Source organism: Phyllostomus hastatus, unplaced genomic scaffold, assembly GCF_019186645.2.
Source record: "Phyllostomus hastatus isolate PE091 unplaced genomic scaffold, TTU_PhHast_1.1 phas_scaffold_21, whole genome shotgun sequence".
Classification (NCBI taxonomy): Eukaryota; Metazoa; Chordata; class Mammalia; order Chiroptera; family Phyllostomidae; genus Phyllostomus; species Phyllostomus hastatus.
In genome coordinates this window covers 33,748,905-33,893,083 of record NW_025334017.1, presented here as the reverse complement: position 1 = coordinate 33,893,083, position 144,179 = coordinate 33,748,905, and the positions used below count along the sequence as shown (strand labels likewise).

The 144,179-nt window shown below is 40.7% G+C and overlaps 2 protein-coding genes across 2 annotated transcripts; one reads left to right on the top strand and one right to left on the bottom strand.

Annotated features, from left to right (window-relative positions):
• Positions 1 to 14,740: 14,740 nt before the first annotated feature.
• UTP23 (UTP23 small subunit processome component) lies at positions 14,741 to 21,876 on the bottom strand. Its single transcript, XM_045861214.1, has 3 exons — positions 21,606 to 21,876; positions 17,618 to 17,792; positions 14,741 to 16,247 (listed from the first exon to the last, which is right to left on the bottom strand). The coding sequence occupies exons 1-3, from the start codon at positions 21,791 to 21,793 to the stop codon at positions 15,864 to 15,866; spliced, it is 747 nt and encodes a 248-aa protein (XP_045717170.1). The 5' UTR covers positions 21,794 to 21,876; the 3' UTR covers positions 14,741 to 15,863.
• Positions 21,877 to 42,135: 20,259 nt separating this feature from the next.
• EIF3H (eukaryotic translation initiation factor 3 subunit H) lies at positions 42,136 to 125,019 on the top strand. Its single transcript, XM_045861462.1, has 8 exons — positions 42,136 to 42,296; positions 61,040 to 61,196; positions 112,090 to 112,257; positions 113,783 to 113,882; positions 115,140 to 115,289; positions 120,938 to 121,058; positions 123,269 to 123,401; positions 124,798 to 125,019. Exons 1-8 carry the CDS (start codon positions 42,165 to 42,167, stop codon positions 124,893 to 124,895), a joined length of 1,059 nt encoding a protein of 352 aa, XP_045717418.1. The 5' UTR covers positions 42,136 to 42,164; the 3' UTR covers positions 124,896 to 125,019.
• Positions 125,020 to 144,179: the final 19,160 nt, after the last annotated feature.

The following is a 144,179-nucleotide window of genomic DNA, read 5'->3' as shown; positions in this document are numbered from 1 at the left end:
TCAAAGCCCCAACCATAACCATCACCATCACCAGGAGGGCCTTAGGGAGCCTGTAATTTAGTGATTATTGCATAGGCTCCAGGTTCAAATCCTGACTCACCACCTGACATCTGAGAGACCTTGAGCAAGTCACTTAACCTCTCTAAGTCTCCTCATCTGTAAAATGAGAACCTTCCCCTGGAATCTGTAAGGATTAAATGAGATAGTGCACATATAGGGCTTAGACCACTGCAGAGCAACATTGTAAACCCTCAGAAAAGGTTGGCCATTATTGTTATGATTATATGATGGAACGACCACCTGGTTGGCTGAGGAGCCTTCAGACTATGGACAGGAACACCCCCCCGCCCACGACCCACTCCCATCACAAAGAGCATTAATACCTCAGCCTGGGGCAGGACTCGCTGAGGGGTTAAAACGTCTCACCTCCTGGAAAACAGATAAAAGCAATATATTGTTTGCCTCTTGGTAGGAAACGAAGGGAAGGTGAATCCCTTTACTGAAATTACAATCAAAAGAATCAAAAAGTGTGTCCTAGTTGAGAGAGATGTGACAGTGCTAATGTTGGCAGGTCCCAACAGGGAGCATCCCTTTTAGGGTGCCTGTCCACCTTTCTTCAACACCAGCGCGTTCTTATGCACGTACACAGGGAGGACCACAGGCGCTGTTTCATGACGCCGGTGGATTTTCAGATCCATTGAAAGTGGGGATTTTGCTCCCTGCAGTAGCCATGTAACCTATCGAGCAAGTGGCACGTGGTAAGCTCTCAATAAGCATTGTTTGCATTTACTCACTACAATGAGTGAATGTGACCTTTTCCCTCTTATGCAGCTAATTAGACCAATGGTGAACAATTTCATACCTTGGGCCAATCAGATGCCCTCTTACAACAATTTGCATTCGGGTTCTGAAGGGTATGGATGTACAAGCAGTCAGCCTTAGCTTTGCAAAGCAATGCAAACCTGGGTGGAGGCTAAGGGCACCACTGAATGAAGAGGGAGATGGCATGGGCAAGTAGGACAGAGGCCACTGGTCATCTGGGAGAGAGAAAATGAAGCAAGTACACAGAGACAATAGATCTTGATGCCCCAGAGAGAAAGACATGAAGCTAGAGGTTCATAGCTACCTCAGAGCTGCATATCTAATTCCTGATCTTCATGAAACTCAGCTTCCCTCCCTTCCCTAGGATTTTGGGACATAGTCCTGTGGCCTTCCACTGTATCTGCCCTTTGTTTATATCAGTTCGAGTTGGTTTCTGTCTAATCAAATAGTCCCTGAAACAATAAAAATGTACCCAGGTGTGCAAACAAAGAAGCAAGTGTTTGAAACCAGTTCAAACTAGGAACATCTAGTAACTTTCAACTGAAATGTTTTATTTTTTTTATACCATTCAGTGGTATTTAATACATTCAAAGTGTTGTTCAACCACCACCTCTATCTAGTTCCAATTATTCTGAGTTGTTTTAAAAATATGTTTTATTGGTTATGCTATTACAGTTGTCCCATTCCCCTCCCCCTTTATTCCCCTCTGCCATGCCCACCCCACCCACCACATTCCCCTGCTTTAGTTCATGTCCATGGGTCATATATATAAGTTCATTGGCTTCTACATTTCCTATACTATTCTTAACCTCCCCTTTCTATCTTCAACTTACGTTTATGCTACTTATTCTCTGTACCTTTTCCCCCTCTCTCCCCACCCACTCCCCTGCTGATAACCCTCTATGTGATCTCCATTTCTGTGGTTCTGTTCCTGTTCTAGTTGTTTGCTTAGTTTGTTTTTGTTTTAGGTTTGGTTGTTAATAACTGTGAGTTTGTCATTTTACTGTTCATACTTTTTATCTTCTTTTTCTTAGATAAATCCCTTTAACATTTCATATAATAAGGGCTTGGTGGTGATGAATTCCTTTAACTTGACCTTATCTTGGAAGTACTTTATCTGTCCTTCCATTCTAAATGATAGCTTTGCTAGATAGAATAATCTGGGATGTAAGTCCTTGCCTTTCATGACTTGGAATACGTCTTTCCAGCCCCTTCTTGCCTGTAAGGTTTCTTTTAAGAAATCAGCTGACAGTCTAATGGGAACTCCTTTGTAGGTAACTGTCTCCTTTTCTCTGGCTGCTTTTAAGATTCTCTCCTTAGCTTTCATCTTGGCTATTGTAATCATGATGAGCCTGGGTGTGCTCCTCCTTGGGTCCAACTTTTTGGGGACTCTTTGAGCTTCCTGGACTTCCTGGAAGTCTATTTCTTTTGCCAAATTGGGGAAATTCTCCTTCATTATTTGTTCAAATAAGTTTTCAATTTCTTACTCTTGTTCTTCTCCTTCTGGCACCCCTATAATTTTGATGTTAGAATATTTAAAGATGTACTGGAGGTTCCTAAGCCCCTCCTCATTTTTTTGAATTCTTGTTTCTTTATTCTGTTCTGGTCAAATGTTTCTTTCTTCCTTCTGCTCCAAACCGTTGATTTGAGTCCCAGTTTCCTTCCTGCCACTGTTGGTTCCCTGTACATTTTTTTTTATTTCACTTGGTATAGCCTTCATTTTCTCATCTAATTTGTGACCATATTCAACCAATTCTGTGAGCATCCTGATTACCAGTGTTTTCAACTGTGCATCTGACATGTTGGCTATCTCTTCGTTGCTTAGTTGTATTTTTTCTGGAGCTTTGATCTATTCTTTCATTTGGGCCATTTTTTTAGTCTTGACACACCTATTACGCAGTGAGGGGTGGAGCCTTAGGGGTTCACCAGGGTAGGGTAACCCAGTCATTGGGTTGTGACGCTGTATGTGGGGGAGGATCTGAGAGGGAACAACGGTGCTTGCTCTGCTCTCTGCCAGTTTTTAGCCACTTTCCCCACTTCCCACAAGCAAACTGGGCCCTTCTGGTGCTGATTCCCAGGTGGGTGGGCTTGTGTACATTCTAAGACCCTGTGGGTCCCGCCAATGAACTCTTCTGTGAGGCTGAGAGTTTCTCCCGCTGCCTCAGCCCCCACAGGTGTTTTCAATCGGTGTTTTGAGGCTTTATTTACCTGCACTGGAGCCCTGGGTTGTGGGTCTGTCTTGCTCCCCAGTTGTTCCTCCTGGTTTATCTGCACTTGAATGTGGGACCTCCCACTCCACCAGCTGCTGCCTCACCAGGTCTGCCATCCGCTGCCTCACCTACCCCGGTGCTCCATCCGCCACCTTGCCGTGAGTCCTCTCCGCCCGGCTGCCTGTCTCCGCCTCTCCTACTGCTCTGGATGAATAGTTCTTTAATTCCTTGTTTGTCAGATTTCCATACAGTTTGATTTTCTGTCAGTTCTGGTTGTTTTTTGTTTTTAAATTTGTTGTTGTCCTTCTTTTGATTGTGCGAGGAGGCACAGTGTGTCTCAACTGAAACATTGTACTGTCTCAGGTACCTACACCTGACTTACATTATGAGATGAATGTTTGCTTAGACTTATCCCGGAAGAGCCATCTCTGCATTTCTAAAGAGATCGGAAAGCTTTTATAGGTTTTCAAAGAGCTTTTCCTCCCCAGCATCAAATTATCTGTGTACTAAAGGTAAATTTGCAAAACAAAAGTTTTTGACAAAACTAAAATGTAATTTTTTGAAAGATTTTATTTAACTTTTAAAGAGAGGGGAAAGGAGGGAGAAAGAAAGGGAGAGAAACATCAATGTGTGGTTGCCCCTCACATACCCTACTGGAGACCTGGCCAGCACCCAGGCATGTGCCCTGACTGGGAATTGAACCAGTGTCCCTGGGTTCATAGGGCAGCACTCAATCTACTGAGCCATACCAGCCAGGGCTAAAATGCAATATTGTTAACTTCCCATTAACTTAAATAATTTAAAACTTTGTATTCAGTGGGTTGAATAAATTTTTAGAATCTATAATGTGATTTTCTTATGAGAGCAGTCACTTTCAGGGTTATTTTGCCTTAATCCCTACACATTTATAAGAATTTAGTTTCTCTCTGTATTTATGTGGGTGTGACTTGCAGTTCTTTGGAAACCCTGATCTTCCCCCCAAAAACCTGCTCCCTCAGCAGCCTTCCCCACTTTGCCTGATGACAACTCTATCCTGCCAATGGCTCAGGCAACAGCATTAGAGTCATGGTGAACTCCACCCTGTTCTGGGTTGAATCACGGCCCACAGAAAGATGTGCTGACATCCTGGTTCCCCGCACCTCCGGATGTGACAAGACTTGGAAATGCGGTCACCGTAGATTTAATTAAATTGAGATGAGGTCATACTGGAGCAGGGTGGGCCCTTAATCCAATGTGAATGGTGTCCTTACAAGAGGAAAAGAGACCTGGGCACAGGAGGGAAGAGCACCGGGTGATGATGGAGGGCCGTAGCTGTGAGCCAAGGAACGCCAAGGATTGCTGGCAAACCGTCAGAAGCTGGGAGGAGGCAAGGAAGGACATTCCCTGACATGTTTCGGAGGAAGCAGGGCCCTGCCAGCACCTTGATTTTAGACTTCCGGTCTCCAGAACTAGGAGACAATGCATTTCTGTTGCTTTAACCACCCAGCTTGCAGCACTTTTGTATGGCAACCCTAGCAAACGAGGGCAACCCAACATCCTACTGGTGAGCAGTCCTCGGCTCTGCCTTCTGCACGCATCCACAGAAAGACCGCTTCTCACCATGTCCAAAGTGGTCCCCCAGCTAGAGTCTGTTCTCAACAGGAAGCCAGAGCAATACTTTTTTCAAATAAAGGCCATGCTTTTAAAACCTAAATCAAATGACGTCACCATCTGCTCTGCCCACAAGGCTCTCCATTTCCTCTGAGTGAAATCCAGAGCCCTCATAACATTCTGTGAGGTCTGTCCCCCCTCCTTTTATGCCAGCGCTCTCTCCCGTGACCTCTCCTTCCACCCAGAGTCAGCCAGTCTCTCTCTCCCCTCCACTCCCCTTCTCCTTCCTTCCCCCTCCCTCTCATTCAGCCACACTGCCTTCCCAGCAGTTCCTTGAGCAAGCCAAGGAGCTTCCCACCTTGAGCCTTGCACTGGCTGCTCCCTCTGCCCAGAACTCTCCTGTCCTGGCCATGCAGAAGTCTTGCTCCTTCCCCTCCTTCAAATCTTGCTCCAGGGTCGTCTTATCAGTCCAGTCTACTCTGACCATCCCATTAAAAATGACAGCCTCCCCTCCATCCTCAATCTCCCTTGTCCTTGTGTATCTATTTATATTTTCATAGCACTCATCACCTTCTAATATATTACATAACTTATGTATTAAATATGTTTTCTGTTCATCTTCTGTTGCTACCTCCCCAAAAGAAGTCTCATGGATAAAGGGATCTTTGTCTCGTTTGTTCTCTGGTGTATCCTAAGCACCAATACAGTAGGGGCTCAACAAATACGCTGGATGAATAAATACCAAAAGGAGACATGAGTTCAGGCCCAGGTCAGGTCTGCCTCTACTCATCAGTTGTTCACATCTCTTCCTGGCGCCTTGCTTGCTGACATCCCATTGGGAGTTTAGACTCAGCCATAGCGGAGTATTTACACCACAAAAAAAATTGGCAGGCCCAACAGAACAGCCTCCCCACCCCAGGGGGGGACCCGAATGCTAAACATTTACCAGCACACCGCCACTGCCTAATGTTGTGAAAAGTGTTACAAAAATCACAGTTTTAGCTGTGAAGCCACCTGATAAATCATAACAGCTCATTTCGCTTGCTTGCTCCTCAGGAGCTAAAATATCACTGGAAAATAAACCCCATGCTCTTGTGAGGGTGGGCGTGGCAGTGTTTATCTGTTATGATCACTCACAAGGAAAGCAGTGGATTAAATAGTTTCACACTCATACAATGCATTAGGGTCTACCACTGACTCTGTTTTGTGGCTGCAAATAAGTGTGGGTAAGTTATCCACAGAAAAAATTCTTTAACTCTGTGGCGGAGTTGAATAGCATGTTAACGTGGTGTTAGATGTCAGTTTAACTGAAGAATGCCTGACAAGGCCCCAGAACTGTGATAAGAAGGGATGAGACCAAGGTAAATGAGACATGGCCCTCGTCCTCCTGGGGCTCAGTGTCTAATGGTAGAGAGTGACACAGATGATACTATAACAGCAGGGACTGGAGGAGCTCCACACAGGATAGTTTAAGATACAGAGATATACAAACAAGATGCTTATTTTTGCCACCATCTGCAATTTCCTTCTATTTTTCTTGATTATCCATAAATATAGTAAAATACAAGCCCAATGATGACAACTTGGATATAATGCAAATGGTCATTGATCTTGCTTTCTGCTCACCCTGAAAGGTCAGGCTCATGTTCGTATCTTCTGGGTGGTGAGGAAGGAATGGAGGGGACAGTAAAGTAGAAAAAAAATGGAAGCACCCATCTCAGGTGATGAGGATGCAGAGGATGGGTCCTCATGACCCTGGTCCCATTTCAGAATCAGACCAAGGAAGCAAGCGTTAGCTAAGCAGAGATTCCTGGAAGTCTCAGACAGACACACAGGACCCGGAATTAGGGTGACCGTGCTCCAGTGTGCCTGGGACCATCCTGGTTTACACCTGTCACCCTAGTATTGGTCTAATTTAGCATTTATCCCAGACAAAATGTACCAGTTCGGGTGATAGATTGAACAACCGTCCCAAGAGATGCTAACAGAACACACATATGCCACCAGGTGGCGCCCAATGCAGCAGCATCTTGGGATTCCAAACAGTCATTTCTTTAACTTCAGAGTAACATGATGCTCTGTTAATACCATTTTATGCCAATCCAAATCCCCACCTATTGTGGAAACGTGGAATATAACGGATGCCCTTTTTCTGATCTGTTTGTGTTTTACCGACTGGTCTCTTTGACCTTGTCCTGCTAATATCATCTCTCTTCTCCGTGAGAAATATGGTCAGTCTCACTGCGAGCCCCACCCCCAGAAGCGGCACCTGACAAAGCACTGACCCGCATCCCCAACTCTAGGTCTTTTCCCCATAAGCTTAAACAAGTTGCTGGACCCTTTCTTCTGGCCTTTCCTAGAGATCCTGCCTGAGAAGGAAGCCAATAAAAAGACCTGAGGCAGGATGCAAATGTAGCAAACAAAAAGTTGGGGTCAAGAGATGAAGTTAGAGAAGTAAGCTGGAGCCAGCTGATGACACAGCTTTTGAAGTCATATATATATACACACACCTGGACTACAGTGACAATCCCTCAGCGGGCGACAAATGTCCACTGTTCACCCCTGTCTCTGACTCTACACAACCTCTCATGCTCACTCCTCAGAGCTACCAGTGTGATGTATTCCAGGTTTGGACATCACCAGACTACTTCCCACAAGGGCTGTCCCCTGCCTGCAGGTCTGCGCAGGTGAGGATCCGCAGGGACTCGCAGGGCTGACCCCCGCCTGCCTCCTCCGACCAACGCACTGGCCTCGTCTGCAGCCGCACCCCTCTGTCCACTCCGGAACTCTCCACACTCCAGGGCTTTGCTCACCTCCTCCCTCTGTGTGGAACCCTCTCTCCTCCCTCTTTCCTGTCTCAGTCCTAGACCTACCTCTTCTTCACCAGCTGTGTGACTTCCAGGGCACCCCGAGGTGGCCCTTAACATGTCTGTCCACACGTCATACCTTCCTGTACCCTGTCCATCCCATCAGCCCACCCTGTCACCTCATGTCCCCCTCAGTAGCATCTGCTTCTTTACTCCATGGTCCCCTCAGCCCTCCTTCAGGAAAATCCTCTGTCCTGGTATACAGTAAGCCCGGGTGGTAATGAAAGCAAAGGACTGTATCTTAAATCTGGGAGAGAGCTGTTATTAATCTTCTAGCAGAACAGAGCAATTACAGAATTTTCTCATACCATTGCCATGGCTCCAGGATATGCCACTTTACATCACAGAAACAATTCCTTCCAGCTCCTCGGTACCCAGGGGACCAAAACGGAGCCACTCTCCCCAAACAATGCTGAGAGAGAGGCGTTCCCCTAAATAGATTTATGTGCTTCACAGTGAGCAATCGCAGATATTGAACTAGAGTGGAAAATGTAATAGTATTCATTCTCGGGAGCTAATTTAATTCCATGCTGTAAATGAATCTTTGATTTCAGAAATAACTGGCTTTGCGGTTTCCTTCATCTAAAAAAAAAAAATGAAACACTACTTTAAATCAGAATCATTTTTTAATGTTGCTTTTTTTTTGTAAAAGAAAGAATTTTTTTATCAGGTTTATGGAGATGTAATTTATATACACAATTTTCTAAATTTAGGCATACGATTACTGCCACACTCAAGATGAAGACTATTTCTCTCTCCCCAACACGTTCCCTTGTGCCTTTTCACACAGGTCTCCTTCCCCCGTTCCCCGCCCCTATCAGCCACAGGCCCGTTTCTGTCCCTAGAGTCTCACCTTTCTGAGAATGCCGTGTGAATGCAGTCACATAGTTTACAGCCTGGAGATTTTAGCTTCTTTCACTTAGCATGGTTACTTTGAGATTTATTCATTTTGCTGCATGTATCCGTAATTTGTTTCTTTTTGTGGCTGAGCAGTATTCTGTGGTATGGATTTAACAGAATTTGTTCATCCACGCTCCTGTAGAGGGACAATTTGTTTTCTGTTTATAGTGACTGAATAGAGATGCTATAGACATTTGCTGACAGATTTCTGTGGGGACATAGGTCAGGATTTCTCTTCGGGATATAAGTTAGAGTGAGATTACTGGGTCTTCTCATCAAAGAATATTTAACTTTGCAAGCCAAACTGTTTTCCAAAATAGTTTGTTTTTCATATTGCATTTCTACCAGCAACATGTGAGAGTTCCGATTGCTCTGCCTCCTTGCCATGTCTGTCACTTTAACTTAACCATTTAAGTAGGTGTGTCAAGCAGTGCCTCATTGTGGTTCCGAATTTTATGTTTTAATCTCTTGATTCAAATACAGGGCAGGGAAAAAGTAGATTTACAGCTGAGTATATAAAACAGTTTATTCTTGTATTATTATTTATCCTATTATTTTCCCATCTGAACAACCGTAAACCTACTTTTGCCCTACCCTGTACTATGGAAGCCAACGAGTCAAGTCTAGAGATGTAACGAGAATACTGCTATCTATATAAAAAATTTTCTGAGTTGTAATTGTGGGACCTGAGAGAAGCACTTAAAATGCTAAATAAACTGAATTACTAAATTAAAAAAAACAATTTTTTATTATTATATTATTAAGAATGACTACTTTCTTTTCCCATATAAATAATAATCACTGTCTTATAGCAGGTACAAATTTCAAATAAAAGCCATACTTATTGAACACAAACCTGTACAAGGCTATACACACAAATCATTACTTTTCTTGTTCCCTATATCTACTTTTCTCTTCTCTGTTAGTAACAGATCTCCCTATTTACCTAAGTACGTGGCTAACTGGCCTAAAGATTATATTTTCAGTTTCCCTTGCAACCAGCTGTGGCCACGTGTTGTGGAAGTATCAGGTGGCAACTTCTGAGACCCTCTTTAAATGGGAATTGGCAGTAGATAAAAACAGCAGCTCTGAGCCTGGGCCTTCTGAGTCCTCCGGCATCATCGGTGCTTCCTATTTTCCACTTCTTCCTTTACCAGAAGGGTGACCCCTGGCTAACCCAGCCCCCACCCCAAGCCGAGGTGGATGGGGCCATCCCCATCACACCACAGAGCTCCGGGAGAAGCAGAGCTGCCTGGGCTACCAGGCCCCGAGAAGTACCCAGCGGAGCCCGTTTAGATCAACCAAAGCTCAGCGAACAGTTGTAAAGGATTACTGCCTCCAGCCAGGGAGTTTGAGGATGGTTTGTTATTTAGGAACACCGGCGGGTACCCTTGTTTGAGCGACTGTTTTTTGTCTCCCTGGTTTTCAGGGCCGAATCCAAGCCTACTGAATTCAGATACCACAGAGTGTGAGCTAAAGGCCCAGCCGTCGAGCAGTGTGCAAAGCGGGAAAAGAGGAGCCAAGCTGATTTCATGAGGAAGGGAAGCCTTTTCTTAAAAAAACCGCTTTTAACACTGGGCTGTATCTATATAGAAAACACAATGGGCCCCTAATTCATTCCACACACAAAAAGTAATTGAGATGAATCATAGACATAAACATAAAACCTAATGTTGAAATGCATTTCTAGGCCCAAGACAGAGCCTGGGCCTGCCTGGGGTCCCTCGTCAGCAAACCAAAACTTGCATAACTTTCACACCCCTGTAAATGTTCTACTTGACCAGAAACAAAGTCTGTCCAGGCAGCCAATGCATGACCCCACAGCCAGCTCTGGGCTGTCTACTTCTTTCCTGCTTCCTTCTCATTGCAAGTAAACTTGACTATGTGGCCCCAGCCAATCACACATTTACCATCTTTCTCTTCCTTGTTCTTTATTCTATAAAAGCTTTCTGCCTTCACCACATTATACAGTCCTCTGATGGAGACCTTCTGCTTCATGAAGCATTCAATAAAGTTTGTCTGTATCATATAAATTTCTTTAGTCATTTTCAACACCAGAAACATACAGGTTATATTACCTAAACTCTTCTTCCGAGTGCCACAATGTTCTGCTTTAATAAAAAAGAAATTCATATGATTCACCAAATACATACTTTTGTCCTAGACACTGAGAAACACTTTTATGTGCGTCATTTTATTTCATCCTCAAAAATGATGCTGACACGCCATATTCCCTCCACATCTGTAGGGCAGCCATGTTTTTTCCTGGCATCCATCCCCCTCCTCTTGGGAAAGGCACCTGAGTTTCCCTGGAGCACCCACTTTTCCCTTCTGCTGCTCCTGGCGTTTTTTCAGGCTCTGCCTTCAGGCCTTTGACGTGGTGGTGGCAGGGGTCCCAGATTTCTGGTGCTGCCTTCTCTGTGTTACTGTAGCGTTCTGTTCCAACCTAGATGCAAGGTTCCCAAATTCCCAAGAACCACCTGGACTACTTGGAGAACTTGTTGAAACAGAGGTTCCTCAGCCTGAACCAAAAGAGTTTCTGATTAGTGGAGGGTAAGCCTCACCAACTTGCCTTCCTTAAGCTCCCAGCTGATGCTGGCAGGCCCTGGGTGCGGAGACTTTTTTAAAATGTAAGTTCTGGGCCCCTACTCAGACCTACAGGATCAGACTCTGAATGTAAGACCCAGAAATCTTGAATTTTAATAAAAATCTCCAGATGATTTTTATGCAACCCAAAGTTTGAGGTCCACTATTTCATTAAGTGCTTTGCAACTCTGACTTCATATTAGAATCAAGTGGGGAGCTTTTTAAATACTCAGAGGGCCAGGCACCTCCCTGAGAGATTCTTATTTGTTTTTTCTGACAGACCACCACAGAGACAAATTTGCCACAAACAGTTGAGAAAGGCCGCTCTGAATCATAATGTCCTTAGAAAGGAAGATAGGGCCCAGGTATGTACCTGCAGAAGCTGGCAATGGTGGTGGGGAGAAGGGGGGAAGGAATGAAGGTAAGTGACCATTTACCTTCTTAAAGAATTAAGTAGCCCTTCTAAAATTCGTTTTAATGGCTGCATTGTATTCCATCCTAATCTGTAGACCATTTATGGAACACGTACTAAGTGCCAGACACTGTCTTATTTATAATTAACCCGATTGACCCCTAAGAAACCTGAGGCTGAGAGAAGTCCCAGGTGGTTATTTGCACCTGGAACTGCCTGCCTCCCAGACCCAAGGCTTTTCTGTCTCAGAGGCTCTCAGTCTGGCTGCTCATTAGACACACCCAGGGCACATTTACATTACAAAGTGCCTGGCCCCCAGGCCAGATGGAAAAAAATCTGGGTCTGTCAGGTGGGGTTTGGGCCTCTGCCTTTTCCCTTTTCCCCTTTCCCCGTGATTCTGGTGCCCAGGGAGGGCCAAGAACCACTGTGCCACAGCCTTCTGCTTCTCAAATGGACTGCAGGTAGACATGGTTCTGACTTCTGTTTTTCCTTTATCAGCTGCAGCAGACTCATGCTTCTCTCTCTTTTTGTCATTTTACCAAAGTCACCAAAAAATCTCGGAAGGTCCAAAGTGTGTATAGCTAGAACATGATAGGGACCAGACAGATGCGGACAGGATGTTACATCCAGAAAAGCTAAAGTAATTTCTCATCATAGTGAGATAATGGGGGAGGGGGAGGTGTTGTCTTTCAGGATGTCAGAGCAGGGTGTCTACCAGCGCAAAGGACAATGACAGTGACACTGAATCTTACAGCACCTTCAAATTCGGTCAGATAATGGCTCTCTTATGATCACCTATTTCTGGAGATAGGAAGGAAAGACACAGTGTATCTCTGTCTTCTGGGGATTAGCAATGGCCTCTGGGAAGCAGCTTCAGAGTTGATGGGGAATCCCAGTAGGTAGCCTTGCACTGTAACTACACTTGTTCTAAAAGTAATGTGTTTCATGGGCAACAGAGTGTACATGTATGCAATCTCCTCTCTGTTTCTCCATACATACATATGCATATTCAGATAACCCACATCAGAATAACTCATAAAAGAGAATGATGGGAAATGTAAATAACTTTTAGAGGCAGACAATGTTAACAATATTTCAGTTAGGATGTAACAGCGGGAAATTGTAAACCACCCCACCATTCCTTTGACATTGTTTCTGTAAGTGTAGACTCTGACTAATATATGTAGGTTGTAGATGAACAGCATATTTGTATAAGAATCCTAGGAACTACAGTAACTTTGAAAGATACAGACCTGGACCTTCAGGCATCTCAGCTCTGGGAGCTTTGCTGACCTTCAACCATGGAGGCAGGATGAGGTGAAGCTCGGATGATGTGAAGCCCAGATGTTGTGAATCCAGGATGACTAAAACCGGGATGACGCACACCAAACCATCACTTGCCTTATTGGGATGGGGACTGTGCGAGTCTGCACGTACAGGACTTTACAACCCCTTCCCTTGATTTCTTTGTTCTGTTCCCCTCTCCTCCTTATAAAAACTTCTGCCTCCACTGAGAGGTGGGGACGGGCTTTGAGACGAGTCCTCCTCCTTCCAGATGGCTGCATCTGCAAATAAACCACTTTCCTTTACATGATACCTGCCTGTCAAGCACTGGCTTTCACAACGGCAGGCAGCAGGACCTGCATTCAGTTACAAGGATACATGATATTTTGTCAACCAATGTAGTTCTAAATATTTCTCCCTTTTTGCCAAAATGTACAATTCTTTCTTTTTTTCCCCCGATGGTTACTTTCAAATGCCTAAATGTTCAAGAAATGAAGTTTTGAGCAACGTGTGTGCTGTATGGGCAGGCAAAGGTAGATGGCCCCTACTTTGTGATACATAAAAGAAACAGTGGGATGGTGACAGTCCTGAGTGAGGATGGCTGGAGACCGGGTGGCACAGGTGATAATGACCGAGTCCATTTCATCCCGCTCACTTCATTTACTCACTCATTCAACACTTAACGAGCACCTACATGCCAGAGAAATGACACCATGCACCACTAGAAAACAAGGGTGAAATTAAATATGATCTTTAAACTTTCCCTGAAGAAAAACCTAATAACGACAGCTCTCAGTATCTAAATGTGTTCTTTCAGGAATGATGAGACATAAAACCCCAGACACTGTCCCAATTAGGGCTGCAGCCCCTCTGCCCAGCTCTCCGGCTGCTCACCATTCTAAGGGGCTGCAAAGGTGGACAGTAGGCACTAACACACGCATCTTCTACAATCCATGCCGTTCCTTGAGTGTTTCCTTCGAGTCCCTGCTCTTTTCTCAATGTGGAGGACTCTCTGTCAAGTATGAACTTTATTTTTTCATATGGCTAAACAGCACCTGCTTGAGTGACTTATCACAAAAAAGATTTGCATGTGTTAATTCCGTTTTGGAGATGAGATTTCATTACATAGGGATTATCATTTTCACATCAAGTCCAACAAAATATCATTGTAAATAGTTGTGCCATGTGATGAACATTTGGAAAATTTACCCTTTCAGCATTTACTACTTGGGGGAAGGTCAGACAATTTGTAACCTTTTGGAAGCTAAAGGGAACAGATGGTGTCTTCCTGACCTCAGCAGAGAGTGAACAATGAGCTGGTAAGATCTTTTGGGATTAATTGACAGGAGAAAAAGGAATGAAACCACAGCACCCAACTGGCCTGTCAGTAATTTTTTTCCTTTAAAGAAACTGGAATCAATTGCATACCTTTTCTTTAGCTGCCATTAAAATACTTCTAAAGGGCTCGAAGTATGTTTTGTTCAATCTCCTTGGTTATGTGAATATTTCATGAATAAGTATGTATTGTATATCTACTGTGTAATACTTTTTTAAAACAACTTTGAGATAGTATACTTAACACAATTCACCCATTGAAAGTGTACAAATTAAATGGTTTTATATATTCTCATTGTTGTATGCCCATCACCCCAACAAACCTGAGAAATTTTCTATTATGCTGGAAACCCTACACCTCTTTCCCCATCAACCCAGTCTTAGATATACACTAACCTACTTTCTGTTTGCCCACTTTGGACATTTCTTGTAAAATGGAATCATACATGATCACTTGCGATTACTTTATTTCACTTAGCATGTTTTCAAGGCTTATCTATGCTGTAGCAACATATTAATAGCTCATTTCTTTTTATTGCCAAATATTCCATTGTGTGGCTATACCACATTTGGTGTATCCTTTCCTCGGTTAATGGACATTTGGTTGTCTCCAGATTTTAGCATTATGAATGATGTTGCTGTAAATTTGTGTACAAATTTTGTGTGGACACAAGTCTTCATTTCTCTTGGGTATATACCTAAGAGTGAAAGTGATGGATAATACGGGGTAACTCTTATTTTTTAAAAATATATTTATTTATTTACTTTTAGAGAAAGGGGAAGGGAAGAAACAGAGAGAAACATCAATTGGTTGCCTCTCACAATTAAGTTCTCCAGGGAAACTGAATGGAATGATTTTCAACCAAGAATTCTTTATCTTGCTAGATTATCAGTCCAACAAATATGAGGGCAGACATACTGGTTGAGCCTCAAGAAAAAATGTCCTTCCTACACACTCTTTGCTTCACGGGAGCAAAAGAGAAAACCAAGCAACAGTAAAACGAAGAATCTAGGACACAGAAGTGAAAAAGCAGATCTCTGGATAAGGGCAAGGAGTGCCTGGGTGACAGCTGAGCAACATGCTCAGCAGAAAACCTTTCAACATTAGAAGACAGAAGGCTCCAGAATTATCTCTAGGGGGAAGAAATGACCTCAATCTATCATAAGGAAAACTGTACTTTTGAAGTCCTTTACAGAACTATTAAAATACATTGTAAGATGAAGTCAGATACTAAATTAGGACATTATGAACGTCTGAAATAACAAAAACAATAGTGTAAGAAGTTCAATCACAGCATGCTACTTGATTCAGCGGATTCTAAGGTTTAGAGTCATAATAAAAATACTGAATTTAGGATGTAGCACTATATTGGAAAAATGGTTGAGCAACATAAGCAAAACTCCCATTCTTTCTGGTGGAAAGTCAGTAACGCATGGATCAAAAGGGCACAGCATGTTCATATCATTTGGAAATATAAATTACGTAACTCCACGAGTTGAAAGAGGAAGTTTCCTGTATGAATATGAAAGAGGGACTACTTTTTTTTTTTTTTTGCCACAAGCCTTTTGGCACTATTTGATTGTTTAAACTATTTCCATACAATGTTGCCAGGTGGGTGAGGGGTGATGATGAGACAGAGAGAGACAATAGTTTGACATCAACACACAATCTCCAAAGTCTCTAAAAACAACCTCCTAAACCCATTAACTGGTTTGTTTTTTATTTATAAATAATTTTAGGCAAAGACAATGGGTCAATAGCCATTTACAAAAAGTTTTTTTTATCCTAAGTACTTCATTTAAAAAAGAAATTTACTTTCCACATTTGAGTGTCTTTCAAAGTATCCAAAGGATTCCTTATCCTTCTGCATTCTTCTTTTCAGAAAGTACTTTGGAGGTCGATCTGTTCCTGATTCTTTTTCTTTTTCTTTTCTTTTCAGAGGCAGTTGGTTTTGTATCCTGTGCTTTTTTCTTTTTCTTCAAACAGCTAAGAGGATTTGGGCCATTTACTTTCTTACGCTTTTTTCTTCTTCTCTGCTCAGGGTTTGTCACTAAACCCTGTTCCTCCTTGAGTTGCTTGATACTCTGCTTCTCGTGAACTGAGACAAGCTGGCCTGACTCGACTGCTTTGACGAAGGCAATTGTTTTGGGTGAAGGTTTGTCCAGGACTATAGTGTTCTGAATAACAAACATAAGAGGAACTCCAGGCCTTTTCTTTACTTTCATAGACAAATTCTGATCCTATTAAAAAGAAAAATAGAATTATTTAGTTCAAGCATGTCAATTAAATGAGGTGCTTTAGATAGTTTTCTGAGAATATCAAGAGAGTTGTATTAAAAACAGAAGAGATCACAGGTGTTATTTTTCAAATTAGTATGTCTCACCAGTGGGTGTACAATATATTTTATAATAAAGAAAGAGAAACATAAGGATTGAGCACAAATAGTTAAGTGGTAACAATGTGAACTGGAATTATCAATATTCTAGGATAGCAATTTTCAGCCTTTTTCATCTCATGGTACACTAAACTAGTCACTAAAATGCTATGGTACACCAACAATATATATTCTGCTGATCCAACAAAAAAAAAATAGGTATAATTTTGGTTGATTTACTCCTCTTCCTCCTAGTAATTCCTACCCTTTTTTGCTCCAAAGTGACTAGTAAAAAAATCAGATGCCTATACTTGTACATAAGGATTTCTGGTACCAAGCATTAACCAATCAGATGCAACTTCATATGCAATATGACCACTAACATGCAACTCTATTATATAACCTATATATTTATGGTTCAAGACAGGGCATTCACACTGGATGGCCATTGTTGTTTGCGCTACTGCCATTTTTTTAATTCACAACCTAAGGGAAAAAGAGATCAGTGCCCCCGACGAAATAGTCAGGTATTATTACACTGGTTGAAAATTGCTGCTCTGGGACCACGAATTACAAACCAATGCAAAGGTGAACATGGGGCCTCTGCTCCAAGCTGCTCCAGAGAGGGTCAAGATGCTCACACAGGTTAAGGTAATAGAAATAAAGTAGGAATGAACGGACTCAGATTCTAGATTCAGGTTTGCCTCTAATTAATAGTTCTGAAAGCATATTTAAGCAAATCTGTATGAATGTGAACTCCTTCATTAATATCAGCCCTGAGAGTCTCTCTTCCCCTGCCTCTATGGTCTTTTGAAAAGCCTGAAACAGTTCAATGCTGGTGGAACAGTCTCAAATAATATGAAACATGACTTTTTGAAAAATAGTATGAAATGGAGAACAGGAAAAAACATTTATGAAAATAGAGTGCAATATCTTTGCTGTACTTATTTTCCCTTCAAGAACCCCAAAACATATCATCACATCTCTGTATCGATAATTTTTTTATTTTAAAAAAGGAAACCAGTAATTAAGAAGAAAACTAATGGGCTTAAGGTTCTCAAATTATCTAATGACAACTGATTTTATCGATTGCAAATTAACTTAAAAGCCAGTATTTTAATAAAGTTGAAACACTTTAACAAATCTCTTCCACTTATTTTTTCTGATTATAAATAGCTCCATATGAAGTATAACTAGAAATGATTAAAATTGGCTCTGTTTTAAAAGTTGTATCACCTGCGATGCCACAAAATAATGATGCGGATTTCCATCTTCAACCATGGAAAGCAGACATTCTGATCCACTCACTGCATTCTTGAAATGGGAACAATTTCGAACCTGGCATTTTTGTGCGATCAATTTTGCCCCATATAAGTCCTTTCCCAATGTTTCTAACTCTTTTAACACACACCTGAAAAAAGAAAATGTAATTAGCAGTTCACAATTATAACAGAAACATATCAATTATTCACATAAATCAAGTATAAAAATAATGTTCATATTTTTAAAAACTAAAGCTATACCAATATAATCTGAGTTTGGTAACCAGAAATCATATAGTAGCCACTTACTCTTAAAAGACCTGGAAAATTCATACACCAAGTGGAAAGAATAGTGGAAAAAAAAATTTAAAATTTACTGAGTGCTTATGTTACGTGCCAGGCAGCATGCTAATTGATCTCCATGTGAATTCTTGCTTAATCTCACAACAGTCCTACAAAGTTAGGCAGCTTACTTTAAAATTATGCTTATTTCAGAGCACCTCATTCTGAGAGATTTCATGTAATATGCCCAAATTTAAATTAATAAATTATAAAGCTGAAATGTGAATCCAAATACTGGATTGGCCAAAAAGTCCTTTATGTTTTTTTCTGTACAATGGCTCTAGGAGTGCTTAGTTGTCTTTAACTTCATGCAAAACAATTTTGTTAGATTGTATTGTGACAACTGTCATATCAGTATGCATTAAAAAAAACTTCAAAACTGGTGAATTTTTATATAGCCATTTAAATTATGATGATGGAAGAAAATACACAACACTTTTAGCATATTATGCTTTATTTATTATTTCAAGAATGGTAAAAATGCAATTGACACTTAAAGACTTGTGCAGTGTATGGAGAAGGTGCTGTGACTGATCAAATGTGTCAAAAGTCATTTGTGGTTTCTTGGTACTACTGACACTTTAGCCAAATAATTCTTTGCTGTGGGGCTGTCTTATGCCCTGGAAGATGTTTAGCAGCAACCCTGGCCTCTACCCACTAGAAGCCAATAGCAGGAGGCAGCTGACATACTCAAAATATTCAAATCAACAAAATTATTGGTGCAAATGAAAAATATGTCTTTTATTTTATGGAAACAACTCAACGAACTTTTTGGCTGACCCAATAGTTCAACAAGAGAAGCCTTGCCCCAACCACAGTGCTATAAGCTTGTACTTTAAGTACCAATTGGTCCACCTTCAAAATATCTTCAGCTCAGAAAAGTAAAAATTCTCAAGTCATCAGGTTGTTGCAAAATAACCACTACTTCATTTCACTCTGTATTTTCATATTAATATAAGTCAGTGTTTTTCCAAGTTTCATCTGTAAATGATTCATATCAGAATGACAGTGATATTAAATTGTATTAATTTCTAGATCCTTTCTCATCCCCAGTCTGCACCTCTTATGGAGCAGTCACAAATTACTATTTTAATACATTTCTAGCCCTTCTTCCCTTGAGAGAGAGAGACTGAGAGTGAACTACTGAGTCACAGATTTCTTCAAACCTAGCCAGCCCTCACCAGACTCCCTTTATCACCCCATTAGTTTTGGGTTTTTGTTTGTTTGTTTTTTTGAGATTTTGCTTTTTACAGTCATCAGTTTCTACCTCTATTTTGAGTTCCAGGCCCAAATTATCTATTACACAATTCCTATGGACGTCCTGCCACCAGTTTTTCCTTCGCCAAGCCTAAAACCAAACTCCTTTCCCCCAGGGCTTGCTCTTTGAACTCTTACCTTCCCAGACATCCCGGGTAGAAACCAGAAATCCTAACTGACCTTTTATTCCTCATGCAGACCCCTACCCCACCAGCTGTTAGCCCTACCTTCGCCGCTGGTGTCTGTCTCAGTAATGTCTCCTTGTGGAAGCCCCTGGGTTTCCGCCTTTCCTGTCCCAGGTTCAGGATCACATTATTTCGGGACTGGACCACCACAGAAGGGGCCTGCCTATCTTCACTCTCTGGCTTCTCCAACACATCCTTCACACTGTTGCAGTTATTTTTCTCTAAAAGATAGTTATGTCTGGTAACATTCTGCCACTCTACTTCCTCAAATTATGAAAACTCCAAATTTCTTGAAACCTGAATATGAGTAAACCTTTGAGATCTAACTATTAGTGGCAGGAAATAAATCCTACAGAGAAACACGTGATCTGATTTCTTAAAAAACAGAAATAGCAAATTTCAAACAGGGGAGAGAAAGCTGTTACAGTAAAAAAAAAAAAAAGGCTTAAGAGACAGAAACAAGTGTAACTTATGTACCTTGTTTGAACTCTGACTTTAAAAAGCCTTCTTTGTCTCTTAATGAAACACACCAAGAATTGGCAGAATATGATTTTAAATAAACCATCAATAAGGAGGGGAAGGATGCATGAAACCAGGTTGTCCACGTTGATAACTCCAAAGCTGGGAGACAGACATTCTATTATAATACTCTACTTTTGTGTAGGTATGAAATATGCCAGAAGTTATAATGAATTCTTCAGGAAAAAATGCTGTAGAATAGCATTTCCTGCAGTACTTCTCAACTTTTTTTATATTACCGTATTAAAAATCTCCGCATTTCTAGGATGCATGGGGATAAACGGACAAGCTGCTTACGGCCAGAAGCAACCAGCTCGGGGGCACAGGCTATCCAAGCCCTTGGCTGGGAGCCCTGAACACTAAGGGCATGGGACATTTGGGGGCATCTGTCACCCGAGTGGGGCACTGCTCGAGACGTTGGGCATATGGGGAGCTGTGCACGGAGCTGTGTTCCGTGGGAACAGCGGGCCAGCGACGCCGAGTGCAAGCAGGAGCACATTCTCCTGTTTCTGTGTGTACGCAAAAAGAACTGCACGTGCGACACAGCGCGGGTTAACAATGGCTCCTCGCTGGTGTGGCGTTATGGGTCATCTTAACTATCTTTTCTTCAAGTAAATATTTTAAAAATAATATTCTACAATAAAAAAGAAATCTACTAAATTTTAACGTAACAGTTCTTCATGATCTAGCCTCAATTTACCTTTTCTCCTGCTTCATTCCCAACGACACCCTGGGCCCTAATCTCTTTCCCAGGCACTTCACAACTCCGTTCCTCTGTTCAAAAGCTCCTCACAAGGAACGCCACTTACCTTTTTTTTGTCACTCAAAATAGTCCTTCCCCTCAGAACTGACGTGTAGCGGGACTCAAATGTTACCTCTTCCATGAAACCCTCACGATCCCCACTTCTCTCCCTCCCCTCCCCACAAGGGGACATGTGGACACTAGCCCCGGGGACAAAGCACACCGACTGGAGGCTGACACACGCACTTTCTTGGGCACGAGGGCTGGGACTTAGTCCTGTTCACCCTCAGTCCTGTACAGCAGTGCTTGGCATGCGGTTGCTAAGTCAAACAAGACAGACGAATATTATACGAATGGCCTTGGGCAAAGGTGTAATTTCCCTCCAGTCCCGACTCATCTCTTTGGGACTGGAAGATAACTCACAGCGCAGTTGTGAATTAGTTTAAATTAGGAAAACCCATGCAAATAACAACCACCATTTAAAAGGGGTGGGTTTCAGATGCCAACAAATGCTCCACATTCACTGTACTTCCTCGCTTGATACTTCGGTGACCTTACAAGCAGTTCCGGCCTCTCTTCTGACATGATAAATCCAAAGCTCAGAAAGTTTAAAAAACTTGCCCGAGATAACAGAGCTAGTACGACTGAGACAAAGCCTCAAAGTCACGTCGGACTGCAAAGCACATGGTCTTAATAGCAAGGCTAACAACACGTGGCTATTTCATGGCACTGTATTGTACTTTCCACCTGCACTGTGCATATTACTCCCTTGCCCTCCATAGAACCACCACTGTCAACTCCTCGTGGGCGGGGCGCCTCGCACCTCGTGGGCTCACCGGGGAGGCGGGCAAGCCGTAGCCTCTTCTCTACGACACCCCCTGGTTCCCCGCGCCACCACCCCCGTCGGGCAGGCCCACCTGGTGGTGCACAGCTGCGTCTCCCCCATAAGGTAGCGGGGCAGCTGCTCCCGCAGCTGGATGCGGCCCCGCAGCGCCGCCTGGCAGAAGGTACCGTCTAGCAGGATCTGGTATGGCTCGCGAACTCCGAAATTGTTGCGGAAGAAGCCGAGGTGCTTCTTCGCATGTTTCTGCCTCGTGATCTTCATTCCTGGCTTCCCTGGACCGAGGGCCGGGACCACGAAGGGCCGAAAACACTTCCTCCAGCTCCAGCTACTAGCGTTGCCGGCTACTCCCGGAAATGAAACTCCTTTAGCCCCGGAAGCAAACGCGCCACCTCTCGGGCCTGCCCACTGTTTACCTCACACCCAGACGAGCGCGCGCCTCACTAAGGTGCTTGCGCTTTAAGGGGCGTGCCCTGGGGGGCGGGGCTTGTTCCTAGCCCGGAAAATCGCGGGGTGTGCGAGCTCTCACGGGGCGTGCGTGCGCAGTTACGAACTACATTAAAGAACTTTTAGACTACGTTTAGCGCTTTAGCTAGTGAGCGAGCAGTCAGGCTTTTAAAAGTTAGCCGTGTAATAATAGTCAGTGATAATATTAAGCCTTAACTCGTTTCAGGCACTATTCTAGGTAATTTGCCCCATGTTAGTCCCTTTAATGATTTTCATTCCCAAGTGAGGGAAGGAAAGGGACCAAAGTATATTGGACAGCTGTGACTGCACAGGTTTGTACTGGTTACCTTCCTATAAAGAAGCTAAATATTAAGTATCTTTACAAAGAGCACGTGGTTCTGGAATCTAAGTCGCCCGCCTTGAGTTCAAATGTTCTTGCTAACCGCCTCCCACAGAAACTGCCCTCAATCAAATAGCCAAAGGCCCCGGCAGAGTCCTGCTTTGCCTCTCCTCCTCTCCTTGAGACCATCCTGATTCACTCACGCGGGGCACTTTGGGAGGACCTCTCAAGAGCTTCGTTTTCTGAGTCAGAATCCTTGTCCCAGTTCTGCCGCTAACCCAGGCCACTTGGCTTTGAACAATTCCTCCAGAAAGCTGGATTCAGCTTCCAAACTGTCAAATAGGTTGGCAGGACTAGATGGTTTTTACGTCTATAGTTCCTGAGGCGAGAAGACTACATACTGGGTTAGTAACACGAAGGTACAAAACTGACTGAAAGTTTAGAAATTATTTGGCCCACTTGATTAATGCAGAAGGGGAATCAGAAAATTTTGAGTTCCCCGGTGGCTAATTGCCCAGTATCCACTTCAATTCAAGGCAAAATAACTAAAGAATGGGAAATACGGAATTTTGCAGTTTTGTCCTGGCCTGGAATCTGTCCCAGATCTAGTTTTGGCTAAAGATTGAGAGAAGGAACCAACACAGAAAAATGATTTACAAAGTGATCGAGATGTATTATTTGCACTTGGGGGTTTTATTGGAAGATACAGATTTATGAAATTGGAACTAAGATGTTCTAGAATGTCCTGATTCCCAGCACAACATCACTTAGATGATTGCTTTCATTTAACAGAAGTTAGGAATTGAAAGCCATGCATTTATTGTAGGATTGGGCTCATGGTTCTTGAGTATAATAATTACTCATTATTTTCCAATTCGAATCCTCACTTGATCCATGTTTGCCAACCCCCCACTCTGACAACACACCCACCACAGGAAGAGAAATTCACCACTCTAGCCTTGCAAAACAGTTAAAACATTTATAAAAACAGGCTCACAGGTTTATCCACTAGCTCCATCAGGTTGGCCACATTTCACTAATAAGAAAAATGTGGTCCAGGACTAAGAATTTGAGTCGTACTCTAGTTTTTTAAAAATTTACTGAACTACAGCACAATTTTTCAAGCTCCTTGTTTATGACAGTGCCATGTGCATGCCTGACCCTTGAAGGCACTTTATAGTAGTGAAGATCAAGTTTAAAACAGTTTTCTATGCTAGCCCTGTTTCTCAAAACATGATCCTGCAACAACAGGCAGAGAAAGATCTTGGTGTGCTTGTTTAAAATGGCCATTTCTGGCTCAGAATGTGTACTGAGGGAGAGGGATACTATTTAGAGAGGAAGTGACGTTTATTATAATCTCCCCAAGTCGTTACTGTGTATCTTAGTGTTTCTGAAGAACCATTTGCTGTAAAGCGTCACTGTTGATCCAATGCAACATTTTTATTCAGTGGACCGCTGAACAGTTCTGGGCCTGATGCCAAATGACCTTACTTGTAAGTTTAAATCTGAGATTTTACTTTGAAATTATTATAATATTATTATTATTAAAAAACTCAATAGTCATTGATACATGTTTTGGCCTCACAGTGCAGGATCAATAATGTCTCAGCACTGACCGCTGCTAGCCTTTGCCTCGGGTCACTACAATGGACACTTTTTCATGCCAACCAGACGCTTAGGTAGGCAGGGGAGTCATGTATTTGTCTTCATTTTTTCATACTCTTCATATTCTCTTTTATGTCCGGGTCAAATAGAACATAATATGATGTTGTCGTACATGACTTAGGAGGTTTTTCTTTATGAAATTTTGATGAAGCCAAGTTGACCTATGAGAATGATTTTTTCTTGTAAGGTGTGAATAATTCCCAAACAAGACTTTTTCATGACAGTTTCATGGCCTAAATGTCATTAAATAAGCAAATATTTAATTTAATTGCTAAAGGTTATGTGTTTAATTTCATAAATGCTAAATATGTAATTCAGCAAAGATACATATTGTGATAGTATTCTGCCTTACATTATATTTAAATATTTATAAGCATTTGTTAATATCCATTAGCTCAAAAAAGTACAATATTCTTCCTAATCTTATCTAGCTAACATACTCTCTAAATAAATCATTTAAAACAACTTAGGTAAACTGATTTGTATTGAGGGCCTATTAAGTTCTTTACTAAGATCCCCTAGGATAAACTCCATCACAGACTCACTGTTAATTTTTATATGTAATGTAAGGTATTTTGAAGGTTTGATCTGGAAACCGCTACATTAAAAAAACTTTTATGTTTTCAAATAATAAAAATAACACATGCCTATTATAACAAGTGAAACAAGGGAACAACAAAAAGATATTCATCTCCTCTCCCCTTGCCCAGATATGACAGTTGACAACCAACTATGTATCCTGAAATCCTTCCTTACTCATTTATTTACACAGTTGACCCTTGAATACCTGGGTGTTAAGGGTGTCGACTCCCACACAGTCAAATACCTGGGTATAACCTCTCATGCCCCAAAGCTTAACTATGCTTGTCCATCGGTATCTGCAGGGGACTCCCCATCTCCAGATACCAAAATCCACAGATGCTCAAGTCCTTTGTTTAAAACGATGTATAAGAGTTGGCCCTCCACTTCCATGGATTCCCAAATGCAGATGGAAAGCACTGGTTTTGATTCACAGTTGGTTGACTTTGGGAATTCGAAACCTGAGGATACAGAGGGCTGACTATGTATTTATTGGAAAAAAATCCACATATGCGTGTATCCACACAGTTCAAACCTGTGTTGTTCAAGAGTCAACTACTTATCATTTGCATATATATTTGCATTTATGTGTAGAGATTTTCATCATTCTGTGTTATTAAAAATAGAACCATATTTTGTCACTTTTATGCATTTTGCTTTTTTTCACCCAATAATCCTTGGGGAAATCCTTCCCAGCCCAACAGCCCAAGTCAATTAGCATAGCTCTCATTCATTATTTTTAATGGCTGCATGAAATTTATAATAAAAGCACCACAGCAAAAATGTGGTACAGACCGTGAATTGCTACCCCATATCTCTTCTCTTTTGTTTAGTTTCAGAATCCTGATTTTATTCTGGACAGTAATGTGCCCAGGAAAAGAGAATCTATTCCCTGGCATTCTGTGCCATTATGTATAGTCATATGATGAAGTACTAGCCATGGCTATGAAGGTATAAGTGTTACAAGGGACTTCTGGAAAGGCTGCTTAAAGGAGGCTGACTTAGCTTGGTCATGGGCACTTCTGATTTTTTTCTCCCTCCTTCCTTTCTACTCCCTGGAATTTGGATGTGATGAATGGAACACAGCAGCCCATTTTATACCGTGGGGTAGACTTGAGATTGGAGACTATAGGCTAAGATGGCAAAGCATATCAAAGGAGTCTGGGTCATCTGTTACTATGAAACAAATCCAAATTCAGACTTTCTGCCTCTGGACTTGTTTTACATGAGACCAAAAATAAATTTCTACTTTGGTTTTAAATATATAATTTTAAGTTCCTATTCATTTCTGAGGCTTTTTGTTTAAAAGAGCCGTATTAGGTTTACAACAAAATTGAGAGGAAGATACAGAGATTCCCCATATATCCCCTACCTCCACATATGCATAGCCTCCCCCATCATCAACATCATACACCAGAATAGTGATTTTTTTTTACCAAGGATAAACCTACATTGACACATTACATTTCTTTTTATATGCAGCCAAACCCAATCCTAATAGATAAAGCTAACACTACTTGCCAGAATTAGAGAATTTTATACTGACAGATGTCTTCGATGAAACTTTGAAGTTGGTGAGGGTTTGCCAGTACAATTGCCCTTTTATTGAATGGGTTCAAAACCCTAAGTTTCCAAGTTTTCTATAAAAGGTAGAATACTTTCTTAAAGTAAAATAAACTAAATCCGTTTTATATACTCTAGAAGCAATCTTGACATTTGTTTCTTTTGAAACTATAAACAACCTAATTTGGTCTGAGTATGTCAGTGTGATGTATCTCCTGTTGAGAAACGTTAGTTAAATATGAAGAACCCCAGCTGCTTGGGCAAAAGAAACATCAAGGAAATATCAGTGTAATTAGTGACAGCCCGTTGTCAATTAAAGAACGCAAGCAAGATTTTCAGTTGGTCCAGCTGGTACTGCAGCTCTTACTACAGGGTAAACGACAAAGGAGAAACTAGAAAAAAAGTTTCAAGTGATGTCTGTTTGTCAAAAATATATTTCCGAGCCAATCAGTATCGAGAAGTGCCCACCATTGGTTACCAGGTGACAGTTGTCAAATGGTTGTGAAATCAGACTAGCAAATGTTTTTGCTGTAATAGTTAATTTGAATGAAATCACACAGAGAACACTAGTGCTCTCCATTGGGATTTACACATGTTTAAAGGTATTAATTAAAGTGGTAACAACAACCACCGGTGGAGAGGAACAAAAAGTTAAATAGTGGCAGCAACGTGCAACATGTTTGATGCATAACAAACTGCCATGTGAAATGTAATTAAATAATAATTGAAACTGGTGGAGACAGTCTTACTGTTGGGGGGCCTTTCATTTTGACCTATCAGAGCATTTGAGAAGATTAATGAATTCTTACAAAATTACTCTAGGTAAGCAAATATTATTGCTATTACTTAAAGGAGTTTAAAAATTGGAAATTATGTCATATTATGGCATTAAAAGAATTTTCTAAAAACACTTTATTTACATTGAACAAAATGTTGAAGACAACCCTTTCACTCATGGTTATGTATATATTTCTAAGCAGCAGGAGGACTTTAAAGCAGAAACTGAACTCCTGGTGGTGAGAACTTAAACAGGCTTTTAATAATCCAGTAGAATATTATTTCAAAGTCTTGTATTTATAGTTGAATTTCACCACTATGGGTTATTAATTTCATGATATTATACAAAATAAAAGTCATTCTTATAATCTGTGCAAATGTTTTCAAATGCAAGATCACTTTGTTTTAATATTAGTTGTAAGTCATAAATCAAAATACTGGGATGAGGAGGTCAAATGTCATTTTTTTATTATTTTAGCAAACAGAAAATATTCACATGCTATGTCATCTGTGTGAATATTTTTTCTTTTAATTGGTTCTCTTTTCACCCTCCCTATTGTCCTTTCATAATACTGAACAAATCACTTAGCCCTTCCAAGTGTAACCTCACACAGTCTCATTCTGCCTAAGTCCACAGAAGGGGGCATATGATTTAAGTTGATCCCAATTAGAATGAAGAGAAATACTTTTTCCCCCATGGTTGGGGGAGAGGTTTTCTTGTTCTTACAAGAAACTTTTTTTAAAAGGGTGCATTGTGTCCATTGCTACAGGCAGGTATTTTGAGATTGTGGGGTAGTCAGTCTGTGGACAGAACCGAAACTTTGCGGAAGACAGTGTCCAGAGAATCATGAAAACGTGGACCTGGAGTCTTCGTGCTGCTTTATTTGGAATATGGCCCCTCTGGGCACTTAGTTGTGTGATAGAATACGCTCCCTTCTTGTTTAAAATCATTTATATGTTGTTCTTTTTCACTTTTTTGTTACTTGTAGCCCGAAGTATATTAACTAATGGAATATTTGTTAAATCTAGGCAAACAAAATATACTTAAAAAATGGCAGCATTACCTGTATAATACCCTGTTTTAAAGAAAAGTAAGGTGTTCTGTGCATGCTGTTGTTTTATCCTCCATAACCCTGGGCAGAGACTGGGGTGCACAAGGAGCCGTGGCAATTAGCTGCTTTCATCTATCTCCCAAAGGCGTCTTTTTCCTCTCTAGTTAAATATTAAGCAAAGCGTGTAGTGTTTTAAGCCAAATAATTGTCTTTGGTCAAATGAATATTTATGGACTTCTAAAAAGCATAGTAATTGGATCCAGAACTTTTGCCCTATTTATATGTTTTTTCTTCTGGCCCTGCTTATGTTTAATTTTTTTTTTTGTCTTAGACCTGGCTCCTTAGGATGGTACCATATATTTTGGGGGGAGGGGGAGATGGGAAAGTTATTACCATTTCCTCCCATTTCCACGGAGCAGGAGTTTCTGATCTCCTCATGAGTGAGTAGTGTTGGAAGCTCTACTTCCTGCTTCCCTCTGCACCCTGTAATCTTGTGAACCCCTAAAGAAAGAGGGACTAATCTAATGTTTTGGAAGATACAGTGAACATCACATTACAATATCTCCTTCTCAAGAGAAAAAAAAAGATCTCTGTGCTCCTTTCCTGGAAAGTAATCAGCACACAAGAGCTAAAGCCATGCATCCCTTCCAGAATATCTTGCTTAACACCTTTATTGAAAACAGTGCTTTCTTGCTTCCTTTGTTTCTCATGGGTACTAGAGTAGAACGACCCTTCGATCAGGTGCCAAGGGGTGGTTCTACTCAGTCATATTCGTGAATGTGGTTACTACCCAAAGGGACAGTGAATAGAAAGGCGAGATTGCCTTCCCTCCCTTTCCTTCACACCAGGACTGGAACAGATGCGAAGCTGGTGCTGTGGAGGCTGGCTGGGAGCTCGGAGCAGTAGCGTTCTGTGTTTATCTACACAGTCCGAGAGACTGTCAGATGTTCAAAGGAACCTTGCCTTCCACAGAGATCTGGAAGCAGACAGCAACTGAATGGGAATAAATTGACATTTTAAAAAAAAATCCTTTGGCTCATCTGAATACCGAATAGGAATAGAGTGACATTTTAAGAAATCCTTTGGCTCATCTTTGGTGTCTTGACTCTTCCATTTTATTGTGTTAAAAGAGATTTTGGTAAGTCTTAGCCAAGCAAGGAAAAGCAGCTCCAGTACTGGCTGGTTCTAAGTGTGGGATGGCCACAGTCTGACACTCGCTGGGCTGTGTTTTCCTAGTGGATAGAGTTACTATGCCACAAAAGCAGAACTAGTCAGACCGTTGATTTATTTCATTTCTTTTCATCGTGTATGGCAGGCTCTCCTTTGCTTCCTGTCCCCATGCAGTACTCACCCCTGGGCAGGGCCCACAGCTTGCTTTGGAAAGGCCCTCACCATCTTTCTCTTTTTGCCTCCAACTAAACTTGAAGTAGTTCCAGTGAATATAGAAGTAGGTTAAAAAAAAAAAACCCCAAACTTTAGATCCTGTGACAGAGAGTATGAAGAATATATTGTTGGGAAACAGGGAAAATTTATTTTATCCATTAACTGCATACCCACAATGTCAAACTGCCTTTTGTGGGGATGGCGAGGCAGAAGTGCAGCTCACTGGTTGTGACCAACCTTCTTTGGGTGATGGAATACATTCAGTATTCTGCTTTAATCTATTATTTTAGTTCATCAGATTATTTAGATTATTTAATATATTCTGCTCTTATTTTAGGTTTATTTTGCTCTCATTTTTCTGGATCTTCAAGAGGGAGCTTAAGTTATTGATTGGAGACATTTCCCATTCTGTAATGTTTGCATTTAGCTATAAATTCCCTCTCAGCACTGATGTAGCTATGTCCCATACATGTTGACATTTTATATTTTCACATTCACTCGGTTCAATATGTGTTTGTACATGCATTTTTAAGTTTCCCTAAAGATTTCCTGTTTGATCATGGGTTATTACAAGTATGTTGTTTAATTTCCAAGTATTTGAAAATTTTCTTGTTACCTTTATGTTTTGAGTTATATTTTGAATCCATTGTGACTGGAAATCTGAGGTTTGTTTGATGGCTCAGGATATGATTTATATATTCCATGGGTGTTTAAAAGGAATGTGTATTCTATTGTTGGGTGAAGTGGTTTATAAATGTTGATTAGAGCCTACTGATTATTGATGTTGTCGCTTAGCTCCTTTATATCCTTGTTGATTTTCTTTCTAGTTGTTCTGCCAACTATCCAGGGAGGGAAATGGATGTTTCCAACTATGATTGTGGCTTCATTTATTTGTCCTTTGAGTTTTATGAATTTTTCTTCACATAAATTCAACTTTGTTGCTGGGGCACACACATTTATTATTGTTAGATGTTTCTTAGTAACTGACCATTTTATCATTATAAAATGCCTCCTTCTATCTCTGGTGATTTTCTTTGCTCTGAATTCTCCTTTATCTGATATTAATATGCCTGTTCCTCCTTTCTTCTGATTAATGTTGGCATGATATATTTTTCCATCATTTTACTTTCATTACACCTTTGTCATTATAGTTTACGTGAGTTTTTTTTAGACAGCCTAGGTCATTTTTATCCATTCAACCAATATTTGTATTTTAATGGATATATTTAGAATATTTATATTAATATAATTATTGATATATTAAGGCTTAAGACTTATTTTATTTACTTTTTTCTGTCCTCTTTTTTATTTCTGTTTTCTTTTTAATGCATTTTGTGGTTACTGAACACACTTTAAAATTTCATATTGCTTTACCTAGGGTATTTTTTTGTATACCCTTAGTAAAGCTTTGTTATAGTGGATTCCTCAGTGCTGTATTAGATCTGAATAACTTATTTTGGTATTTTTCTAGGTATTATATTAGATTTGAATAACTTATTAGTTTACTGTTTAGTTCATTTTACCAGTTTGAGCAAAGTATAGAAAGCTTACCCTTCTATATGCCCCTTAACCAACTCTTTTTAATAGTATAATTGTTTTAAAATTTCTACATATCTACATATATCTAGAACCACATTGAATACTGTTATCATTTTTGCTTTTTTGTTATATATAAACATGTTAATTTTATAGAATGGACCATAGCCAATGAGTCTTACATGCAAAATTTATTAAAAATTACTTTCTGGTATTGGAGTAGATGACTGATCATATCGCTCGCTCTCCTGTTGCAATTATTAGGATCCTCACAATGATAAGTGACAGAAATCTTTTGAAAGCTTACATTTAACAAAATGAAATACACTGGTTTACAGAACTAAAAATACTACAGCACAACTATCTTCACATATTTTTCAATTGTTTCCCTCATGTATTTGGCTCTTTCTCCATCATTATTTTCCTCTTTTTAGGTTGATTTTCTTCATTCTCATGTACACAAGATAGCCACAGGCATCTGTAGGTTTACATCCTACCAGCTTAGCAACCACAGTGGAAAATAATTTCTCATTTTCAGCAATTTCTGTTAACATCTCAAATTTAACTCTTAAATTTAATTCTGGCCATGTGCCCATGCTTAAAACATACCATAGCCAGCAATTTGAGATTTGTTCATTGGATGTGGCTGCATCACGTGTCCTTTCCTTTAGCCTTGACAGTGAACTCAGTTAAATCTAAACCTAGTGGACTAAGACAGGACAATGGGTTTTCCCCCAGGAAAATCAGGGTGCTATTATCAGAAGCATGTTAGGTGGATGCTAAACAGGCAAAAACAAAATCCACTGCTTTTTCTCAAAAAAAAAAAATAACAAAATATCTTAACCAGTGTCCTGTTTCTTACAGGAAAAAAATTAAAACTCAATTTATACTCTCTGTCAATTATTCCTCCTGGGATTAATTTCACATTTCCACTCTAATACCAAAACGTGGCCATGGTTGCCTAAATGAGCCAAGGTCTTTTAAGTCTATTCTTTCTGTCTGACATAGTCTCTCTTTACCAACACATACCCAACTGCTACTTTCCATCTGTAGGAACTTGTAATAATATTTAAAGATACAGGTATATTTATTTAAAAAATGTTTATTGTTGACTCTATTACAGCTGTCCCCCACTTTCCCCACCTTGCCTCCATCCACCCAGCCCCTGATGCTACTCCCCACCCAGCCTTCACCACTGCTGAGCTAATGTTCTCTGGCTAGTCTTTACCAGTCACCCCACCCACCTCCCCCCTGAGCTCTGTCAGTTTCTTCCATGTATTCATGCCTCTGGTTTTACTTTGTTCATTGGTTTATTTTGTTCATTAGATCCAAATATGAGTGAGATCATATGGTATTTTTCTTTCTCTGACTGGCTTATTTTGCTTAGCATAATATTCTCCAGGTCCATCCATGCTGTTGCAAAGGGTAAGAGTTCCTTCTTTTTTACAGCCACATAGCATTCCATCATCTTTTTTAACCACTCATCTACTGATGATTCAGATTTAAATGTTATGTCTCTGTGAAACATTTCCCAACTCCCATTAAATAATCATCACACAGTTCTCACACTTACACAATACTACATATATAAATCTATTACAACATATAATATATTGTACTATGATAGTTTCTGTGTAATGTTTACATTACTTGGAGTGTGAATTACTTGGGAGTACAGACTGCTGTAACAGTTAATATATCTCTAGTGGCTGGGGCAGTAACTGACTCAGTTTGTGTTGGATGAGTTAATTATTAAATAAGTCAAATGAACTAATGTCTCAAATTTAGCAGCCAAATCTTGTCTTTACATAAACAACTTGAATAAAGGATTTCCAAGCAAGTGTTAAGTGGCACTTGGTAATATTAAAGAGTCTAGAAACTCTTAGAGGCCTCTCTTGGATAGGATTGCAAATGAGCACCATTTTTACCAATCCATCCTGGCTGAGCTAACACATATGGAATAAAATCAGCCAAGTCAGCACTCATTATGTGAGGCAAAATAACTACTATGGATCTTGTTTCCAAAGTGCCTGTGATGTTCTGGCTAGTTCTGCTTAAGTGATATTTATAATACTTATGAGAAAGAAAAACAAAAATGAAACAGGATGTATTTAAGGAGAATTCCTTAAGAGATTCTCTGGGTGAGAGAAACCTGCCTAATTTGTAATTAATGCATTCATTTTCTTTACTTTTTTAAACAGAAGCTTGAAGAATTGTACAATGCAAGATGAAGCTATTATATCAAGGAAAGGACCCAATTAAACAGATTCTGTTGTGACCCTGGAGAATGATAAACAATTTTGGGCTTTTTTAGTGAGTGTCTCTGATTTATGAAATTCTGAGGAGAAAAGACAGAGGTCCCTGGGCACCTGAAAATGAGAATTGTTGCATTTAACTAGGGTGACTTTGACAGGACATTTTGAATAAGGCAGTCATATATAATGTTAGCTAGCTACCGTGGGTTCTGTAATTTAACATACAAATAACTAGAATGTATCAGAGCCTGAAAAAGTCTCTGAAAGCCCGACAATAGGCTCACTTGGGTTAAAGGAGGAGAAGGACTGTGCCTGGTACACGATAAGCCTTTGTCAGTATTTGCTGATTTGAAATAAAATGAATCCTAACCTGAATGCTGTCCCAGTTTGGTAACAATGGGGTAATCATGGTTGCCTAGGCAATGATGACTAGAAGCCTGGTGTAAAGGCAGGTCTCTACAGTTGACTGGCCAGAAGCTGCAGAATTGCAGTGGCGTGCGAGGTTAGAGAAACACAAGTGGAGGTGGATCCGACTGAGTGGTATCCTGACAGGGAAGCAGAAAGTATTAGTGTGTGTATCAACACCATTTTGTAAAAGTCAGATAATTTTCCACTTGTTCATCAGGATGGAAAACTCAGATTCTGGAGGTGAAGGAGATGAATCTGAGGCCGGGGGCCGAAGTCAGATGGACCGAGCGGTTCAGGAAGAAGATTCCTATCGAGCTGTGAATGACCCGAGTGAAGACGATCACAAGCCTGTGAGGGATGGCGATTTGTTAAGCAACCCAGGTAAAGAGCTGGGTAGAAGATGTCTACTAGGTAAACAAAGCGTACTGGAGAACTCAGATGAAAGTACAGGTATACGTATACTTTGCCTGTGAGGGGAATAGGACAGGGTGGATAAGGAACTTCATAACAGAAAAAGTCAGCAAGAGATTATACAGAGGGACAGAAATTTGGTGCCAAGTAACTTATCATTAAAAAATAACCGGCATTTCTTGCTTTTGGTGAGAATGTCAAGGTACATTTTTTTTTCCTGACTCACATTTGGGTTATTTTAATTGAGAAACAGGGTGAAATAATCTATTGCTATTTTCCTTGGATTTACACCTCAATTGAAAGTTCCTTCTTCTTCCTAAATTAGTTTATCCTATATGGGCATGTGACTTCCTCACCAGCAAAAATACATATATCATATTCTCATTACTTAGTTCTCAATGGAGGACACTTGACAATGTCTACATATATCTTGGGTAGTTCCAGGTAGGGGATGGGCGCTACTGGCATCCAGTGGGCAGAGGCTAGGAATGCTGCCAAACATCCCACAATGCACAGGATAGCCAAAACAAAGAATTGCACAGTGCCGAAACGTCAATAGTGTTAAGGCTGAGAAACCCTGCTCTCACCACAGGTCCGGTGCCTCTCTCCCAGTGTGAGGCAGAGACTCTTACTGTGTAATGAGGAAGACACTAACATAGTTTGGTTCTTCAAAATGGTGTTATATGTACTGTACTAGGTTCAGCCTACTCATCTGATCTAACTCTCAATTTCATGCCAATTTAAAATCTTGGTAACATTAAGAAGTATTCAAATACAGCCCTGGCTGGCATAGCTCAGTGGATTGAGTGCAGGCTGCAAACCAAAGTGCTGCAGGTTCAACTCCCAGTCAGGGCACAGGCCTGGGTTTGCTGGCCACGGCCCCCAGCAACTGCACATTGATGTTTCTCTTTTTTTTCTCTCTCTCTCTCCCTCCCATCCCGCTCTAAAAAATAAATAAATAAAATCTTTTAAAAAAAAAGAAGTATTCAAATACTTTTAAACCTATAAACCTTCTTTAAATTTGGCTAATGGCCATAATAGTTTTACACTTTAAAACAACTTTATATATTATCAAAAGCACTAGAAGTCAAAAGTGATACCAGTGATATCATAGAAGTGATACCATAGACTAATGAGAAGTGATACCATAGACTAATGAGAATTACACAATAATGTAAACTGAAATAAAAGAACAAGCACTGAATCTTAACTTGCCTTAAACAAGGCAAATGCCTTGTTAAACAAGGCAAATGCCTTGTTTAGTTGCACTAGGAAATTTTGATAGTGGAGTGAAAAATGTCGTCTCGTGACACTCCTCCCACAAGGAGGAATGTCACAAGGTTGTGGATTTGATGGAATGTTGAAAATATCCTCCAGATTCCTTAAAAAAACAGTTCTTTAAATTTATTTAGGATTATCTTTCTCTTTCCAGATGGAACTAAAACATTCTTGCCTTTACCTGTCAATTTACAACATAGACAAAATATTAACTGTACAAATGTGAAATCTTTTTAAAAAATTGGAGTATTTTTTATCATTTTTGTTCATTTTTGAAACAAAGTTTCAGAGTACTACTTTCTGACGGCTATGATCTTGTTAGTTCCTTTCTGAGTGTCTTCCTTTTTTGTTAACAGATGAAGGAGATGGTTCAGATGATGCATCTAGCAGTGACTCTTTACTAGACTGGCTTATGTCACTTGAACCAACTGAACATGTGACGACTGGGCAAAGAGAACAACCAGCTAGGAGGGAAGTGAGCCAGATTAATCTACCCAGTGATTTCAGATCCACTTCAGAAATCAATGAGCTTGCATTTGGGTTTCCGAATGCAAGGGAAGCGTACACACCACCTACAAGGCTTCCCACAGGAGGAAATATGAAAAACAGCCACAGACGAGTAGAATGTCCACAGTCTGAGCCAAGATGTACAAGACCACCGAGGTCAGAGCAAAGGAGAACTGGAGCGTTACTGGAAGTCCCACCTACCAGAGGTCAGAAAAGAGAGAGAAGCAGAAGCCCGGAACACAGCAGAACCAGGGCAAGGTTTGAAAGCACAGCATTCCCACGCTCACTCGGCCTGCATTCACAGAGACCGCAGCACAGCCCATCGTCTCTGCGGAGTGGCTCTGTGACAGGCCAGCTTACCTCTGCCACACAAACTAAAAATGTGACAACTGGGCAAAGAGAACAACCACCTAGGAGGGAAGTGAGCCAGTTCAAGCCACCCAGTGATTTCAGATGTAGTTCAGAAGTCAATGTCAACCCTCACAACAGGGGTCCAAATGCAAGGGAAGCGTACACACCACCTACAAGGCTTCCCACAGGAGGAAATATGAAAAATGGCCAAAGGCAAGTGGAATGTCCACAGTCTGAGCCAAGATGTCCAAGACCACCGAGGTCAGAGCAAAGGAGAACTGGAGCGTTACTGGAAGTCCCACCCACCAGAGGTCAGAAAAGAGAGAGAAGCAGAAGCCCGGAACACAGCAGAACCAGGGCAAGGTTTGAAAGCACAGCATTCCCACGCTCACTCGGCCTGCATTCACAGAGACCGCAGCACTGCCCATCGTCTCTGCGGAGTGGCTCTGTGACAGGCCAGCTTACCTCTGCCACACAAACTAAAAATGTGACAACTGGGCAAGGAGAACACCAATGTGGGAGAGACATGAGCAAGTTCAATCCACACAGTGACTTCAGATCCAGTTCAGAAATCAGTGTTAACTTTAACAACAGGGGTCTGAATGCAAGGGAAGCGTACACACCATCTACAAGGCTTCCCACAGGAGGAAATATGAAAAATGGCCAAAGGCAAGTAGAATGTCCACAGTCTGAGCCAAGATGTACAAGACCACCTAGGTCAGAGCAAAGGAGAACTGGAGCGTTACTGGAAGTCCCACCCACCAGAGGTCAGCAAACAGCAAGAAGCAGAAGCCAAGACCAGAGCAGAACCAGAGTGAGTACTAAAAGCAGGTCACCTGCACAGTCACTGGGTGAACTTTTGCCAAGGCTCCACCACAGCGCATCATCTCCGACTTTTGAGCAGCCTGTGGTACGTGAGACTGAGAGATTTTCTAGAACTCAGCACCATGAAACATCGAGACAGCAAATGACTGCATGTGAATCGCAAAAACGGGTTCTTTTTGCAAATTCTGAAACAAGGGATGCCATACAAGGAGAATCTTCTCCAGACACAACCAGCGATGGTGAATCTTGTCACCTGAGACAGATGAATCCAACTATATCCTTCTATTCTGAAACAGGACGAGTTCGTCCTGTAGCATATTCTGAGAGAGAAAGCATAACTAGAAGAACTCAGATACCATCTGAGACACCAAATCATACCATCACTTTAGAAAGTGAGACAGAAGGATTTGGGCATATGTTTTCACATTATGAACAGGGAGATATGAGATATGTCAGTACCTTTGGGATTCCCATTTATAGAACTTTAAATACTGGTTTAAATGATACAACATCCGGTGCAATTCCAAGTATGTTAAGCCTGACAATGACAGATTTTAGTTACTCAAGTAGCCTTCTGGACAGTGACAGTGATTCAGAGCTTAGTCTCTCACCGCTGACACCAAACACGGGAAGGGCACAGTCATCCAGTGGAAGCGACAGTTCTCATGGTAGTAGGGGTTCAGGTTCCAATTCAACTTGTAGCTATGATTACTGGCCACGTCCCAGATTGACTTCTAGTTCAGACTCCAGTTACACGTCTGGTTCCACTTCTAGTTCGACATCCAGTTCCAGCTCCAGTGATGAAAGTACAGACCCTCTCATAGTGTTGTTTGAAAGCAGTGACGAAGGTGATGCTTGGCCTTCCCTTGATGACCATCCTATGGGACTCAGTGAAGCACAGATTGACAACTTGGCTATAAGGTCTTCTGTTAAAAATGATACATTAAATGAGTGTAGCATATGCATCACAGAGTACAGAGAAGGCAGCCAGCTTCGCATCCTGCCTTGCTCCCATGAATTTCATGTCCGCTGCATTGATCGCTGGCTTTCTGACAACTCTACCTGTCCTATTTGTCGCCGGAACGTAGTAGATTCTGGCGAGAGAGAAAATACTAATTGAGATACGAATTCTCAGCTATATAAACCGTTACAGTGATGGACAAACCACACTCACCTGTTTTATGTCGACTTTTAGATTGATGCTTAAACATAACAATCCGAATCTCATTATAAATCCAAATGTAATAGGAACTGAATAATTAGTTCTTGAAGGAATTATTGTACTTCCCCAATTTCTGTTTAAGAATAAAATATATTAAAAAGTCAAACAATATTGTCATGACAGTAAAAATAAATTTCATGCTATAGCAAATACTGACTTTCAAGAAAAACTTAGCAGGTACACTGGGTTGGGATGATCCTTATTCCATAAGAAAAGTGTCTCAATATAATATAAGCCATCCATATAGATCTGGTAGTCTTATCTAGTCATGTAAATCCTAGGCATCTATCTCATAGCCATGTCCTATCTTGGATGTGCATGCAAAGAATCAGGAACCCAGCCACAACAATAAAGCAGTTTAAGAAGTTATTAGTGTCACTGACATGAAGTCATGTTACATCCAAAGAATGTTGTAAAAAGCCTTGAAAACGTTCTCCTCATCTCTCTCTAGCAGATTGTCACACCCTAATACTACCCTGAAGTTTCTCCCCTTCTCCACTACCAATGTATCAGTCAGAGTCCTGGCTGAAAATTAATGACATACTTGAAAAGGGTGAGGGAATTTAATGAAGAGACTATTTACTAAAATTTGAAAGGAATGGAGGGAAAGCAAGAGAAGATGAAGTACTCTGAGCCTAACAACTGTGAGAAGCCAGTATTATTAACACCACTAGGCTTTAAGGGGCATAGAGACTGCAACCCAGAATATCCTGTCCTTGAACTAGAAGGCCACCTAGCAAGAGCTGTGACCTTGAATAGCCACTGCCAGCCTCAAGTTTGAGTGGGTTCCTGGAAGTAAATACCCTTATGTTGCTTTCCTCCTGACTTCTAATCTGTTGGCAGTTCACATTAGCCAAACCCAACCTGAAGACACAGGGCAAGAGACACTGGTTGGTAAAGCCCTTAAAGGTCAGCATCCTGGAATTACAGATCAGGGTACAGGGGGTGGTGAGCACGTCTGAAGAGCAAATCAGACACCATCTGCCAAAACCAGCCTTCCCAACTCCCTTCAAACCCAGTCCGTCTGTGCTTTCTTGACTCCTTTTCTCAATTCTCTGTTCTTTGACTCAATTCTTCAACAATCCTCTTAAATACTCCTATCTTGTATGATAGGAGAGAACAAGTGCATTTCATTTTTAGAAGTGAGGACACAACAAACTTAGATCTTTCTCTTGAACACGTTGCGCTTGGGTTTACTGTGATCATAAACAACAAAACAAAAAGGGCAGTATAGGCATTTAATTTTTGTTTTATGAGTATATTCAAGTTTTATATACTTCTATAAGTTCAGTTCATATAATTATTTTATAAAATAGATTATTTCTTATAAAGGGTCTTATGGTTTATATATGAGTCTTCATCTTTGTGTGGATGATTCAAAGCACCTGGTTGCTGCTTGCAGTCTCCCAAGTTGCGATCTGAAAGCCTTGAAAGTAAACCCTGAGTTAAAACATGTCTATCTAACTCACGTCTAGTTGTCCCCAGTAAAAATAACATCACCACAAGTCATGACTCTTCAAAATCAGGTTTTAGATTATGCTTCCTTTCCAAGCCAAACATAGTGAAGGATTTTTCTCCTAATTCAGCCCCAAAACTCAACTCCTCTTCTTTGGGAGGAGGGATATAGTGGCCATTCCAGCAAATTTTGCTTAAAATTTTCAATCCTGGTTTAGTGAGTATAAATTACATTAAAACCTAAAGTAATAATCATAATACTCATAAACTTTGTTCAATATGCAACCTATATAAATACGGACAGTGTTATGTATAAACCTGCTCTAAAAATTTAAAGTCAGAATCATCACTGACCTTTACTTCCTTCATGAATTGCTAGCAGCCACAGTAGTTATGTAGAACTATACAACATAAATGAGGACCGGTGGTGAAGTCTTTCAATACATCTTTGAGCTGTCATATTTTTCACACAGAAGTTACCTGCATGGCCAGAAATGTAGATGTAGATCAATCATCTAATGTTTGACATTAAATTATGAAAGTTGTGTCAATATTCTGGTTTTTATTAAGCATTTCTGGTACCAGATCACTTAAAGCCAGTAGAATAATTACAACAGCAGTTGACTTTCTTGCTTTCCTTATTTTTGCTTTAACCCTAAAAATAATTTAGGAAACCCAAGAGAAGGAACATGTAATTACCTAAATTTTTATTTACTGTGTTCTTCTTTCATAATGATGTTCCAAGTTTCTTTTTTTAAAATTGTTTTTTCTTTGTTTCCTTTCTTTTTTGAGAACTTCTTTTAGTCATTCTTTTGGGGTAGAACTGCTGTAACAATTCTCTTGGTTTTATTTTATCCAAAAATGTTTTGATTTCCTTTTAATTCCTTATCTGTATTTTGGCTGAATATAGGTTTCTGGGTTGGGAATTCTTTTATTTTAGCAGTTGAAAAATATTATGCAACTTCCTTCTTGTCTCTGATTTCTGATGAGAAATCTACTTTAATTCTAATCATTTTTCTCTTTTAAGTAAGACACTGTTTCTTGCTGCTTTCAAGATTTTTTTCTTTGGCTTTTAGAAGTTTGACTCTGAGATGTCTTGGTGTGAATTTCTCTGGATGTATCCAATTTGGATTCACTCAAGCTTCTCGAATATGTAGGTTTTTACTTTTCCCCTAGTATTTAGGAAGTTTTCAGTCATTATTTCTTTGAATACATTTTAACCCCTGCTCTCTTTCTATGATTTCTGTGACGGGATTGTGATATTTTTCTTATACTTCCATAGTTCATTAAGATTCTGTTCATATTTTGTTCCAGTTTACTTTTTTTTATTGTGGCAAAAATGTAAACTTTAACATTTAAGCCCCTTTAAAGTGTGCAATTCGGTGCCATTAAGTGTGCTCACATTTTTGTGCAAACATTACCACTTTTCTATCATCCCACACTGAAACTCCCCACCCATTAAACACGGACTCTCTATTCCTCCCTCTTTTCAGGTCCTTGTCACCACTATCTCCTTTCTCTGTAAATTTGACTATCCTAGGTATATAAATGGAACCCTACAATATTTGTTCTTTTGTGTCTGGCTTATTTCACTTAGCATTTTTAAAGATTCATCCATATCACAGCATTTATCAGACTTCCCTTTCTTTTTAAAGCCAAAATGTATATCATTTTATGTATATATCATAAATGAATTTTTCGGGTGTAACAGTTTCTGTTCCAGGTTGTAATATAACACAACAAAAAACTTCAGAGCAGGGAATATACCCTTCTTTGATGTAACCGCTTCATCAGTTCTGCCTACGTATTTATTGGATGAGTAAACATTTCAAAAATAAGGAATAGGCAAAATGTATTTGGAAGCAGACAAATATTTTAAATTTCTTACCGAAGATGGTTTTATAAAGATGTCAAGTATATTTCTTTAAAGACTTGAGATGTCCATTTCAAACTTAAGTAAGCATGATTAGAGAATATATTCTGCATCGTACTTCAATATTTTGCGTAAAATAACTTCTTGGTCCTTACGTTAATCTTACATGAAACCTATAGCAGCAAAGGGCTGTTAGTTCTGGTAATTCTGAAAAAAGTTCCCATGTTTTAATTAATTTCTGCATAAGTGATTAGAGACATGTATCTAAAACTACATAAGACAAAATGCGACACCAATCACCAATAATTAACAGAATGAGGTTGGATAAATCACGTCTGTTTCCTAATATGCGTAACGGGAGTTAGTGAAACTCTTCAGTTTGCGAGGTTGGGAATTGGGATTATCCAAAAAAATTAGAAGTGAATTGTAATGTTATTATGATCAACAGCCTAATGGAGACTAAACGTAAAATGGAAAACATTTTTAAAAGCCTACTTCTTTCTTAAAGCTTTCTAAGGAGAAGCCTCAACACGCAAACGACTCCGTCGGGGAAGGAGGTGAGGCTGGAGAGGAGTCGGGAGGCGGGGCCTACCCCAGCCTTTCCTCCCCGCTCCTCCCCTCGAACATCGTACTGCGTGACGTCACGTGAATCTCGTATTTCCGTTTCCGATTACTCACGTTTCTCTTTCTTCCTGTCCCCCTGGAAAGATGGCGTCCCGCAAGGAAGGCACCGGCTCGGGCACCACGTCTTCTACCTCCAACACCGGTGCGGGAGGAAAAGGCAAAGGCAAAGGCGGGTCTGGAGATTCCGCTGTAAAGCAAGTACAGATAGATGGCCTGGTGAGTGCGGTGCTGTCTCCTAGGGTACACGTGGGCGGTGTAGTATCCAGCCCGGGCCCGGCAGAAGCGCTTCTCAGCATCCTCTCCTCTGGGCTAGATGAGGCTGGGCCAAGGTTTTCTCCGAAAAATCCTCCTTTGCATCTCCATGTCTTGTTCGGGAGAAGCTACAGCTTTTCCCTTCATCTGAGGGGGGAATTGAGGGCTGAGAAACGGGACCGAAGCTAAGGGTGGGGCAGGTTCTTGGGGTCTAGTTTTGGGGTGCTTGGGAGAGGGGACTTGCAGAAAGAATTTTCTGGGAGATAAGTAGGTGACCAAGGTGTCGGGAAGAATCTAGGACTTTAAAGCTTTTGGAAGGGGAGAGAGAGTAAGGTAAACTTGATTGGTTCCCTGCTGGGATGTGACATTTCTAACTCCTCAAGTGGAGATGTACTTTGTAGCCACTTTTGCGCCTGTGCTTCAGCGCTTTACCTGAAACCACGTAATTGGAATAAACATCTTTTGTGTTGGCTGCTGCTTTACGTACCTATGAGCGTCGGAGTGCCTCAGGATTTGGGTTTAGAATTCCTAATATCTGGTCTCTGCTTGACATAGTGTAACAAGGACTAGTTAGAAACACACCTTTGGAGCCAAACTGCTTGGATTTGAATCTCACCTCTAGTTAGCTGAATGGCACTGGGCAAGTTACCTAATCTCTTTATGCCTTATTTTCCTCATCTGAGTTGTTTTGAGGTTTAAAATTGGCAAATTATGTTTCAGTAGCTAGCACAGCATCTGAGACACAGTAAGTATCCATTTCCTCTTAGATGCTGCTGTTATTATTTGTAAATAGTCATAGTAGTAAATTCTCTTTAAGGTGCATTCTTTTGATTCTATTTATATTCTGATAACTCCCGGATTTATATTTCTTGCCAGACTTGATTCTTGAATGCCATCCTTGAATACCCAGCTCCCTGCTCAACTGTCACTATTTGCATAGGCATTTCAAATTGAATGTGTACAAACTAAAATTAGTGGCTTCTCCTCCTTTCATCCCTCCTGCTCATTGGTATTACTTAGTCTCTCCCATTTTAGTAAATGGAATAACCATTTACCCATTTAAGTCAGAAGCGTAGGCATTAACCTGTATTTGTTCTTTTTTTTCTTTCTCCCCAACATCCAGTCCCTCAGCAAATCCTAGTGATTCCACCTACAAAATACAAGAAATTCACCCGCCTTTCATCCAAGTGCCCCCGATCATATCCACTTAAAATGCAGACTTCTTACCACAGTCTTCAAGGTCCTGCTACTCTTGTCTCTTCTTGCAAAAATACCCCATGCTTTCTTCTAGTTTCCAGTCATGCTGACCTTTCAGTTCTTTCTTTTCCCTGACTGAAATAGTCTCTCAGGTATTCCTGCCCTCTCGTCTTAAATAACACCATCTCCGGAAAGGCCTTGCCTAAGAACCCTATTAAAAGTAGCCTCCCATTACTCTCCATCACACCACCCTGTATTTCCTTCATAGCAATTTTTTTTTTTTTGTCTTGTCTCCTCCACCAGAATGCAAGCTACTGAGGGCAGGCAGGGACTATGTTTTTTCACTTCTTACTCCTAATACTGAACCTGCTAACTGAGATCAGTAGAAGAAATGAAGGAATGAATAAAATATCTCATTTTATTTTTATACTACTCTAGTTCACATCCTGGTAATCTTTAGTAAATTATTTTAATGGTATCTTGAGTTGTCTTAATCTTCTTCGATCTATTCTTCATACTGTTACTAAAACACTCACTTAATATGAAAGTTCAGATCTTGTTAACTGTCTTTCTAAAATGTTTTCAGTGACGTGGCAGTGAATTCCAGGTTCACTGGATGTTGTCCTTGCTTTTGTCTTTAGGTTTAGTTTCTGGTATTTCCAAGCTTCCTAGGGATTGTAATTGTAGCCATACAGAACAATATATTTGGTAAGCCTGATGTTTATCTGCATTTGTTCCTGGCACCTTGATAGTGGCCAAGGCCAATTTTTCTTCTTGTTTTCTTGAATCTTTTCTTTCCAACATTTGGTCCTATTTATCGGTTCCTCTGTTTCTTTAGCATTACTATTTCCTTAACATCTTAACATTTTCAAGAGTTTCCCATATTTGAATGTTCAGATCTGTCTCTTTACTTAGCACTCTGTGTTGCAGACCTCATCCCCACTTTTTTCTCTCTTGAAGTCAGTGGCTAAAAACTGTCAGTATTAGCAGTCTTCCACTATCAGAATCGGGCGCCACCAGTTTCCAGACTTAGTTTTTATAAAGATCATTGATGACATTAACAAAGAAGTGTAAAAGAAATGTCAAAATGCCATAGATTCAAAGTAGTGTCTATAATACATAATTTAAATAGTCACAAAGTACACATCCAGTCACCTGCCATTCAGCTTGAGTTATAGAACATTACAAATATCTCTGAAGCCCCTTCCTGTTTCATCCTTTTCTCCCGTCCCTTCTCCCCACCCTGTTATCACTGTTGTGATCTTTGATTCATTAATTTCTTGTTTTTTTGTAGCTTCACCATACAGAGTATTCCTAAACAGTTTATTTAGTTTTGCCTTGTTTATATTAATAAATGTGAACAAACTAAAAATATGTTCTCCTATGTCTTGAATTATATATATCTCACACCATGATTGAGATTAGTCCATTCTAGAGTGAGCAGTTGTAATTTGTTCTTTACTACATAGCATTTCATTGTCCATACATACATGTCTTTGACTGTTAATGTACAATTACATGGCTGTGTTCCTTGTGTGACAGTGGTACTTCTCAAACATCTTTTAATTGTCTATTCCATGAGACTGGTCAGTGTGTCTTCTGCTATACCCTGCCCAAAATCAGTGCTTGTATTATCCTTTTGGAATGGAGGAGCCAATCTTCATTGTAGTCAAGTGGTTTCATTGTTCCTAGACAAAAATCAGGCTAATTCTTCCTGTTGAACTTATTATCATGTAAAACCCATTCTGTTCTGCAGTTTGAATCTTATCTTTCTTATATACGTTATACTTTCGATACTTACGAGGTATGATCCATGAACCGGCAAGACGAGCAGAATTGGCCTTGAGAGCTTGTTAGAAATGCAGACATGCAGTATCCTAGAATCTCAGGCCCATCTCCTGCCTAGTGTATCAGGTGATTTATAGCATATTAATGTTAAGAAGTACCGTGGTGGTCCACATTGATCTCCGACTTTTAAGGTCCTCTTCACCATTTGTTTTTAGCCTCCAAATGATCGCTTATAGATGCTGTTTCCAAGTTTGGTTTAAGGGTAGTCTTTAAAACAGAACCAAGACTTTTTTCCTTTTTGGATAGAAGAAAACCCCTATTCTATATTTTGTGCAGAAATGCCTCATGTTCAGTTTTGCTTTGAAGGACCTTGTTGGGAGGGTGAGAATTCCTCCCTCTGTTTTAGTTCTTAGAGGTGGGCTAATAAATAAAACAAAATCGACACAAGACAACATAAATTGCAGAAAAACTGATTTAATACCTATGCACGGGAGGATCGCAATAGGATGCTCTGATCATAAAATGAGGCTCAAAGAGGTAATTGAACCAGACATCTTTTAATGTTTTTTGGACAGACAACAAATTTGTGAAGAATTGACAGGACAAGAAGGTTAGTGCTCGCTCACTAGGAAGGGATCTAAGTAAGGTTTGGGTGTTCATTTGTGAGGGATCTAAACAAAGTTTGGCTCAGCTAGTAAATTGATAAAGTATTTACAGACGTTCTGGATCTCTCAGCTCTTATCTTGCGATAAGGTTGTCTCTCAGCTGTCCTGGAGCAGGGAGGGCACCTTTCACAGGGGAGATTTATCTCCTGCACTCAAGGAGACAGGCGGGGGCAGGGGTGTTAAGGTGCTCTTCTGGCACCAGCTGCTCGTCAGGTAACCTTAATGCAGAATAATCAATATGCCATTGTGGGGTCTCTGCGGGCGGCCTGTCTCAGACTCAGCAGTCTCTTCAGGAGAAAGAAGGCGAGTCACCACCTCCTGCGATTTCAGTGGTAAATACTGTTTATGCTGGCAAGCTGAAGCCCTTTTAATTTATTAAACAATTTAATTAAACACAGCCATTACACCAGATACTCATGATACACAAATCAAAAGGCAAAAAAAAAAATGCGCAGTGAAAAAGACTCACTCTCCTCCCCACCTTCAACCAACATTTTCTTAGAGGCAGCCATGGTTGCCCTTTGATGTTCCCTTCCGGGCGAGTTTTAGCAGGCATGCCTCCTGTTATGGAAGCAGAAACCCCCAAATCACCTTAAGACCTTCTTTTTTATTTGAGTTTTTTCAAAAGGTTTTATGTATTTTTAGAGAGATGGGAAAGGAGGAAAGAGAGGGAGAGGAATCCACTGGTTGCCTCTTGCATGCTCTTAAATAGGGACCTGATTCACAACCTAGGCATGTGCCCTGACCAGGAATCGAACCAGTGACCTTCTAGGCCACCCCAGCCATGGTAAGATCTTCTAACCATTCAGTTGACCATGCTGCTGCTATTTTGGAGGGGTTGGGGTGGGGTGGGTATGGGACAAATGAGTGGAGGAAGTCAAAGGTACAGACTTCCAAGTTATAAAAGAAGTACGTCTAGTCAGTATTGTAAAGCATATTTGAAAGTTGCTAAGAGAGATCTTAAAAAAAGAGGAAAATACTGTAACTATATGATCACTAATGAGATGTCAAAAGAAGTCAAATTCAGAGATAGAAAGAGTGGCGGTTGGCAGGGGCTGGGGGACGGAAAGGGGGTTGTTCGGTGGATCTACTATAGAGTTTCAGTTTCGCAGTATGAAAGTTCTAGAGATCTGTTGGATAGCGATATGAATATACTTAATACTGAACTATACACACAAACTCTTAAGGTGGTAAATTTTATGTTAATTTTTTTAAAGTAGTACTTACAAATATATGTAAACTATTAATTTCACAAAGATTTTGGAATTCTGACCAGATTTTTTGGTCTTCTACTAAGGAGTTCGATGGAAGTATTCATTTTTCTAGTTGCTGTGTGTCTTTGAGTTTGCTCTTCAAAACTCCTGTGTTTCTGGAGAGGTGCGAGTGCACGTATGTGTTTTAAGTGAAAAGACCCTAAAAATTATATAGGAGGGCTGGAGTCTGGCCCTATGGGCTGGACTCCCCAGAGTATGCCAGAGCAGCAGGGGCTGGCCGGAGGCAGGGGTGCAGCAGCTGGGGGCTGCCAGACCTTGGTGGTCCCCAGACAAGACCAGAGGATGGGCACACCTTCCTGCCGCATCCACCTGGAGCTGCAGGAGTTCTTCGTGTGCTGGCTCTCCAAGAAGCTGCTCAGATGCTTCTGAATTTCATAAACTCCAATGTGTTAGGAAGGAGACAGCTAGCTAATAATAATTTTGAAATGTTTTGTTTGGTATGAGAAAGAAAGAAATTTTGTTGCAGCTAAGCCTGTTTATCACTCATTTTATTTTAGAAAAATTACCTTCCAGGTACATGTGGGAAAATTGGCAGATTGTGTGTTGAGTTGGTAAAGTAAAAACTTAATGTTATTGAATTACATATTGTTATCAATTAACATTTAATTGCAACTATACATTTGTATGTTTGATTGCATCATTGTAGTTTCTCATGACTAATTTTTGTGATTAAGGCAGTGCTATTTTTGGTGAATTTTTTGTGGCTGCATTGCCTTTCTCCCCGCTTTCCCAGCAATTATTAGTTGATTTAAGTTTAAAATTGTGGACCATCAGTGAGTATTAGATCCAAGACAAAAATAATGAAGTGTATGCTCTTTCAGCTGAAATGCTATAGAGGTGATATTGGTTAAGGGTATCGGAGCACTATAACTAACCCCATATGTGTCAGGGGCCAAATATCTTTTTTTCTTGTTAAGGTTACTTAAAATTCTTTCATGTCAAAACTTAACAGCAGTGATTTAAGTCCTGTTATTATTTGACTTATCCAGTTAAGAAATGGAACCTCTATCCCACTTGAGCCATAAAATGTGTTACATTTAAGACTAATGCTGTTCTCTGCTTTTCAAATTTACATTTTGGCAATAACTACCTTCTGTGTTCAGTGTTAGAAGAAATGTAGGCTTAACCAAATAAGAAAACTGCCAAGTTCACAGATCAGTCATTGAAAGATGCCAGCATTCAACGAAAGCCTGGATACCGACTGTACAGAACGCGCTAGGGGGAGGCTCTGTGGCACTGCAGTCCCCTTGAGACTAAACTTTTACAGTGATAGCTGTTCTTTGACGGGGGCTGCTGTGGGAAGTCCAGGCTGTGGACCTTCCCTCCCTGATCTGTAACACTGGAGTGAAGCCTGCTGGGAACCGTGTGTCCTGCCTGCCTGCTCTCCAGCGGGCCAGCGGCTGCTGTAGTTGGGGCTTCGTCCTTTCATCTCCGACCTTGGAGGAACCCTTGAAGTGGATCTGGTCTTTATTTCTGGCAAGGATGGTAATGTTTTTAAGGAAACTTGCATGCACACTTGCAGAGACACATGTACACACATGGTGCATATGTATAAACATACACATGTACACAAATCTGTTTAATCTCACTTGACTTTTGAATACACATTTTAAAGATCTTGTCCTGAAACCCTCTGGCTGTTATGAGAGATAGCTCTAGGTCTATGTGACTGATAATCTTTGACAAAAATAAAAGTTTGGTGTCAGGTGGTTGATTTTTAATAAGTCTTTAATTAAGTTACATCCTCTGAGGAGTAGAGCTTTGTGGGGAGACAAGTCTCCGTGCCGTGAGGGTGCCTTGCATGTTCTCGTCACTCGGTAAGTGGTTGTGGGATAGATGGACGGATGAGTAAGTGGGATTAGGTGAAGTGTTTACTGTGATAATAGCAGTGGCAACTGTTTACTGAGTAGCTAACATTTACTGAGGATTCGATACGCGCCGTGTGCTGGGTGCTTTGGATGTATTAATTTGCAGTAACGCTGTACGTAAGTACTGGCTGATCTCTCTCCAGGAGGGAGGTGAGGCGAGGATGGATAGATGGGGTGGCTTGCCTAGGGCCGTGGAGCTGGCACTCCAGCTTTCTTTTGGATTCTATCTAGTGCCCGGCCTCTCAACAGCTATGCTGTAGGGTTTTTGTGTTGTACAGACCAGAGATTCATATTTATGTATATACTCATAATAATTAATTTTAAGCTTTTACTAAAGTTAATCTCTCTCACTTGAGCATTTTTTCACAAATAAAGGTTAATTGTAGAGTTGTAGTGTTCTCGATAACAAGTGGGAAATATAGCAAATCCAGGTTTGAGTGTTGGGGCTTCAGCTGGGCTTGCTCATGGGTCAGTAATTCACTGTTTTTACTTCTGTCTTATGGAGTTTCTGATTTAAAGTGGAGTCCTGCTGCTGAAATTAGTTTGTTTTTATTCCTGTAATAGAACAATGTTCAGAATGAAATCCAAACAGAACAGTGGTCTGAACCCAGCCCAGGAGTATGCCTTTTGTATAGAAACAATAAGGGGACGTAGAGAAAACCGTGGGGTTGGTGCTCACGCCTATTGAGTTAATAATCCATTGAGATAATTTGGAGAGACTTCCTATTAGTGACATAAATTCGAAGTGTTTGACTATAAAATCTGAATGGTCAGCTGGAGTTGGGAGAAAACTGTCTACTGGCTTATGTTATGAGTTCTGTGAACCAGGGCCACCCAGCGTGTGGGCTTTGGGTCGTGAAAGCCCAACCACGCTTTGTGGTCTGCACGAGATCATCGCAGGATGGAGGCAAAGCATGTAGAAACTTTCACAGCAGTTTGCTGTGCTGTGGTGGCCAAGAGTGTGATCTCTGGGCTTGTTTTTTTCCTGATATTTACTGAAATAGTAGTCTGTCGTGGACTGGAAGAAGATGAGTTCTGCACCATAATACCTTGAGAAGCAGTATCATAAAATGACTTTCATACTTATTTTAGCTAATAGCATCTTCCTATAATCAGAGTTTAAACTTTTAATGGAACCGTATCTAAAAGACTATTGTGATCACAAAATAATTTACTTTTTATTAGTTTTAGTGGTAAAATATTTTACTAATTTCAGCATTTCTTTATCTGTGAGCCGTTTGAAAAGATGAGCAGGTGGATTCAGATTCAGCCTGTGTTTACTCCAGGTGCTCAGTACAGGTTGCAGTCTCTGAGCATTCTCTATGAACTTAGCTTTCTTTATAAAGGGCAGTTGAAAATGATAGCTGGTGTAGTTCTACAAGGTAAAACTACTGTGTCCCTAATCGTTTCACCTGGGCTTTCAGCAGATCCTTTTATGTGTGTGACAGGGCCACTGGGAAACCTGCTGCTTTTCATAGCGAAGGTTTATTACTATCATCAGTTTGCACCAAGTTTAAATTGATATTTTGCTGATGTACAATTGGCTTAGGTTAGCCTTCTTCTCTTAAACAGGTTTCTGTGTGTGTTGAAAACCAGTCTGTGTGCTCAGAAGTTACTTCTCTTCCCCTGGTTGTGTGTACATAGGCATGTTTTCTGGTAATTCATATGTGTGTGCAGCAACAAACGTGAATGGAGTTGAAGAGTAATCACATCAACAAGAGATTAGAATTTCAAGTCAGCCGGTGCCCAGGCTTATAGTGTGTGGGTTTTCTCTTTTTCTCCTTTCAAAGCCACTTACTCAGCTCATATATTTTTTTGGCATGCACGAAAGAACATGCTAAAATGAATATATATTCACATCACTCTGTCAACTCAGTAGTAATGTCAAAAAAGGAAATTATATTATTTTGTTCTTGGTGAAGTTCATGCAGTAAATTGCAGTGATTGCTGTATCTAAAAATATTTTCCTTTAATTTTTTTATCTGATGTTTTTTGAATTAATAACAAATACATGCTCACTATAAATAATATAAAGATTCGTAAAAGAAATGTCCTTCCACACTATTCTTGTACATACAAAAATAAAAGCATAACTGCATGTATATAATAAATAGGTTTTTAGTATTTAATAGTATTTTTTTAATCCTCATCGGAGGATATGTTTTATTAATTTTAGATAGGGAGAGGGGAGGGGGAGAGAGAGACATCAGTGTGAGAGAAAAACATCGATCGGTTGCCTCCCATATGTGCCCTGAGTGGGGGTCAAACCCATAACTTACATATGTGCCTGGACCAGGGATTGAACCTACAACGCTTTGGTGCATGGGACAATGCTGCAACCAATTGAGGCACCTGGCCAGGGCTATTACTGTTTTTAAAGCTCTTTCTCACCCTTTGTTATGGGCTGCTGGGAATCTGACAAATGCCATGGACTCCTGCTCCCCCTGGAAAATACCCTTAAGTACATCATAGACATATAATATTGCATGTGATTTTAAGAAGTTTGTGGCCTGAATATTTGCTTTTAATGTTTATATACTTTTGAGTATACTTACTAATATAGAACTTTGGGCAAGGTGGATTTTTTTTTCTTTTAACCTTACTTTTATCGGTAGTGGAAGGTTAAATACTTAAACATTTATCCATTTTCTTAGTGAATTAATTTTTCATAGCCAATTTTTCTAGGCAGCTTAAGTTATCTATTATGTAATAACATTAAATTCTAAAATACATTAAAATAGAAAAATTCTACATGTTATACTTTTGACTTCTAAAATGATACAGTTTAACTTAATTACCTAGGACTATTATAAACTTGAGTTATTATCAATTTGTATTTATAGACAGACATATAAGATATATAGTATACATAATGTAGGGATATAATGTAGGAACTTTATCTAGTTTCTTAACAGCATTTTGAAGGATTCTTGAACTCTGAAACTGAGAATGAAATTGGATTGGTTGACCTATGAATTATATCTTCATCAGGCAGACCTTAAAGTGTGCATAGTATTTTAGAGTTAAAGTATTGTTTATTCACAATAACATCCACTCACTTTAAATGTACGGTATGGTACACTGCGCTAGTTTTAAACAAGTGTATCAATTCCTTGGTCCCAGGCCACCACTTTCCAGGTTGCCTTTTCCAGAATTCCGTATAAATGGAATCACACAGTAGATAGCATTTTGTTTGACTTCTTTTACTGAGTATAATGTTGAGAGTTTATCTCTGACATTGCATTGGTGTTTTGTTCCTTTTTATTGCTGAGTAGTAAGTAATCCATGGAATGGGTGTACTGCAGTTTGTTTATCCATCTACATTTGGTGGAACTTTGGATTGCATTTAGTTTTTGGCTACTTTGAATAATGCTACTATGAACATTTGAATATCTCTGTGTGTGTATTTTTAAAAATTTTATTTCTCGGGTAAATCTAGGAATAAGAATTTGAGTCATGCAGGAAGTTTATATTTAACTATAAGATACTGAAGTTACTGTTTTTTACCTTTTCACCAACAATTTTTATTGGAGCTATAGCTTTTTGGAAAGGTCTCAATCTCTACTTCCTGGACTCGGACAAGTTTAAGACCCTGTCTTCTGAACCAGGATGGAGATTGGGTTGCAGCCTAGCTCCTAGCTCTTGGGGATTATATCTTAAGTCTTATGTCCCTTTGCTCAATGCTGCATTAACTCACAGAGTCAGTGTTTGGGTTGTCAGTTTCTTCTTCTAGCTTGGTTGGTCCTCTATTTAAACATTTTAGGAATGCAGTTTATTCAACATTTCTACATGTGCACAGGAATAGATGGGTTAAAGCACTTGAATTGGCATATGCAAGGCCTGAAAGTTTCAGGTATATTTCTTAAATAATTGACTTTTCAATTCTGAACTTTTAACAGTTGCTACTTTTATGAGAGGTGTTTTAGGTGGTAGGTTCATGGGTATAAAGTTTACCAGGTGAATATTGACCCCGACACTAGTATTAAGAGATATTATTGTGATTAAAATCTATAGTAAACCTTTACTGAAAGGACTTTGTTAATATCCTGTTCTTCTTAATTCATCAACAGAGATTATATAAAATTGCTAGTCTTGAATTATGTGATGATACCTTACATAGTTGTTTCTGCCAGTAGATTGGGTTTATTATATAAACCAGTGATTTTAGTAAGAAATGAAAATGTGCTATTCCCACCTAGTGTTCATCCATCCCTAGGCCTTTTTGTTCCCCTAAAATATAGCTTGTGTACTTTATGAAAAAGCAAATACTAGCATATTTATTTAAAGTAGAGGGTCTGGCAGAAGTAAGGCCTACTTGAGTGTGGTTGGCAGGGTAATAATGTGGGTGTAATAACTTATACTTTTAATTTGAACATTTCATTTAAAATGTCATATGGTGTGCTTGAGTGTGATATTGTTATGTTATAGAGTTCCATGGTTATGATTTTGTAATAAAAGGTTTTATAGTAAAAAAGGGGCATTATTTGTGCCAGACCCTGTATTATTTAAAGTCCGTAGCTGACAAATAAATTCTTCACCCAGGTCCTCACAGGGCTGACTGCTGGTGCTTTAGTTGTCTGCTCAGGTATGATCTCAGAGAGAGGCCTTCCCTGGATCACACTCCTCAAGGTTACTTCCCTTGTATTCCCCTTTTTATTTTCTTAGCACTTTTCACAGACTATAATCATATTAATTTTCATAATTGCCATTCTAGAATAGTGGTTCTTAAAGGGTGAGCATCCCCAACACTCTTAATAGAGGGTCTCTGAGGTGAAAACTATTTTTACCGTATATTTAAACATTGCCATTTTTACTCGCATACTTTTGTTAGTGTGTAGCAGAGGTTTACAGATGCTCCGTGATGTGTGATATAAAAGATTGAATGCAGAAGTAGATGTGAAAATCTGATACTTTCCATTAAACTAGACATAAATAAGGTTTACAAAAATGTAAAACACTGTGATCTGTCCTGATTAAAAATCTTTTTTGAAAATGCAAATGTTTTACAAAAATGTAAAGCAGTGCCAATTTTGTATCCAGATTCAGTTTTTTTGTTTTGGAAAACAGTTATTTTTCATAAAAATAAAATTTATGTTGGCGTGTAATACATTTATTATTGTTGCTTAAAATAAATATTTTGAACATTTTTCAGTTTGAATTTCTAATATGTAAATGTCAGTATAAAGATTCTTTGAGATCCTCACTAACTTTTAAGAGTGATAAAGGGCCCTATGACCAGAAAGTTTGAGACTTGCTGTTCTAAAATATGAGCCCTGTGATAGCAAAGACCTGGTTGGTTTAGTTTGTGTTTGGTTTAGTTTTGTTTTCCCAGGGCTTGGCAGGGGTAACTGGTCTTAAAAATCACTAACGAATAAATATCTGGATGAATGAATTCAAGATTGAACAAAGTAATTTGAAAGTAGCAGAATTTTGGCGATTCTGGACAGGGCTTCCAAATCTCTCTGTAGTAACTGATTTCTGTAGCAACTGATGGAAAATTACTCCAAGGCATCAGATGGCATAATTTTTATTTTGGCCAGATTTAAATTGTTCCCTAGTATGGAATTGAAAGTTTTTGGTATGATTTTGTTAGAAAGGTCTTGGAGATTCTGCTAAGTGTTCTTCTTATTTAGGGAGGATGAAAGATTTTATTCATCATGCTTATTAATCCAAAGTTTCAGTTTATTGACTGCCGGTATATAGTTAATTTGGATATTTTAGATTATTTGTATTTTATCTTAACAATACTAAGAATACTTTGTCTTAGAAGTGAAACCCTTTCTTGCTTGTAGTCTTTTTAAAAAAGCCTGACACTTCATGTCCATCAGCAGATGAGTAGAGAACATTGGACCTTCCAACTGTGGAACATTTATACAGTGGAGTACTGCACAGCTGTAAAAAAGAAGAAGACTTAACCCTTTGTGACAACATGGATGGACCCGGAAACATGCTAAGTGTAATAAGCCTGTCAGAGAAAGACAGACACCGTATGACTTCACTCATGTGGAATCTAATGAACAAACGAAGCTAACAGGGAAAATGGGGACAGACTCAGAGAGCAGGATGACAGCTAAGGGGTAGGGGGAGGTTAGGGGGTGGAGGGACTGAGCCAAAAGGAAAAAGCATTCATGGACATGGACAACAGTGTAGTGATTGCTGGAGGGAGAGAGGTATAAGGGGACTAAATAGTAATGGAAAAAATACAATAAAAAAAAAAGCCTGACACCTTATGAAATAGTAAGTTGGTTGGGCGTTGTTCAGTAAAGTGAAAGGCTTTTGGTTCTTGCCTGGTCAGGGCACATGCCTGGGATGCAGGTTTGACCCCTGGTCAGGATGGATTCTAGAGGTAACTCACTGATATTCTCTCCCTTTTTTTCTTCCCCCTCTAAATAAAATGTTAAGAAAATAACAAATGACAAAATAATCTGCTCTTTCAGATTGTCTGCACTGAATAATGATAATAGAAACAGTCGGTTCCTCTAGCCATGGTCCCCAACCTTTTTGGCACCAGGGACCGATTTTTCTATTGCAGGGTGGGGCAGCTGGAACAGGATGGCGGAGCTCAGGGGAGCTTCCCTCTCTGCCTGGTGACTGACAGGCCAAGGACTGGTCCTGGTCCACAACCCAAGGTTTGGGGACCCCTGCTCTGGGGTAATTTCAGCCGACAGGACATCTGTTTACTATCTTGCAGGTTGGGATTCCTTGCTAAGATCTGCCCAACCTGAGAATATGTAAACCTCAGAAAGCTGGGAGACAGCTCCAGAGACCCCTGACCTATTCATAGAACAAGAGTCTGCAGGGCAAATCAGGCAGGTTCACAAGCATTTAAACTCTGAAATGACAGTTTTGGATATAGAGAAGAATTTGGTAATTTGATGTTTTGCTGGTCAGTTTCTATCCCTTGGTGTGTAATTCATAGAAAAATCTCCATTTACCCATGGATTCATAGGATAAAGGCACTTGGTCAGCATTAGTTTATAAGCAATCGTAAATACGAGGTCAAGCCCTGAAGCGTAAGTCTCTGCAACAGACCAGACCACTCGAGTGCTTCTCAGATGGAATGCTGACATTGCCTGCGCTCTCATTTCTGTAGAGATTCTTCCAAGTAGGACTTGAGTACCTCTTATTAGGGTGTGATATTTACACATTTACAAACAAGATATGCACTTTTAGGTCTGTATTTCTCAGTGCATTCACTTTTCAGCAGCACAGGGAGTCTTAAGATAGGAAAGAAAAGTTGTGGTTTAATCAGTTATGTGCATCATCATCACCTGAGGAGTTTACAACAAAACAAGCAAGGCTGGCCCATATTCCCTCATTAAAAGTTAGAATGAAATAGAATGACAGAATCACCTGGAGAATCTAAAACCAAAAATTGGAAGATACAACCCCTTCCTTCCAAAAAACCAAAACCAAAATAAAAAGATCAATATAGGAATCCCAGCCCAGATCAGTTAACTCTGAGTTTCACAGGTTAGGTTCAGGCATCAGTCTTTTTTTTTTTTTTTTTTAAATACTGATGACTTTTACATGTAGTCAGGGTAAGAACCCTCTTCGATTACATCTTTAAGAAAGCTCCCCAGGCGATTTTGATAAGCTGACAACTAGTGCCATTACAGAGCTGAGTGTGTGGGATAATTTATGACATTTATAAACAAAGTACCATGTAGGAGCATGTTTTTGTTTTGGAGAACTATTAACTTCCCTATATCTGTTTTTAAGTAAGAACAAGGAGCATGGCATCAGTAAACAGGATTAATTAAAAGTGTATCAGCACTGTTTTACGGACAGAGAAGTGATCGGTCGGAGGGAGGAAAAAACACAACAAAAATGGGGCTTTTGAGGTGGAACATTCCCATCTTGTGGCTTGTGAGAAAAATGCTGGTGATGATTAAAAGCTGTATTGCATTCTTGCAGCTAATGGAGGTTTCCTGGTGATGCTACTTGACTTCCAGTGATCAGGGCAGAAACATTGGAGCTCCAGCTCCGATCCCTGTACTCTGGTCTTACTCCCTCACCCTGTCATTGGACACCGGACACCTGCCTGCTTGTGCAACCTCGTTTCAGGGATTTCTGCCAGACCTGCTGCCACTGCATTCTGTCGGGTCTAGCCTTGTTATCATAAGCTCGTGGGACATCGGAAGTTACTCAGTTACTGTGCGGTACTGTGCAGTCACAGTCAGATCTCACCTTTCTGATTTAATGTGTTAGAGCACCTGTTTCCTCATCTGTCAAAACTGGGGAAATAACATCACTGATTTCACAGAGCAGTTACAAGAATGAATCGAGTCATTGCATGTACTTAGTGAAGTGCTTAACATATCATAAGTGATTGGTAAAAGTTTACCATTCATTCCATCAGCAAATACATTATGGGTATCTTTTGTGTGCCAGTTCCTAGGGTAGGTGTTGTAGATGTAAAACATCTCTTCATGAGTGACACATTGATTTTATCACTTAGAAATACCAATAATGTATGGAATGTTTTTATGTATATAGTAAATTCCTGGTTATTTAGAATATCAAAAGCCCTGTATGTCAATTAGTTGATCAGGAATTTCCTTTTGATGTGTACTCTCAAGTTTGTAATGTAGTTCTACTACATTATTTTTTGAACAAAAGAATTGAGATTTTAGTGTGTATGTAGGAAGTAGGAAGGCCATAAAATGTCAAAATGAAAAATGAGTCCGCTTAGTTTTGACAAAAAAATATTTTTTCCTGAATGCTTTATCCCATCAGATTATATTAAAATGGCTACACCATACATATTCTAGTTGGAAATTATTTTAATGATCATCAAGCCTTTCCTGAAGGCTTTCTGTTTTGGGCAGCTATAAATGCTAGAGAGAATTCATCACTTTTTAAAATGTTTTCTATTGTTATTCTATTCCTGTTGTCCCAGTTTTTCCTCCTTTGCCCTCCTCTGCCCAGCCCATGAGAATTCATCCTTAAAATTGAAAACTTCTTTCCTGAAACCATCACCTCTGGTCCTGAGTTTGCCTTCCTAAGGAAAACACGTCCTCCAGTGCCTCACTGTGTGGAAAGTGCTCTTTGTGATGGGCGCTCTCTGGAGGGAGGTTTTAATTCCTTGAACTGGCCTCATCACAGGGTTTTAAGCTTTCTCTCCTCTAATTACCCTGTTCTGTGTGTACCCATTCACGTTGATTGTCTTTACCAGGTAGTGAAACCTCTGTGCGTTTCCCGTCTCTCAGTGGGGCACTGTTACTGGTGAATTCTCTTTGGCTGTGGTAGAGAACTGAATTAGCCATGCCGCAAAGGGAGATAATCGCTCTCGGAGCTCTGCACTGCTGTTGGTGCTGGTGAAGCTTGCGTTGGCTTTGTAGGCGGGCATGTCGGGCCTCTGTGCTGTTTGGTTACATTGTCTCCTCCCCCAATGTCTTTAACATTCATTTTTGTTATTAGAGTTGAGGCATTGTTAAACAATGATAATCTGATTTTTTAATTTAATAACAAATTTTCTCCTTTTTTTTATTAAAAACAAAATAAGGTTTTGCGGGGACCAGGCATCTTCGTGAAACTGTGCTGTGCCCTAGTCATCAATACTCCTTTTTGCACACCTGGGAGTCAGCTGTTTAGGAGCCAGTTTTAGAATTAGTCTGAATTTCTATGCTAAGTTCATCTGCTTTCTAGCACCTCTCATTTACTTTGATTTTAACGTTGGTTCAGTGATTCCATTAATAGGGTTAAGTGTCCACAAACCTAAGCAACCTAGACAAGTTGGTAGGTGTCTTTGTAATAATTCTTTATTAGTTTTGTATATCTTTTTTTACTCATGTTTCTTCTGCTTTTTTAAGTGTGAAAATAATTGTCCTTGGCATAGAGGTAAGTTGAATAGGAGCTATAGTTTTGCTTTCTTTTTATTGACAAAGTCGGTACTGTGGATCATTTATTGAGCATTTATTATGTGGTGCACCCTCTGCAAAGTATTTACTGTACATTACCCTATTTTCAGTAATATCAACAATGTCATGATGTCGCTCCATTTTGCAAAGTAGCAATCTAAGACTCAGGTGGAATAAATAGCCTTCCCAAGGGCTCAGCTAGGAAATGCTGGAGAGCTGGAACTCATACCCACACCTCTGTGACTGTTCCCCTTTGCGCATTTCAAGAAATGGAGAGGTCTTCGATGCAGCAACATGTATGGTTTGTGCACTTCCTTGGCATTTCCAGTACCAAAGGGCTGCCAATCTCATCACTTGGTGGTCTTTCCCATTAAGCTCTTTTCCCTGCTAACTACTTGCTGTCTTTATGAGGTCTGGATCTAAAGGGTGTGAAATCATTTTGGTGTAGAGTATTCATCACAAAGTCTTTGCTTCACATTTGTTGCTAACCTGTTGTTTTAATTATTGAGTTACTGATAGGAATGTCATCTCCCTGTTTTTAAGGTATACACACAAGCTTTGGAGCTTGACTTATTTTAAATCTTGGCTCTGCTGCTTCTTGGGTGTGTGACCCATAGCCATTTGTTTAATTTCTCTTGGCTTCAGTTTTCTTATTTGTGAAAAAGAATATAGTAATACCTTTCTCTTAAAGTAATTGTGAAAATTACACGATTTAATACATGTAAAATAATTAGAATATTGCCTGGCACATAATGTTCAATAGCTGTAACCTGTTGTCATTCACTAACTGGTTATTGATGATTAATTTTTATCAATAATGTATTTGTTTAAATGAAACAACAGTAAGTACTAATTATCATTTTGTTTGACTTCTTTTTCCCTCTGAGAACTTTTTATTATATTTTAGACTATGTTGACCTTTAGTCTTCAGGCCATGGGCTTATACTAAATAATCATATTACTGCTTTTTTTTTATAAGAAAGTTTTCTCTTTTTTTAAGATTTTATTTATTTATTTTTAGAGGGAAGGGAGGGAGAAAGAGATAGAGATAGAGATAGAGAGAGAGAGAGAGAGAGAGAGAGAAACATCAATGTGTGGTTGCTGGGGGCTGTGGCCTGCAACCCAGGCATGTGCCCTGACTGGGAATTGAACCTGTGATGCTTTGGTTCGCAGCCTGCGCTCAGTCCAACTGAGCTATGCCAGCCAGGCCATATTACTGCTTTTAATAAATACTATGTGCTAAGCACTATTCAAAGCACTTTATGAATATTAACAACCACACGTTGTAGGAATTTTTATTAATGATTACTATTACTGTGAACTTTTAAAATAATTGCCTGTTCAGCTTTGCAGTGGTTACCTCCTTATCTTTATGGAAACGTTAAAGGAGAGAGTAATAGAAGTGTTGGTTATTCCACTAGAGGTTACTTGGTGCATCCTTCTGGGTGAGAAAAATTAAGGAGTGCTGGAGCCTTGGTTGTCTTTGTGTTCTCTGTTGCTAGTCACATCCCTCTTGGATACACATTCCTGTCGCTCCCTCCTCTGACTGACTGATGAGGTGCTCGGTTCACCAATCATCTGCAGATGTTGGAACTTACCAGGGGAACAGCTCTGCTTTCAGGCATTAGATAATTGAAGTCTTTTATTTCTGCCTTCTTGATGGTTCCACTATGTCAAGAAATTATCTTCCTGCAAACAAAGGTTAACAGGATGACTTTTGTAATAACCTCAGGTTGAGGTGCTATTGGCTGATTTGGCTGGAGGAACTCCTGAGACCTGCAGGGAGCCTTGACCTGAACGGCACGAGTGCTGTGGGTGGGTGTTCTGACAAGTCTTCGGACTCTGGGTGTTTCACACACACATTTACACTGTGCGTGCTCTACTGTCCGTGTGAGGGTAAAGGAAATGGTTTGTGGGAAACTTAATTGGTCCTGTGATACAATTTTGTGGGGTTTTGAAACCCATTAGTATGGTTTATTTGTTTTTTCTTTGAAATAAAGGAAAAGTAAACTGTAAGAATGGTGTGTAAGCTCACTCTGTATTTCCTTTCAGGTGGTGTTAAAGATAATCAAACACTATCAAGAGGAAGGACAAGGGACTGAGGTGGTGCAGGGAGTGCTTTTGGGCCTGGTGGTGGAGGACCGGCTGGAAATCACCAACTGCTTTCCCTTCCCCCAGCACACGGAAGATGACGCTGAGTTCGATGAGGGTAAGGATTCTCATCTCAGATGTGTCTTTGCCGTGCACACACGTGGTTATTAACATAATTCGCACTATAGCATTTGATTATGAATACAGTTCTCACCATAACATTTGATTATCTGTTACTGGGAGCCTATCATGCCAGCCTAGGTCACTGGATTTCTGAGTTTCTTGAAAAATTATAAAATTCTCTGACATGAGAATATAGATAAAAACTTTATTTGTTTGGCCTTTACTAATTTGGGATTTGTGATTCTCATTTTACTAATTTGGATAGGAGCTGTAGTAATGTTAACATTCCCATTATGAAATCCACTTGCCAAAGAACTTACATTGTGAAGGACAGGGATTATAATTATGTGTCCAACATCCATTTTCTTCTTCTGTGATATTTTGACTTAATGTTTTTGAAGAGATGAGTTATCTAGTTCAGAATGAAGATTCTTTCCAAGCATTTTATTTTTGTGCAGCCCACCAAGGGCAAGAGGAATAATATAAAAGATTTTTTGAAGAATTTAGTTGAAAATATATTCTTATTTGTTTGAACTCTCAGTGCTTATTTTCTATGTATCTTATTTTGTTTATTGTGTTAAAAACACATAACAAAACTTACTTTCATAACCATTTTGAATGGTGCTGTGGAGTAGTGTTCACTATATGCAGGTCACTGTACAAGAGATCTCTACTACTTTCTCATCTTGTGAAAACCAAAACTCCACGTCTCTCGACCCGCTGCTCCCCTCTTTCCCCTCCTCCAGCCTCTGGCAGCCACCATCCTACTTTCTGTTTCCAAGAGTTTTACTGCTTTAGATTTCTCGTATATGTGGAATCATGTGGTATTTGTGGTTTTGAGACTGGTTTGTTTCACTTAGTGTTCTCAAGGTGCATCCATATTGTAATACGTGAAAGGATTTTCTTTTTTTTTTTTTAAAGGCTGAATAATATTCCATTGTGTCTATATGCCACATTTTCTGGATCCATTTATCTGTTAGTTATTTCCACCTCTTGGCTGTTTTGAATAATGATGCAAGTATCTCTCAAGGTCCCACTTTCAATTCTTGGATATATACCCAGAAATAGAATTTGTTGGATCATATGGTAGTACTGTGTTTAATTTTTTTGAGAACTGTCCCCCCTAACAGTGCTTAAGGGTTCTAATTTTTGTATATCCTCATCAACACTTGTTATTTTCCATTTTTTATGACTTATTTGGAGAAATGTCTATTCAAGTTCTTTGCTCATTTCTTAGGATTTTTGTTGTTGAGTTGAATGAGTTCTTATATGTTGTGACTATTAACCCCTTGTCATTTATATGGTTTGCCACTATTTTCTCCTATTTCATAGACTGCTTTTTCAGTCTGTTGATTGATTCCTTTGCAGCTAGAAGCTTCTTAGTTTGATGTAATCTATCTTGTCTATTTTTGCTTTTGGTGTAATATCTAAGAAATCATTGTCAGACCACTGTTTTGAAGCTTCTATCCTATATTTTCTTTTAGGACTTTCATACTAGTACCTCACTGTATTGGTTATTGCTTCCTTGTATTATGTTTTGAATTAAAGAATTGTGAGACCTCCATCTGTAATTTTCTTTCTTAAGATTATTTTGGCTATTTAGGGTCATATGCGATTCCATATGAATTTTAGGATTTTTTTTTCTATTTCCACAAAGAAACATTTTTGGGATTTGGATAGGGATTGTATTGACTCTGTAGTTCACTTTGGATAATATGGACACTTTAACAACATTAAATCTCCCACTTCATGAACACAGGAAGTATTTCTACTTGTGTCTTTTTCCCTCTTTCCAGCAGTGTTTTGTGGTTTTCAGTATGCAAGTGTTTTTGACTCTGTGGTTAAATTTATGTTTAGATAATTTACTCTATTTGATGCTGTTGTGAGATTTTTAAAAAAAATTCCTTTAGGCATTTATTTTCTATATAACTTTTAACCGATCACTTGGATAAAGTGTTACTTATGTCATCCTCTTACTACCTTAAACATATAATAACACAGAGGATATTCTTGCTAAAGGTTAGTACCTTGATAATACAGTTTGGTCTATAAAAATAATTTTTTCATTAAAGTATTACCTCTAGCAACCAACCAAGGCTGTTTTATTCTAGGCATTTGAGTATTTTGTGCAATATGTGTCTTTTTTCTCTTTCTTTTTATTGTGGTAAGAACACATAACATAAAATTTAACTGGCCAGAGGCTCACCATTTTTTCTGAACTACAGTGATATTTCATCTGAACTGCCGTAATGCCATAGGATTAAGGTTGGGATTTCTCTGTAGTCCACTCTAGCAGTTTTAGGAAATCTCTATTTCTGTACTCAGAATATCTGGAGAGAATTATATTGCAGTAGTAACTGTTTCAGAGCTAGAAGACAAGAGGAGAATGGGCAAGGGATTGTTAACACAGTTTTTATTGGTTTTCAAGTGAGGAATCTGAAAGCGGTTTGCTTGAAGCCACTTACTCTCAGTTACTAGTGGTCCAGTTGGGCGTAGAATCCATTCATGGGCAGTTTATGTTGTCACCCAGTTTTCGTAGGTACTTAATTTTGTTTTATAAAATTCTCAATTTGGAATATGAGCAAGAAACAACGTTCAGTGAAATGATGGTAGATGAACAAACAAAATGTATTACTAATTTTAGATCTTGAACATTGGAAGCTAAACTTCTCTTGTGGACTTGAGGTGATTGACCCAATATACTATTTCATTAACATGTACTTTAAGAAGCTCATTAAAAATGTTGTAACGCACTGTGGAGAAATGTCAGTTTAGTGTCAAACAACGAAAGAAGTGCTGGGCATTGCGTGTTGTGTGCTGCATGTGCGTTGCCTGTAGTCCGTTGTTATGCTGCACAGTTGCAGTTTTCGTGTGTTTGGTTTTCCAGATTAGACAACTGATGCTCAGTAAGACAAATAGCTGTCACTTAACTGGGGTTTGGAGAACGGGGATTGAAGTGTATGGTTGCCTGGTTCTAAATCTCATGATTTTCTTACTATATGATACTGCTTTTACATACTTAGTGAAGTGGGAGCCGGTGATTAAAGGGTATGAAATGCAGAGCATCAGTTTTCTGTATCCAGAATCATCTTTTTGGGTAAAACAACGAAGTATGTTTAAATATTTTTAAAATTTTTATTGATATTTAGAGATTGGGGGGAGATTGATTTGTTGTTCTATTTATTTATGCGTTCATTGGTTGCTTCTTGTGCGTGTCCTGACCAGAGATTGAATTTGCAACCCTGACCTATTGGGATGAGGCTCTAACCAATTGAACTACCCAGCCAGGGCTGAATGTGTTTTTCTTGACTAATATTCAGAGCTGGTAGGATTTGCCATTTTTCTTATTATACATTTGAAAGATTAAAGGTAACGCTGTCTGTTTCTTCATTGCTTTATTTGGTAATCTTGAATTTTAGGCTGTCTCACTTAATCCATTTATTTATCTGAATGGGCATTTGCATGCAGTCACTATTAGCTTTATATCAAATCTAGATAAGAGCTAAGTTTTTTATTATATGGACATATCCTATATTAGAATAATTTTGCATTTATTCTAAAGGCCCATTGTTTTTGTTACTGCTTTTCCATGATTTTATGTCTGCTCAAACTAATATTTTTCAGGGAAGGATTTTTATTGTTGTTGAGCCAGCACCAGGCTAGCACTTAATTATTATTTTCTCATCGATGTCCATCTCCCTGTGAGGGAAGCAGGTGCACTGGCTGCATTTTGCAGGTGAAGAACTGAGGCCCAGAGAGGTGACAGCCTTCTTAAGGCTTTCAAGCACCAGCTGGCCCACCAGCTCTCTGACTTTAGCGAAGGATCTTTTTTCTGCCTTCTCCCTTATGGAAGTAAAATACTCAGCAAATATTTCATAATTTTATTATGTAATTTAATTTGCTTAAATTAAAAACATTTGTATTTGTTTTTGTGTCTCATGTAAAGTAGAAATTTTTAATCTGTGGTCTAAAAGTGAGATGTTTTACACTAGGGGTTGGAGGTTACAGTTTGCGGACCTGCTTTTGCGTGTCAAGTGTTGCTGGAATGCTGTCATGCCCGTGCATTTCTGTATCTTCAGTGGCTGCATTCCTGCTGCAGTGCTGTGACAGAGACCATCTGGGCACCAAGCCTGAATTTGTGAACGTCTGGCATTTTAAGAAAGTTTGACCAGCCCTTTTTTAAATACAATTTTTCTTCTTACTGTTCCTCTCTCATAAAATTGAAAAATAAGGTGGCAGTTCGTTCTTTTCATTATAAACTGGTGACCTTTTTGTTTGTTTATTTCTTCTGCATGTTTCCCTTAGCATTGACTCAGAGTCCAGAATGCATTGTGGGCACTGTAATGAAAACGTTGATATTACTGCGTCTTTGTTTCATTGGTGCATCTGCAAGGTGTAAGAATAGGTAGTGTTTGCTTTAATTGAAGTTCATTTTTCCTTTAAGAAAACCCCCCACATACTGAATTATTGCTGTTTTGGGGAACTATCTACAGATAATAGGGAAGAAAGGCATTTAATTCATGGTTGCAGACTTGTGATCGGATGTTGTGGAAAGGTGATGCTGTGAGGCCAGTAAACTTGGATGGGAATCCTACTTCTCTGTTTACTAGGATATGTATGATTGAATAATTTCCCTTCTGAACCAATTTTTTGACTTTGTAATATCTTTAATTTAGTAGATATTAATTGCTCACTTACTGAGTACTGAAAACAAAGCTGTAGGATAATTTTTATAAGATCAACATCTATATAGTGCTACCTTAGATTATGTTAAATAGGATGATCAAAACCAAGAAAACTTGGGGCATGAAGTTTTTCTTGTTTGTGTCTTTTCATGAATTTACATTTTGTTGTTGGACATGTTATAACTCCTTTGAGTGGTTTAAGTCTTGTTACCTTTTATATTACGGAGTTCATTTTCTAGTTGAATGTGAAATAAACTTGCTCGTATTACAAAATATAGGCTTTTAAAAAATAAGTAGAAAAGCTCATACTGAAATTCCCATTAGGGGGCACTATTACCAAGCTTAGGAGAAGTGGAGACTAATTTGTTTTCTCAGACATGCAACCCAAGGCTTGCTAAAAGGAAAAAAATGTTTTCATCTGATAAGATTCAGATACTATTTTATACAACTGAATTCCTTAAATATGTTATAAAGTGCACTGAATTAAACACAGATCCAATAACTCACTGTCTTGTTTTTCAGCAGACTAAATCAGTTTAATATTGCAGGTGATATAAGAAGCTCACTTTATTCTGCATCAGAGCCAAATCCATAATTTTCATACTTGGAGTGGACAAATTTTTTATTTTGCTCTCTTTAAGTCAGTCCAAAGGATGATCCTTGGTTTTCAAATAAGTTTCTTTCCAAAATGAAGCATGGAGACCATATTGTACCGCTGAAAAATGCAGTTAGGGGGGTGCATTGATGCCTGAACTCAGATAGTATTAATGTGCGCAGCATTTGTAATTGCTGAAATAATTCCACACATTGAAGTGATATATACACACACTCAGCTTTTGGCTTTTTTGTTTATTTTCAGGTACTTGAAATTTATTTTCTTTTTTATTATTCAAGTTTGGTGTTAGAGCAAGAGACACTATTGTAGACTGTTACACAATTATTTTATCATTAAGCTTCCTAAGGAAAAGCAGTGGTATAGAGTCTTAAATAGACTTTTCAAAGGCTGAAATGTGAATTGGCGAAGTGTAATTAAAATAAAATGTATTCAGCGTAATTTTTCACAGCATAGGTGTTATTTTTTGTATCACTGGGTTCAGAGAGAGTAGGTTTGTGTAGTCATATTATTTGCAATACTTTCTATGTAAGTAAGCTGTATTTTCAGTTGGAAAAAAAAATCTCTGCTTAATTTACTTGCTTCCTGAAGACTCACCTTTCTTCTTAGTTTGCCTGCAGCCCAAACCCAGGGCAAAACCGCCTGAAGCCCAAGCTTACCATTTTGCCTTTGTATTACTGCTTTTCAGTTCAGGGAAGTGTTGAGTCAGGGTAGAGAAAGCTTTTCATATTTTTTTTTAGACAGATGGGGACATTTTGTGAAAAGACATTGTGGTATTTACTTATTATTTTGTATTTTCTATCTATATGATAGTGAGCATTTTCTGTTTGACATACTTATTTTTTTAAGTCCTATTTCTTTCATTGCATTTTTAAAAAAATCTTTTCTTAGAAGTATTGGATAAATTGGACAGTTTTGGGGTGTGTTTTGAAACTTATTGGAGAAGTTAGGGGCATATTTACTTTGTGACCTCAAATCATTAAGCGGAGGTATGATAAAATGTTTCAAATATCTCAGGAAAAAAAATCTCAGTAATTTATTTCAGCTTTTATCCAGCAAATTACATTGAGTAGCTGGTGGAAATGATACAAAGATAAATCCTAGTTGCCGCTTTCAAAGATTTTAAGTGGGAGAGACAAGTGTGTAAATAAAGAATTGTGAAAAAGAATTGATGTAAGTCTAGAGCGACAGAAAAAAATGCGAACACCCAGTTATGAGCTACTAATTCCTCTTGGGGAGGACCCTTTGGGGGTGGGGGAGGGTGAAGTTTGGTTTCATAGGTGGGTGTCAGTTGCCTTTTAAAGTAATTTTTAAGGAAGTTTTATCTTGTGAGTTATGTCTAATTCATGTTTCTACATCGTCATAAATAACACAAACATCTCTAGAAATAGAGAACAAACCCTGTTTTGTATCCAATAGAGAAGTTGTTCTCCGGGCTCTTTTGATATATGAAAGGACTGACAGTCATTTAGTGCATTTAGTGACATGTTTGCACACACTTGGGACCCATGCAGCATTAGCACTGTTTAAAATATCTGGTAAACATTTAAAGATATTTCATAAATTTTAAATATTTAATAAAATATTTCATGCACATTTCATTTTAAATGAAACATTGTGTTAGGTAACTAGAGAAAATCTATGCATTGAATTATGATATAATTCTCCTGGGAACTGATCTCTTTGTGGTTTATGGCAGTATTTTTAAAACATTAAACCATTCACATTTAATGAGTTATTATTGACTATTCAAGGCAATGAACTTGAGATTTTGCTTACTTAAATTATTTTGATCACTCACAAAACCTGTGGCTTGTGATTTGAAACTAACTTAAAAACTTTAAGCTTCCTTTATATGTCCAGTTTTGGGCTTACTAAGGTGATGTGAATGCAGGAAGTAAAATCCAAATGTGAAGCATCAACTCCAGTATTTTTATGACTTTTTTGTTCTTTTAGTTTGGGTGTGTCAAGATTTTAAATATAAGAGTTAGGAACAAAGTCTAGCTTCATTTCAAAAGCTTGAAAAATATTTTTGTGTTTACTTCATGTTTTAAAATTTAGGTTTCTTTTTTCTTTTAAATGAGTTGAGAAACTCTTGTGCATGGAAGGATATACTACTGAAAATGTGGTCAACGTAAAAGATTTTTCTGCTTAAAGAAATTAAAGTGCTTTACACTGTACCCTCCCTCGGTCCCTAAAGTGTAAGTGCTATGGTTTGGAAGGAAGCCAAGTAAAACCTGTTCAAATTTTGTGCAGACTTAAAGTAATACTTTAAGATTTGAAAATTACAGGTGGATATAGTACTTAAATAGTATTTAAAATTCCTGAGTTTCCCAAGTCTAAAAATGTAATCCTTAAATTACTATTCCCAGTGGTTTACATTTTAATTAAATAAACATTGTCTGTTGAACAACAACAACAACCAACGTGAGGTGTAGATACTTGAATTTACTTCTAAACTTTAAGGTAATAACCATTAAAAATGGACTGTTTTGGCACTAATTAAAATGCCAAAAAGCTACAGTTCCAGTGTGTGACCAAAGATCTTTGCTGTTTCTGTTTTTTGTTGTTGTTGTTGTTGTTGTTGTTGTTTTTCAAAAGTTGTCCTAACACATCAAGCTTGCTTCCTATCTTACTCAGAAGTGCCACCCAGCTTCATGCCACGGTTAAATGTATCACCTAATCTGCAAGTTTTGTAAATGGGTAGTGTCATTATAATTAGATATGATGTTTTTGGTGCCAATACTGAGTTTTCCAAACTGCCCTTTATATTGTGGTATCTTAGTCATGCTAAATGAAGTGTCTCTTTGTTTTACATTCATCTCACTTGGTGAAATTTTTGTACCTCTTGAAGCTTTTATCTGTTTGAAATTACTCTTCATGCTTTACATATTAATTAGTTTTGGAGTGGTGTTTTCATACTTTTATCTCTTTTTTCATCATGAGGATTTTTTGCTGCCCTTTTTTTTCTTTTTAAAGATTTTGTTTATTTTTGGAGAGGGAAGGGGGTGGAGAGAGAGAGGGAGATAGAGAGGGAGAGAGGGAAAGAGAGAAAGAAACATCAATGTGTAGTTGCTGGGGGCCATGGCCTGCAACCCAGGCATGTGCCCTGACTGGGAATCGAACCTGCGATGCTTTGGTTCGCAGCCCATGCTCAATTCACTGAGCTACGCCAGCCAGGGCGCTTTTGCTGCCTTTTTTATTAGCCATTTTCCTGACTGTATTTTAGATGATATGTTCAAAAACAAAGGTAATACTTACTTTGATGTCGTAACAATATAATGGTGTAGGTTTATAGTGCAACCCTGCGTCTCCCCCCACCCTCACCCCATTCACATTCACCCTTCGTTTTCTCTAACATTGTTAAACTGTGGACCCTGTAATATACAGAAGCCCTTCCTTGCTTGTTTGGTGAGAGGATCATGAAATTATTCCAGTGGTCTTTGCAGAAAAGTATCTGTCTTATTTCTGTTTTGTGGAACTGGGTAGGTGACGACCTTGTGGGGACAGCGTTGGTGGCAGGTTCTTGACCCCACAACTAGTGGCAGTGGCTGGAAGAGCCTTACAGTGGAGTCCTATCTGGGCTGTGTGGACTTGTGGCACACTGTTCCCAACCACAGCCATGGCCGCAGCGGCCCCGCTCCGCAAATACCAGTGTCCGCAAGCCACTGCGGCCACCAGAGTCATCTGCTCTCACTTTTCTCCTTTTCTTTCTTTATTCCCTTGTTATTCATTTACTAGGTCAGTATTTCTCTGGAAACTACATGCCCCGCATTTCCACTGGCCATTGCGTGCCTATGTCTGCTGTGGCTGCTTTCTGAAGGGTTCGCTATTTAAACAGCTCAGCTGTCCCAAGCAGTGTGTTTGGCTAGAAGCATAGGAAGACTTGTGAGCACATTGTGTTAGTGAAGTCAGACTAGTAGTATAAAGGGAGATTATGCTGCTATTCCGGTGAAAGTCTAGAACATACTTCTGTGTTTGGAGGGTGACTTGGTACTACAAATGTGTGTCTGCAAATCTGTACCTCTCAGTCTGCAATTCAGAGTGATTCCATTGTTTGGTAAAATAATTTTGTTTCAGAAAATTATAAATTCATGTTTTCATTTTCATATTAGAAGTATTTTGCTTTTATTTTTTAGCTCACTTGGCAGTGACTCCCAAAGTTTAAAGTGTCTCTGTCAGTAATTGATTTTGTAAGTAAATGCACTCAGATTTAAAAGTTGTATTACCAAAATTCTTTTTGGTAATGGGAATTATTTCTGCTTAATTCGAAAATTTCTCCTTTCTCCCCTCTTCTTACCACCCCCACCACTACTCTTACCCTGAAAACACAGATACAACATGAAAAAGGTTCCGTAGCAGAGGAGAGTGAAAGGCTGCATGCAGCATGGTGATGCAATACCTTGATGGGTATTAGCCGTTTTCTCTGGTGATAAAATGAGGAATGGAATGGTATAGACGTAGCATGGACTATAAAAATCGCTGTAAGCCATATCTGGGTCACTTCCCTGCTCTTTAGAAAGTCTCTGACATGACCAACAGTAAGACTGATGTTTTGTCGCAATCCAGGTTTGACAGTTTTTTCAAAACTGTCTCCTCAAACTGTGGGCAATCTGATAAAAAAATTATAGTAGTCAGTTCTGCATATATGGAAATGATATGTGCACACACGTCCATGATAGCTCGCAGTTGAGAAAGTTCTTAAAATCAGTCACCTATATGAGTATGAAAGGCATCAAAGGAAAGAAATTTAGGCTGAGTTCAGGCTAAAGTTCTTGTAAAGTTCTGTCTTAGGCCCATTGTAACAGTGTGTCTCTCCAGGCCCAGTTTTCACTGTTGTCGAGTACACCACAATAGGAACTTCTGTAATTCTTTCAGCAGGTGGGAAACTGAGGCCCAGAAAGGCCAAGCTTAAAATTAGAGGCAGACTTTGAACTGGAAACCCCAGCATACCCATCTATTATGTAATTCACCACCATTTAGAAGGGCTGTCAGTACCCCGGTGTCTGTCAGAGTCGCTGAGTGGTGCGGATGCCTGCGGTTGGGCCTTGCAGGCACGATGCATTTACTGTCAGGCTCCTTTCTGGTGTTACCGTTTACTGTAAGCACAGATGGAATTAAATGATGGTTGAATTTAATACTGGACTGCTGAAACATTTAAGTTAGTGTGTGTGTATACACCAGGTACTAAATAAAAATACAGAGCGATTTTAGTCTTTAGGTCAACAGAAAACTTGTAGTATTGAGTATATATAGTCAGTTCAGATGCTCGAAATCCATTTAAACATTACACGTTAACCCAGCCTCAAGTACTTTGTTATGTGGAATAAAGAAACTAACTGGACATACAGATTGATTTGGGTAAGTTCAGGGAGGAAAAATATATTCTTATAAAATACCACTGAATGCAATTACAAACAGTTTGAATAGATGATTTAATTTGAAGAAATCAGTGTCTGATTGATGACACAGGAAGGCTCTGTAGGCAGATGACTTAAACAGACGATACTGATAAAAGCTGTCATGTGAATTTCCTTCTTTACACAGTATGGCTAAGTGGTATGTTGTGCAATGCTTCCAATCTGCTGGGACTGCCATCTGCACAAGCAGAGCAATCGACAGAAGAGCACGGAAAGGAAATGGATTGGTTAGTTAGTTGTAAGCAATCTGTGAGCCCTGGGGCACGGAGCAGTCATTCCTTTGGAGCCAGTGCAGCCAGCTCTGTAACCTGGGGCTGTTACAGTTCAGCTTTTCCGACCTCATGGTACCCGTGGTTGAGACCAACCTGGAAATCCAGGGGCAGTGACCGTGATCATGCCTCCCCTATCTTAATTTCTCTCTCTCTCTCTCTTTTTTTTTTGTTTTGATATAATCAATGCTGCTTCAGTGTTTGGCACTATTATTGAGGTAGATTTAATCTCAGTGTTTTTACTTTGCCTAAATGGAATCTTTGTGGAGACAAATTATAGTAAAAGTTTTCTGAGAAACATTTAAGTACTTGTTTAAAAGTCAGTAAGACCTGTAAATAGGAAAATTGCTTTGAAATCTTCAAGTTGTAATCAACAGGGAACCATATGATGGAGAAGTTGTGTGTGAGTAAGAGGAAGGACTGGCAGAATCTAACCTGTAGACCTTTGTCTCTGGATACTTCTCACTGGAATCGGTGGTTTATAACTTGGGAAATAGTTCTTTTTGTGTGTGTATGGCTACCTTTTTGAGGTAAACATGTGAGCCTTTATAAACCTGTGTTAACCGTGAGTCATCCGCTGCCTCCTTGGGAATCAACATAACCTTATGTAGATGACTGGTAATACAAAGCCCCTGTGGTTTCTGTGGTTTTACCAACCATGGCTCCAGCTCTAAAACATTGAAAATGAGACCTGCTCTCTATTTGATTTTTTTTTTTTTGGACAAAGACTTATGTTATCAGAAAACTTCAGTAACTTAAGCAGATCTATAACTGGGGGGAATTAATAACAGAAAGTTTTTGTTGACACCAGGAAGTAGATTAAATAGTGCAATCGTGGTAATGAGTACCATATATGATAAACCTGAGCCACCTGGGTTTTATTAGGCCTCTTGATACTTTGATCACAATATTATTTCAAGGCATGTCTGTTTAAATTGCTAAGTTTTCTTGTCATCTTTGTGACTGAGATCATAATTTCTATCACTGCAGAGAGATTTAAATAAAGGCTCTGGTCAAGTCAAAAATTCTACCGAGGTACAGGTTTACAGCTAAGCAAGCCACTCAACGAGAAAAATCTGTTAAACATAAAATTAAAAACTTTGAAAGTATAGCAGTTGGGTATCAAGTTCATCTGATCTCTTTAGTTTTTGCTTGGATCATAATTACACTTTTGTTGATCCTGTGGTAGTGAAGTACTATAAGGATGTTTGCTATAATCCAATTAATTAATGCTTGATACAGATATTTGCATTTAAAATATATATTTCATGTTTTGAGAATGTAGTACTGCTATCAGTTTCCTTTTAACTGGTATTAAGTGGTTTTGATGAACATCTTTGAGAATTTATGGAAAGATTTTTAACTACTTCACTCATAATGAATGAATTATACTAATCATAGAATTTAATGTTTGATAAATTGTCCCACTTTGTCTTTGAAGTTGAAATTTTAAACTTTAGTCTAAAATAGATGAGTGAATTTTTTAGACATTAAAATCAACAGACTTTCCTTCTGCTAATTTTCTTTCCTATAGTACTTTTTACAGGTATTCAGTGGTATCTTTGTTATGTATTTAAGCAAGTGTTTTGGCTTGGGAGAATAAATTTTCATTTTGACTAGTAAAGGGAGGACAGGGGAGATTTACTAATTGAAGGTATTAAATTACTATTAGCATAATAATAATAATAATAATGCTATATTGAATATTTGCATGTAAAATGTTTATACGTGCATTTATTCATGTGCTCAGTAATTTTCAGTTTTGATTTTTGAGTACTCCTATAGCTGTTGTAATTTGGCTTGAAGTTTCCCTGTCCCAGTATCTTTTTTAAGCCTGCTTAAAGGCTAATTTCAGATGGCCTTTTAATAATCTGATATGCCTTTGGCAGTGAAAGGAATATAGGAAAGTGACAACAGCCTTTTTGTTTTCCCTGATAAAACAAAGGAGAAAAGTATTAAAAATAGAAAAAGACTTAACACTAGAAAGATTGTATAGCAAGAGTTTGAAATATTCTTAATTTTGGAAAATAGGTTGTAGTATTTTTAAGTTTTAAAGTATGTGACGTATTGACTGAGGAAATATGAACTCCTGCAAAAGGCAGAGGCATAGATTCAGGAACAAGCATGTATATACAGGCATAGGAAAACGGGAAGATCTGACAATTAGAACAAAGACTTAGTTCAGGGCAATGGTCTGAAATAATAATACTAATAATAAGGTCAGATTATGGAAGACTTCGAGTGCTTGGAAAAGAAGCTTAAACTCGAAGCAGTTGTGAGTTGTTCCAGGTCCCCAGTAGAGATATGGCAGTATGAAGTCAGTATTTTGTGGCTAGTGGCAGCAAACACAGATGGATAATGAGGATTTGAATGAACTGTAGATCATTGCAATGAGAATGAGAAGGGGAGTGCTAGAGAGAGAGGTAGAAAAAATGTCACAAAGTTGAGTTCAAAGGAATACACGTATTTTGAGGGTTTGGCTTCATGTATCAAGCCACTTCAATATCTGACATACTCTGGAAGAATTAAATTCCTGTTAGTCATTTCTTTCCTTCCTATATCATTTCAGAAACGCTCCTGCCCTATGATAATGGCATGTATGATAGAGCAGATGGGTATAGAAAATGCAAGCTGTTGATAGCCACCAGAGGGATTCCTGCACTTATAACAATTCCAGCTTTACTAAAATATTAAATATTCAAGATTTTAAGTCAGCAAGCTGCTTGGGCCATTTTGGAATTACATATATTTGAATAGTCAGTGTGATAAAGATGTGAACTGATAGTTTCAGGGCTGCCTTAAGAAAGAGAATCTTTATTCTCTGGAAATCTACTTCATTCCTCCAACATAATAGTCTGTTTGTGGGATGGGATGCTTTAGACTGTTGGCCCTGTCTTAAGGATAGTTTTTGCAACTTTTTGGAGTCAGTTATTTCATTTAACAGGTCTTTTCCAGCTGTGTCAGGAACTTTGCCAGATGTCGATGGATAACATGATGAAAAATGGAAAAGAGAGACAATAGACAGTGAAACAGAATATTTACACCTTTTGTGCTAAGTACTGTGGAAGCGCTTTAATGGGCGGTGCCCACCTTTAACAGGTTCTTTCAGAAAGTGTCTGGTATGGAGGTATATGAGGGTGGACCCAAAGAACCTGGAATTTATTTATTAAAAATTGTGTGTGTTCCTACATGCTTAAACTTCAGTCACCTTCAAAGTACTCTCCATTTGATGCAAGACACCTATCAATTTTCTTCCCACTGCTCAAAACAGTTTTTGAACTCACCAATTTGGATGCCTTCTGGTACTTCTGCTGTTGTTTTTTTTTTTTTTCCCCGCCTCTTCCACATCAGCAAAATGTTTCTCTATGAAGTCTTCTTTCATCTGGGGAAATAAAAAATCGCTTGGGGTGAGATTGGGTGAATGGGTGGGGAGCAGGCATGGGGGTCATGACGTTTTGAGTCAAAAATTGCTGAATACTCAGTGTGATGGGGCAGGTGTGCTTGTAAATCACCCATCATGAAATGGGCAGATGCATTGAAGAGTTTTCCAAAAAATTCACTGAAGCCAAATGCAGCCTCTCATAACAATGGCAGCTGGTACAGTGATACAGGTGGGCTCCTTGAGCACCCATCTAGTGGGGGAAGCCTGTGCTACAAGGGTCCCACCCTCCAGAAGATAATTCTAGTTTTGGGGGGCAGGTCCCTACTCCCCCAAGTTCAGCTGAAGGATGAAGTGAATTTGGTTGAAGTGAAGGGTAAGAAAGAGCTGGCTGTGTGAAGAGCTAGGAGTAGAGGAAAACCAAGTGCACAGGCCACTCCTGAGATGGGAATGAGCTTGACATTATCCAGCAACTCAGAAAGCTGGTCTGTCTGAATAAATGCTGCTAAATGAGCAATTAAGGGGCTGTGTCATAGCCTTATAGGAGTATGGGTTTTATGCATCAAAGCAGCAAGAACCTACGGAACTGAAGGGTTTTAAATTACATGTAGTAACCTAGTTGAATTGATGACTTTCATGTTCTTCATAATTCTGTGACTTAATCAGTACTTTTCTTCTTGCTGTTGCATTTGAACTATGTATGGAAAGTGAGCTTAGTGATTGGATTAATTGGTAATAGTGTTTTTCCAAGAAAGTTTATCCATGCTACTAAATAAGCTTCATAAGTAAAATTTTTTAGCATTTTTATTTTTTATTAAATTTTTTATTTTGGTGTTAATATATGTTATATATTACATGCCTTAATATATAAGTTTTCACACCGATTAGATAAAAATTTTTCTTTACTTATATACTGTATCACCTTGGGCATGCTTTTGGGTGGATTTCAATTTTATAGGTGGGTTCGGATCCATCTCTGGAGGGCATGAGTCAGATATTGACAACATCCATCGCAGCTTGTCAGCATTTCAGTGTCGGGACTATTTGGTCCAGCAGTGAATGAGCTTTCCCAGGTGTGACACTGCACAGTGTCACTGGCAGAGTTTGTTTCCACTGCAAAGTGCTTTTGCATAAAGGGACTCTCTGGAATTTTACATGTGACCACTGTCATAGAATATGCTACGCGTATGGCAGCTCTATGTTGGCATGCAGTCTATGAAATTATTTAAGAGATGAAGAAAAAAATGATTGAAATAATTTAGTTTAAAATAGCCTAAATAGCTTCTGTGTTCTCTTTTGGATATTTGAAACATTTCAGCTTTTAAATTATTAACGTTAAGAAGACAGGAATCAATACAGTGAAATTTTAGGGACATTTATTCGATTACCCTTGTATGCAGTTCTTAAAGAAACTTTTTGAGTGTTGGCTCCATAGATCTCTTCACCTTTGTGGACTAACCTCTTCTGTGTATGGCATAGAACAGCAACTGAATATGAAGAGCTTACTATCAGTAAAGTAGATATTTTTACTAGTTATTAGTAAAAGCATAACAGTAACAAACTCTTATTCCTCTATCTTTTTAACTGGGAAAGGTCTTTGGAAAGCAAAAGCCTTGAAAGGTAGCCCTTGGAAGGCAGTAGTGTTTGAATGTTGCCGTCATCATCCTTAATGTTACGGTACTGGCAATGGCAGCATTACAACCACAGTTGTAATTGCTCATGTTTATTGAACACTTGAGATGTGCCAGACATTGCGATGAGCATTTGGCATGCCTGCTTTTCATCCTTGTGGGTACTTACGCAGTAAGTGCTGTACCGTTGTTCCCAGCAGTGAGTGGTTATAGCCAAACGGCTGGTATAGGAGGTAATTTCAGAAGAGAGGTCACTTCCACACTAGGTTGAACTAGTGGGATTTGAGCTGCATCTTGAAGATAGGTGGTTCCTGCTTCTCTCTCTGAGCTTATCTCTTGACATTGCTAAGAAAAGTGTCAACTGTACTTTATATAACTTTTTGTTTCCCACCCAAACCAAGGTCTGTCTTGTTCCTGGATAGCGGGTGATCCTGTTGTTTCTGTCTTCCTCCTCACTCCCTGCGGATGAGCTCCTATTTCAGGATTCCAGAAGTTGTCCTCAGACATACCCTCTGCCTCCCACAGCATGGCCGAGACACCAGCCCTGGCTGCTGCCCTCAGGGGTCATGAGCTTATTCCCTGAGGGTACTTACCAGATGCTATGTAATAAATCCCTTAATTTGAAATAATTTTAGATTTACAGAAGTTGCAGAGAGTTCTTGTATGCCCTTCACCCAGCTTCCCTTGCATTGGCACCTATGTATCACTATGGTATTTGTCAAAACTAATAATTCATGTAATACCATAATTAAACTACAGGGTTTATTTAGATTTCTCCAGTGTGCACACTCACGTTCTTTTTCTTTTCTGGGGTCCAGTTCAGGATACCATGTTGCATTTAGTTGTCACAGTCTCTTTAGTCTCTTCCAATCTGTAGCTTATCCTTGTTTTTCCTGACCTTGACACTTTTGAAAAGTACTCTTTTTCTGTCCATCGTCAATTTAGTCTTGTCTGATGTTTTCTTATGATCACATTGAGGTTATGGATTTGGGGGAAGAGTATAAAGCAAGTGTCCTCCTCATCACATTATCTCACCTGCTTTAGCCTAGTGATACTAGCCTGGTTCACTTGGTTTGGGGAGTGACTCCCAGGTTTCTCCACATTGGGAGTCACGTTTTCCCTACAAGCGAGTTCCTAAGTCCAGCCCATGCTTAAGAGGAGAGGAGCTAAGTTGCACCCTCTTTTTTTTCCTCACATTTTTTTATTGTTCAAGTACAGTTGTCTACATTCCCCCTCCACCACCACTCCCCCCACCCTAAGTTGCACCTTCTGGTGGGAGGAGTATTTAAGAATTTCTGGAGATATTTGCAAAAACAGCTCAGTAATTAATTATTTTGAGGCAGACTATATTTAAATTACCTTTTCAATTACTATTCACTTTTACTAGATTGGATGGTCTTTGAGCTCAGGGGTTAAGACTAACGTGGTATTTCCTTGTGTGTAGAACAGTGGCATATGGTAAAAGCTCAATAAAAGTATTTGTTGAATGGCTACAACCGGAAAAAAGAGTTTGTGAATTTCATACAAAACTAAAGTAGTTAAACTTGATCCAGTGGGTAGTGAAATGGTATTAACAGTATTTGAATAAAGTGGCCAAAATTTTTGTTTTGTTTGTGATTAGTAGATATATTCTTTACTAATTTTAACACAATGTTTAGAAAAACTATTTTTCTTCTTAGCTTTGAAGAAAAATGATTAGAATAAAGGATTTTAACAAAATAAATTTAGACCAGAAGTCTTATTTTATGATTAAAGATAGCTGGTTAAATGTTTTGAGCATGCTTTATATTTAGAAGGGTGAACTTAACTTGGGAAAGCATATAATTTCCAAGTAAATTAGCAGTGATAGAAAATCCCTTCCCATTTCTCAAAAAGGTGTTTAAAAGTGCTAGTGTTATGTTTAACCTAGCTGTTGCATTAAAAATGGAACTCTCTGAACCCCAAATGTGCTAAATTTAACTTCCGTGTTGGATGCCATTTTACTTACGGATGCTTTTCTGGCTTTCCTTGATAATTGTATAAAATCTGTTCTCCCCCTCCCCTCCGCCTCTTCCCCACCCTCCCCCTTTTCCCCTTCCCCCTTCCCCCTCCCCTTTCCTTTAAAAATGTTGGTTGATCCACTAGAAACAAGAACAGTAAGCCATGCTTGCATTTGACCATTGATTTTTTTTGCTGAGTAGTAGCTAAAAAGTGAGGAAATTTTAAGAAGAACTTGAAGAGATTGATACTTGGGTTTTAATCCTTTGTTTCAGCTGCCATTGTCACTAGCCCCCCCCAAAATGAATTTTCTCACCTGTTCTTTTCCTTGGGTAGTTAGGCAGTTCTTGCTGTAATGCTAGATTATCAGTGGCTACTTCAGACTGTTAAAATACTCTGCCTTTTTTCATTTCATTATTTGTATTTTTAAAAAAATATGCATTGTCATTTGCCATTGATCTTAAGGGCCCTTGTCCTTAAAAGAGAATATTGAGTACCTGCGTGTTCATTTAACTGCTTTGGTGAAATTGAAGGAAAAAGATTTTGAGCTTAGAGGAGTCAAATGTTGAGTGTTTTACTGATGACAAAAATTGTTGGGGAATTGAACTGTGACTCGATGGAAATGGAAATTAGTATCATCAAAGCCATATGTTGTAATTCATAAAATGATATAGTTGGGTGCCTTAAGAATGGTGGGCCTATAAATCAGTTTAGGCATACACACCTGTGTGTGTGTGTGTGTGTGTGTGTGTGTGTGCGTGCACACATATACATATTTTTGTGTAAAATTAATGTATATAAATTCTTAACAGACCCACTTCTCTCCCTTGCTAAGATGAGCTACTGCTATTGACAGTGCCTTTTCATCTCTCAGAAAAATACTTAAAACAGTGAAATTTAGGGATTGGCAGCATTAAAAAAGTAGGAGCTGGTTTGAGAGATTAGGATTTTTTACATGGGAAAAGAGATTGGTGGTAGGGAGAGGTTTTGAAGTAAAGGCTACTTTATGACCAAAGATGCTGAGAATGTCAAAAGTTAATCTTTTCACCTCAGTTTCCTCATTTGTAAAATGGAGACAATTAATACATTGTATGTATATTAGTTGTGACCATTTTGTTCAAGAGTTTGGCCTTTATTCCATTGACAGCGGGCAACTATGAAGGATTTTTGCGAGTATTATGACAATGTCATTAGACCACGGGAAGACCAGACAGAGAATTGGTAATAGGAGTGAAGAGAAGGGGTCGGTATGAGACATTTGATGTCTTCTGAGTAAAGGGGTGATTGGCATCAGTGAGTGACAGCTAACTGGACTTGGAGACTATGCTTGTTGTGATCTGGAAAATTTTGGCTTAAACTCATTTTAAATGAAATGTGTATGGTTTACTTCTTTGAATAATCAACTATGTAAATTTATATAAAATTGATCAAGTTGTGAAAGCTCTGGTAAAAATAACTACTATTAAAAATATTTTGTATGTGAAATCATAGCTGTCGAGTAGCCATAGTAATGGCCCTCAGGAGTGGTATTGGAGGCACAGGCTCTGGAATTAGACCGATTTACTGTATTTGAATCCGATCTGATATTCACTGTGATAGTACATTTACCCTTTAGGGTTGTTCTGGGAATTAAGTTAAAATGTATATATAAAACATAAAGGCAATGCCTGACTCATAGTAAACAGTGAGTGGTAGAAATTGTTATGTTTTACGAAAGCATAATTTTAGGCACATTTTGGGTTCATTGGATGTCTGGAGGCAAATGAAATGTATAGGGTCTTATCTTCTACCACAGCATAATTTAACTTAATCAGTTGAAATTATGCTTATCGAATTTCAAGATCAAGCCTTATTGAGTAGACCAATTTGCATTGTATAATTCAGTGAATCAGAGCGAGTCAAAATTTAGAAGATTTTAGAATAGCATGATATTTAATAGGATCAGATAAAGGTTTAGGCCCTGAGGGAAGAAACATAAACCATTACGGATTCTGTGTGAGAAGGATAGCTCCGCTGGAGGTTTCCAGTGAGGAGGGTAGAAAGTAAGTTTGTAACGTGGTGCAGTGGGAGCCGCACCTCTCTGTGGTGGCCTTAAGGAGTAGGGGCAGTGACTTGCGTACAGAGTCAAGGGTATGGTCATCCCGACAATTCGCCTTAATTCATAAGCTCACCGGTGGCGTGAACTCCACTTTGTTTCCAGTCTGCAGGACGGTGTTTATGTATTTACTGCTAGTACAACCGAGGTGGAAAACCAGCAACCGCCAGGTCTTCATATCCCTTATGTATACACATAGGCATGCATTTTAAAAATATATAATTTTCTAAAAACCTAAAAATGTCTTCTCTTTTCCCTTTCTTTTAAAAAAACACCTTTTATGCAGGCCCAGTATTTCCTTTAGAGCAGTGATTTTCAACTGGTGTGCCACAAGAATTTTTAAATCGTGCAATACACTGGCCTCTTTTCCCTTACACTGTCAAATAAAAAAATAACAACAGCCAACACAAAAATAGCTGTCTGGCTTGAATGAATCAAAATTATACCTGTGTTCTTTGTCAGATCAGCAAAAAATACTCTTTTTTTGGTGCGCCAGGAGACTGAAGAAGGCTGCAAATCGCTGCTTCAGGGTGCTCTGCGACCCCTCCGGAAAGCTGCAGCGGGGCCACCGCCTTTGTGTGCTTGCTGTGTGCCCATGCCCTGGGGGCGGGTGGGCTCACTGGGGCCGCCTTTCGTGTTGGGCCACATGGACTGTTTTTGTTCCATTTTGTTGGTGTCTTTTAAAAAATTGGTTTCTGTGCTTTTCATTCTGTTTTTGGAGCAGGGTTGTTCTGCCTCATATATTTTGTAGTCATATTTATACTTCATCAGTTTTACCCTCACAAAGTATTTTGAATTTTTTTTCTCAAGAAGAGTAAGCAGTGGTGAAATATATGAGTATATAATAGAAATTCAGTATCATGCTAATAAAAATAAATATATTGTAAGTATTCTGAAGCCCTAGTCCTTGAACTCTCTATTTTAGGTAGAAATAGCACATTATTTCAAGAAACAATTCATATTGTGGTATGGAATATGATCCTTGATGTAGATGTGAAATATGCTTATCTTCTATCAAATCGTAATCATTATTCCTAATAATTATATTAGAGCTAAAAAAAAAACTTTGAATAGTGTCAGGCAAGAATCAATTCCTAGTATTTGGGGGAGGGATACTTTGTAAGCATCCTATTTTAAAAATTACCAATTTAATCAGATAGACCACGGGCCAAACAATGGGCCAAACAGGTGGCTCAGACGGTTCACAGGGGAAGACACAAATAGGGGTTCGACCTACAGAAAGATGCTCAGTGGTATTCATAAGAAAAGAAAGGCCATGTAAAATCATAACAGAATGCCAGTTTGCACCCTTCAGATTTGCAAAGATTAAAAAGTTTTACAGCAGGCAATGTGTAGGAAAAACACACGCATTCATACATTGCTGATGGGTGTTTAAATTGGTACAAACAGAAGGAAGAGAAACTTAGCAATATCAGAAATGGAAATGCATGCTCACAGTTCTTTACTTTGAAATCATACTTACAGGAATTTGATTTATATGTCTCCCTACACATATGCAAAGTGATATACACACGAGTACTAAGCAGTATGTACTACGAAAAGATCGAACAGACTTAATGCCTACCAGTAGGAGAATGATTAAAACATCGTACATCCAGTCAGTGGGATGCCATCCACCTATACAGAAATAGAAAGAACTCTGTGTGAACAGTTGTGGAAAATCTCCGAGATTTATTCTTAAGGAAATTCTACCATTTATGGTGAAAATGTGTGAGCTTATGTATCTTTCTGTGTAATACGCTTCTATATGCATGGACCGCCTTTTAAAGGGTAGGTGCAGAGACTGGAGAGAGTGGCGATGTCTGTGTGGGGGGTGCAGGAGTGAGGGGGGCCTTGTTTTCCCTTCACATGTACTGAAGTTTTGAAACATAGGTGTGTGTTACTTAGGCTATAAAGAATTTATATACGTGGGCCAATAATTTTATATTGACCTACTCGGAGGTTAATGCTTGCAGGTCATTTCCTTGGTAAGTTACTGCTGAGTGTCTGTCATCAGCATAAATTACTTGCCACTTGGTGGTTGAACCTCTTTATTTTGAGCTTGTGTCTTGAGAAGAGAGGTTCAATAGAGAAAACAAATTATGTAAAAAGAATTTTTTTTTCATTTAAACTGCACTACAATGGACTCAACATTCACAGATATGTCATTATTCTAACTTGAACTCAAAATGTATAATTATTTAATGAACTGACCTAGCAGGTCAGTCATCAATGAATGGGTCAGTTATCAATGTAGCAAAGTGATTCTCTGTTTATTATAATGTTGTGCATAATGCCATTTGAAAAATGATTAAAACTTGGTTTAATTTTAGAAAAATGGGTCTGAAAACAGCCACCCCTTACTCTTAGAAAGGCTGTTCTATAAAGCTGTTACATTCATGAATGAGCAGTTTCTAAAATGAGCTGATGTAAATGATGCTAATGTGGTTACAAGATTAAAAATATCATTTCCACAAGTTTACTGTGTTTTGGTTATACTTTAGCTCTCTTTTGTTATGTAACATAACCATATTTAGTATTTTGATATCCTCATGTATTCTCGCATCATTGTTACTTGAAGTCCAAAAACTTACCTGGTATTTAGGACACATAACATTTTTATTTCTTTGTATGCTTTTCTGGATGTGAACTTTGAATATTTAAACATTTGGTGCTTAAGAAACCTTCTTTACTAACCACTATGCTGTACACCTGAAACCACTAATACAAAATAATATTGAATGTAAGCTGTAATTGAATTTTTGTTTCAAAGAAAGGAAAAAAAGGAAATCTTTACAAAGTTACTTTGAAACATATGTTAACTTCACTATTCCTACATAGAAAGAGGTAAGCAAAAATTACGATGTTGACATAAAGATAAAGTGAACTTTATGCAGATAGAAGAACTTGGGTTGTATTAAGAAGATACAACAGATTGTAAGAACCACCAAAGACCTGCTGTTTTCTTAAATTTGATACTGCACTGGAGTAGTGCCGTTCATCTGTGGGGGATACCTTCCAGGGCCCCCAGTGGCTGCCCCTGAAACCACAAATAGCACCAAACCCTATACACTCATAAAAGTGATAAAGTTCAGTTTATAAGTTAGGCATCGTAAGAGATTAAGACTAATTATGAAATAGAACAATTACAACAATGCACTGTAGTAATAGGTCAGTCAATGTGGTGTTTGTCTCTCTGTCTCTCTCTTTCACTCTATCTCTCAGTTCATTCTGTTACTCACATCACTGAGAGGGAAACCGAGAGGGCAGGTAGTGTATAGTCTGGGTACGCTGGACGAAGGGATGATCTGTGTCCCAGGCAGGACGGAGTGGGAAGGCTTGAAATTTCATCCTACTACGCAGAATGTCACACAATTTAAAACTTATGGATTGTTTATTTCTTGGAATTTTCCATTCGGTATTTTTGGACCTTGGTTGACCATGGGTCAGTGAAACCGTAGACAAGTGTGGGACAGCTCTACTGTTTTAATGTTTTACCTTGGAGAATGAACTCCTTAAACATGTTGTTATGGATAGTATTTCTAAATAGAGTCTCAGTGTCACAATGTAAGATGAAAATACAATGGTAGTGGCAAGAAAATGCTTTCTTTTTTGAGGGACAGATTATACTTTTCCTTAGTGCTCCTGAATTGTGCCGGTGGAACTGTCTTAATTCTTAGGACTGCACCAAAAAGCATTCTCCAGATGCTTTGCCTAAGTTTCAGTGAGATTAGATTTTAAAACAATATTTACTTCTAAGCTAAGTGGTCTTTTCTGTAAATCTGGATTTATAGAAAATTTAATTGCTCCTTACTATATTGAAGCTTTTTTTTTTCTTGCATTACTAAGGTCCTGAAAAAATATTTTATACTCTTGTATAAAATATTTTATATAATGTAATAGTCTTTTTTTGGCATGCTGAGAATTTGCCATTAAGAGGAATTTTGGGTAAGTCTTTTTAAAGTGAACTGTTCTTTGCCCCAGATGTAGTTTATTTTGTGTTGTTGAAATCATGTTGAACGTCTGTTGGATTGAGTGAGTTGGAGTGATTGGAAGATGGTGGGTGTATCATTCTGTGCTTATCCCTGTAGTCTGTTAGGTTCAGTTAGATTTGGTAGGCAAGGAAGGTGGTGCCAGAGTGGGATCCTAGGTAGGATTTCAGAGGAGGTTGTTAGTCCAGAAAGCAAGACCTTACCTGCCAGCCCAAAACAATGAACCACTGGAAAGAGGTTTTTTTGTTTTGTTTTGTTTTTTCTTTTTTTTTTTAAAGCGGTTTCTCTACCTATTAGAAAAACTCTGTTGCAAGAGGAATGATATAAAGTAATTGTGTCTAATCCACCAAACCTTCCAATTCAAAAATAGAAACTGTGTCCCCATTTTTTATTATAAGGACATTTTTTCGTAGACTTTTGTTTTTAATTTATATTTTTTAACAGAGCTACCTGGTGGCAGTGTTTTGAGACACTATTTAATGATTAAAGAATATAGTATAGCAGATAGGAGATGGGAGATTATTTAGGACGAGCTAAACAACAGAAAGAACACTTGAGGGTATGGTACCTGTATCAGGAGTGACCCTGGGACTTTTTTTTTTAACTGATTCCTTTTTTTTTTTTTTAAGATTTTATTAATTTTTAGAGAGGTAAGGGAAGGAGAGAGAGAGAGAGAAACATCAGTGTGTGGTTGCTGGGGGCTGTAGCCTGCAACCCAGGCATGTGCCCTGACTGGGAATCGAGCCTGTGATGCTTTGGTTCGCAGCCTGCGCTCAATCCACTGACTTACGCCAGCCAGGGCGACCCCGGGACTTTTTAAGCGCACCTTCCCCCATGCCAAAACCTAGGTTTGTAGGAAATGGGGGAGTGAATTAAAACCAAAAGGTGGCATTTGGGTCTTAAACTGGTAGTTCACTATTTGCAGCACTTTTCAAAGTGTGGTATTTATGTGTATCATGGATGCGGTGTACAGATGGGCTATTTATAAAGGGAAGAGGAAAGTTCTTTAACATTGCCTGACTTAGTCGTCTGACCACTGTTTGCTCTCATTAGGGGTTGTCGTCAGTCTTGGTAATGTGGCAGACTGTGTTTGCACTAGGCTATCATTTGACCTAAGAATCCTGGGAAACAAAGTTGAGCAATGAAGTTTACCTGAATAACAAGCAGTGGGCTCAGTGCATTCTCAGAGACACAAAACTATCACTGATTTCGGTAAAGATTACTAAGGATTTAGCCATGGCATGTGTTCATATTGCTTTCACATTTTATTTGCTAATCAGAACCTTTAATAGAGCCTTTACTACTTAAAATATAGCAACCTAAAACAGCCAGATTGGGGGCGAATGCAGTTAAAAATTGTTGAGAATAATAGATTTCTCACTCACTTGCTTAATTTAGCAGGTATACTTCAAGCATTTTCTACCTGGTGTTTTTACTTTTCTCATTATTTAAAATGAGTATAGAGAACAGAACCAATCTTTGAGTATTTGCTGTATCTAATTATATTAGACATTGAGAATTACAAGGAAAGTAGGTTATAATTAGATCACAATGTAAGTCAGCCTAGAAATGGTAGTCAGGACCAAAGTAATGTTACAGCACTGTGGAAGAATTACTAATAAATCCAGAACTCCCTTTCCTGGGCTCAAACATGTCTGCTACAGCAATCTTTCAGTAAGTTGCCTCAGCTCAGGTTAGGAATTCTGTGTAAACTTCTTGTGTGGTTCTTCCCAAACTCCTCCCTCTCCCGATTCCCAGCAGGTGCTTTTCGTGGAGTTGAGGGATAAAGGATGAGAGGAACTGTTTTGCTTTTTAATTGTATCACATCCAGATTGGGTTGCTGTATTTTCAGTAATAGAGCTAGTGACTTTAGTAGTTACAGGCCAGCTCTTTGCTTTTGCTTAAGGCCAACTGGTAGGAAGCAAAAGAAATGGGGGGCTAGTGTAGAGCAGGATTTGGGATTGAGTATCTTCTGAGAACAGGTACAGCTGACTTTTAATAATAATAATGGTGAACATGGAAATGGCTTTAAGCAGATACTGAAGTGATAGTGATTATTCTAGATGAGAATATATTGCCATGTGTGGGAGGAGTCGATACGGCACCGTCACCAGTATCAGACCCCTTGGGTTTTCTGGACTATGCTCATGCTCTATGTGTGTTCTATGGGTGCCTTTCCTTTAATGCATAATAGTTTCATTAAAATACAGGAAATCTGACTTTCAGTGTGATAGGGCCATTTGAGTTTTTAATAAATATATATACACAGTTTGTAGAGGTCTTGATTTCTGTAATAAGAATACATTCATTGGTTTTAGTACTGTGTGTCACCAATGAACTCATATACAAACTGTATTACTCAGCTCTTTTATATTACACTTACGTTCTTTGGCCCCAATTGCTCATTGTTCTGAAAAATACTCTTGTAATTAATTGTTGGATGAAAGAATGTAACTTTCTCCTGCATTTTGCTGATGGACATTTATTTAATTTGGAAATATATGTTCATTTACAAATATAATTTGGATTGTTCCACCATCTACCTTATTACTTCTAAACAGATAAGGAAAATTGCTTTCACTTGTATTGATGGATTTTACACATTACTATATTTTAACAGCTTTATTGAAATTTAATTCCTATGCCATGTAACTTACTTATTTAAAGTGTACACCTTGGTGGTTTTTAGTATATTCACAGATCTGTACAACCATCCCTGTAGTCACTTTGAGAATATGTTCCTCACCTCATAAACTCTGTACCCTCTAGCTGTCACGTCCCTGTCCCCCAGTCTCCACGTTTAGCTTTAAGCCACCACTAATCGACTTTCTATTTGCGTAGAGTGTTCTGTTTTGTACGCTACATACGAATAGAGCCGTATATTGTATGGTCTCCCATGTTTGACTTCTTTCACTTAGCATGATGTTTTCAAGGCTCATCCACATGGTAGCATGTATCAGTACTTTACTCTTTCTTTTTGGTATATGTATGTTTTATTATGGTAAAATACATACAGTGAAATTTGTCATTTTAACAATTTTAATGTACATTAAGTAGCATTAATTATAGTCTTTATGTTGTATACCCTTTACTGCTATTTCCATAAGTTTCTCATCACCCCACACAGAAACTTTGTGCCTAGTGAGCAGCAACCTCTCCTTCCTTCTCCTGCCCAGCCCCTGGTCCTCTTGTCTTCTGCTTCTACGAGTTGGACTTTTTCCCTAGGTACCTCCCATATGTGGGACCATACAACACCTGTCCATTTGCGTCTGGCTTTGCTCCTTCGGCATGCTTTCAGAGTTCATCTACTCAAATATTGTGGCATGTGTTAGAACTCCACCCCTTGTTACATTGTGGGTTATTACTCAGCCATAACGAGGGGTGAAATTCTAATACTTGCTACAATACTTGATTTATCCATTACCAGTTGATGGGCATTTGGCTGTAATGAATAATGCTGCTGTAAACACCTGTGCACAAGTTTGTGTAGACACTAGGTTTTCTTTTCTCTTAGGGAGGAATTGCTGGGTCAGATGGGAACATTGTGTGTGACCATGTGAGGAACTACCTGACTTTTGCAGAGCAACTGAACTATTTACATAGTAATTTTTAAAACCTAGATACTCATTAATTCTGAACTTTTTGCCTTATTTTAAAAAGTATTACTTCCCATATCCCATTTAAAAACGTTTCTATTGTAAAGTATATTCACAGGAGAAGTAGATAAAACAAACACATTTTGGTGAATAATTGTGAAGCGAACATCCACATAACCACTGCTTTGGGCAAGAAATAGAACATGGGCAGCACCATCGGACCTTCCCGAGAGTTCTGCCTGATCACTTCTTCCTGTGGACCCTCTGGCAGTGACTAATATTCTGGCTTTTTCGAAGCTTAATTTTTTATAGTTTTACCAGCTATGTTTGTATGCATTATAAATTTAGTAAATATAGTGATGGTATATATATGTATTTATCATGTTTTGCTTCTGTTGCTCAGCATTGTATTTGTGAGGTTCTTCCCTTGCAGTTTTTTTTCCCCCCTGCATTCAATTGTGTGAATATTGTCACATGGTATTTGTTCTATCCTCGGTGGGCATTTGGATTATTTCCAGTTTTTCTGTGAAATTTCTAGATTTTTTAAAGCACTGCACATGTCAAAACATTTTGTATACTAAAATTGGCCATTTACAACCCTTATTTAAGGTTTGAATACCAGAGAGATTAGATGCCATTCTGTTTTTAGAGCTGGTACTTAAAAAGAAGACGTTTGACTACTAATATGTTTGTGGTGAGCTGGACAGTAGTTGCTTGTTGCATGGTTTTTGGAACTTTTCCCTTGGTATTCTAGTGTTTCTTTAGGTTTCCCCAGTAACATGAATATCATATAGATAAAAATGAGGGAACTTCTGTGTTAAATTGTGCTGGCTGAATATGGTATTTAAATTTATGTTTTATTGCTTTTCATTGACTTGTAACATTTTGCTGTGTTTTAAGCTGTCATCAGAATGTGTCTCTTAACGTTCTGAAGTACTTATTTTTAACTATCTGTAGCTTGTATTCTAAGTATATGTGGGCAGTAGTTACTAGACCTGATTCATTCTAGATTAGTGTCGTGAGTTTCTTATTTGAATAAATGATTGCCCCCATGACCGAATTTCTATTAAAAGTATCTTCAGAAGGAATCATGAAGTACGTAAATAACCCTCATCGTTAGAAGTTTTTAAAATTTAGGTAGTTTTCAATAGATTTGAGGATTATTCAGAAATGAAAGCAGCCATGGTAAACACTTTGGAAACGATGTAGTTTTAAAACCCTGTAAAAATGCCCCGAGTTGAATAAATGTCTCCTGGCCCTTCTAAAAAAAAATTACAGCAGTAGAAAACACTTTATAAATCCTATCAAATGGCTCAATCAGTTTCTCTTGAATTCCTTCATTTATTTGTCTTTAGGTGATATATTAACAAAATAATTATAAATTGTAGCAGTTGTTTATTTGAAAACTTGCAGGTTTCATGGTAGGTTTGTGAATTTTACTTTGTCTGTGATTTGTGTCTCTTTGGCTGGAGCTCCAGGGTTGGGACAGACAGGATGTGCATTTCTAGCCCTTCCCTTGAATGTGCAAACTTCGTTGATCCTTACTAATTGATATTGTTTTTGCTGTATTCTTTTTGTAATACGGTATAAACCTCAAATGCCTTTTGGGTTTTTGATGTGTTCTTGATTGTATGCTTAGTTTTTCGTATGAGTCCTTTTAAAGGTGGCATGTAAAGTTGTTGAGCATATTCCATGTTAACTGGGCAGTCTGTTCACATTAACTTCAGGTTTTCAGTATCATCTCTTGCCTGGTTTACTTCAGTAGCCTCTTACGGCACTAGCCTCTAGGTTTTGTTGCCAAAGTGTTTTCCTTTTTAGTCCACCCTGCACTGCAAAGAGATGCCTTAAAACAGAAGTCTGAGAGTGCCACTCCCCGACCAGAACCTCAGGTCTCCCTGGCCTGAGGCCCTTTGAGACTTGGCTCAGGCCTGTGTTTCTGCCCGTTTTTCTTGCTCGTTCTCCTGTACACGTTATGTAGTGTGAGATTGCTTTCAGAGTTCCCTGAAAATTCTCTTTCACACTTTGCATAGTGGTTTCCTGAGGCCAGAATACTGCTCTCACTTTTTCAGGCTGGTGAGCTCTTACCCATCCTCAAAACCTAGCACAGGTTTTGACCCTTTTTTAAGCTTTTTCTAATGCCTAGTCCCTGTTGTCCCCTTTGTGGTTATTCTGCAGCTTGTCCTCTGTTGACTTGATTGTATGGTATTGGTACTTACAAGGGGGCTTGCTTACCTGCTGTGACCTACTGGAAGGCAAGAACTGAGTCTTAAGTCAAGGCTGGCCTTGAGCTCCTACATCGGTGCTTAAAAATAGGCATAGGTGCTTAGGAAATGCTGGCAGAGGTCATCTGGAACTGGAGTTGGGACTCATTCTGTAACGACTTTGAATATCTTTTTCCATCTTCCTGTTTTTCAGGTAATGTGGATGATTTGAGCCCATTTGGTCACTCATTTTTTATTTTCCAGGATATGTAGGCTCTATTTATCTTTTCTGATTAGTAGGTAGTCAAGATATCCACAGAATCAGCACAGACATATGAAAGTAACTCCATAGAGCTTATCATTGACTTTGAACTTGGTATGGAATCAATTCCTGATGTGATAAGTGTTTTTATATTTAAGTAATATGGTTTTAATTCTGAATATGGAATCCAAAATAAGTTTCATAAATAACTTTTGTAAACTATCCCCTAAGGCTTTCGTGATTAGTTGTTTCATCCAGTAGTAAAGAGGCAGAAATGGGAAATCAAGTATTCTTTTCATTGATGACTTCCTGTGTTTAATAGTAGGACTAGTCTGTAATAGTATTCTCTTTTTTACTGTCAGTAAAGTTTATTGTATTAAAATCCTTGGTAAAATCCAGTGTCTCTTTCATGGGTACTAATGGAAGTAGCTGATAGTGTGAGGTGATGGAAACATTTCATTTCTAAACACTTTTCAGTTTGCAGTTGATTTCTGTTACTCTAGGGGGCTGATCCTTCACAGCTGTTAGAAAGTGTAAGTGGGTTCCTTTCCTGCTGCGCAGATCTTTCCTTGGTTGGGAACCTTTCATGGCAGAGTAGGGGCTTTTAAAAGTGTCACAAATGTAAGACAATTTATACTGCAGTAAGCATGGAATTCTGTTGTTGCTGTTCATAGCGGAGAATTGAAAGTTGAAAGTAAATGGAGGAGAAAGGCTGCTGAGCATGGTGTGCCTGTGAAAGCAGCTTTAGAGTTTATAATGCCATCTCTTGTGGTCATCTGTACTTTCTCTGTGTTCCTTTTTTCTTCATTCTACCCCAAATTGTCTTATTAGTGATATGAGAAATAAAAACAGTGATTGATGACTCACAGAAAAAAAAATAACGTACATCCTGTCTTGATTAATATACTTGGGGGAGGGACGCAATCAGCCATCACCACGTGGTAGAAGCAGTGTGTTGAATAGGTATGTGATTTGAATTCAAGTGTTGTACTTACTACAGAAATATTTCTGCAGGTATTCTCTGTGAGGCCCAGTGGTGAGCACATTGCCGAGAGGAAGAAAGCACTCTGTGGCTGAAGAAGATGTGTCTCTAGTACCTTTTCATTCTCAGTTGTGCTTCACCACTTAGCATGGAGATTACAGCTATCACACTGGAATGCTAACCTTAGCAGCAGATGTGATCCTGAAGCATGTTACACATTCCACCAGATGTTCCATTTCTCTTTAGGGCAAACTTCTGGTTAGTTTCGTGTTTCAAACACTGTAAGAAATCAGAATTGGAAGTTTATTTTAGACATACTATCGTTGTTTATAAATACGAGAGAGAAAAGGCTGGATGATTTGCATATCAAATGAGGTTACTGTGCCTACATGTACAAATTTTTTTTATTTGATATTGTGTCTACATTCTGTATTAAAAAGTTTGGGAAATATATATTTCAAGAAGTGCCTCTTATGAAATAAACACTAGTTGTATTCTTTGTTGATTATGCAGCAAATATTTATGATTTACATGCTCCTTCCAGAAAAGCATTTGAAGCAGCTATGAGCTTCTTGCTAATTTGACGATTTAAAACATTTCATAATTGAACAAATTGTAGATCTTCTTAATCATAGCATCTGCAGGATGTTGATTTATAAACACTGTAAAATGCAATGTTGTTTTTATGCTATGCATACTTCCTGTAGTGTATGCTTATAGTTCAAAAGAATTATTTTCTTATCTGTGTCCTCCAATCTTTGATTTTTTTTAGCACTAGTCATAATTCTGAGTCTGGAAGAGATTTCATGATATTCCAAATTTCTGTGTTTTTCCTTCCCATCAATAATGGTCTAGCAGTTTTATGTGATATTAAGGAGCGTTGCTTTGAAAAAACAGCCGTAGTATCTAAAGAGAAAGGCATCATCTTGCTTCTTTGGAATACTATGAGTAGAATAGCTGCTCGATAATTTAAAAATGTGCAATAAATGAAGAAGGGGAAGAATCACAGTGTCTTTTTATTTAGGACCTTTGCTTTATTTGTGTTTATTCTCCATCTTCACTTCAGGGCTGTCCAGCAAGAACAGTTTTATAGTGGATGCATTTTGGAAGATACACTCTGTGTTCTTCCTATTTTGAGTAGAGTGTTTTGGAAGCAGCCCTCATGTCTGCAGGGCTTCCAGTGGTGAGATCTTGATCTTTTCCCTTCAGTTTCATTGTGGTTCTTCTCAGTGGTCGAGCACAAACACTTCTCTTTGAGATGAGCACACAGAACAGAGACAAGCTCTCTTTATCAAGTATCAGACAAAAGGCTGCAGATTTGTGATTAGTCCTTTGTCCAGATCGGGAATTATTAGAGGCAGGGCTTATTTTTTTCCTTTTAAACTCTTCATTTTAAAATTATACTGTTGTAGTGGACAGTTCTCACATTTTCTTTGCCTGTAAAACGGAGGTAGTAACAGTGCCTACATCATAGAACTGTTGGGAAGATTGTCATGAGTACATACGAAGTATGTAAGCTGATAATAAATGTAGGCTACTAATAGTCACCTTGTGGCTTAAAAGAAAAAATAAAGATAGCTAAAATAAAAAAAGTGCAGTATATGTAACCTGCGTGGATTGTATAAATCACTCAGTGCTGATATGATGTTAGGTAGCATTTACAAAACAAGCATCTTTGTGATAACCAGAGATTAAATGTTTTGCATTTACCCAACTTTGATAGTGTTTCCTTACAGTCCTTTCTGTAAATACTGGCTTAACCATTTTTTAATGGAAACAATTTTGTAATTTATATAAACATTTTTAGCTTATATCATTTATCATTGATTTTTGTGCACGCACACCACTGCCAAACTGAGAAAGTTAAATAGAAGTTGTTGTGGACTAAATGTCTGTGTCCCTCTGGAGTCCATATGTTAAAGCCCTAGCCCCCCGTGTGTTGGTACCTGGGGTCTTTGGGAGGGAACCAGGTTAGGTGAAAGCATGAGGGTGGGGCCCTGGTCCCATAGGATTGGTGTCCTTGTAAGAAGAGGTACCAGAGAGCTTGTACCCTCATTTCCTTTATGTGAAGACACAGGAAAAAGGCACATAAGCCCTGGAGAGAGCTCCCACCAGGAACCAAATGAGCCAGCGCTTTGACCTTGGGCTTCCCAGCCTCTGTAACTGTGAGAAAAGACATTTCTATTGCTTAAGTCACCCAGTGTGTGCATAATGTTGTGGCAGGTCAGACAGAGTAATACATGAGTGAAGATTGGATGTATTAAGGAGGCAAATTCATTACATAGGGCATTGCAACGAGGAAAAGGTGTTCTGCTTAGCATGTGTGGGGTATGACTCTGACTGCTCTTATTCCTGATAGGACATCAGATGTCCATTGAGATTGTTGTTTATCCTGCCATCTGTAAAATGTTATTGTTTAGTGAGTGGTAAGTACTTAGAGATGTTTTGACCTTAAACATTTATGTAAGTTTAGTTGATTTTCTCAAAATACGCACTTAATGTACTAGTCATAATTTAGTGCCTAATGATTATCATCTAAGCAGAGGTCTCTGTGGCAAAGTTTGTGTCACAGCCACAGCAAACAACATATTGCAACATTTCAGTTTTATAAGTCCTCTGGGTTAGGTTGTTCAGGAGAAGTATCAGGCTATTGGAAGGTGAGACTTTTGCCCCCTCCTCGCCCCGCCCGCTCAGACATGTCCCGCACAAGTGTTCTCGTGCCTCTCTGCATCTCCTTCATAAAGTCTCACTTTAATTTTGTAGGAAAGGTAAATCTATTAGGTGTAGACCAATCACTTAGAATAACTTTTATTTCTTACCTATCACGAGTAATTTCACCAGAGCATGCGCGTCTTAGTGTCTTGACATGGGACCTGGGAAGAATTCCGTGAGGCCTTGGAACTGGGCTGCTCTGGAGTCAGGAGTACGTTTTACCGGAGTTTTCCGTTTGGCTTTGAGAAGTCCTTGGAGAATGTGCCTATAACATCGCCTTCTGTGTAGAAGTAAACCGGGGCGGGAGACAAAATAAAAAAAATGGATATTTACTTCTTATTTTTAGTAACTATTTACAGGCTCAAATGACACAGTGTTCACTTACATTACGCTTTTGGCCTCTGTGTTTTGAACTGGTTATCAGCCTCCCAGTTTCCCAGGGAAATGCTTGAGGAAGCAGTCTTCTCACCTTTCCTGTACTTTCTTACTCAGTAGCCTTCAACTGATACTGAGTTTTGCAGAGAGCTTAGTGTGGCTTGATCCCTTCTGTGTAAGGGACAGTTCTGCAGCCAGTGGGCTGACTTTTATGCTCTTTGATCAAAACGTAGCCTTTGACATTACAAATTCCTGTCTCTTGGACCCTCCGCTGCAGGTCCGTAGGGGCATCTGGTTTACCTCTTGGAATGCTTGTTACTGAACTCAGATTCTTGGGTCTCTCTTTTGCCTTTTCTCTCCCTGTCTTATCTATATCTTTAAACTTAACTATCACTTTTGTGAGCATGTGAGTTTTGTTATGAATTAGAGAACAGAATGTACTCTATGTGAACTTTTAACCCTTGCTAAGTTTTTTAAAAGTGATTTTTGGATTATAAAAAATTAATAGAACAATATTGCAGGTAATTTGGAAAAGAGGAAAAATTATCCATCTTGTGTCTTTAACACACTGGTGGTTAATAATTTGGTGTTTCTCCTTCTAAGTTTTTAAAATAAGCTATAAAATTTTTAATGTTCTTTTTGTATCTATTTCACATCATGTTACTGTGTTGCTGAATGATTGCCACTGTTGTTGAAGTGGTACTATAAACTTTTGGTATGAATGTGCCACTGTTAAATTAGGTAGTTTCTCATTTTTTGTTATAAACAATTTTAATGACCACTTAAAAACATAACTTGTTTTTGTTCTCTCAAATTTTGGATTTTAACCTTCTTGCTGATTTCTAGCAGAGGAAGCAGAGTTATGGCCGTGAACATTTTTATGGTATATTGCAAAGAACTTGAGCTTGGTAGCTGGGAAAGTCTACCTTTGAGTTGTAGTGGCCACTTAACTATCTACCTTGCATGTGAAATACGGGGGAGTGTCTGACTTATTTATTAAAATATAATATGTATTCAATAGGTGGAAGCTATTCTTAGTGCCAGCATTTTTCTTTAAAGGTTGTTGCTTTTAGTAATATACTACAGTACCATTTGAGTGTGACCACATACAAGCCGTACTTGATCATACAAACCGGGACACTTTAGTCCCGCACCAGTGCCAAATTGTGTGGGACGTCAGGACGAGTGTAGACTGGGATCCAGCCACCCCGGGACACAGTGCCATCCTGTGGTTAAACCACATCTTAATGCTCCGTGGCATTTTTGCTGCTGTTGTTGTTGTTACACATTTTTCAGTTGGAAATTATTTATTTTAGTCCAAATTCATTTGATTACAAATACTATTGAATTATGGGCTGCTTATTTGAAGAAGCCTGATGGAGCAAATTTCTCCTTTTAAAAATAATTGCAAATGTTATGTTTATTTTTCTGCAGTGTTTTCTTCCGAAAGGGACATAAGTAAAATTAGCTGTGTGATGTCGAGTCAGCCTTTCTAAACACAGAGGGTTGGTCTCACACAGTGCTCACCGAGGTCCCCAGTAACCTGGAATCTCTGCAGTGTTCCACTCTGTTTCAGAGTTTCTCTCCTTTCCTTGATATTAATTACTCTGGGTACACTTGCCTCTGTTATTCTTCATTTTGCATACCATAAGAAGAGCTGTTACAGAGTTCATCCAAATCCTTTTTTAAACAAGGTAACTGAAGCACCTACTTGTGCCAGGCAGTTTGCTTAGTGCTGGGGGCACAGTGGTTTCATTGGGAAAATGTGGACGTAACAAGGCAGTTATTAGCTCTGTGGGATAATCTCATGACAGCAGCAGTGTGGTGCAGAGTTGGGCCACTTAAACCTGAACTTTGGGTAATCTAGAACGTTTCCAGAAAGAAGATGCTTCCAAGCTAAGACCTGGAAAGTGAGTAGAACATGTCTAGCATTTCTGTCACTGCCGTATATATATATATTAGCACAGCTGTATTAATTAATGTACAACTCAGGCTTGTGGTCCACCCACCTCCTGTCCTTTCTGGAATCAGTGAATAGTAGTATACCAAGACACAAACCGATGAGATGCTGTGATTGCTATAATTGCTCCTCCACTTCAGCCTCTCAGTTGCACATGCACCTGTTACTGGTTTTTTTAAACCTTTTAAAAGTTCCACCTGTTTCTGGGCTATATCACACTTTGATAGTAGTGCATTTTGTAAGTTAAATCTTAAAATGAACATTTAAAAACTTTTCACTTTTCTACCCTCAGATTTGAAAGATTGAATATATTGGGGGTGACATTGGCTAATAAAATTACATCAGTTTTAGGCATGCATGGTTAAAATACATCATCTGTATACTGCACTGTGTGTTCACCACCCCCAGTTACTTTCTTAATAATGGTTGGGTTCTTAAAGGCTGTGCTATAAAGGATAGTGAGTTGGTCACTGCGTCTCAGGTAATATGGTTTAGTAGGGTATTTTGTTTTGATTACATCAATTGCTTTTTTGTTTTGAAGTTGGATTTGTAATTCTTATTATTTTGTTGAATTCCTGTCTCAAAAACATGGAGGAAAGTGGTTAATTCAGTTATAAAAATTAGTAGCATAATCACTGTGTCTCAGGACAATATAAATGTGCAATTAAACAGGCCTCCAGCACCTAAGTCAGTGTTCTGAGGAGAGTTGGGGTTCACTCCTGGAACACTGGGCAGTGTTTGGAGACATGTTTGGTTGTCCCCACTTGGGAGTGTGCTGCTGGCGTCTGGTGGGTAGAAGCCGGGATGCTGGGGAGCATTCTGCGGCACACGGGGCAGCCTCCTACAGCAAAGACGTTTCTGGCCCACAGTGTTAGTAGAGCCCAGGTTGAGAAACCGTGGCCCAAATGGTTTGTGGGTCTGTATATGCCCGGAATGAGAATCTAGGAATGCGATGATTCACACAAGCAATTGAAAGGAAAAGTGCAAATAGGAATTACTATGATAAATGCCGGGAAATAGATTGACTTCTTGAGTCATTTGCTGCCAGTCCCCCAAGTTTTTGGTTATTTGTGAAACTTCGTGAAATGGTGGCATAATGCCATCAAAACATTTCTGTGATTTAAAAAATAAACTACAGTGGCATTTTTGGGGTATATCAATAAAAGTTTTTCCAGGACAAATATAAAATAATGCTTTCTCAATAATTATTTCCTAAAACAAAACAAAATGATTGTTTTGTGAGCTATGACAAAGGCTGGAAAAAGTGTGTTGGGATAGGTACTGATCGAGTCCAGTTGTATTTTTAGTGAGACAGGCACTGGAGCCACAGTGGCCACTCACCCACTGTTGGTGTCATTGGCTGTAGAATTCTCCCCTCCCCTCCTGTTTTTGCACCTGCATGTCAGTGAAATTGGGGTGCATTTTTAATGCGTGGTCTCTTCTAATTGAAACTCCCAGCCCCCCACTTTTTATTATGCTCAGTGGAGTTTAGACTAGAAATAATGTTGTCATGCCTTCTAATCTTACTTAGTACGGAAGGAAATCGTGAAAATAATAAGATTAAAACATCAGTATCTGAGTACTTACCTTTCAAATATGCCCGGGGAGACATGTGTGGCAGGAGGTTGAGCGGCCTGCTCTTCCCCACGGCCCAGGAGGAGCAGTGCCTGCGCCAGTCTGCAGCAGGGGGGTGAGAGTGCATCTGCATCTTTTCTTTGGGAGCCAGTCAGTGCCAGCAACAGCCATTTCCATGCCTTCACATAGTTTCCTAACGTAGCATGTTTTAGCTAAAAGTGTAGTGCCCTCAGTAGCTTTACAATAGGCCTTGTGAATAAACTTGTTGCAACTTTTAATTTGGAAGTTACAGTACTGGCATGAGTCAAGTGTCCCCATTACATCTCAGTACTGCAACGGGGCAGCAGTAGCGCAGAGCGTGATGAAATCAAGGGTTAGAATCCAGTACCCAGAATTTCCCCAATTGGAATATTAGTTTTTAAGTGAAGTGTGTTCCTTGGACAGAGATTTAATGAGCAATCTCCCTTATTTTGGAGTCTTTGTCATCCATGTATGTGAGATCATCTGACAGTAGCAAAGTGCTCGATGCTTTTCCTTAAGACTAGGAGCCTGAATGAGGAGTGTCTAATTTAGTAGAAGTAGAACGAGAAAAGAAGCCTCCTAGCTGCACAACCTGAGATCCAAGTCCTTCATCTACTGGCTGTATGTTAAAGTCCTCGAGGTGGATGTACATCATCTCAGAGATATAAACAGTTTTGTTTTATTTTTAATTTACTAAAACTTTTATTTGTATCATTAAAATTAGGATAACAACTTTTTAGAACTTGAAATTGGTGGTTTTCATGGGTGTCAAACGTCCATTAAATGATCTGTAGATGAGAATAGTTCGGGAGACCGTGTGCCAGTGCTTGGCTGAAATAAGGTTGAAGAGTTGGGAGGAAAATCTAATGACCTCTCACCAGCCTCCACCTCCTCCTTCAGAGTTAGTCCAGGGCCTGTTTCTTGTGTGGGGAACCCACAGCTTCTTTGTCTAGAACTCTCTAGAACTCTCGTCTCTTCTTAAACTGAGATCCTGGTTACTGCTTCCTACCACACTTACTATTAGGGTTTCTAGACCATATTTTTAGTGAAGTGACTTTATTCTTTCATTCATACAGAATATTAGCACCTGAAGACACAATAGAGATAATTGATTCAAATTTCAAAGCTTAACAAAGGAAAACCATGGAATTTTATTTGTGGAGGATTTTTATCTGGTCCCTGCTTTAATTCTTTCAAAATGTTGGATTTCTTTCAAGGGTAATCTTTACCATTTGACTCTTACTTACTGTTATCTCCATCACCATGTGATAAACATTTACATTTAAAAAATCATGTTTTTAATGGAGATAAATTTAAAATTGGGTGATACTAAAACTAGCTTTAAGGGATGTTTGGTAATTGGGAGGAGTTCCTCTGCTTTATTGTGTAGTTAGTAAGTGGCAAAGCCAAAGTTGCAGTTCCGCTGTCCTGTTTTCTCAGCCTGCAACCATTCTCTTCCACGGTATTATTTGGAAGGTGAGGAACCGGGCCTTTGACTTCCAGGCTTGATTTCCTGCTTGTCACTAACAGAGGTAGTTTGTTCACTGTAAAGGCCCAAAACCTATGTGGGATTATCCGGGTCTTTTCTGCAGGGAACATTAGCATTTGAGTAGAGTTAGGGATGTCCCCCTGTGTGTCCTGTCTGCCCCTGTCCACTAGAATGTCAGCTGCAGGAACCCTTCCGTCTTCATCGCCCCATGCTGGACGGCACCGAAATACAGCTTGGAATAAATACTTGCCGTGTGAATATATATGAAAGGGTGAGTGTATGAATTTGCTGTTTCTTTTGGGGAAGATTTTTCTTCTCCAAAATATAAGGAGGAAGCATATGTAAACCATTTGCATTGCTTCTCATCTAACTGAGCTGTACTCTTTTCTGCAGGGAATGGATAGGTATCCTTTGGGGATAAAGGATGGTTTTGCTGTTGTTAAGGTGACATTACCTGGTTTACAATGCTTTAAAACATTGCAGATGCTCTGATTAAACTTAGCTTTTCTAGCAGGTACTGTTTGGCTGCCTTTGGCTCATTTTAACAGTCCGTCGCATACGCCGCTGGCCTAGTGTCTGTGGACATTGCAGCGCGGGGCAGACTTTTTGTGGGGGTGAGGTGGGGCAGACAGAGAAGGTCAGTCAGAGTAAAACAGAGATAGCCCTTCCCTAGACACTTATTTATGCTCCCCTAAATGTTTATTTATTTATAGTTGTGCAGTTTATTTTTGTTTCTATCAGCGTGGCCCATCGAGGTTAATTTTATTTCAAACATCTGGCAGGATCCTGCCTGCCAATTGCGGAAGGAAATTATTTGGCCTGTTTTGTAGCCTTCCAACATCTTTCTGTAGTAATTTTCTTGCCTTTCAATGATTTATACCCCCTTCCCCAATTACACTGTATTTCATCTTCCTCCCTAATCCAAGAAGCTCTCTACAGAAAAGCATCTTCAGGAGCTTCAGATTACTTAATGACAACTTATTAGATAGACACATAGGTTCTAGAGATCTCTGTAAAGTCTTCAAAAGATAATAACATTATTGAGTTGCTTGGGGTTGGTTTTTAGTGTATGACTGTAGAGCTTATACCTCCAAGGTACCTTTGTAACAGCAGAGTACGTTGTGCTAAGTATAATTTTATAATGTAACATTTTTGCTAGAAACCTACTTTTCCATGAATAGAGAAGAGTTATGTCTATTACAGCAATTTTCAACTGGTGTGCTGCAAAAAATTTTAAAACATGCAATACTTGACTATTTAGTAGGAGCACTGACCTCTTTTCCCTTAGATTCTCAGATTAAAAAAGTGACAACAACCAACACAACAATAGCTGTCTAGTGTGAATGAATCAAAATTATACCTATTTTTTGTCAGATTGACAAAAAGTAAGTATGATAAATTGGGTTGGCCAAAAAGTCTGTTTAGTTTTTTCCATAAAATAAAAGACACATTTTCATTTTCACCAATAACTGTATTGATTTGGATATTTTGAGTATGTTGGCTATTTCCCACATGGTATAACATTGATTGTCATCGATTAAGGTTTGTGTTTGATTGCTGTCAACTTCAGCTCGTCTGCCTGACCGTGGGGATGGTGCAGCAAGAAATCTCCAGCACAAAACTTTGCAAACCGTTTTTGACATGTTTGATCAGTCACAGCACCTTCTCCATACACTGCACAGATCTTGCGTTTCAGTTGCATTTTTACCTTTCTTGAAATAATAAAGCATAATATGCCAAAAATGTTGCATGTTTTCCATGTTCAATATTAAAATGACTTACACAAAATTTCACCAATTTTGGTGTTTTTTTAATGCATGCTGATATGGCACCTGTCACAATACAATCTAATAAAATGGTTTTGAATGAAGTTAAAGACAACTAAGAGGCACTAGAGCCATCTCACAGAAAAAAAAACACACGATATTTTGAGTTTTGGCCAACTCAATATTTTGAGTTGTACTGCCGAATTTTAGTAATTAGTTTATGTGTGCCATGAGATGAAAAAGGTTGAAAATCACTGCCCAATTAGGATCACCACTCCAGACCTTTAGAACAGTCTTGCTTAATTAGCTCTAGTCATACTACCTTGTGGATGAGGGCATGCATTTTCTCTTGTCCACCTTGGGCATCAGTAGTTTTGATCACAGAGTTTAGGTGAAGCCTCTGTCCAGCTTTCCCCATGATGGACTTCCTGGTCTGGGTAGGGCAGGGGTAAGAGTGACATTGTGTTGGGAGCTGGGGTTTTCTCTGGACCTTTGGCCTGCCATTCTTGCTGTTCTCGATGGTGGTTTTGGTTGCCATGGAACTGAATTGATTACTGACTCACACTTAGTCCCTCCCCTCTCTCTGCCACATACTGACAGAGGAATGGAAGTTCTGGGAGAGCCAGGACCACATTTGGCTGGTTCTCCACGGCATCTCAGCAACTGTTGCTCTCTTGGATCTCGAGGTCCTTTGAGAATTGGGTGAAGGCCTTGGGTCCCCTGTCCACAGGTGCATATGCACGTGGTCTTGGGAAAAGGAGATTGCAACAGGAAAGGAAATGTGGCCTTGTTAAAAACGAGCCACGGGTTTTCTAACCCCGGGTTCATTGTGGTTTCTCTGAGGGTTTCTGCCTGATTATTTTCTCAGTATACTACCTGAATTCCTGTCCTATAAAAATAAGTTTGGATGAAGCAGAGCATGTAGGGAAAGAAGAGGTAGGGACAAGAAAGGGCGGCCGGAGAATGTGATTGTCTCTACTTCTGTTTTCTCTGACTTAAATACTCCACAGGAAATATTTACCATTCCTCATCTTTTTTGTAACTTCTGTCATTTTTAATTCTTGCTGGCTTTCCCTTATTTAGGTTGCAGTTAAGGAGACTCTTAAAAGGTCATGTCTGTTAGGCTGTCTTTGTATAGCATCTTTAACTTTGATCTTCTAATCCAAATTGTCCCAATATTTGAAGGTAAGGGAAACTATCATTGGATATTTGAGGTGCCTGAATGGATCATTTCACTTAGCAGTATATGGCGCATTACAAAGCTGTTTGCTGCATCCGAGTTTAGGTGCTTCACTGGGATGGGCTGTATTCCCAGTAACCCTTACTCAGTCTCCTGGGTAAGCTGGCACTGCTTTTTACTCCTCCTTCCCATCCTCACCCGCTCTCAGCGTTGTTTCTAAACTTACCTGTTGGGGAGAGGGCAGGGAGCTTACTTCTTCTCTTTGGAAGAGTTATAAATGGAATTAGGAGATAAAAACTTACATAGCACTAGAAATTATATCATTATATACATAGTAATCAAAGAACACCCAGGGTTACCTTTTCTCAAAATCTAATTTCTGTAGCTTGTCTCTTTCTTTATTGAATCTGTTCTTTATTATACTGAATATAATTAGCTTATAGCTTTTTTTCTAAGAAGTGTTTTTTCCTTTTGTAATCCCTTTTCATGGTAGATTGTTTTTGATCATATTCATATTTGTGCATGTGAATTCTGTTTCATGAAGTGGATGTTACAAATCTGTAAATCTTTTTGTTTAAGTCACGTGTACGGCTTCTAACCTCTTCCTCCATTCCCCCCCCGTCTGGAGATGGGAAGGGGGTGAGTTTACACCACAGTTGAGGACAATGTCGTCAAGCCCAGTTCTCCAGAAACCTCTCTGTTGGCCCAGATAACTACCATAGTCTGGGTAAAAAGTAGCATTTTCAAATAGTAGGTGATGGTGAGAGCCTGTCGAGCTCGCGTTGGGGTTCCTCAGTGTACCAAGCTCTTATGGATGATTTTATAAAATCTTCTTAACTATCTAATGAAGTAGGTACTCTTTTCTCTCCCAATTTACGACAGAGGAGACCTAGGCCAAGATAACTTGTGGTAGGTAATACAACTCCTATGTGATAAAGATGATATCTTAGTTGGCTTGGCACTGCCATAACAAAATGCCATAGACTGGGTGCTTTAAACAGTAAGGATGTATTTCTCAGTACTGGAGACTGGAAACCCAAGGCCATAGTGCCAGCGGGTTTGGTGTCTGGCGAGGGCTGTCTCCCGGGGCTGCAGACAGCCACCTTCGCACTGTATCTTCATGAGGACTGTGGGCCAGCGAGAGAGGAAGCAGCGTGTGTGTGGCCTCTGCTTGTAAGGGCGCTAATCCCACGTTGAGGGCCCCACCCTTTAGACCTCTACTAAACCTAATTCTTTCCAAAGGCCCCATTTAAATGCTGTTATATTGGGGGATTAGGTCTTTAACATATTTGGGGTGAGTCACAATTCGGTCTCTAGCAAATGGAGTTCAGACCAGGTTAGAAGCTTCAGATTCTGAGTAGTCGGGTCCCCTCTCCCATTCCCTGCTCCATGATTTAGGAGCACTGGTACCCAGATTATGTGGTGACCATGTTAAATGCAGGCACGTCGTTCAGCAATGGAAGTTCAGTATGCGTGTATGGCCTCCTTCGATGTTACATGGTTTGCACAATTCTTTTGCCAAAAAAAGAAAAGAAAAGAAAGCCCATGAAAAATGAAGGTAAGAGTAAGTAAGAAAACAAAAGTCATCTGTGATTTCACTCCCTGGAGAACTATTGCTCTTACCATTTTAGCATATTTCTTTCCATCTTCCTCCTTAGAAGCAAAGAACAAACCAGGTTGTTTATATGTAGGCATTATATGATTTATAGTTTTATATTCTGCTTTTCTTTCTCAGCATCTTATCAATCCATGCCAGTTAAGTTTTTAGAAATATTCTAAATGGTTTTTGCCGTGGAGGGAACAAATTTGAGAGCTACCAAGTAGGTAAATGACTGTGTGAGCTAAGTGTGGGAGACGCAGTCAAGACAAATGACTCAGAGTGCCCCTCGCTGAGGGAGAGAACGTAGGAGTAGCAGGTGCGGAGGGTGGGATTGGTAAAAAAGCCAGTGTGGACTTTTACAGAGCGTGGCACCTATGGGGCTGCCCTCTGAAAATGCTCATTAGGCAAAGAGCTGTGTGGACTGGAGGTCAGTTTTTAAAAAATTGTCATCATATGGTTGGATGTTGAAACCACCACTTTCTAGGTGAGGAAATTAAAGTTCGGAAAGATAAATGTGTTAACTGCTTACCACCAGCTCACTGGGCAGTCATATCAAAGATAATGCCACTCAGATTTTACCAGGTTTCCGGCAAAGGTGGTACCAGTGCATTGTCTCCCCCCCCCCCGCCCCCCCAGTTTGTTCACTGCAAACAGTACTTCCGAAAAGTCATTATTTATTTTCTTGAATGGATCTCTTAATAGGATCTCTTGAGTGGTTTCATGATTTGAGTAAGAAGATAATACGAATCTATTACAGTTTGTACATGTTATTTTGTTATTTTATGTGAAAAATCCAGGTTATTTCATAGAAGACTTCTCCAGACCCATTAAAACCTCAAAAAACCTGATTTGCAATAATTTCCAAAACTCTTACTAGGTTTAAAAGATGGAGTGACACACACACCCCATTCCCTTCTTCCCAGCTTGGTACTCAGAAGAGATTAGTTGTAAGAATTCATAAATACTTTAAAGGAGAAATTAAACTACCTAGGACAAAGGAACTATTTAAAGAATATTTTATTAAGAAAGATAGTACTTTTATTCCTATTTAAATGGAACAGGTTAGTTGCTAGGTAGAGTAGAAATTATATTGGACACTTTATTGTGAAACATTGAACTGTTACCACACTTCTTAGGCAGTCACAGGGGTGGCCTTAATAACAGATGTGCTAGTTGGAAAAAAAGGATGAATATGTGATATGGACTAGGTGAAGATAATATGGGAGTTTTAAGAAATGTGTATATTCCATTGTTCTGTCCACCCAAAGAAGACTCTTGCTTAATTCTTTTTCCAAATGCACATTCTGTTTGCTTAAGTCTACATCTGCTACTAGCTTTGAACATTGCCTGAAACGTATGTGCAACTTGGCAGAAAATCTGATATGAAGAGAAAAGCACAGGATAGTTTGTCTTGTTAAATAATGGAGCAGAACCTTCACAGTTCCCAGCCTTCCAGTGCTCACCGGTGTCCCTTGGTGCTGCTGGGGAAGAGGCTTGTAATTATTTTCCCACTAGTCCTGCAAATAGGTTAGCCCTCGTGCCAGAACAGATAGGGGATTTTGGTGTATTTTCCTTCCCAGTCCTGTTTGTCGAAATCATTGATTTGTTTCAGAGTTGTGGAGTTTTTGTTTGTTTGTTTGCTTGCTTGTTTTGAAAACCATCTCTTGACTGGGCTAAATGTATTTCTTTGCTGCAAAGGGTGTGTGTAGTAAACCCAGTCTCTGTCCCCTTACTGGATGTGGCTGTACAGGTCATCTTGGTTCTGGTCCAGTTCTTGGTTACAAAGTAGCCTTGGCATAAGTTTCAAATAGTAACATAGAATGCAGTTTTTTGGAGTTTGATTATATATTTATTGTAATTTTTGACTTTGACATGTAAAAATCTTAGGTAGTATTTATTATCACTTAAAATCTTACTGGAGTGCTAAGTTTTTGGTTACTTTAGTGATCAAACAGGCACATGCTGTGGTTTCTGAAAATCTAGAAATTATGGAATTCTATTGTATCTGTGTCCTATCCTTTATTGATTCAGAAATAATTTACACTTTCCCAGTTAGAAGAGGTGAAATTTCACAAATGGGTGGTTGCCTAGGCTTTGGAGTCAGAGTCTAAAGTCAGAGCCAGTCCTATCACTCTACAAGTACAAGCCATGGCAAGCTGCTTTTCTAAAAGGATCTCAGTAATTGTGGTTAGCTCGTTCGAGTCTCGGTGAGGAATGAAGTCAGATGGAGTGCACAGGCCACTCAGCAGGGGGTCTGACACAGTAAGTGCTCACTAAGTGCCCGTTTCTTTCTTGGTGCTCAGCTCCACCCATCTATAGATATTTTTAAATGTAATTTTATAACATTTTAAAATAATTTGGATTTGGTACAATATTAAGTCATTAACTAAGACAATAGACCCATTAAATTTTTAAAATTTAAATTAGGTTATTTTGTCCTTAAGAGTTCCCTAGTAAGACATCTGTAAAATACTTCCCCCCCCCCTTAATCTGACAGCTGGAGTTGTAGAGTGTGCCAGAGCTTTAACTTGCTCCTTTCTGCTCATCCCATCTAACCAGCCGTGGCAATTCTTTGGTCTTTTTTTTTTGTTTGTTTGTTTTTTTCAGTGAGAAATTGTATTTCATGAGGGCTCACTTAAAATAATGAAATCAAGAAGGTAATTTTTAAAATGATGGTGAAGAATTGAAGGTGGGAAGGATGCTAGCTAATTATTCTATTTGTACCAGAAAGCTTCTAATCCCTTGCCCTTCCCACTGACCTTCAGGAGAACTCAGGCCTCAAACACCTGTGTGGGTTTTGGCCGTGTAACTCCAGATACAGCACTTAAATATAAGACAACCTATTATTGTCATTGTTTTCGTATTGGAAGATAAAACAAGAGAACGTCCAACAAGGGTGGATTTTTGAAGGGAATAGTTATTGGGCAGCCTGCCTCAGTTAAGGCAGTTTTACTCTAGGCAATTCAAAATGTACTGTTTGCAAAATGGCTCTCTGGAAAAAGTGAATATGAGTATGCTGGTGCCAGACTGCGAGCAGTTCTTCAGTGCTGTCAACCAGGCTCTTCTCTGCTTGGGAGGGGACTAGCCAATGAGGACAGTTGTAGAGGTGGAAGAGACTGATGAAACTTCAGCTCATTTTTATAATCCTTCCAAATTTTGTAGCACCACCTCACTTACATCTGTGTGTAGCTTTTGCATTAGAAGTTTGACTTGGCTTAGGAGCAACTACCAGTTTGTCTTTGAAGTTCGTTTGCTGTGTACTGTTTCTCCTTCGATAGAATGTTAGCTTTTTAAACTAAGAATGTTCAAAAGCTTCTCGCCTAAACTTTTCACTACACAATTCTGAGCCCCTCTGTTGAATATTATCATAAACTTTAAAAGAGTTCTTCTCCCCCCAAAAAAACTTTTTTCCCCTGGCTATTTGTCTTTGGGAAATTCCCCAGGATTATTTAGCCATTCACTCAGAAGTGAGTATCATTGGCTGAAATTGCTGCTTGGGTTTCTGTTAAATAAGAAAACTTCAGGACAAAAATGAAAGTGTGTCTGACCCTGGACCAACAGTACAGAGTTGCCTCTGAGTACGTGTTTCTTACTTCGTGGGTTTGTGTGAACTCAGCAACAGGAGTCAAGGCACTTTGTGTCAAAGGGCCTCATTTTTTTCCTTTTGTTTCTTTTGAGGTGATTCTCTCTGTTCTGAGGTGTGAGGCCCTCCCTAGGTAGGAGTAAACCTTGTCTCTGTCTAGCCACATCTTTTACCCCCATCTGGTTTCAACTCCAGCCCGGGAAAGTGAGGCTGGCCGGGCCTGGGAAGGAAAATAGTTCCAGCTTCCACTTGCCCAGAGCCTGTGGGCTGGGACCCAGCAGTTCCCTCCAGCACTGCTCGCCAAGTAATAACCTTTACTTACTTTTTTGTATAACATTCAGTGGCATGTCACCATTCCGTGGTTTTTTCCCTGGTCTCTCCTGTGGGTGGGGTGGGGAGGGGTTGTATGAGGAGGTGTGGTGGCTCCCGTCTGCTGATGAATGGTGGCTGCCTGGAGGCCGGCTCTGGGCCGGTTTAGTGAGACAGTGTGCTCCCCGTCTCTTAGCTCTCGGTAGCGTTACTAGGACGCTTTTGCAGGGTTTTGGTTTTGGGCGTTTTGAAAACTTGGGTTGAAGAGAGGAAAACCTGTGTGGGTCAAGGGAGACAGGGACACCAAGGGACACACACCTGAAAAAGTCTGGGGAGAAAGCAGTTCACTCTGCTGTTTGTGAGGTGTTTCTTGTTCCCTGGCTTGTACACAATAGAAACCAGTCACTTTTTCAGAGTTTTATTGAATCAAAGTGTGACCTCTTCAAATCATGCGATTATGGGGGCCTCACGTGAGCAGTCCTGGAAGGGGCTGGGGCTCAGTGCGCCCCATCGTGCTGCGGAGCTGAGCCCCTGCCCTTGTCTTTTCACAGGTCACCGCAGCCTGTGTGGTGTCTCCAAGGGGTCATTATTTTGTCTTACTTTTTTTAGGTTGTGCTTTTTAAAAAATTTGTTTTAATTGGGGTGGTAAGTTCGAATCAAGACAAGGAATGTCTAGAAATTTCACATAGGAGAGACCCAGCACGTATTTTTTTGTAACAGTGAAATTCCAGTGCAATGTAGATTTTCAAAAGCAATTTTGTTAATTTGCCTCTCACTGATCTTAACCCTTAAAATTATATATATATATCTACTATGTTTAGGTCATTTGAAAACTTACGGTCTTAAAAATAAATTTTTATTAAAGTCTTGCAAAATCTGTGTCTTGATTTTCTAAGCTGAAGAAGAAAATGGAGGTGCCCCCTTCATCCCCAATAACAGGGAAACCCCTCTCTCCATGTCTGTATCCCCCACCCCAGGAGTAAATGCAGTGGGGCAGTGGCAGGTAACTCCACTGGATGACAGGCCTCAGACCCCTTACTTTCTTCCCTGCCTAAGAAAAACACTTTGCTTCCGTTTCTGTCCTTACGTAGGGGGCTGTACGGTAGGTAAGATTCTGGGTGAAGAAGGAATTTGGGGGGTTGCTATTGATTAGACAGGTTTTTTTTTTACCTCCTGCACCCTGAAAATGCTATAATAAAATCTATTGTATTCAGGCTGCTTGAGGGGAGACTTAGTAAGATTACAGAATATTTTCCAGAGAAATTTTTTTTTAAGTATTAATGTGTGCTGATTGAGGCCCTGGTTTAGTTCATAGAAAAATCATTACTTATGACTAGCATATCTGATGGACGATATGGAGTAGTAGCATTTCGCGTGGGATGAGCTCTCATGTCTTTCTGGAGATGGGAAAACTGAGCGTCAGAGAAGAGTCATTAAACGCACCGGCAGGGTTCCGCATGGGAGAAATCTGAGCTGGCACGGGCACCTACATCTCTCTATTCCAAGTCTTTTCTACCGTGGCACGTTAGCAGGATCTAGCCTCTGCTTTTGTTGTAGCTGACTGTACCTTTTGGATGTGTCAACTACTTAAAAATTTTCCTATGAAATCATGTTGGTACTGTCAGTTGCTTGGTAGTCTTTCCCCATCTCTTCTCCATTCTTTAAAAATAAATGGTAATTTGTCTGGTTCTTCCTATACTTGTTATACTGACACTTTTAGTTTGTAAGTTAAATTCGATTAAATTTTATTAGCCATATTAGTGATTTTACCTTAGTTTCACAGAATGATGAAACTTTTAAGCAGTAAGAGGTGACAGCAGTGATTCTGTCTTAAATTTATATGACTGATAAGGACCTGTTAAACTAGCTGAGAAGGCAGTCTCACGTGCCAGGGACACAAAAATTTAAGATAAAAGATAATTGATGGAAGATTATCACATTAATTTTATCGTGCTGCTGCTTGACCACTGTATTGTATATAAAAGGAAAACATTTTAAAAAACATAACTTCTTGAGTAGTTATGAATTGGCTGCCATTTTTTATCATGAGAACTAGAATCTTCCTTGGAATAAGCAGACTTACAACTTCTTTGCCTAGTAACAAATGTGGAAAAATAAGACGGTGTCCATCAAAGGGAGGTTCTTTTATACTTCATGATCCTAAATTTTGTTTGCTTTGTGAAACTATAGTGCTGTAAACAAGGAAATGACAAACATAGAACTTTACTTTTTTAAAACTTGGTTGTGCTTTAAAAATGAAATGGTTAGATTTCAAGTTAAGCAAGTATGTTTACTCAACATAGTTATTTATGCTTTTATTATAATAGAAATAGCTTGGATATTTATTATGTTGACTATAAAATTTTCTTCTGTATCACATAGTTGCTATTCATTATTGGGCTAAATTGCTCTTCTGATGTTTTATTTATTGCCACCTTGCCCCTATTTTTTTAGTAATGCTGCTTTAAGTTTATAATATACATTGTAGTCATTAATTTGACCAAAGCAAAAGTCATCCAACCTTTTCATTCCATACATGGAGGTTAAAATACAACTCTTCTAATAAAAAATGTTATCTAGTGCTTAACAGAAAGCAACACAAAAACAAGAAAAAAGCATTCTTTTTTAAATTTAGAGTATGCAGCAGGGGGCACCAGATGAAGGCAAAAATGAATTCTTGTATTTTGAATCAGCTACAGCTTGTGTCCTGCTCACATTTTAATAATGTGGTAGTTCATTGTTTCCCTATTAGTTCTCTTAACGGCTTTAACTTCCCAGTTCCAGAAGCATTGTTGAAGAAGACATTGATAACAGTTCTCACTTATCAATTCAAATGAAATTTCTTACAGCCAGCAGATTAGTAATTACACAATTTTTTTCTTAAACATATACTACTTGTAGGGTTTTAAAAAGGAAAGTGGAAACTACATTTAATAAATAATTCCTTGTTTTAGCACAGGCATTATTATTATTATTTGTTTAATACCTTTTCTACAAAATGTTTTTTCACTAATATAAAAGGAAAGTTTGTGATTTGAAATGTTTTGAAAACTTAATTTTATTTTCTTCTTATGTGAACTGATTTTTAAATCTGGAAACCTTTTCCCTTTAGCTCATACATAGTTGTATAGAAATTTATTTCTGCAAAAGCTTTTTAAAATATTAGCACCATTATTCAGTAGTTTCTCTTTTATTCCCCACCTCCCCATCATCCAGTTCAGTATCAGATGGAAATGATGCGGAGCCTTCGCCATGTCAACATTGACCATCTCCACGTGGGCTGGTACCAGTCCACATACTACGGCTCGTTCATCACCCGGGCGCTCCTGGACTCCCAGTTTAGTTACCAGCATGCCATTGAAGAATCTGTTGTTCTCATTTACGGTTTGTAGGAGTTTCCTTTATTATTCTTTTCTTCCCTTGATATCATTACTACTACTATTTTTGCTTTCTGTCTTTTTGCCTCTAAGAGCGGCCTGGCAGGCCTTTTCAAGTAAATACCAACCCTGTTTCTGCAGCAGCCTCAGCAGCAGCTAAGTCTAGACAGGGTTTCCTTCTTTCTGTTTATTTTTCTTGCTATCAGAGCCCTGATGTGTACATTTTGGAATGCTGGAGTAGCTGCTTCATTTTTATTCCTCCATCTCCCCTCCCTCATTTGAAAGGGCTGGTGGAACTAGACCAGATGTCTAACAAACCCCGCTTGCTGGAGTGTCTGGCTCTGTACGTGACTGACCAATCATAACACAGCGTGCCAAGATTTTTTTATACCTCTGACAGCAGCGTACAAAACCTGGACTGTTTCTTAGCACAAAGATTTTTTTCTTTTCGGCCCATTTAATGGTGTTTCCTCAAGCTCTCCAGACCAGATGTTCTGTGCTGTATCAGAACTGTAGGCAATTTAACAGCTTTATAGCCTTCCCCCTCCCCAAACACTCACAGTTTGCCATATCTGGCAGACTCGCATATAGTTTCCAGCTGAGAAGTAAATGTAACGTCCTGAGTATCTGTCAGAAAAAATACTAATGAATACGATCAATCTTATGAGCTGCCCCAAAATTGTTTCAGTATGTTAACAATTGGATTACAGTAAAGAACAAGTTGTTAAAGTGTACTTATATTGGCTGGAAACATTGCATCATCAGACCTTGATGAATTTTCCACTTGTTTCAATCTATTTTGGTTTTCATTTTATCACCTATTGCTAAAAGTTTCACTGTGTTAGGTTTCAGACAACATGAATGTTAACACAGGTTTTAGGCGAACATTGGCATGCCAGAGCCGTTATCATGCCGCAAGTGCTAAGCTCCCTTACTCATGGACTGTTGGAGCAGTTCGTGTTGACAAAATGAGTTTCTCTAAACCTAAAGAGACACTTTTGTGATAGCAGTTAGTTTTGACAAAATGAGTTTCTCTAAAACTAAAAAAGACATTTTTGTGATAGCACTTTGAGTTTAGTGTGTTTTTTTAAAAATCTGCTTCAACTAAGAAATTTGAACAGTGCATATCAGTATGGATAAATTTTGTTTGTGAGGCTGTTCACCGAAATCAGTTAACTGAAGAACCATATCAATACATGCAGTAGATTGTAATATTTAATATTTATCAGTATTTTCCTTCTAATTACAACAAATGTATAGGGCATACAATGTATTTAATTTTCATGAAGATGACTGGTTCTAGCTCAGGAAGTTATTCTACCTATTATAAGTAGGAGAATAAGTTCCTCCAGTTTCACTTCTGTTTGCTACACTGATTTGAATCTGCTTCAGATTGTGTTCTGATTGTTTATTTTGATCTTCATTTTGCAAAGGTGGTATGCTAAAGAACAGAATGTGCCTAGAACCAATGTCATTCAAGCCCTGGCAGTGACAGAATTCTTAGTAATTACTTTCTCTTTTTCTTATTTGAGATCCCATAAAAACTGCCCAAGGGTCTCTCTCACTAAAGGCATACAGACTGACTCCTAAACTGATGGAAGTTTGTAAAGAGAAGGATTTTTCTCCTGAAGCGTAAGTGTTTGGGGGCCTATAAGGCATACAGCAAAGGACTGAGTGTTTTTCTTTAAAGATTTTAGTTTGCCACATTTATTGAATCCTCGGTGGTGTGGTAATGCTTTTGCCATGTGGACGGTAGAAGTTTTCTGCATGGCCGAGTGCCACTGATTTCTCCCTTTCCGTGTTTAAACTGTGCTTTATGGAATGTCTCATCTGTTGTTCTCACCAAGGGTGAGTTCAGTTGGAGTAGGAATTAATTAGCTACTGGGTTTGAAGAATGAAATGATTAAATAAAGGGGGAGATGTAATGAAGGATCAGCGGCTCTCAGCCTGTAAGCTCCGAGTCAGTCCAGTTGTGAGCTCTAGGTCTTACTTCCCGAGCTCCTGTTTCGGGGGTGGGGGCAGGGTGTAAACATTTTAGGGTTCAGAAGGGATGTGTCTTACTGGGAATTTTTGGGTGACAAGTATGCAGAAAATTAATCAGTAAAGCTGTTTTGTGATCTTACACAAAGACATTGGAATATTGGCATTAGAAATTTTAAGAAATATTCAGAACTTTTTCGTTTTCTGGTCATTATAGGAATTTTTTTCTCTTATTAAAGTTAGTGGCTTTGACTTCACGTAGGACAGACAGAAATTTCATTGCTGGTTTTCCATTTGACTCCTGAAATAAATTAAGGTGCAAAGAATATAAAAAGAAAATGTTTTAAAGTTCTTTTTAAAGGACTTAAAAAGAAAACATGAAGAATTTCTGGGTATGGTAGTTAAAGCTAAGCTATGGGAAGCTGCATTCTTGCCGTGTCGGGAGCACTGGGTGTGGGCTAGTCTGGGTAGTAGCCTGCTACTTGTTAATCTCTCCGGTTCAGTAGGCTTTTAAAGTGAACTTTCCAAGAACTTGAGTATTTCTCTTTTCTAGCTATTTATTTTCATTGTTTTTAATATAGGTTATATAGCATAACTTCCTGAATGTCATAACCATGACATTTACATTTTATTATCAGTGAAATTTGGAGGTTACCCGATTACAAAGAAATAAGTTTCTTTTGCCTGGAATTTTATCTTCCGCGCTTACAGCTCAAATGCAGATCATTTTCATTATTCCAATCACTCGAGTTATGCTTGACTGTGAAACTTATTCTCTCCCTTTTTTAGAGAGTACTAATGAAACAAAGATTCTGGGGAGGGCCTGTAATTAGGGGGAAATGTATGAAATAGTCAATTTAACATTTATTTCTGACCACCAGGCTAAATTATTTTTAACACGCTTCACAGATTGAAAAAGGGAAGTATCACCTTTGAGCACATGTTTGAAGAAGTGCCGATTGTAATTAAAAACTCACATCTGATCAACGTCCTAATGTGGGAGCTCGAGAAGAAGTCAGCTGTAGCAGATAAACATGAGTTGCTCAGTCTTGCTAGCAGGTAAGGGGGCCTGCCTAATGAAAAGTCCCTTTCTATCACTTTCTGCAAAAAATTCTTTTACTTAGACTCTAACCTATGAAACAAGAAGAAAATTACTTAAGCGCATTTTGAGGTTACCAAGACATGTAACAACAACATGTAGTACTTGTCATGCCCAGGAAAACCGCCAAACTGATAAAGTGAAACAGTATTTGAATACTAATGAGCTCCTGTTCTGAGAACCCTCTGCTGCCTTTGCTGTATCATTTTTGCTTTGATAAGGTAAATGCCCACGGGGGAGGTTTTTTTTTTTATTGGGCTCAGTGTTATTTATTGTACACTGCCCTCAGAGGCTTACGGTATTTTATGTCTGGGTGTTTAATAATGCTCAGGAGAAAAACAAAAATACCTTTTTGTTTTACTGGTGGTACTTGCCCTAGTTCAGATGCAGACTTTATTAGTAGAAAGCTTCCAGTTTGAATTCCCAACTAAAATTAGAATTTGGGAACCTGGCATTATCTTTTGCTCTCTCAGACAGCGGTGACACACTTTGCTCTACCGAGACTGCTTTGGCATATCTAGTTGCTAAGATTATTTATTGTATTGGTAAAATGCTGACTGAAGTGTTCCAAAACAAATTGTTTCCTTTATGGTGTTACTGTTTTTTTCCCCCTCATTTATTCTCTTAACAGAAATATGAACAGATTGCTATATAGAGCTCTTCTCCGAAGCCCTTTAAGCTTGATAGTAGTGATTGTGGTGTGGTGGGTAAGGGCTAACACACCCATACGAGGAAATTAAATGGACAGAGTAGGTAAGCAATCAGTATGCTTTTGTTGAATGGCTGAAAGAAACATTGTTTTCTTAAGGAATGAGTTTGGAACAGAAGCTCAATTACTTAATCAGATTTCTAGTTATCCCAGATGGAAGCTTGTATAACAGAATGATACAAAATTCTTTGCCATAAAACCAGTGGGATAAACCCAGAAGGATCAGAGAGCTGGGGGTCTCCTGCATGCCCCAGGATGGCTAGGACTGTGGGGCCAGGGAGCCGGGTGTCTTCTTGCGCGGGGATGGCCAGAGCAGTGGTCGAGGTGCCACCCCTCACTGCGTGCGTGCACGCAGAGGCCGAGAGAGTCTTCATGGGAGGCGGAGGAGGAAACGGGGTGGCGAGCGACGTGCGTGAGACAGCCAGGTTGCGCGGCTGATTTGGCACTAAAGAACGTGCTGTTTGACTGCAAGCATGTATTCATAATAATCCTTTAATTCGTCTCTTTTAGAAGGTCATATTTTTCTTTATTGCTTTTACAAACCCACTTGGCACACCTGTATTTAAAGCTTCGAGCTAAGAACCTTTCTCAGAAACGCAAAGTTACAATTTGATGAATTAAATACATAGTTATATAATAATTTTAAATTTACTATGTGAAAGGTTTTGCTTGCATAATTTATGTCTTCACCTTTCCCCAAGCTTCCTTTACGGAGCGCACGGAACACACATAGCCCTTCTGTGCTCTCACGTTAGCAGTGAGCGAGCTGGCGCGCGGTGTCTGTCTGTCCCGGGCATCATCAGTTTTAATAGCCAAGAAAATGTTCCCCGTTCGCCATAGCTACGCAGATCGAGACAAAGACTGTATTTTAGTTTTTATCTCCGGTGTTTGTGTGGTGGAATAGGAGGTGAGGCCCTTCGCTTTTTCACGTGAAGTCACCCTAAGGGCACATTGGTGCCCCTGTTGGGAGAAACCGTGAGGCAGCCTTGAGGCAGTGCTTACGCCAATGCACTGTCACACTGACCCACACTGATGATACTATTTTAAAAGCTTTGTTCATTTCAGATTTTATCTTATAACATTAATCAGGCCAGTTGCCATGAAATTTTCTCTTAAGAAACCACATCAGAAATCATTCTTAAGCAGCTCCTTAAACATTTTGTTTGGTCTTGCTTTTTTTTTTTTCACAACCCATATGTGGTTACCAGTTCTTTGATTTACCTGATAAATTTGTCTGTGCTGCGAATAAAACATGCAACAGTCCCTTCATTTAAAAAGTTCTAATTTTTAATTTTATTAGATGAAAGTTCTGGTAATAGCTATTTTGTAACAGCTTTTATTAATTTTTTATAAATGTGTTACATAAGCCTTTAGCTTTTCACACATGAAAAAACAATTATTTTTATTTCCTCTTTTAAAAAGCACACTCAGGGCGGGCATCGCAGGAGGATACTGAGGGTAAATGGGCACCGCAGCCAGAGCTGACCTGTCCCCGCAGGTCCCGGTGGGCGTCTGTGTCAGGGCGTCTGCGCTCGCTTCTCTTGTCTCCCTGGGAGTGAATGGAAAGGCTGTTTTCTTGAGACTCCTAACAGTAACTCCCTGTTCGAGTATCCTGGTGGAGCTGGTCCTGAAAGGACCCCCATAAAATCGCCCTTGGTATTGGACCTGTGATTTCCTGGTATCTGTGAAATAGTTACGTATTACTGTTAATTCCTTTTGCCTTACAAAGACTATTATGCAGACTTTTGAGTCTTTTTTTTTTTTTAGTATTTCTTATCGGTTATATTTCTGAAGAGCATTATAATTATATAAATGTTATTAAATGTTTAAAGTCCACGCTGCCTGTGCTTTTTTTGCATTCTTCACTATAGTTACATATATGATATTAGTACTTTAATACATAATACTGTAGTATATAATATTAGTACTTTAAAGACTTTTTTGGTGGAGACAGTGGTCTGTTCTAGTAGTACCTTTCTCATTACTCAGATCAGCGGAGTCAGCCTCCATCCAGCATTGAAGCTTTGGGAGCAGGCGCTGGGTCCTTCTCCGCAGACCACAGTAACTCGCCTTCAGGACTCTTTCTCCACGGTCGCTGTGCATCCCCTCCGCACTGCCCCAGCCACCTGGTCCCAGGGTTGATGCTGGTCCTTCCTTTCTCTGAGTTCCTGTTACACTTAAAGACATAAGTGACTTAGTTAACAACTAATCATGTAGTTAGTTATGGCACTTCTTGCATTTAATACCATTTTTAGGGCCTCGGTTCTTCACTGGTCATAAGGAAAGGACCAGGGTCCCCCCTCAGGCCACTCCCGTCCCTGCCCTCCTGTCCTTCCTTCTCAGCGTCTTCCGTGCCTCTCTCTGTGGGTTCTTTCTTTCTTTTTTTTTTTTTAAAGATTTTATTTATTTTTAGAGAGAGGAGGGAGGGAGGGGGGAGAGAGACAGACAGATAGACATCAATGTGCGGTTGCTGGGGGTTATGGCCTGCAACCCAGGAATGTACCCTGGCTGGGAATCGAACCTGGGACACTTTGGTTCCCAGCCCGCGCTCAATCCACTGAGCTACGCCAGCCAGGGCTTCTCTGTGGGTTCTTTCCTGCTCTATTCATTGCCCTGTTTTCCCCAGTTTTAGAAAATCTTGAAAATGTTTACCTCTTAAGGAAAATTGAAAGAGTAAAATGCAGTGAACACCCCAGAACCCTGTTACCTAGATTCACCAGGGTGTGTCTCACCACATTTGCACCTGCTCTCTAGACACATAAAAACAAACGAACGAACTGTGTACTTTTCCCCTGAATTATTTGAAAGAAAATTGCAGACATGACTCTTAACCCCAAGAGACTTTACATGCATCTCTTAAGAAGGACATTTAAACTTGTTTAAGACTCTTTCATCTTAAAAATCAAAGCTAAAGAAAGACATCTTTTGACCTCATGCATCATCCATTTTCTTTAACCTTTCACTTCATTTTATCCTTTTTTTAATAGTCAAAATTTTTAGTAGAATTTTATACAAAGAGTAAAACTCTCCATTTTAAAAAGTACAATTGACTGGCTTTTAATGAACTTGCAATGTTGTGCAGCAATCACCACTGGTTCCAGAACATTGTCATCGCCCCGAACAGAAAGCCCCCACTCGTGAACCAGCCACTCCTCCATCCTGCATCCACTGGCTGGTACTGATGGCTTTCTCTCTGTGTGGATTGCCTGTTCTGGACATTTCATATAAACAGAACCGTGCGGTGAGAGGCCTTCTACATCTGACTTCTTCCACTGAGTACAATGTTATTAGTACAACTTAGTACAAGTTTCACTCACACGTCAGTACTGCATGCTTCTTATGACTCAGTAGTAGTCTGTTGTATGGATGAAGCACGTTTGATTCATTCATCCTTTGAAGGACATTTGGGGTTTTTCTACTTTTTGGCTGTTAAGAATCATGCAGCTGTTAACATACATGTGCAGAGTTTTGGGTGAGCATGTTTTCATTTCTCTGGAGTAAGTACTGACGAATGGACTTGGTGGGTCCTCCAGCAACTCTATGTTTAACTTTTTGAGGAGCCGCCAGGTGTTTTTTGCAGTGGCCACACCATTTTTTCACCCCACCACCACGTGAGAGCATCCCAGTTTCTGTGCGTCCTCCCCAGCAGGCCTCAATAGACTCCTACCAGATTTCCTGGTTCTGCTCTCCAGTCTGTTCTCTGCAGAGCCGCCAGAGTGGTCGTTCTCAAGTTTAAGGCCAAGCCAGTGACGAACATGTTGAACTCCAGGGCACCGTTCACCTGAAATTGAGGGGTCTCATTCACAGTGTTGCTGGGTGTCGGGTGGCGCAGCAAATGGCTTCCCCTGTGTGCCCGTCTGACCTCCTCGACCTGGTGCTGTGCTCTAGTCATGCCCTCTTCTTACCTGTCTAGTTCTCCCCTCTCTCAGGCTGCGTCCTTCTCACCCTTTGCTTTCAGCCTCTTGTCTCCCTAAAGAGACGTTCCTGTCATTCTATAAGTGTCTCTACTTCCTCTTCCCCTTTTCTTTCTTCCCACCCCCAATCAGTGGTAAGCTCAGTGGAGACAGAGACTGAGAATGTCTCTTTCACTGTTGTCTCCGTTTGCCAGCACTGAAGCTGGGACGTAATAGGTCTTGAAATGAGTGAATGGATACTCTTCGTCAGCCAGTGGATTTTATAGCACACGTGCAGTAGCGGGCCTTACCATGTGGTAGGAGATGGTTGCAAGCAGACATCAGTGAATATGCCGGTCATTTTCTAGCCAGTACATCAGTGATGTTCATAAAGTGATGTGCATTAGCATCATGTTACAAGATACTGGTAAATGAGCTGCAGTAGAAATTTCTGGAGAGGAAAAGAAGTAGGGACAACTGTACCACAGATTCTAGGAAGGGCAAGAGCAAGAGCAGAGAAGCCCTCTCGTTCGGCTTTGCAGATTAAATGCTGTTGTTGCTCTTTGAAAACCTGTTAGATAGAGACATCGTGTGCCAGAAGTCTTAGTCTCTTTGCATGGTCTTTCCTATCTGTGGCTACCGATGTAAATGTTGTGGAGCACCATTTCGGGGAGGGATTGCTAAGGAAAAGGGTTCAGAAGTACTGACCTTAGGTTAAACTTGGTTGTAAGGAAAATAAATATACATGTAGATATCCTGCCAGGTACATTGAACAGTTCCTACCCTGACATGCATGTGCTCTGACAAAAAGAAACTGAGCTGTTTCAGATGCGGAAGGCTGAATAACAAGCTGACTCAGAGCCCGTCCTCTACCCTGGCTTGTATGTGTACATGCCTTCTTACTCATTTAGCAAATGGCAGGTCACTTTAATACCTCGGAACTCTTCCAGAGCAGTGGCAGAACTGTAACTTTAAAATGTGACATGTCAGTATATTTACGTTTCAGCAATCATTTGGGAAAGACACTGCAATTGCTGATGGACAGAGTGGATGAAATGAGCCAAGATATACTTAAGTATAACACCTACATGAGGAACATGAGTAAACAGCAGCAGCAGAAACACCAGGTTGGTATTACGGAAAACTTCAAACAGAATTCATTTCGAAGTAGGATGCTTCAAGAGTCATCTTCAAAATGGTCTAAATTATCTTTGATAAAGCACTGACTTTTAGCTAGTAATAACTCCATCATACTTTAAAAGATTATCTTGGTGTAGTATGCTTCTAATATATTACTTACAAGTTGTACTTAAAAATACCTTGCTTAAAGAGAGCCGGTATGTTAAGCTCAGATTGTAATGCCAAGGTTATGCAAATAAGAGTTGCATTTATTGCGAAAATCGGCAGAGAGATTGTGGAGTGTCACAGCTCATTTCTTTACTAACTATAATTGGCTTGGTAGTGGCTCATTGCAGCATAGTTAGCAATCTTTAGTTCATTTACAAAACTGAGCAATTGTGATTAAGAGCAAGCAATTTTGATACGAGATAATAGACCAACTGCTGTGAAATAGATGGTGTAATACAGATGAAAACCCTAGAGTTACCTGAACATGCTCATACGCACATACACTGCTGTGGCCATTTAACCTTTTCTTTATTAGTGTTGCCTGAAGGCCACCTGATTTTCACAGTTCCCAGGGTATTATTTTTGGGCTATATGGCTCTGAAGTGTTCTTAATATTTGATTCATAGACAGGTCGTCTCCGTAAAGAGATACTGCAGCCATACCACGGCCGTACTGCTTGAAGTGTCCGTATGTGGGAGTGTTTGTGTGTGACTGCTTTGTGTGCACTAAAATGTGCTTTTCAGTACGTGTTGTTAATAGTAGAATTCAGTGGTTTTGAAAATGTGGTATCAATTTTTTTTAAATGTCAGTGTTTGTTTATTTTAATGAAATTTAAAATACTTTGTTTCTACCATACTTAGAATTACAAACACACATATATAAAGTATTTTAACTGAGAAAATGGTGGTAAAGGTGGTGATGGTGAAAATCTTGGATAAACTGGGGGAGAAAGACCCCGAACCCTACTTGATTGCATTCTTCTGCTGGCCCTTCCTTCAGGTGAAGGACTCGGCCCTGGGTGTCAGACTGAAAACGTGTCCCTGGTGGGACGGTTGATTCTGGAAACCAGTCTTCAGCTGTTTCTTCAGAATTCTAATATACCTTAAAATTTTGCATTTGATGTTTATTTTTTCTTACCACAACCCATATTAAGTATAGGAATCTTTGCAAAGCAAGTTACTCCTCTACTTTAGGAAGAACTGTCATTTCCCCTGGTTTCCTAGGACCGTCCCCCAGGAACTTAAAATGTGTGCTGCCCACTTTGGCTTCTCATTACCTGGCCTTTTAAGACTGTGTGTGGGATGTTATGTCCCCTGCTGTTGTACGCAGTTTACGACTATTAGCTCTCGCTTGTACTTTGATCTGTATATGTGTAGGTGATCTGTACTAGGCATCCCAACCCCCCCTCCCCCAAGTTAGTCCCTGGCCCGTTAGGAACCAGGCTGCACAGCAGGAGGTGAGTAACTGGCGGGGAACCTTGCATTACTGCCTCCGCCTCCTGTCCCCACGCCACAACTCACCCCATCTTCCACAGACAGGTCCCTGATGCTGCTAAGGCTGGGGACCGCTGATCCATACCTTTATATATATCCCCACCTTCTCTCCAAAGAATCATAGGAGTCCAGGGTTGGAAAGTTGTTGCAGCATTATCTGAGCTAATAATACTTATTCTTAGCTACTGACTTAAAGCACAGATGATTATCTGTATTATAATAATAATAATAATATAGTGATGATGTTAAAATAATGTGATAATGACTTCATCAGTGTTGTTATATTGGTCAGTAGGGATAAAGTTGAAAGAATTCCTCCATGTGGCGGTTCATTATTGAGTTATTAAAGTGGAGATAACTTGTTCTTGTAATGCTGTCATTGACCCCATGGTAAGAAATGGCAGTTATTCCCCCTCACTCACTAATTAATCCTGAGCTGCTTTGACTTTTAAGCCTCCGGTTTCTCACATAACCAGTTTTGTTTTTCTGAAACATTAGTTACAGGCTCTTAGAGCTCAGAGTGACACTGGGTTTACAACCGAGAAATTTTCTTCTGTTGCAGTGTGTAGCCTCTCAGGAGCAAGAGGAACCAAGGGTTGCCCTTTGTAAAACAGTTGGGAGTTCAGAACAGTGGGGTTTTGCTGGTTGTGTAAGTGAGAGAGTTCTTGTTTTACTGTCAGAGAAAAATAACCACGTCATCTTCCCTCTGAACTTAGTATCAGCAGCGCCGCCAGCAGGAGAACATGCAGCGCCAGAGCCGGGGGGAGCCCCCGCTCCCCGAGGAGGACCTGTCCAAGCTCTTCAAGCCGCTCCAGGCGCCGGCCCGGATGGACTCTCTGCTCATCGCAGGTACTGTGTGCCCGTGCGGACGCGGCTGGTTCCTTCTGCTCTTTAGAAAGCAGGCGGCGGGGAGAGAGTGGGAAGAACAGAAAACATACGTCATAGAAGTTAGAGCGTTTAAAATGGTTGAGTGACGAATTTGAATCTGGTTCCTGTACTTTCAGAATTTAAGAATTTGTCAGGCTGTGTTGTTTTCAGGGCCCGTTCAGTGCCTGACTGTGTGTTTGCAGAAACATTTTTGAGATAGCATTATAAACTTTCTAAGATGGGAGGTTTTATTTGTTATCTTTCATGGAGAGTAAGAAAAAAAATTTTATAATCTCATAGTGCAGAAGATCATTTAGCTGAAGCCATTTATTTACTTGTCATGTTCTAGCACTGCCCTGAGCCCAAGTCTGTGTGTGGTGTTCGAACTGAATTGAATTTTCTGACTTAATGGGAAAGTGTTGCCCTTAAATTGTAGCAACATGAATGTAATTCTGGGTGGACTTTCTCTGGAGATACTTAACATTTAACACCTCCTTTGAGTGGTAGCTATTTTATGTTCTACACCAGGGCTTGATTCTGAATATGTAACATTCATCATGATCTTACTAACTATAAGTACTTTATTTCTATATAAATGTTGTTAAATGCTGTTTGATTCAGTCAGCCATTGTCTCCGAGGCATTTATTAGAGTGAAAAATCCTATTCAAAGAAAATCTGATCTTCCACAATTTCTACTGATACAGTTCTGTTGATCTATTTTTAGGGTGGGAGAAAAATCTAAGTTCTGTAAAGCTTTCTAGAACAGGTGTAAATTAAATTTGGAAAACCGAGACACGTTCCTCACATAAGGTCCGGTGCAAACAGAATGGTGCTTCTCATACATTCAAAAACACATGACTGCAGCAGCAGTTGAGATCATTAGTTGTGAGACTTAAAAGCAGAGCCCTCTCTTCCCGCGGACTCTGTGCTCTGGCTCCGTGGCCGCTCCGAGGAGGGGAGGAGCCCTTCGGGTTTCCCCGAGCACAGACTGAAAGCCGCTCCACAGTCCCCCGGATCCGGCGGGCAGGCAGGTTGCGACCCTTCCTGCCCTCCTGGGCTGCCACTGCTGCTCTCAGCCTGGTGCCCTGCTGGGCTGAGCGCGTGGTCCTGCATTTCTATTGGCAGTCGGTGTGTTCTTAACTGCTGACAGCTTGTTTTAAAGTTGTAGTTTCCCTTCTCTGTGTAGCCAAGAGTGGGACATAGCTTAACTGCTAATCCTTATTACCCCTAATGGAAAAGTAGATGGATTCTTACATCCTTTTAACTCAAAATACCAGTGGTTCCGTATTACGTTGATTTCTTGTGTGATCGGTGTTCTAGGTCATTTGATCATTTGTGGAACGTTATAACTCACTCTTCACTTTCCCATACACACAGGCCAAATTAATACTTACTGCCAGAATATCAAGGAGTTCACCGCCCAGAACCTAGGCAAACTCTTCATGGCCCAGGCTCTGCAAGAGTACAACAACTAAGGAAAGGAAGCTTCCGGAACAGGAGTTAACGTGGACTCTCAGGATCACATCGGGGCCATCTTGGAAGTAATACATTTGCATATTGAAGTCTTTCTATCCGATAATAAAATATATATAAATAAAACCATCTGGACTGCTCACTCATTTGGTTTGAAGCATATTCTATCTAGCTGCTGTTTTTGCTTTCTTCTACCTACTCACTTCCAGAAGATGAAACGTCTTCACCAGAGCTGAGGCCTCCAGGTCCATCGCCTTTGTACCTCTGAGGCGCCGCTCCTCACCCACACGGTTCAGTGCTGCTTGTGCCGACTCCTGACCCAGAGCTCCCGGCGCCCACGGTGGGTTCGAGCACCTCGCTGCTCACGCACCCCGGGAAGCCTGGGCTTCGTGGCTTCTCCAGGCCCCCCGCCCCCCGCCCCAGGCCTGCAGTCGCTCCAGGCGCTGCTTCCCAGAGGTCCGCCTCGGCGTGTTTTCAGGCAATGGTTCACCAGTCCTCTTGCCCGTAGGTCACAGGCACAGGAACTGGACAAAATAAATTACTTTATCAAAGGGCTATATTTTGTGTGAAAATGAAGTTCGCTCTATGTGTATTTTTAAATTTTAGGACTTCGTGTTTATATTTTCATGCCATGAAATAAAAATCTCCTATTTTTTGAGTGAAGAAAAATATTTGGGAGGAGAGGAGTACGCTGGAAAAAAGCTAGTGATGTGTATTTGAAAGATCATCAAAGATCCCGCTATTTTGTGTAACGCCCACATCAGGTCTGCCTGCGGGTAGCGAATGCCTGTGATGCTCAGGGCGATTTTCACCTGGAAGACTTCAGCAGCTGGGAGCATCATCAGAAGGAATGGGTCAAGGGCGAGGAGGGCCGAGAAATCTTTTTTCCAACAACACTGTTTTGGAGGCCCCACTGAGGGGGTTCTGGGATCAGGCAGCTGGATTCATACCTGGCTCCTCGCCCGCCAGTGTGTCCTCAGACCAGTTGCTTAGCCTCCCCTTCCTCGTCCAGGTGAGAGGAGAAAGACGAGTGTGTTAGCTGCATGTGGTAGGTGTGAGTGTCAGAAGTTCACAGGGGTTGAGGTAAGACACACAGCACAGAGGGTGGTACACAGCAGGCACTCAGTCTTGTCTGTCCAGTATATGTATGGGGTCATGAGCAGGTTTTTGTTTTTAAAAAGCTCAGGTCCTTGATCCTTCCAGAATCCAAACACTCGCTCACATGCGTAATTAGTTTTCTAGGATAAGTTCCTAGAAGTGAATTTAACTAGTCGAAGGTATTTAAAATTCGAGGGCTTCTAACCCGTACTGCCAAATTGTCTTTGAGAAACTGCACGCTGATTTGCTGTCGCCCACAACGATGTCTTGCTTGAGCGGGACCGTGTCAGGCAGAGGTGGGTGTCTGTCAACTGGGCAGGTGCCCGCCCTGCGCTCCTGTTCTCTGCTGAGTCCTTTCCCGCATCCTCGTCCCCTGGGTTTGGAAGGATGTGTGGAGTTGAACAAAGCACGCCTGAGCAACAGCAAAACTAAGGAACATAAGTTCAAACATAAGCCTAATTTCTGTTTTCCTTGTGGGGTAAGGTTAATTTAACAAAATTCAGTTATGTTTTTTTAAGGCCTGATTTCTTTGGTGTCAATTCCATATGATTGTTTAGATGCCCATAACACACAGCGATGTATGTGTGTGTGTGCAGCCAAAGGAAGACTCTGATGACGGTCGAGGGAGGAGGTGCGATGGCACTGTGGCGGGAGCGTGGTTTGAGAAGCCAGGCCAGGGCGGTGAGCCTCCACGGTGTGCGGCATCAGGGAGCAGCTGCTGTTCCGTGCTCGGTGGGGGCTGCGTTCTGACAGCGTTCAGGAACAAATGCATGTGGTTCCTCTTCTACAAATATTTGCAGTTTCTTCAAGTTGAAATGAGAAAAGCTCATAAACCAGGTCTAATAAATTATTCACTTACCCAGGAACAAACAAGTCTTCGTGTGTTAATTTAGTGGAAAATTATGAACCAAGGAAGTAAAAATATTGCCATTAACCCCATAATCATTGACAAAGCTTTATAAGGTCTTAGAAAGCAGCATTATTCTTTTTTAAAAAGATTTTTATTAGTTTTTTAGAGAGGAAGGGAATGAGAAAGAGAGGGAGGGAAACATCAATGTGTGGTTGCTCCTCACCAGCCCCCCAGCTGGGGATCTGACCCACAGCGCAGGCATGTGCCCTGACTGGGAATCAAACCAGCGACTCTGGTTCGCAGGCCAGCTCTCTATGCCCTGAGCTACACCAGCCAGGGCAAAAAAACAGCATTATTAATGAAAAATACCTGGGGGGAATGACTCGTTACACACTGCCCAAAATACCTTATTCTTTTAACATTGAGGTAAAGTAACTCCCATTTTTGAAAGCTGGAAAATTGAAATGTTATCTATTGTTACCCTAATTAATGGAGGTTATTGTGACTTCTCATTTACAGCATGTACATACTTCATATGTAGTGTCTTTTAAAAATGTTACTGCATTGATCACTATGTTTTATAGCATTCACATGTAGTGTCTTTTAAAATGTTACTACATTGATCACTATGTTTTTATAGCATTCTTCAGAACACCTATGTCAGCTTCACTTTTAAATTGTGCTGGCATTAAACTGGCTATCAGAATGTTATGAAATGCTTCTTTGAGTTGTAAACTCCGTTTGTAGAGTAAACACCCCTTATCCAAGTTAAATGTGTAATGTACCATTTATCAATTGTTCTGTTCTCCCTGGGTGTCCTTTGCTGTCATCCTTCCGTCAGAGAAATGGGGCCAGGGTGCTTAAAAGGGATAGCGCTGTCCCAGGGCCAACCCAAGGTCCTCTGCAGGGCTTGTTTTAAGCAGGTGACTCGAGTGCTTGTCTGTGGAGAGCACGATCAAGTGCCTTGCAGAGTGCTTTGGTCCATTTCAACAGAGCATCCTCACTTGGGATGAAGGGGAGGGGTGACAGTGGTTAGTGTGTAAGTAGTGAAGGGAGGAGATCTGTGCCTACCACATAGTACAAAGGGGAGGGAGAAGCCGTGGCTGCTTCTGTATTCTGTGGCCTAAGGCTGTGCTCCTTAGAACCCACTCGAGTCCGAACCTGTCTGAACAGAGTGGAACAGGGTTTGGACGGATGCCCCAGTTACAGAGACAGGGCGTGAATGGATGCAGAGCCAGAGCTTCTGGGAAGTTAACAGTTCATTGGAGCAAACAGGTGTGGCCTTGTGCCCATTGCTTTGAGCTCCCTTTTACGTAGACGTTCCCTGTAATGCACCTTAAGCCTGCTTGGTTCCAGGGCTACTGCAGGACCCAGAATGGCTATTCCGAAGCCTCAGCAGTGGTTTTGGGGATACAGTCTGTGGGTTCAGAAATGCTTTCTAAGGCCACCCCCTCCCCACATTGCGGAGTGGCGACAAGTTTGTAGGGGTTTAGTCTATCCCTGGCACTTCTTGACCTGTATCCTTGTTCTCAGAGGCTACTAAGCCCTTACATCATGTGATCAGTGTATTGGAGTCACGATTTGATTCTGTGGATTGGTGTTGAGGTCAGTTGCATTTTCTCACCACTGTGAGTGAGGCACCCATTTTCAATCCTCTCATTGAATCAGTCGCAAGCAGTCTACCAAAGACGGATGCAGCCTCCTGTCTGACTTAAGCATTCCCTGGAACCCTCACGGGCTGAAGGGTTAGTGGACGGGGTGCTGAAGCCACGCTTCCTCTGGGACTTGCTGGAAGTCCTTTTCAATATATCATCTCTTTTTCTGTGCATCCTTGTCACCTGCAAAAAATAAAAAGTATAAGCAAGGTCTGACCCACTGATGCTGTACTATAGAGAAAGATAAAGATGACTTTCTCTTTTAATCCAAAAACGACTGGTTTCACATTTGGACCCAAGTGCGGTCTCTGCCGTTTCTTCATCAGACCTGTAGCAATGCAGGGCGGCCCGTTTCCAGGCATTGCTTAATACTGAGTTGATTGCAGTAGGAAAACGCTGCTCCTGGCGTTTGTGTCCACCCGAAGGCATAAACCCAGGTGTCCCTGCATTTCCTTCAGTAATTTTGTTTCGTTGACCCCTCTCCGGGGCACAGCCATTTCTGGCTTCTTCCCCCTTCCCTTGTGGACATGGAGGCAGAGAATTTGTTTGACTTTCAACAGTGTTTACTGCCTCCGAGGGTAAATGGCCTTTCCTTCTCTTGGACCGCAGCCTCCCTTGCAGGGTTGCACTCTGAGTGTTGGAGATGGCTCTTATTCTGTCCGATCCCCTGGGTAATCTTTCCCCACCTTTGTTTACCTTGTCCTTTGGCTCTCATTCGCTTAATGCATTCCTAGAGTCGATCAGCCTGCGATTCCTGGCCTCCTCCATTTTGAGGTTTTTAAATTGCATTTCATTTTTTTTAAATCGTCACAAAGATTGTAATTTTCCCCCTTCACGTCACCATGCATCTCTGCATATCGTAACTCTCCGACCAGGCAGGGAGGTGCCCCCATAACCTCTTCTAGATCACAATGGTGAGGGTCTGTGTTTGTCTCTGATGCGTGCGGCTCCCGTAACTGCTAATGAAAGGTCTTCATGTGCATTAAAGGGAAATTCGGCCTCTAATAAGGTACAGAGGGGACCTGAGCTGGCGGTTTCCACTCCTAGCCCACTGCACTGTAACAGATGCGCTCTCCGGAGGCAGTGGGCCAAAGACATACAAAATGCATGTGCGTCCTACGGAAAACACCCAGTCTGGTCTTTATGGATGGGCGGTATTGTTTTGGCTTGTAGCCTCTGACGCTCTGTACCTGCCGAGGGAGACCCCTGTGATGGGGGTGAAAGACCCCGCTACTTGGAGAAGGAAGTGAATAGACCAATTACATTGTGTTTGAAATGGATTTTAAAAAGCCATTTCAGTATGTAACAATCTGGTTACATACTGTCTTACAGTGCACAAAGTACTCGCGTGTTTTCTCATTCGGAATGGGAAAGGGGCACAAAGGTGGCGTGAAGCCGAGGTGCCTGGTGCTGACAGCGCTGGAGGAGGGAGAATCACCGCTCAGGGAGGGTGACACGGAACTTCAAACACATCGCGCCCTGGCCAGGGGCCCGGTTGGTTGGCGCGTCCCCCTGGACACCAGAACATGATGGGTTTGACTCCCGGTCTCAGGGTACCTATGGGAGGCAGCTGATCGATGTTTCTCTCTCGCCCTTCCTCTTCTCTAAAATCAATGATAAAATATCCTCAGGTGAAGATGAAAAAACAAGTGTTGTGACTGACTAACACTAACACTCCTAGGAGGCAGGACCAACTGGAGGTCAGGCCTGGAGTTCCCTGGCCAGCACGTGCACAACTTCCTTCTCAGCACAAGTGGAGGAAAGCAGTTCGAGTTTCAAGGTGGCTTCCTCTTCGTGTGGTGTCTTCTGAGATGGACCGTTCTCTCCCCTCCCCCCACCAGTTTTAGATACTGTTTCACCCATAATTTACCCCTCCCCCTAAATGCACAGGATCCCAGTGGCGAGTTCCCAGTGTTTGTGTTTATCATTGGACCGTGGTGGGCACCTCACGCCATCAGTAACCCTGTTCTGATGAACAAGAACTGGGGTGAAGGGATTCCTGAGGACATGGCTGACCTCTTGTTAACCCCTCTGTAACCCAGGCCCGAGAAGCCCGGACAAGGACAAGCGCAGAGGAGGAAGCAGAGGGACAGACAGGAACGAGTGCTTCCAGGTTGCCAACACCTGGATTTTCTGTGTCCAGTCCATTCTGAGCCACGTTTGTATTCCTGCCCTTGGGTGGCACAAGAGCACATTTGAATCTTAACACTAACCCCCTCCCCTTTTTTTTTTTTTACCATCAGCAGCTTTGGGCTGGTTTCAGTTGCTTTCAACCTCAAAAACCCCATGTCCACTCATGTAGCTGCCAAGGCGTGTTTGCTGTTGGGCCTCAGTAGGTTTGAGAAGGTGCAGCCTGAAGAGGGGACGGGAGGGTACAGGTCGCATTGCATTATGTTAACAGACTTCAAAGCAGGAGGGGGCCTTGCCCGATCTCCTGGCCCCCGCGGACACCCATTCAGAGATCCTGGAGACAGGCACTAAGAGTTTTGAACATTCTTTCCAAAATAGCCCAAGTCAAAGACTCCTTTTTTTTTGTAGTAGTGTGTGTCTCAGTATTTCTTTTTCCATTTTCAAGTTCACATTCCATATTATTTTGTATGAGTTTCGGGTGTACAGTGAGCACTTGTTCAAAGAATCTGAATGTTGCCCCTCACACACCGAGCCTTCCTGCCTGGGAGACGCTGGCTGCTCACTGGTGCAGTGTGGCGTTGCGGGGGTGCCCTGTCGCGCCGGGAGCACAAAGGTTTCCCACGCTCCAGGAGGAACACGGAGTTTGGGGCGAGTGAGAGACCCCTTGCGTCTCCCCATCATCACGCTGACGGTTCCAGCTGGGAACGTGGATGTCAGAGGAGACCTTGCGCTGCTTTGCTGGAGCTTGGTGGTGTGAACAGGTGGTGGGGTGTTCTAAATTTGGTCTGGGAAGAAAACAAGCCAACAAAATTAAGCTACATTCTTTTGACAGGGGAGTTATTTCTTTAGAGATGCAGATGTCAGTTTTATGAAAGTACAAATCAGCGCTGGAAAAAGAATACTTGAAGAGGGGTGTGTGTGTGTGTGTGTGTGTGTGTGTGTGTGTCAGAGCCCCTCCTGACAGAACACTTCAGAAAGCTCGCCCGTGTCTCTGCTCCTACACCTGCACTGACATGGTGCGTGGAGTCCATCCCCTCCCTCCGTCAAACTCGCAGACGACAGGGAACTGGAGCAGTTTGTCAGGAACAAAGGCATTTGCATTTGTGATGTTCATGTTACTCTGTGAATTCACAAATGTATAGAAATTCAGAGATCATCTGGGGCAGGCGAGGGAGAAAGGGAAGGTGTTGATTTTGCATTTTGATGAAGCCCCAAGGTGGCAAATCTGAGTGTCAGCAGACTAGAGCAATCAGTCTGATGGGGCTCTGCAGAGAGGGGTTCGAGGCCGGCCATGCACACCCTGCATGGATTCTGGATGCCTGTTGGCAGCAAACCATTGCTCCTGATTTAAAGCACGTTGGAAAAAAGATGACTTCTCCTGATGCTCTCGTGAACTAGATGCTTGCTTCTAGGAAGAAAAACCAAGCAGCCAACCAAGAAGAGTGGCATTTCCCCTTAAAAGAAGTGAGAGTTCCTTACCCTGTTGGTTCAGCACTTCTGAGTCTTTCTATGTTGAACTTGCAGGTGGGATTTTGCTGGCAAATGGAGCATCACTGGGGGATGAAAGTGGAATCACAGACTTTCAAAATGGTGATCTTTCTGGGTTTCCTCTGTGACTGTATTAACATCACAGCACCTCCTGGTGGTTATTCAGCAGACAAGCACTGGGAATGAAAGGGCCAGAAGTCCCAACCCAAGGGCTGTGCCTCTCTCTAAGTGAGGCACCTGGAGGGGCATCTGGTGAGCTTGTCAGAAATGCAAAATTCTCCGGCCTCCCCGGGGCAGCTGGCATGGGGCCTCAGGAGCCTTGAGGGCACGTAGCCAACCGCCTGTGCTCTCCCACGTGCTTCATTCAGGATCTCTGGTGCCGGCTCCAGTTTGCTAGGTAACAGTGGTTCCTGAGCCTGGCCTCAGGTCATTGTTGCCTGGGGAGTTGTTTTGTTTTTTCATTTGCCTGAGATGATTCCGGGAGACATATTGCTGTAAATTATTTTAGAGTAGCCGCCTCTTTTAGACGTGAAGGGTCATAGGTCAGGTTGTGGAGAAGGAAGGGGATTCCAGACAGAGCAAAACATAATAATCCCAAGCCTGGAGGAAGAGGGTTTTGGAGGCCAATGGGGCTGGAAGGGGAGGTGGGGAGAAAAGGAAGGGGGAGGGAGAAGGGAAAAGACAGGTTCAGAAAGCCTCTTCTTATGCAGAAGAGGCTTATACAGCCTTGTTCGAGGGAGGAGCCTTGGGTGCCAGAGAAATGCCTTCCCTTTGGGAGTCGCTAGCGTTTCAAACCAGGTGCACAGGGGGCCTGAGACAGTAGCAGGGCTTTGTTTATCTGACTGCTGATGGCAGCGGCCACTTCCCACCTGGAGACAGCTGCAGGGCCTCGGACTGCGGCGACGGGGCAGCCAGCGTGTGCCGCTTCCCGCTTCCCGGCCTTGCACTGAGCCAAGCCTCGGGGATGTGCATTCTGGTCTGAAATTTCTGTCAAGTCCTGGCAGCAGGAGTGACAATCTGCCTCCCACCTTCACTCTCAAGTAATTAGAGTCAAGGGGTCAGATTGAAACCAAAAAAAAAAGAAAAAAGAAGATCCAAATATACATTATTTTTCCAGCAAACATGTAACTGCTAAACACCAACCCCGTAATTGAGGGTGAGAACAAGCTGATGTTGGAAAACAATAGCCATACTGTTCTTCTCTGCCTCGTACTCAGTCAGAATCACGTGCAATTCTATGCAAACAGGTGTCTCCAAAAGGTGAGCCTTTAAGTCTTTTGAGAGATTTCTTGTGTTTGAGTGCCATTGGTAGAGGGTTACACCAGAGCAGGAAAGAGGTTCGGCATTTGGTGAATGGGTTTCTTCTTGAGCAATATTATATGGTTGGCAAGGAGAAGCACATTTTTAGCAAAGTGCAGAGTTCCCTAGGTAGAGCCTGTTCCGGATGGAGACCGCATGGACTGCTGGGGGAAGCTCATTGGAGACACTCAGGAGGGAGCTCTCTTCTTTCTTTCTCCTTCTTCAACTTCCTTCCTTCCTTCCTTCCTTCCTTCCTTCCTTCCTTCCTTCCTTCCTTCCTTCCTTCCCTCCCTCCCTCCTTCCTCCCCCTCTCTCTCTCTTTCTTTCTTTCTTTCTTCTGAAATTGTCTTCTTTGTAAAAGTGTGCATACAGAAATTGAGATTTAATTTGTTACAGCTTGCATTTAAAACTCTGGAAAAGTGAGAAGTAATTGGAAGATAACAGTCGCAGCTGCCTAACCAGTTGTTTCAAAATATGGCAATAAAATGTTAAATTTGAGGCTTGCTATTTTTGTGCACGATGCCTGTCATTGGTTATGATGGATTTCTAACCTCCCTCCCAAGTTAATATTTTAGGAGTGGGCAAGGGGGGGGGGATGCTTATGACAAGTTGTGGGCTTACATTATTTCTGAAGAAAATTTGCAATAAATGAGGCCCTGACTGTAAACTTTACATATAGTAGCAATTAATCTCTTTTTTAAAAAAGAGGTGGGGGAACAGCTAAGTATTCACCACCCTGCTCAATTGATCCAGACTAAAAGGCACCTTCAGATTTTGGATACTACCATTGGAAAAAAGGCTGCAAATGGTTCGGGACCTAAATCCTAGGACAAATTTTGGACTTGGAGAATGAGCAGTTTTGAAGAAAGAGGCAGCTTATTTGCATTACAAATGGGAGGAAGGGGATGGTTGAAGTGTATTACAGGAACATCCAACGCCACACGAAGATGGAGCTTTATTATCTCTATAAATGGAATTAGCCTGCGGCAACAGCACGCACTACTCAGGTTATTTTCAAGAACGTGGAGTTCCTTTTGCCAGTGGAGCCGGAGGCAGGCGGCTGAAACTGGGCATTCCCCGGGGGCGTTGTGTGGGCGTTCGGGGGCTGCGGCGGGAGGCTGCAGCAGCCAGGGACTGGGCGGCAGGCAGGCTCTCTGGAGGGGATAGAGGGAATGCAGGGGTTTCCGAACAACGCTCTCAAAGAAGACTGGTCTTGTGTGATGTTCATAGGTGCTACTTGCGGTGGCGGGGTGGGGCGGGGGCAAAACCCAGAACTTTTCTGGTCAGATAAATTAGAGAAAGTCTTGCTGAAACAGCATTTTATTCAAGAGTTGCACAACTTTGAATACATGTCGTGACGTGTGAAGCTTTCAGAAGCAGTCGAGTTAGTGGCTGTCCTTGGCACGGAGCGGGCTGGTGTCTGAGCACTTTCCCTCCACTGAGCACCCGCGGGCCTGTTGCTCCGGTTGCCTCGTTTTCTGTCCAGACGTAACAGGATTAGCTTGACCTACTAGCAACTGCCAGTATTTGGCCTACAAAAGCCAATTAGCGCTTTCACAGGGCTCCGCCCACCTCCATCAGCACACTTTGTCGGTGCACAGTAGCGCATACCTCTTAGGGTGGTCGGAAGGGTCGTGTAGGCAGAGCTGTTTGCACGCGCAGGAGCAAGCGTTCATGACGTGGGGGGCTGTGTAGGCTGCGTCCCCAAGACAACGTGACCACAGGGCCATGTCTGCAGCAACAGAGCCAGGACTGATGTGGATTCCAGAGGAGGTTACTAGAGATCAGGGGTCAACGGGACTTTTTCTAGAAAAGGCTAGATAGTATATTATTTCAGAAGAAAATTTGCGATACACGAGGCCCTGACTACAAACTTCACATGTAGTAACAATTATATATGTGCCATATGGTCCCTGTGGCAACTGTTCGACTCTGCCCTTGCAGTGGGAAAGCAGTCAGAGACAATATGTAAAGGAATGGGTGTGGCTGTGTGCCAATAAATCTTTATTTACAAAAAGCAGGCTACCAACAGTCTGGATGCGGCTCCCAGCTGTAGTTTTCTGACTCTTATCATCAAGTGACTTGGTATTTTCTGCCCTAATGAATGCAAACTGAGGGCAACATAGAGGAAGGTGTTATAAAGTAGTCTAAAACCTATGCAGCCCTGGCTGGGGTGGCTAGGTTGGTTGGAGCATCGTCTCATGACTGAAAGGTTGCAGGTTCAATTCCTGATTGGGGCACGTGCCTAGGTTGCAGGTTCGAGGTCCACAGTCCAGGCATGCGTGGGAGACATCCAGCTGGTGCTTCTCTCTTGAATTGATGTTTCTCTCTCTTCATCTCTCTAGGAGTGATTAAAAAAATGTCCTCACATGAGGATAATTAAAAGAAAACCAAACACAAACCTATCCACACATATGAAGGAGGACCCCCCCCCCCGCCCCAGAAAACCAGAATTATCTTCTGGAGGGCAGGCCCCTTGTAGTACAGGCTCTCCCCACTAGGTGAGTGTTCTAGGAACCCATCTATATCAGTGTACCAGCTGGTGTTGTTGTGAGAGGCCGTGTTCAACTTCAGTGAAAGTTTATTGAAGACCCTTTCAACATGTTTGCCCATTGCATGCTGGGTGATTCATGAGCACATCTGCCCATACTGCACTGAATGTTCAGCAGTTTTTGACCAAAAATAGCATGACCCCGTTCCCCCCCTGCCACCCTGCCTATTCACCCCATCTTTCCCTGAGTGACTTTGTTCTTGTTTACCAGCTGAAAAAAGTCCTCAAAGGGAAACATTTTGCCAATGTGGAAGAGGGGAAACAAAACAAAACAAAAAATGACAGAAGCACTAAACGCGTCAAAATTGACGAGTTCAGAAACCGTCTTGAGCAGTGGGAAAATCATCTCAATAGGTGGATTGCATCAGACAGAGAGTACTTCAAAGGGGACTGAAGTTTAAACATGTAAGACAAAATACACAAATTTTATTAAAAAATTCTGTGTTTTGGGAGAGTCCCCCCTCAAATACTATCACTTTCCAAGGACTATTACCTGTTCTCTTCCTCTTCGTTCAACACATTCTGTCTCAGCACCCCCTGGGGTTCAGGACTTTTAGGAAGCAGCAATGAACAAGACAGAGTGCCCTGGACCATGTGTCTGAGACATTCTCTTGGGGACATTTATTTTTGGATCATTGTTACATGATTTGCATGAAAAGTGGTGCTATAAGATTATGGATCCCTCCGCTTTTTACAGAAATCCCTTTGTCCTGAGTAGAACAGAACAAGGGAAATGAGAAAGTGAGCTCTTTGGACGCGAGCTAGTCCAGGGGAGAAGAGAGGGCTTTCCCGCAGATGCTCACTGTACAGGACTTAGGATGAGGTCAGGCTCGGCTGGTATTTGAGCTTTTGCTCCAGTCTTGGAAGAACGCTCTACTCTGTTTATACAGCAGGCACCGCTTCCAGCCACAGATGTTTCCGGCACCTGGTTAATTTTTCCAAGAAAGGCCAATGCTCATTAAGACTCCCAGGTCCCAGAGGTAAGTTTTATGGGTGGGGAAACTGAGGTACTGAAAGTGGTAATGGGATTGGCTCCGATCACAGCTCGCCGGCTGCAGGACTCTGGCCAACACCACTGGCAGGTCCTAGGTCCCCCTCCCTGGGACTCCCTGACTCTCCAGTGCTCCTGAGACTTCTCAGGACCCCGACTCCAATTAGGCTTAAGAAGTATTAGAGGGCCTCGAGATCCTCCTAGGAGAGAACCCGTGCTGACAAGGGAGAGGCTTGTATCAAGAAACCAGATGTCAGGTCAGGGCGAAGGCTTTGGCAGCGTCTGCTGGGAGGTGGAGGCTGCACGTAGGGGAGACCAGGGGGACAGTGCGGAAACGGGGTCTCTCTCCTGCCTGTCGCCGGCGGCTTCCTCTGTCCTGTAAGTGGCCCGTGCTGAGGGTGTCTCTCCGTGGAGGAATATCCTGGAACCAAAATGGATTCCTGTCTAGGAACGGATCCCATAATATTATTTCTCACTGTCAGTTTCACCAGGCACATCTGGAGCTGGAACAGAATGTCTCATCCCTTCTTCCCTGTGTGTGGCAGTGGTCACCAACCGGGAGGGCTGATCGGAACCTCCCCAAGGGCCCGGGGCTTTCGGGGGGTGGGAGTGTTGGGTGTCGTTTGAATAGCATGCTTGTTTAATATTATGGCTTAATTTTGTATCTGGGGAATTAAAAAAGAGAGTCTATTGGCTTTGAAATTTGCCCATCTTGGCATTTGCCAAAAGTGAACTACCAAGAGTGACACTCTGTCAAATTTTCTTGACCACTTGGGATCACCAAGTCATTCTAAAACTTGTTGGGAGACTGGGCGATTTTCATGCTAATTATGGGAAGATTTAAGTGTTTATTTCCCTTCAGAAAAGAGGTAATCGGTAATGAAAGTAGGCTCTTTTCTAGGTGCCTGGCTGAAACGGCAGGCCCAGGGCGGGGGAGCGCAGACACAGTTGCAGCGATGATGTCAGGACTAGACACACTCCAGTGCCACGTGTTTGCCAGGGTCAAAGGCCGGCTCCCAACAGGGACAAGGACGGTTAGCGAGTGGGCTTAGCGCTGCATCTGGAAGGCCAGCTGGTCTGGGTTTGCTGGGACAGGCAGGAGCCAGGCGCCAGCTTAAGAGCAGGTCTGTCGCTGTGACCACGGGCCCCGAAGCTCGTCTCCAGCATGAAGTCACAGATGAAGTCCCCAAATGACACGAGGTTCGAGCTGAGCAGAATCTCACCCCCTCGGGATGCGGAGCCCAAACGCAGCACCTGGAACTGTTCCGAGATTTATTCACTCCTTCTTCGGACGGTGAGAAGGAGGCACAGGATGTCAGGAAGAGAACGTGAACTTAGGTACAATAGTTTTAAGCCACCAAGGTTTGGGTGGGGGGGATGTTTGTCACCACAGCAAAACTTAAGCCTGCCCTGACTTACTAAGCCTCAACTTTCTCATCTGTAAAATGGGAGTAAACTACCCTCCTCCTGCTGTTGTGAGAATTTAACAAATTGACGTTGACAGGTTGTGTCGTCAATACCTAACACTTGCGAGGGACTTGATAAAGGTGACTGTGCTGATGCTGGTGTGACAGTGTTGAGAACAGTTGTTTTCTCTGCTGCTGTCGGTGTGGTCACTCGCACGATGAAGAGGCTCTGAGCGAGGGTGTTGGTATAGATTCTGTGGGTGGGACACGTCTCTGGAGTTGGTCCCACAGGATGAGTTGCATTTGCTCTGGTTCATCCACTCTCTCTCACCCGGTCTTCGCCACACCTGCCTTTATTCACGTTTTGCATATTCGTTGAGCCCCCGTTCTGCACGGGGCCTTGTGCCTGTCCTGGGCAAACAGCGGGGAGTAAGCAGGAGTTACTGCCTCCGCCAGTGCGCATCCTCCGGGTCCTCAGGGAAACAGATGCCCTTCGAGAGAAAAGTGTTAAGGGGGCTGGGGGGCTGGGGAGGGCCTTCAGATGGCCCAGGGAAGGAGAGAGGGCAGAACAGAGCATTGGGTAACCAGAGTCTCAGGCTGCAGCCTAGTGCTAAGGAAGTTTTAGCCTGATGCGAGGGAGCTTGTCGGAGTCCCCACTGGCAGGAGCGGCCTGCAGTCAGTGCCGTCCTCACTCGGCGGCTGGGAGCAGCCCACGGGAAGGAAGGCCTTGGCACCGGGCGATCATGGGTGCAGGGCACAGCAGCTGGGCCCAGCTGTCCCGGATCCTCCCTGCAGTCGGGGACCTGAGTGGCACAGTTTTAGGGCTGCCACTCTGCCTTCAGAGAGTGTATAGTCTGGAGGGGCCTGAAACAAATCATCACCTAAGCAACCAGTGGCTGTTGTGATTAGAGCCGTGGAGAAGTGCAGCGGGCCACCAGGTGGGAGTGCGGAGAGCCTGCTAGTAGGGGAGGTTGGGAAGCCTTCCTGGAGGAAGGGGTTTCCTGGGGCTGAGGTTAAAAAGACAGGCTGGAGTTGGCCAGGTGAAGATGGGCTGGAGGAGTATTCCAGAGAAAGGGAGGAGCTGGAGTTAGGGGCTTTTAAGAGAGGGAGGGAGGAAGAGGAGGAGGAGGAAAAGAAGAGGAAGAGGAGGAAGGTGGAGGAGGAGGGAGAGGAGGAGGAGAGGAGGAGGAGAGGAGGAGAGAGGGAGGGGAGATATAGCAGGGTTGACGTCTGACAAATTGCCATAGAAATATAGAAATTCTGGGTCCTTAAAAAAAGGATCATTTCTGTTCTTTCCTTTGAGATTCCGTGGTTGCATTTTTTTTCCAGGAAAAAACAAACACACCCTCCCCTAACCCCCTCAAATATACAATCTAAGAAGACCCAATTGAGCCCTTGCACCTAAAGTATCAAGGAAGTCTGGATTTATCTGCTCCTTGAGGGACATTGGGACATGCTGGCCTTATTGATGAAGACTTTATCAGTCATGGATACCAAGGGCCTCTCCGTGCGGAGGAGCGGTCCCAATCATCTGCACTGCATTAAAAAATGATGAAACGCCGAACAGGCTATAAAATTAGTCCTGCGAGTGTACCTCAAGGACACCGTATGTCACTTTAATGTTTGGAGACTGACAGTAAGAATCTAAGGACGAGGCGGCTTGTGTCCGGTCCACCCAGCCCTGCGCCTCCCAGCCAGGGGCGGTGCTGAGTCCGCGGTGAGTGTGGGTGCAGCTGCGGGGGAGACGGCCGAGACCCGCCCCTGCACACTGCCTAACTCGGACACAAACACAGATTCTTGCAGGCAGGTGCTGAGTGAGAGGTGCCAGGAGAGAGAGATCTTCTGAATTTCCTACGAGCCCTTTTCTGAAATCCACGGCTTTTTTAAAACCCTAGACACCTTAGCTGACTTCTAAAATACATCAGTGTCCTTAAAGCTTGTTTCCTTTCACCTAACCCCCCCTCCACCGGCCCCCCACAGGCCCCCCCTGACCTGGATAAGCAAGGACACCTGTCATTCACGTCTCAGATGATTCCTGGCCTCTCGGGACAGGAGGGAGGCCCCCACCTTTAGCTCTGACACTGTCTGTTTCTATTTAACTCCCTCGCCCCTACTGGACTCTGCTGCCTTTTCCTCTTCTGCCTTAAATATAGTAGCCACATGTATAAATCTCAGCGGCCGGCTCTTGGAGGGGAGTAACGTTTCTAATATTACTTAAAAGAAATCAGTCCTGCGTGATGAAGCGCTCAATTCCGTTTTTGCCCATCTGTGTGCCTGAGGATTGATGCTTATTAGATTAGATTTGTCTTCGGCTGTATTAGCATCGAGTGCTTTAGCTGCTCTTTCTGCAGAGAGGAGCGCTCACGCCCACGCCCCCTCCGCAGCTCGGTTCCAAGGCTCTGCATCTCACTGCGCATCTGCCGCTGCTCCGCCGGGGCCCGAGGAGCTGCTGACAGTGATTGGCAGGAAATGTTTCCAAGATTTTTTTTTTTAATGATAAAGAAAGGGAAGAAGAAAGAGAGGGAGAAAAGCAAGCCAATTAAAAATAAAGAAAAGAAAGCGGAGAAGTTTTGCTGAAGAAGGACAAGGAGCGAATAGACCTCTGCTTGTCCATTGTGGCTGCGCAGCCCCAGCGGCCGGCCCTCTGAGTCCCAGCCACCAGCTGGCATTCGCTGTGCCGTCCGCATGACACTCGTACTTGGAACCGAGACATTCTGTGTTCAACGTGCTGACTGGGGTGTTTCTGGCTTGCATTCTTCAGCCCCCGTGTTCTTGGCTTTCGAGCGTGAGAATCCCAGGGGCTTACAAAGGGAAGCGGGGTGGATGAGCGGCCGCTGGAGTTTCCAGAGCGCACCCCGCCCTGCACACTGTGGTTTAGACGCGATTTAGGAGCCCGAGTGCCTGGACCCAGACAGACTGGGAGGGCCAGCCTCACTTTTGGTTCACGCGGGTGTCTCTCTTCTCCTTCTTTTGGGAAGAGAAAAGTCTTAGGTGGTGTCTGCGCAGCATTAGAAAATCCATGTGGGAATGATAAGCGCCACAGAATAATTTCCCAGGTGCTGCATGTAGATGCTTTTTGTGACCCGATCTTTCCCAAATGGACTCTGAAAGGAGCCCTCCAGATGCTGCGGACGCCTGTGCGATGGCTCCCACTGCCCCCTGCAACCCGAGGGGCGGGGAGTTTGTGGCCCGGCCCTGGCCACGCCCTTCACAGTCCTTTTGGCGATGCTCCCCTCACACACACCTTATGTGCCACGTGAGGGGTCAAGCAGGGTCCAAACAGGAAATCACTTGTGAGGTTTTTTTTTTTTTTAATTTTAAAATGTTTACTTATTGATGAGAGGGAGAGCGGGGAGAGGGAGAAGGAGAGGGAGAGAGAGAGAGACATTGATCTGTTGCTCCATTATACATTCATTAGTTGATTCTTGCATGCGCCCTGACAGGGGATCGAACCTGCACACTTGGTGCATAGGGATGGCACTCCAACCTACCCTGCCAGGACAAAACCCTTGTGCGTTTTGAAAACAGAAGGAATTGAATGCAGGGACTTGGTCAGACAGGCAAAGAAGAGCTGAGAAGCTAGCCAGAGCTGTGGCCGCCCAGAGGTTAGCAAGCAGAAAGGCACAGGTGTAGGGACAGAGGTCACAGGCAGAGCTTCTGTCACCTGGCAGAAGCAAGGACCACATAGGCCTGTCCAGTCAGAGCCACTGATGACACAGAGCTTTCTGAGTCAGGGAAGGAGGGAGAAAAATAGCCTTGCTTTACTTTCCTCCTTCCTAACCGTCTTAGTCGACTGTGGCTGCCATGAGAGAATGCCGCGGACCAGGCAGCGGAACGACACACATTTATGTGCTCACAGCCCGGGGGCAGGAAGTCCAAGATCAGGGTGCTGTCAGGGCTGGTTCCTGGTGAGGCCTCTCTTCCTGGCTTGCAGACAGCTGCCTTCTTGCTGTGTCTTTTCCACGTGGCCTTTCCTGTGTGTGTGTGTGTGTGTGTGTGTGTGTGTGTGTAGAGAGAGAAACAGGCTAGATCTAGTATCTCTTCCTCTTTGTATAAGGACGCCAATCCTGCCAGAATAGGGTCCAGCCCTCTTGACCTCATTTAACCTTTATTACCTCCTTCAAGGTCTTCAAATATGGACACATTGGGGGTTAGGGCTTCAACTGTGAGTTTTAAGGGGACATATTTAAGCCCAAAACACTCCCTACCTCCTATCAGGGCCTCCCATGGGTCAAGCCAATGGCTGCCATAGGTACCGGGGAAATGCAGCCTATCGGGGTCTGGACCTGTGTGATACAGAACCAGGCACGGGGTCAGTGTGTGCTGAGTTGTTTTGGGTATTCGTCTGTGAGTGGTGGGGATATGCTCAAAGTTGGGGTTCCGTCAGCAGGGAATGGGGGGAATGGAGGCTGGTGGACTGCCCAAAGCATGTACCTGAGACTGATGTGGAGTCTCTGTGCCTGGAACTAACCGTGTCTCTCACCTGGTTCATGTTTTCTCTTTGCCTGGGGCCCTGCCCCCACCTTGCTTTCTCTTTACGACCCCTTGGCCCAGCCAGGTTCTCATTGTCAATGCCACCTCATCTACACATTCGGTTCTTTCATGTTAAGGTCCAGCTGCTGTTTCTGGGCTCTGGTGACAGAAGAACCAACCAAATACCTGCCTTCATGGAGGTGGCATTCCAGTTGGGGGGTGGAAATAAATAAATGAGCAAATAATAGTGTTTTAGATGGTGATATAAAAAAAGTGGAGAAAAATAAGTCAGGGTAAGGAAGACAGGAGTGTCTGAGGTATAGCGGTATGTCTGTTTTATGCCAGATTGGTCAAGTAGACCTCAGAAATAAGTACAGTTGACCTTGGAACAATGTGGAGTTGAGGGGTGCTGACCGCCCCTACAGTTGAAAGTCCATGTGTAACTTTTTACTGCCCCCAAATTAACTATTAATAGACTACTCTTGACCAGAAGCCTTACTGATAATATAAATAGTCTGTTAACACATATGAGGGGGACCCAAAAAAACCCAGAATGATCTTCTGGAGGGCAGGGCCCTTGTAGTACAGGCTTCCCCTGCTGGGTGAGTGTTCTATATCAGTGTACCAGCTGGCGTTGTTGTGAGAGGCTGCATTCAGCTTCAGTGAATTTTTTTTGAAGACTCTTTTAACGTGTTTGCCCATTTCATGATGGGTGATTTATGACCGCACCTGCCCACACCCCGCTGAGTGTTCAGTAGTTTTTGACCAAAAACGTCATGACCCCTGTGCCCTATCCTCCATATTCTCCCAATCTCACCCCGATTGACCTTTTTTTTGTTTCCCTGGGTGAAAAAAGTCCTCAAAAGGAAACGTTTTGCTAATGTGGAAGAGATGAAACAAAAAATGACAGAAGCACTAAAAGGCATCAAAATCAACGTGTTCCAAACTGTTCTGAGCAGTGAGAAGAAGCATCTCAGCTGGTGGGTATACTGCAGCAAATGGACAGTACTCTGAAGGTAACTGAAGTTTAAACAAGTAAGAATAAATACAGAATTTTTTAATAAATAAATTCCATTTTGGGGTTTTCCTCATGTCTTGTATGTTGTATTTATTAAATACTGTATTCTTACAATAATATAAGCTAGAGAAAAAATGTATTAAGAAAACCATAAGGAAAATACATTTACAATATTTATTGAAAAACTCTGCATTTCAAACCCATGTTGTTCGAGGGCCTACTGTGGTCTCCGAGAATTTAAGGACAGGAGTGAGGAGGGCTGTGGTAGGCTGAATAATGCCCCACCCCAAATATGTCTGCATCCTGATCCCCAGAACCTGTGACTAA

What these genes read in the sequence shown, in the direction of transcription:
- EIF3H (XM_045861462.1), top strand. Translation starts at nt 42,165, where the DNA reads ATGGCGTCCCGCAAGGAAGGCACCGGCTCGGGCACCACGTCTTCTACC. An exon ending in TTGCTCAGTCTTGCTAGCAG is followed by an intron (nt 115,290 to 120,937) that starts GTAAGGGGGCCT and finishes TTTACGTTTCAG; the next exon opens with CAATCATTTGGGAAAGACAC. An exon ending in GGACTCTCTGCTCATCGCAG is followed by an intron (nt 123,402 to 124,797) that starts GTACTGTGTGCC and finishes CCATACACACAG; the next exon opens with GCCAAATTAATACTTACTGC.
- UTP23 (XM_045861214.1), bottom strand. Translation starts at nt 21,793, where the DNA reads ATGAAGATCACGAGGCAGAAACATGCGAAGAAGCACCTCGGCTTCTTC. An exon ending in ACGCAGCTGTGCACCACCAG is followed by an intron (nt 17,793 to 21,605) that starts GTGGGCCTGCCC and finishes TTCTTTTTTCAG; the next exon opens with GTGTGTGTTAAAAGAGTTAG. An exon ending in ATTATTTTGTGGCATCGCAG is followed by an intron (nt 16,248 to 17,617) that starts GTGATACAACTT and finishes TCTTTTTAATAG; the next exon opens with GATCAGAATTTGTCTATGAA.